The sequence below is a fragment of the Rutilus rutilus genome, assembly GCF_951802725.1.
Source record: "Rutilus rutilus genome assembly, chromosome: 7".
In the NCBI taxonomy this organism is placed as follows: Eukaryota; Metazoa; Chordata; class Actinopteri; order Cypriniformes; family Leuciscidae; genus Rutilus; species Rutilus rutilus.
In genome coordinates this window covers 42,085,506-42,229,684 of record NC_140221.1, presented here as the reverse complement: position 1 = coordinate 42,229,684, position 144,179 = coordinate 42,085,506, and the positions used below count along the sequence as shown (strand labels likewise).

At 37.2% G+C, this 144,179-nt stretch overlaps 4 protein-coding genes and 1 long non-coding RNA gene across 7 annotated transcripts; 4 read left to right on the top strand and 1 right to left on the bottom strand.

Annotated features, from left to right (window-relative positions):
- Positions 1 to 24,254: 24,254 nt before the first annotated feature.
- On the top strand, positions 24,255 to 27,973 carry LOC311294261. 2 transcript variants are annotated; one of them, XR_014628028.1, is made up of 6 exons: positions 24,255 to 25,165; positions 25,576 to 25,642; positions 25,798 to 25,907; positions 26,389 to 26,466; positions 26,976 to 27,085; positions 27,860 to 27,973. It is a non-coding gene; the product is annotated as an uncharacterized lncRNA (long non-coding RNA). The 2 variants fall into 2 exon arrangements; XR_014628029.1 differs by having other exon boundaries at positions 25,570 to 25,642.
- A 6,806-nt stretch (positions 27,974 to 34,779) lies between these two features.
- prodhb (proline dehydrogenase (oxidase) 1b) lies at positions 34,780 to 65,201 on the bottom strand. The gene is made up of 14 exons (XM_084414217.1): positions 64,806 to 65,201; positions 62,210 to 62,418; positions 50,578 to 50,612; positions 50,346 to 50,495; positions 49,268 to 49,332; positions 49,045 to 49,161; positions 47,625 to 47,698; positions 47,244 to 47,325; positions 45,897 to 45,989; positions 43,936 to 44,082; positions 42,961 to 43,136; positions 39,242 to 39,340; positions 36,895 to 36,983; positions 34,780 to 35,978 (listed from the first exon to the last, which is right to left on the bottom strand). Exons 1-14 carry the CDS (start codon positions 65,079 to 65,081, stop codon positions 35,788 to 35,790), a joined length of 1,803 nt encoding a protein of 600 aa, XP_084270343.1. The 5' UTR covers positions 65,082 to 65,201; the 3' UTR covers positions 34,780 to 35,787.
- A 1,394-nt stretch (positions 65,202 to 66,595) lies between these two features.
- Positions 66,596 to 100,425, top strand: scarf2 (scavenger receptor class F, member 2). The gene is made up of 11 exons (XM_084414216.1): positions 66,596 to 67,366; positions 71,894 to 71,952; positions 72,038 to 72,139; positions 74,043 to 74,559; positions 75,433 to 75,651; positions 76,348 to 76,476; positions 79,726 to 79,829; positions 84,350 to 84,464; positions 86,538 to 86,662; positions 95,749 to 95,898; positions 97,157 to 100,425. Exons 1-11 carry the CDS (start codon positions 67,212 to 67,214, stop codon positions 98,254 to 98,256), a joined length of 2,775 nt encoding a protein of 924 aa, XP_084270342.1. The 5' UTR covers positions 66,596 to 67,211; the 3' UTR covers positions 98,257 to 100,425.
- A 15,835-nt stretch (positions 100,426 to 116,260) lies between these two features.
- selenoe (selenoprotein e) lies at positions 116,261 to 120,186 on the top strand. Its single transcript, XM_084414603.1, has 4 exons — positions 116,261 to 116,427; positions 117,306 to 117,382; positions 117,660 to 117,738; positions 119,877 to 120,186. The coding sequence occupies exons 1-4, from the start codon at positions 116,311 to 116,313 to the stop codon at positions 120,018 to 120,020; spliced, it is 417 nt and encodes a 138-aa protein (XP_084270729.1). The 5' UTR covers positions 116,261 to 116,310; the 3' UTR covers positions 120,021 to 120,186.
- A 766-nt stretch (positions 120,187 to 120,952) lies between these two features.
- Positions 120,953 to 125,897, top strand: LOC311292974 (transmembrane protein 17A). 2 transcript variants are annotated; one of them, XM_084412816.1, is made up of 4 exons: positions 120,953 to 121,176; positions 122,256 to 122,362; positions 123,318 to 123,431; positions 124,708 to 125,897. In XM_084412816.1, the coding sequence occupies exons 1-4, from the start codon at positions 121,047 to 121,049 to the stop codon at positions 125,023 to 125,025; spliced, it is 669 nt and encodes a 222-aa protein (XP_084268942.1). In that variant the 5' UTR covers positions 120,953 to 121,046; the 3' UTR covers positions 125,026 to 125,897. The 2 variants fall into 2 exon arrangements, with proteins under 2 accessions (XP_084268942.1, XP_084268943.1); XM_084412817.1 differs by lacking the exon at positions 123,318 to 123,431 and having other exon boundaries at positions 120,984 to 121,176.
- Positions 125,898 to 144,179: the final 18,282 nt, after the last annotated feature.

Genomic DNA, 144,179 nt, shown 5'->3' with positions numbered 1-144,179 from the left:
AGGAATGGTTTGAGTGAGACCAACACATTGGTTTTCTGGCTGAGAATGTTGCCTGATTTGTCTGCAAGTGTAGCAACCCCTTTTCCGGTAATGTCTTTGACTAGAAAAGGGCCTGTCCAGTTCCCCTCTAAACGTCCACCTTTGCGTCCCTCTTTTCTTTTGTTTGCTTTGAGTACCTCCTCTCCTTCGTGGATGTGAAATGATTTCACATTTTTTCTTTTCCAGGACTCGTACTCCACCTTTTGCTTCCCCTGTGCTTTTTCAATGTGATCCCGCATCTTAGGAAAATAATGTATAATAAAAAGACTGAATAGAATACCTTAAATAATGTGAATTATTACTTAATTATAGTTCATACTGTACTACAAACAATCACCTTTGCCTGTACTGCTGTCACCTCTGCTATCCGTGTGTCCATTACAACATTCGGATTCTCTGCTACAAAGCAATCTGCCTCAGATACTACCTTTGTGTTTAGAACCTCAGGCGTGATTGGGTGCCGGTTAAACATCAAAAAGAATGGAGTATACTTTGTAGAGCCCTAAAAAAAAGTGTTTCAACAAATTACATTTACATAATCAATTGCATATAATCATTTATTTTTTAAGCAGTTGCAATCACCTGCTTTGAGGTGTTGATGGCATGCAACACATCCTCCAGGTTTTCGTCCCAGTCATTCTGCATGCCATTGCAGTACTTTGACAATGCCCTCTTTATAGTCTGATTAGTCCTTTCATCCTGTCCAGTTGACTGAGGGTGGTAAGCTGATGTGACACACTGCTTCACACCCAGTACCTTAAATATGTCCTCATTTAGCTGTTATCAAAAAGGTATGCAAGACATGGTAGATTCTTATAACATATAGTCAAAAAATTACTTAACTAAATAATAATAACCTGGTTCACAAACTCCCTCCCCTGGTCTGTGATTATTGATTTATCGGTTAAAAATGTAGGTGTGCTTGATTAGGGTTGGAGGTAAACTCCACCTCAGAAGGAGACCTAAAAAAGTTGCCCATTCCTGATTTAAATTTACAAAGCAGCACAGTACATTATATTATATACACATACATTGAAGTATTATATATTTAATACTGCAGTACATCATATTAGCTAAGTACTGAACAAAAACGTGTTTTACCTATATCAACAAAAATCTTTTAGAAAGGCATGGTCTCTTTTGAGCCTTTGCCAGTGAAACTTGATTTCTTTCAAGACAATACTCTGAAATACTTCCCATCCCAACATATTCTTACAAAGGCTATATAAAATGACACAACCCTGTCTCTTTTTGTTAAATTTCAGTTTTATTGATCAATAATAGCCATTATAAAAGTATTAGTAGCCTAAAAGGTATAAGAAGCTATACAAGTCAAGAAATAAAGTAAGTTAAACAATTCAGTCAAACATAAGTCAGCAGGCTACAACGTTAAAGTTAAATAGCCTAAATAAGTTATATAAAGTTATGAAACTAAACTTTGCCCTCAGCCAAAACGATTTGCCAGGGAACAAATGATAGATTAATGAGATCAAAGATCGCCCGTTAGATATAGCCTACACAAGACGAATTATATCTCATGTTTAACCACTAGACTAGAGACATCAGAGTCAGCGGCAAACATCAGAAGGACTAGCCGAGGTAAGGCTGTTCCAGGCGGGGTACATGAACGCTGAGCGCCCGGTGATCGCCTGGATCTCACAACTCCGAAAACGTCAGATACAATTTTTAAATAGGCGCTATCTGTATAAATAAATCACAGATTTGATCTTTAAACAACTACATTTTCGACTGAAAAACTCTTAAAACTACATTTCGTGGCACAATAACAGTAGTATTTTTAAATTTCGCTGTCTTTCTCCTCTGCCATTGACGCAACTTGAGATTTTAAATATTAGCTATAGAATATATACAATTTGCATATACAATATACAATTTAATTTAATCTTACCTTGCATATAGAAGCAGGATTTAGTATTCTACATAAAGCTACCACATAATAACACTAAAACAGCTCACGTTAGCAACAAGTTATCGCGAGAACAGATTTAGATCAGGCATACTAATGGGGTCCTAAGCTCAGACTCATCTCTTCAATCGAACTCAATTGTTCACCACACTGGCGTCCCTTTGTAGCTTCTGTGTATGCCATCACACGTTACGTCATGACGCAACACCAATCAAGATTGGCTTAGTTTCATTCATGCTTCAGAGCCGCTACGCTAAGGGCGTTCCCCAAAGTGTCTTATCGACGCAGTTCTCGTTCTCTCGAAAGGGAACCCCTCCTTTCCGAAAGCTTTCTCTGCTCTGATTGGTCAGATGGCCCAGTCTGTTGTGATTGGTCTACCGAATCACCGCTTGGCATAACTGAATTTCAGCTCCAGAGGCTTCCTCAGCACTTGACACACACAGTAATGTTGGCGTTGTTGTTCTTGAGCAGCCAATGAAGAACGTATGCGAGCATTATGCAAATGTGTTACAAGCCTACTGTTGGTTTGTGCTGGAAATAAGAATGGAATCATTTCAGGCAGTTCAGAATTGGTTCTTTCTTTTGGGAGACAATAATGGCACTTATCGTGCACTTTGATTTTTGAAACTTTACAGACCTTTTACATTCACAAACAGCTATAGTGAACATTACATTAAAGGAAATAACCGAAAAAGCATAAAAGGGCACTTTAAAGATTTGTACTATTATATATTGCATCCCTCAGTTAAACACACACACACACACATACATAATTTAATTGTTCATGCTTATTTTTATATTTAGATCAAATGCCTAAATTCACCAAGCATACTAAATGATTGATTTTAGTTTTTAGAGCTTCATTTTTAACTTTAGTTAAGTTTAGACAAAATGTTATAGAATTTTTAACTCAAGATATTTATCAGTCATTCAAATCAGCCAGAATTTTTATACCGGTCTGGTATTATATGTGAGATGAGCACCTACAATCCCCCAGTTTACTGCTCTGCACGGACCCTACAGGGCCCTTTTCCTGTTTGCATGTCCATGCATGTATGCATGTTTGTTTCATTCAACCCTGTGAGTCTGCTTCCTTTTAAACCCCATGCATCTCCTTTGTGCTTGTCGTTGCTCACGCTAGCTGCTCTCTGAAGCCACAGGAGTTCCCGTAGTTTCCAGGCTTTAATTAGCCTCGGAGGGTCAACACACCTTCAGGTGCTATATAGCACACTCACACGTACACGTGCACACATATGCACTTTTCTTCTCACAGAAATCAGCTTTAAATGGAGTCCCAGGCTCTCTATTCCATACTTTAAATGAATTAAGTTCAGAGGAATAGTGAATAAAAATAATGATCAAATGTAGCTTTCTCATCTCCACCATATACATGTGCATCTGGGTTTATTGAAAGCCAGGGTGCTGGCAAAACCAACATTATAATGTGTCTGTTTTTTAATTGTGAGCATGCATGGCATTTTGGTGTGCATGACTGGGCTTGCACCAATGCTCATATTTACTAGTTTTACTAGACTTTACTAGTACTAGAAAAGTAGTCGACAAGTCAAAGTTTACCTTATAAATGGCTCACAATACACTGATGCATCTGCTGCCTTTGCTGTTCCTGATAAATCCAATGCCTTGCTGACGGAGAGTGAGCAGGTGGAGAGACTGTCCATGCAGCTGGGACGAAAGCGTGCTTATATCCATTATCAGATTCACACTGCCAAAAAAAATTAATAAATCAAATAAATATTGTATTAAGTTTATGTTTCTCTCCTCATTAGCACTGACAAACCTTACAATCTTGTTAGATTTATGCTTCAAAAATGTCAGTGGAGTAAGAAAAATAAGCTTACTTCAATCAATGAAATCTTTGATACCTGGAGAAAACTCACGTTAGCATTCATCTCAAGGGCAGTTAGCAACTGGTCGGTACAGGATCCTTGTAAGCAGACAATTTGAAATCTACCATGTTTGCTTTTTGCTCATGAACTTTCTGAGCCCATCACCTGCAATTAAGTATGGGGGAAATAAGATTTCATTAAAGCTAAAAAAATATATATAAAAAAATAAATAAATAAATAAATCAGGTACTGGTTAAACATCTACTGTAATGTAATATAGTATATATTGCATATTTAATATAATAAAAATACATGGCTAATTTTGAATCAAAAAAAAAAAAAAAAAAAAAAGCTTTTAGAATCAAATATGGTGTAGTTACAGCATCTACCAGCAGGGGCTATCATAAAAGTATCATAAATGTTGTACATACGTATATAAATGTATGATACTTCTATTTGAGCTTTTTTGTCCTTTTTGGATGACATTATCTGGTCCCTATCCACTTTCATTGTATGGATAAAAGTGCATTCTATAAAACCTCACTTTTAGTGCTTCACAGAAGAAAGATAGACACGATGAATCCTCCCCTAATAACACTCTTTCTGAAACGAATAAATCAACTGCATCAAAGTATGATTTATGCATTTCTCTTTCCTTGAGCATCTTCCATGCCATCCATCATATTCGCCAAAATCCCAGAGAACACGGGTTAAATCATCTTCACCTCATCTCTCCTTATGCATCTGGACTGCGTTGAGGGGGTGGGACATCTCTGAAGTTGAATAATCTAAATGTCATTAATCATTAGTCCATAGTCCGTCTCTTTCTCTGGCTGTCTCTCTCTCTATCTCACACACACACACACACACAAAGTCTAGAAAGGTGTGCCCTGTCTGTCTGGCGTGGATGTCGCTCTCTGTCATTTCCCAGTACACCCACATGTTTATCGTTGACTGCCTGTGTGTCTCCATTCGTGGCGGGAGCCTTGGTGACTGGGCACATGAGCGCTCTCTTGCACGTCACACGGAAATATCCATCCTTCCCAGGGGCTTCGGCAGCTTGAGGGTTTGACATCGAGATGTATGGGATGTTCATGGTCCACTTGGCCTGCTGTTCCCAAACTGTAGAAGTGAACAGCATGCAAGACGTCAGATGCAAAAGATTCATGTAGATTCAGCTAGATTTATGGCTCAGCTCCGAATTCTCATTGGATGAGACATATTTAAAGCCAATGTAAAAGAACAGATATACAGTCAAACCAAAAATGATTCAGACACCAGATATATAATTTTTGATATTTTTATACTAGTGGGTGCAGGACACCATAGTTCATTAATGTAAGTGAGGAGAGCAAAATAAAGTAAACTGTGCCATATTATACGCAAACATTCTTCATACTGTGGACTACCAGTAAAATTTATACAAATTTGATACCAAAAATTATTCTGACTCTTTGACCTGACCATGTTTTGCTTAAGTTATTTTCTTTAATGGCTAATGCGACCCTTTTACACCACAGACTGAACAAAATTAAGCATTGCTTGGTAATTTGTTGACCTAAATTGGTATTATTTAATTGTGTTCTTAGGTTTAATAGCTGTCAGCTGTTAAATTTAATTCATTTGTGAGACAGTCTAACAGAATGATGGCCAAAACCAACTATAGCGAATAAACTGTGATAATGTGAGAAATGTTGAAGGTGTCTGAATACATTTTGGTTTGACTGTACGCAACTATGAGCATACAATTAAATTCTGAATGAATGTGGCAAAATATGGAATATATATATATATATATATATATATATATATATAATTCATTATTTGAATTGATTAATATATATTATTCACTTATTATTATTCACAATTATTAAAATAAGAACGTAAACATATTTACCCATTGAAACTTGCCATTGCCCATCCCCAGAGTGTTGTGACTCCTGCCACCCATCAGATTCTCCAGTAAGTGCATTGTGAATATATGAGGTTCATCAGTTCCGAGAAATCCAGCTTGAGAAAAAAAGTGTGACCTTTAATTTACATTTCAAAGATTCTATCAATACTTTTGAAAACAACCTCAGAAGGTTTTAAGCTGGAGTCTTCAGAGAGTCTCTCAGGGTGGCGTTACCTTATGATGACACAGTGCTGTGTGTAGCAGTCATCTAACCCTCTTTTTAGTTAGAGAAACCCAGGTGTGTGAAATTTAGCCCCGGTGCTGAACTGCTGCGACTGGGGTGGTGCACAGCATAAAGGAGCTTGCTTAGGGAAACCCAAAACTGCAGGACGCTCATGTTGTTCATATGCAGCATATTTACTGTGATAAGTTTAGATAATGCAACCTTTTGACATGAAGTGTCAAGTGTCAATATTATCCACACTGATAATATGCACATTGCAAAAAACTGCTGCAACACTCATTTACAAAGTACTGCTTTGAGAGTGAAAAAGAACATAAAAATTAAACAGTGCATTCTTACTATTTATATATATACACACACACTATATTGCCAAAAGTTTTGGGACGTCTGCTTTTACATGCACATGAACTTTAATGACATCCCATTCCTGATCCGTAGGGTTTAATATGGAGTTGGTCCACCCTTTGCAGCTATAACAGCTTCAACTCTTCTGAGAAGGCTTTCCACAAGGTTTAGGAGTGTGTTGATGGGAATTTTTGACCATTCTTCTAGAAGCGCATTTGTGAGGTCAGGCACTGATGTTGGACGAGAAGGCCTGGCTCGCAGTCTCCACTCTAAATTCATCCCAAAGGTGTTCATTCGGGTTAAGGTCAGGACTCTGTGCAGGCCAGTCAAGTTCCTCCACACCAAACTCGCTCATCCATGTCTTTATGGACCTTGCTTTGTGCACTGGTACGCAGTCAGGGTGGAAAAGGAAGGGGCCATCCCCAAACTGTTCCCACAAAGTTGGGAGCATGAAATTGTCCAAAATGTCTTGGTATGCTGAAGCATTAAGAGTTCCTTACACTGGAACTAAGGGTTGGCCAAGCCCAACCCCTGAAAAACACTTTACACTTGGCACAATACAGTCAGGCAAGTACCGTTCTCCTGGAAACCGCCAAACCCAGACTCGTCCATCGGATTGCCAGACAGAGAAGCATGATTCGTCACTCCAGAGAACACGTCTCCACTGCTCTAGTCCAGTGGCGGTGTGCTTTACATCACTGCATCCCACGCTTTGCATTGCACTTGGTGATGTAAGGCTTGGATGCAGCTGCTCTGCCATGGAAACCCATTCCATGAAGCTCTCTACACACTGTTCTTGAGCTAATCTGAAGGCCACATGAAGTTTGGAGGTCTGTAGCTATTGACTATATAGCTATGCACACACATATCGCACAAGCAATAAACATGAGAAAATGAAATTATATTACTTACCGGTTTCCTCCTGTTTCTGCGCATGACTGTCCGATCACAACCAGGACATATTGTCAATTTCCTGAACCTTCATTTTCTCTGATCCTCTGTGGTGGTAAAATCATGTGCCGAGACCATCAAAAGACATTTGATGCGTTTAAAACTAGCTACTTTTCATACTAGGTTAAATTTATGGCAGGCAATCTTTATCAAACATACCTAATCTTCTTCAAGTTCATGCACTACAAAAACATGAGATTTGTGCCACTAAACACTGAAGTATACTGTATTGATGCAACATGCAAATATCAAACTAATCAGATGCTATTCAAGGAAAATTACTCCATCTAATCAATTTCAGACAAAAACGCATTTTCTGTTCTGCCCAAGTTTTACATTTGCATTACATGTGAACTATAGATTATCATGGGCTCATTCTGACACATGAAGCGCAAACAGTACATGCTAATATTACTGTCAGTGTTTGTTGTTTTCTCACAGTTATATTAGATGATATGACAGAAGATATGACAGGAGATGCACCAAAACATGATTAGAAATATCAAAGGATCTTGTTATACCATCTTAACATGGGAGAACACAAATAGATTTCTTTTTGGTCCAAAGCATATCGGAACACAATTTCAAATGAAGTGTTGTCACAGCATTTCCTTTGCCAGACAAATTGAACAGGGAGTTTGTGCCAGCACTTTGGGCTTTCCCATTTTCACAGGCAGATTATTAGTGGTGTTTGCGAAGGCAAACATCACTAGTACTATAACTCATAACCAAGTAGTTTTGTCATGGTGCCAAATGATCAGTAGTCGATATTCTTGATACCCATTTCAATACCACAACAAAAACTAACTTGCTACCTTAGACTTGTTTTTATTATTATTTAAAAAGTGAAATATTAATGCAAACTAATTGTGAGTAAAAAAAATCATGTAGCCTTCAAACATTTTTCAGTTAAGTAAACATACTTGATTTTTAAAAGACAAGTAAACACCATAAAATGAGCAAAGAAACATTAAGCAACAGAACAAAGACTGCTTGAATTTTTCAAAACTTCTCTTCAAAACTTCAAAGTCTCTTGCTCACCAAGGCTGCATTTGTTATATGTGAAATATTAATAATCTGTTTGTTTTTTATATATATTTTAAAATACGATTCATTCCAGTGAAGCAAATCTGAATTTTCAGCATCATTACTCCAGTCTTCAGTGTCACACAATCTTTTAGATATCATTTTAATATAATGATTTTCTGCTCAAGAAACATTTCTTTTTATCAATATTGAAAACAATTGTGCTGCTTAATATTTTTGTGGAAAATCATAACGTTGTTTTTTTATGATTCTTTGATGAGTAGAGTTCAAAATAACATCATTTATTTAAAATAAGATATTTTTTGCAACATTATAAATGTATTTACTGTCACTTTTGATCAGTTGAATGCATCCTTACTGAGTAAAAATAATTTCTTTAACAAAAAAGAAAATCTTACTGACCCTTTTCACAGGCAAATACCACTCATCACCGATGTAAAAATACAAAATACATAAGTTCACAACACAACGAAATAAATCCACAACACAACGGAAATTCTCCCGACCACTAGAGGGCTCTCGGAGCGCGATAAAGTTAGTTTTCCATGCTACTGTTCTATAGAGTCAGCAGTCTAAAAAAATATATCAACACCACGATTAGTTTTAACAGTATGTTGCTAACCGTTGTATATCGACATTTATTAATTCAAAATCACCTACTTGCATTATAGCTGCATTTATACTCTAGAATGCTTTGATGCGATACCACAGCGCATGATCCCTAAGGGAACGTCTGCCAGTTACTTCAAGATGTTAAAACGTATAATTATGACCGCCGCTAGCGTAGCTAGCGAAAGTAGGTCATATAGGGATTGTCAAAGTTTTGTTTTTGTTTTTGTTTTTTGTCAATCTACTGAATTTTTCGCCAACGATACCAGGGACACCGAAACACCGGGGAACATGAAATTTGGTGAGCATGTAGCCCCACTAGACTTTTACGGAAAAATTTCGTTTGGTCCCCGGGGGCCACTCCCCCCCGCGCTGGGCCCCCCCAAACCCAAAAAATGCAGTTTTTCCTAAATAACTACCTGAACCGTGGCACCGAGGATGAAGAAATTTGCAAAGTATGTTGGTCTTAAGGGCCCACATCAACCTAGCCCATAATCGATTGTCAAAGTTTTTTAGTTTTTTTTTTCCCGTCAATCTACTGAATTTTCCGCCAACGATACCAGGGACACCGAAACACCGGGGAACATGAAATTTGGTGGGCATGTAGCCCCACTAGACTTTTACGGAAAAATTTCGTTTGGTCCCCGGGGGCCACTCCCCCCCCCCCGCGCTGGGCCCCCCCAAACCCAAAAAATGCAGTTTTTCCTAAATAACTACTTGAACCGTGGAACCGAGGATGAAGAATCCTTCAAATTTTTATGGTATGTTGGTCTTAAGGGCCCACATCAACCTAGCCCATAATCACTTATTTGTGATTTGCGCCCCTCCCATAAAAAATGAAAATGCAACATTATTCTGCTTTAATCGCCCCTATCTTCAGTGGAGATGTTCAGAACTGCACCATATTTCATGTGTATGATTAACTTGACATCCTCTGGGGGTATGCTAAGTTTCGTAGAATTTCATCCATGGGGGGGTATAAAATAAATTCATTTATGTGCACATTTAGTGACTGTACACTCATCGGCCTGTAGATGGTGCTGTTGAGCGAAGGGTTGCTGGTTTAGGATGATACTGTCACACACACACATGCAGGAATACAAACAAACGCAAGCATGCACACACACTGACATCCACACGCACAGACACACACCCATACACACACATACAAATCCACATGCACAGACACACACACACAAACACACATGCGCACACACAAACACACACACATACACACATACACACAGACAGACATGCACATACTACTACTTTTTTTAGGTATATACATAAACACGCAATACAGCCAAATTGCTCCACGTCATTTATTTTTGTGGAAAGCCAGTGCAGGCCTGAGCGGCGGTCATATTTTGTACCGCCATGCTGTACATCTAGTTTGTATTAATTAATATTACTTTTAACATTCAAAAACAGACATGTTCCAAATCCAAAGCTTGATTGTATTGGTAGTTGTGTTGTACATTTTCCGCTGTGTTGTGGATTAATTTCCGTTGTGTTGTGGATTCATTTCGTTGTGTTGTGGCTTAATTTCGTTGTGTTGTAAACTACTGGGCCACCGTAGGTCTGGGCTTTTTGTAAATGATGATAGTTGTTTTTTAGCACTGTCAAGTAATGGAAGCAAAGAAAAGTACAACTAATTCAGCTTTTGTCAAAATGCAGCAGTGAGGAAATTAGATTGAGGAAAAGGGCATTCCATTTTTTTTTTTATGATTCATTTCTACGTGCAGCATCTGTTCCTCCATCTACTTTCAATGTGTGTGCATGTGTTTAACAGCACCTGATTTTAGCACATGTAAATAAATTCACACTCCAACATTTATTCACATCACTTTTACACCTCCAACTGCTGGTGTGTCCTAACAGAGATAATTTTAGCAATGCAACCATGCAAAACGACAGGAATAGAGGGGAACTAACGCCCTGCCAACGTATGTTTACATTTCTCTTTCAAGAATTCAAATGTTTCCAGTTGCCAAATCGCTCTCAACTTCACTGTTGAGCATGCTAACAGATGGAATTATGTGCTCTATTATGCCAGCTGTCTCTCTTTTGTGTGTGTGTGTGTGTGTGTGTGTGTGTGTGTGTGTGTGTGTGTGTGTGTGTGTGGGGAAGTTTCTTTCAAGAATCAAAAAAAAAAGGAGCCCACACATACGATCACATGGCTGAATAACTCTCCTCTGTTTTATAAAGTTTTACTGCCAGCAATCCGAAGCATCTCTCCTCCTCCAGTAAACAGCATGTGTGTGTTCTTACTCCCATCAATAACTTTGAGTTCGTAATCATATTTCACAGCATTGGCAGAGACTTTGTTGACACTCTCAGAGATTTTTTTCAGTTCCTGCAGCTTTTCTCTAATTTTGTCTGTTAACTTATCGCTCCTCCTGTTCGGAGAGGAAGGGAAGAGAGAGAAACGTCCTGAAACACAAAGTTCCGCCCACCCTCAGGCTTCAGGCCCTCAGAAGTGTCTGCACATACTTTGCAAAATGCTTGTGTTTAACAGTAAAACTAAACAGCGTAGGTTTGGGGAACACGGTTTAAGCGCTGCCAAACCGACCACACGGAAGTGCCCACTTATAACACAGAGCCGTCCAAAAACACCCAAATATAAACTGCATATGAGTGAGTGAATGAGTGCATGTGCACTTAAAGACCCCTCATGGAGAAAATCAAGTTTTCAATGCTGTTTATATGTCTATGTGGCGTTTTTAATATGCTTTAAGACAAACCATGTGCAAATTAATTAGTCAACACCATTGCTGAGTATTTTTTCTTTAAAACTGCAGTGAAAAAAGACACGGCTTGAAATCGACGGTGTTTCTTACGTCACAAATTACCTTGTAACCAATCACGTCAATGTGCCGGTGGGCTTTAGCATATCGTTAACTGCTGCGAAGAAGGGGAGTTTCAAGAGAAGCCAGGTTATCCCGGTATATTTTCTGTTGATATGAAAAATCAGGTACATTTAGTAATATAACGGGTGAATTATGTATATGATCAATATTACGATGTTTTTGTGAACTATATATGTCTTTCTCCACTAACGTTTCTAAGGATGCTGAGATGGTGAATAGGAACATGGTGTTTGTAACAAAAAGCAACAAAATTTTAGCTGTGTGATAAGGTAGTCAAGCCAAATGCTAATCATAATAATTACAGTAATGTGTAGAGAGTGATAGGCCAACATAAAACATCTTTATGATGTATCGACTTGTATACGAGCCTGTAATATTCACTCTTCCACTTCTTTGTTCAAATTACTACAGTAAAGCTGGCAGAGTGGATCTCTGAACTGGTGCGAGTGAGTGGAGGCGCGGCGTAATTTCCACTGAAACAGGAAGCTAAGGCGGGACATATTGAATGGCTCCTCCCCCTTTTCAAATAGCCAATAGCATTTAGTTTACCTTACAGACTGACATCAAACTTGACAGCACCATGGAAGCGAATCCGAGCGCTGATGATACGTTGGATTCAATAATAGAGGTGTGAATAAATTCTAGCCATTTCATTCTTAACTAACGTACAGTTGGAAAACGGAATAAAATTCGAGCGTTTGAGCAACCGATCTCACATCTCCAACCCATATTGTTCCGTGACGTGTCAATGGTCGCTTTGGCAGGTGGTATTTATAGCATAGGGGGCGGGACGCTTTAGATTCTAGAGAGCATTTGATTGGACAGAAGTTGTGATGAGAAGCTGAAGTCATAAAAATCTGTGATCCATTTTAGCGGAAGTGAGGGACTGTACGTTTTGAATGCTTATATCTCCTAAATGCTAATTTTGTCATTGTTTTGGAACACACCAGCTTATTCATAACCTTAAGGCTAACATATTCATACTAAAAGCAAAAAAAAAAAAATTACATTTTGATTTCAGGGGGCCTTTTAAGGCATGAATAATTTTTTTTCATGTCATTATGGTGATCAAAAACGAGTTTTAAGGAATAAAATGATTGACTACAGGGGGACTTTAAGCAAGTCATAAAATAATATTGTAAGAGGAACAATGCAATTTGGCGTGAATCCCATAGTCTCATTGACGTGTGAAAAGAATAGAGACGCTCCAAATTCCCTGAACTCATTGGTTGACATCATGATAAAAGTAGCAATGTCTTGGTGTCTTGCAGCTGTAAAAAAGAAACATAAATGGCAACAATTTAAAGGTGTCTATACACTAGAGAGAATGCTGCAAATTCAACTTTTTCATAGGGGATTATGCGACCAAAAGGTGAGAAAATGTTGTTACAACGGACTTCTGGAAAACCAAATAGCTACTTTCCTGCTTTATTTCCATTTGACTGCATCTTACACATTAACCATATATCAGAGCTTTATTTAGTGCATAATCACCCTATTCAAATGAATATTAGTACTCTGAAACTCAGCTTCTACTTTTTATGGAAGCGCACTTCTGCATCAGAATTAATAAACAATTAACTTATAACCTAAAAAGTAGTTGTAACTTTATTTCTCACAATAGCAAATTTGCTATCTCATAACTCACATTAATTCATATTTTTGTGGAAACCATGATACAATTTTTTCAAGATTCTTTGATAAATAGAATATATATATATTGTAACAAATGTAAAGTACTTACTGCCACTTTTGATCAATTGAATGCATCCTTAACAAACAAAAGTATAAATTAAAAGTAAAAATTATGAAGCTATGGGCTTCCATAGCTTTTAAATGCTGTGTTCTCTCAAGAGTCAAGACTTTAATGATTTGGTTACTCAATCACAGGGTGGCTGGTGGGAATAACTAAATAAGTCAACACACATACCTCCATCTTTCCATCAAAAATATCATGTTATTGACATTAATTGACATGCTCTTCATGGCATGGGGCTGGATCGCTACAGTTAGATCTCCTGTGTGACAGTTATTAGCTGCTACTGTACTTTTCCATTTGTCCATCACATATTCTCAGCATTGATCAGCTGTCCACTGTCAGACGCCTGAGGCGTTTTTGTCAATTCATCAATGACGTGCTGATCGAAGAGAGGCCATCGCTATTCTGCTGTCCCTGAGCAGTCATCCGACTGGCCTTTTTCTCATGCCGTATTCAGCGGGAGAGGTCACAAAGGGCTTGTGGGATATGTTAAAGAGAGCTTCAACATGGACCGTCTTCAATATTAACACACTCCAGCAGCTCAGAAGCTTCTGCCCTGCTTAACTAAAACAGCATGACTTCACATTCATTAATGCTACTTTGGTGTTGGTCTAGATTGTGGAAGTGTGAACATGCTGTTCACCAGCAAAATCTAGCAAGTAAAGTTGTTTCAGCCAGCATTGTCTTGCTGATGAAACTGCTAATGACCAAGGAAGCCTTGCTGGTTACACAACCAATCTTTGGCTTTTCAGCAGGATAGACATTCTGCCAAACCATCAAAACATCACTCTGCTCACATTTGCAACTTGTTTCAGAGGATTCTGGGTAGCATTGGATATCCTTTGACCTTGATTCAGAGAATTCTGTAATTACATAAGCCTTAGTTATCCTTGGAAGTCTTCGCCAGCTGAGGCTTTCCACATTATTTGGTTGAAGTTTTCATTAGAAATTCTGTGTATTTAACAAATGCACATTATAATTGCATTTCATTGCATGTGATTTCCGCATGCACACATGCAAGTTCAATTATGTCTCTGTTTGCATGCTATATTTGGCCATGCAATGCATGAAAAAATCAGAGCGACATCATACAATACTGTAATGGAAAATATTGTCATATTCACAAACACGTGATAACATGCGAAGATATCTTCTGAAATAAGCATCAGTCTGCTGCTGTGGGACATGACTGTCTGGAGATTTAGGCTCAAATCATATATACAAGTATGTAAACAACAAATTATCTCACAAGCTCGATTTCATGCATCATCATATCTCAAAATGTAATTCATAATGCAACTCGGAATTAGCATATATGTCTTCTTCAAAACAACTTCTATGCAGATGAAACAGTTTGTAAACGGTTGAAATGTTTATATTTAGCATCCTGGACACTTACTCGTTCATTTCAAAAGCAAAGGCATTTGAGGGTAACACTAGTGGACCCTTGAGTACTGACATTTACAGGCATGTGACCAATTATTTTTTTTCATATAAATATGGGAAAATCACATCCCGGATTTATTACCACAGTACCTCAAGAACACGTTGCATGTACAACAGAACCACACATTTGAAAAGAAACATCTACTCATCTACATTAATGATTAACTAGTTTTATTCACCTTTTCAAGCGGGCCAATTTGTAAGACAATATAGGCCATTACAGCTCTATATACACCATGAGAGCACAGATTATTAATATTTCAAGTCTTTCCTCTAGTGAACCTACCCGACAAAACAAACCAGCTTGGTTAAACATTTTATTGAACAGTAAGACTAGTTGAAGAGCTACATAAACTGCCTGCAGATTCCTATCCTAAGCTTAGTCGCAGAATGAAAAAGTTGTGTTGTGCAGGCAGACCAGCATTTCATAGCTTAGGGATGTATGGTGCACTTCAACCCGAGGTCTGACAACTCAGAGCAGAGACACAGATGAACTTTACCATGAGGTCAGCCGAACTAAAGTCCGCAAGTCAGGCATACAAAAGCAGTTCTCTACATCTGCACGGAAGACAGAGATGGAGCGAGACAAGAGACTAAAATCCATAATTGATCAAATCTGTACAAATTATGGTCACTTTAGATTAGGGTCCAATTCTCACTAACTAAGACTTTTGCCTCAATAAACTCATAATTACTGTTTATTAATAGGTAATTTAAGGTAGTTGTTAAGTTTACAGTATTATAGGATTAAGGGATGTAGAATATGGTCATTTAGAATAATCCATTAATATGTGATTTATAAATATTAAACAGCCTATATCCTAGCAACTACTTCATAGAGAGAATTGGACCCTAAACTAAAGTGTTACCCTAATTATATATTTATATATAATTAGGGTAAAACTTTAGTGTGTGTGTGTGTGTGTGTGTGTGTGTGTGTGTGTGTGTGTGTGTGTGTGTGTGTGTGTGTGTGTGTGTGTGTGTGTGTGTGTGTGTGTGTGTGTGTGTGTGTGTGTGTGTGTGTGTGTGTGTGTATTTAAACTGAACAACTAAAAAAAATTGAAATAATTTGATATAAAGCTGTAATAAAATAGTTTCAATATTAGATGAAAAACATCAACTTTAGAATATTAAAAGAATTAGAAATGTTGCCTTGGCAACTAACTGAAAACTAAAACTGAAAAATGTTTTAAAGCTAAATAAACATAAATAAAAACTAATAACAGCAAAAGCACATAACAAGATTAAACAAAAATTAAAACTGAAACTAAAAAATAAAAGCAAAATCATAATTGTAATAAATACTATAATAGTATATATGTACAGTCATAAAGCACCACAAATTACTGCTATGACTATACACTTTTTCAGAAACTGTAATAGCATCAAAGTAAGTTCAGAGTTGTATCTGTTAAATTAATAAACCACAGCTGCAGTACTTGTGGTCAGTGAAATGGACTAAAAATATGCCACGCTGCTACATTTAGCAGTAAACTTTAGTTGGCATCACTCTGGCATCTACGGTGCATTTATGATTCAGCAGGACCGGGTCCACTCAGATTGTGTGTCAGATGACCCATGGCAGAGAACAACAAGTCCCTGGATATGCCAAAGTTTGTGAAGTTCATGGGATGGAATCTTAAAATATATTCATGAGTTTTAGATGTGGCCATTACATACTGTATAGACGTGTTATGAAAATGTATTCAGAAATACAAGTGGAACCACCATGAATTCTTTATCTGAATTTATTTAATGTAGTAGATTGTCAAATTGTTACATAACCGTTAATTTAAACTGACTTAAAGTAACGTTCTGGCTTAAATATATGTTAAATATATTTTTCAAAACCATGTTGCTGCTACGTGTTCAAAACCATGTATTTCAACACTTATTCTGGTGCAGTGTCTTGCCCAATAGACTCAGGGGGTGTTTACACAACACTGTTTTTAACATTAACCCTAACCCTGTCTCAAAAGGAACGAGCAAAGATGTTTCTAAGTAGGGATCTTTTAAGCCTCTATCAGTCACACCCCTCTTTGGTAAAGTAGCCAATATGAGGTGCGAATATTGAGCCAGAGAAAGTCCCTTTTGTCTCGCTCCACACGTCTGGAGAGTTTGTGCAGAATCAAACAAAAGTATGGTAAAAAATAATATGATGCAAATTATGGTAACTATGCACAGTACTATACATCATTAATTAAGGCATGAGGAGAGGAGAATTTTATACCTTGCATGCCTGGGTTGAGACAACATTAAAGCCATGACACATTGTTAAGCCTGGATATAAACATTTAAACTTTCACTAACCTTACTTCAAAGGGATAACCAAGTTACTACAACATAGGGATATGCATACAACTATATACATAAAAAAACTATATACAGTTGGGACAGTTTAATTGTGGATAAAGTCAATGTCCTTTCCTTTGTGTATTGTGGGTTCGAAGTGTTCTCTTAGGACCTGTTTGGAATTAAGATGCGTTTCGGTCAAATTAATGCATAAACATTATGGGAAGTGCGCTAGCCAGATGGGTTTTAAACTTTTGTCGGCTGGTTTGAAAATCGTACCAGGCGCAATGTTCTCTCACCATTTCTGATTTCTAACACACACTCACAGCGTTCGCCGTGGTCTTGCGGCTGTCAGAGCAGAAACGAAAGCTGCTGCTCTCCGTGTTTTAAATAATGTGAATCATGTGAGCTTATTTCGTCCATTTGATCGATAGATCTGAAAAAGCCCATACATTTACCCGCCCATAGACCCTCCCCTCGAAGAAATCAGGAAAGAAGTGTTGAAAGTGGACAAAAGAGACGAATTAAAACACCAGTAAATGGGAATGTGTCTCCCTCATCTACTTGTGATCTGATGGAACAAGACGCATCTTAATAACTGTAAACAGGGCCTTAAGATTCAGGCAGAGAGAGGTATCATATGTGCAGCTGTCAACTGTAAACAACTAAACTCAGCTCATCTGCATAATACATCTGCATCTGAATTAACTCTACACCCTCTTCAAAGGGAGAAAGAGAAAGTGACAGTCTGACAGACGGAAAGAGAGTTAAGGTGAGGTAAACATGCATCACATCATCCTCACAGTGACATTTCTAAAAGTCATTTACACTAAAGTTCCTGTTATAATCACACATTTGCAGTGGAAAAAGTTTTGTTGATTAGAATCAAAGCATTCTAGTTATTTGCTCACAATGCAGATAGGATGTTACACTGTGTATAGAGCTGTTCAGACGTGACGTCAATTTGTAGGCCGACACGGAAGGCTGGTTGACCATGGGTTCCCTCAGGAACTTCTAATGGGTTTTTAGAGTAGTGGTTTTGAACTTGTGAGTGAAATAAAGTTTGCGGTTAACACAACTTAAGAAGACTTTCCCATTCCGTACTAAAACACAGACAAACATCAATTACACACAGACCTCAATATGTGATTCTCGAAACCACTGTGTGTGCGCTTTAAAAACTGTGGCTAGTGCTAACTTACTTTGTGCAAAACAAATATATAAGGTACCGTGCTTGACCAAAGCATTTGTTTCATCTTGTTGTGTTTCAAACACAAGGGTTTTAAAATTAATTTTTGTAGTATGGGTGTAATTTTACAAGATTCACCACAACCTGAAACAATACAACACTTGCTCTCAACCATCAGCACAGCCGTGATGGCAACATGCAGTTATGTTTTCTCGCTGAGGAGCCGAGACTGAACTCAGGCATACCACGGTACAGCGGAAGTGGCAGGGAGACGTAATGTAACTGAGACGTTTCCTTTCGTGGTCACTACGAGTTACGTCAGTGACGACGAATGGGATTCCCAGTCTAATCACGCCACCTCGGCTGTCTTCCAGTGCCCTGCGTAAGTCTGAGCTCCCTGTCGTGAGACTAGCACGGGCGAAGGACTCCTACTTAACACAGGAATACCAAGGTATACTGGGGAGCATATCTCAGTGGAAATATGCAAATTGTGCCTGCCCGAAGGGGTGGGGACTTACAGAATACACATATGACCCGCGAACGGGCTGCATATGGAGAAATACTAGGGTGTCCAACCCGCAGGGTGGAATGTTTATACCCCAGGGGGGCAAGGTGGCTTGCCAAGGGAAAGACACATGCTCAGAGAGGCTTACAGTGGAATACGCATGTGGGGGTCGCGAGGCATGAGGCATGTCTCTTGGATGATGCTCTAGCGGAAGTGATGGTTGCCACCACTGCTGGTGGTAGGGTACTCAAACCTGACACACGTGGAGGTTCCACAGATTGGGACGAGGGTGTCATAGGGTGCCCCGTCTCTGAGAAAGGAGGTCCTTCCTCCTTCCTGGAGAACCAGGTCCGAGGTGATGGGTCCCACAAATGAGGCGCAACCAAAATGACCTACTCCTCGTCCTTCCTGATCTTGCACAGGGTCTGTGCAAGAAGGCTCACTGGGGGAAACGCATACTTGCGTGCCCCGCGGCCAGCTGTACGCCACTGCGTCCGTGCCGAGCATGCCCTCGGTCAGGGAGTAAAACAGGCTGCAATGGGAAGAGTCATGGGAGGCAAACAGATCTACCTGTGCGTCCCCGAACTGTTCCCAAATCAGCTGAAGCGACTGGGGATGGAGTCTCCATTCTCCAAGAAGAGGCTGAAACCGTGAGAGCTCGTCGGCTGCACGGTTCAGGTCTCCCGGGATATAAATGGCTCGAAGCGACCTCAGATGCTTCTGACTCCATAGGAGGAGGTGGCGGGCGAGTTGCGACATACAGCGGGAGCGTAGACCACCTTGCCGGTTGATGTACGCTACTGTTGCGGTATTGTCTGAGCGGACTAGTACGTGCTGGTTCTTGAGCAACGCACGGAAGCGGTGTAGAGCAAGACGTACCACCAGCAACTCGAGGCAATTGACATGCCAAAGGTGCTGGGGTCCTGTCCAGGAGCCCGCGGCAGCATGTCCATTGCACATGGCACCCCAGCCCGTGGTGGAGGCATCTGTTGAGACAACAACATGCCTGGAAACTCGTTCTAAGGGTACTCCGGCCCGTAGAAAGCTGAGGTTCGTCCACAGAGTGAAGGTCTGACGGCAGGTCGGAGTCACTGATACTCGGAGCTTGCCGTGTTACCATGCCCACCTAATGCCCCCCAGCATTAACCCACCAAATCATTTGACAAATAGTCACATATCAGTAACAGGCTAATAGCATTACATTTCACGTTCCTGGCAGATAATTCATTATGATGACATAAAATAGGATTCTTTGACAAATGTAAAGTTTAAAAGAACAGCATTTATACAAATCTTTCCCCAACGCTGATGATGCCATTGTATAAATGCACTATTTGTGGTTATCCATTATTAATTTATTCTATGAGTGAATATATCCAATAATAGGAGGATTAGTACAGTGATAAACAGAGTAGCTTTCGGCTGGTAATGTGATCTCAACATGACCGCGACCTGCTCTGTGTCAAATAAAATAGCATTTATAAGGCTACTGATGTGACTGGAGTCAGCACATCAAAAGCCCTATTAATTAATTTACGAATAAAAATGAATGGGTGCACCTTTAAGCCTATGTACTATATAAATATCTGACAGATTTTGTATTTGTTGGGGATCAAGGCTGTCAGCAAAGCGCGTGGGTTAATACGAAGCATGATCCCGCTGACATGTGTCGCAGCTCCAGGTGTTTCTTTGATTCGTGTTAGATGTATCAAACGTGCTGTTTGTTTTTTCAGGCATTCATGATTCAGATTCTGCAGTGGTCTGTAGTGGGTGAAATGCAGGAGTGCCCCCTGATGGGAGCCAGAGGTAGTGCGCTCTGCTGCTGTCACCTTTTCATTGTGTGGAGGTCTGACTGCGTGTGTGTGTGGGCTCGGCTATATGAATCATTCCCTCAGCCAGTGAGGGGGTGGTGTGTGTGTACTGACAGAGAAAGCAGATGTTCACTGCTTTTGGAAGACACACAAAGTACTCAGATAGAGAGAGAAAGATGGAGAGAGAGAGAGAGAGAGAGAGAGAGAGGGAGACGAATCAATGAAGATGTTATAAAAACAGTAGAGCCGCTTTTATGATGGATTTCCGTTAAGCCGCAGGTGAAAATGAGAAAGTGCACCACCGATACAGTCTCTTTACATCTGCACAGACTCATCACAACCCTGAATGGGAGAAAAACCGAAAAAAAAACAAAAAAAGGAAGAAAAAAAAAAGACAGCCCTCATAGGAAATTCAGCTCAATTTTCATGACCTTGTTTAAGGTCAAAAACAAGACAGTTATAAAATAATACTGGCTTATCACCTCTCACCTAATATATATATATATTGGCATTATAAAGCTAAAATATAAAAAATGGAAATGTATGGCTCTGGATGTGGTTTCTCAGCTGCCACATGACTTTTCACTACCTTTTCTCATGGGGATTCATTCAAGTCAAGTCAGAATGATCATATTAATGGGCCGAGTGCACATAAATTCATGGTTGGCCCATAGGGAAACATGTTACTTTCTTCAAAGTTTGCATGAAACAGAAGTGATAATCTTTTTTCCCCTATTGTGATGTATAGACAAGTGAAATGACTTTTTGAAAAAAAAAAATAAGTGTGGGACTTGAATTTGTCCATGGGGAATCGATTGGATGGTTGTGATTTTCTATTGGTGGATCTCACGTGAGTGACAGGTTGTCCCGCCCTCACGCCAGTGAACACATCATCACAGAAGAGATGCCATTGCAGAGAGGAAGATATTTTGATTAAAGATTATGAGAGCATTACAAGGAATATATTCTACAAACAATTATGGACATGAATTAATAATTTATAATAAACAGCAATATTCCATTAAAAAAAAAACAAGAGATGTCAAATTTGGTTTCATGGTGACTTTGAAAGTCTTCTTCTTATTCTTAAATCTTATTCTCAGTTAAAGAATAGAGGTGAAAACAAATTGGTATTGTTTAGAATAAGATGTTGAATGTGCAACTCAGTTTGTACACATTTTGTGTACTGTTAATGAAAAATAGAGATGCCGTTTGCTTGAATAGACCACTGGTGTGCAACCAAACTATATTTCACATCATTCTCTTTGGTAGCACAGATACAGATAAGGAGGCAAAGGTGCATACTTTGGTCTTTTTTATGTTGCATTAGGACTAAGAAAGCGTATTAATGTCAGGAATGAAAAACAGGGCGAGAAATATGAAATTATGCAGCGAAACACTTGACACTAGAACTATTAAAAATCTGTTTTAGTAATTGAAATAAAGGTGAAATAAAATAAAATACAAATATTAGATGAAAAGCTTAAATGAAAATGAGAAAAACTACTAAAAGTAAACTAATACAAAAAAAAAACTAATAAAAATGACAGAAGCACATTATAAAATTATAATATTACTAAAACTAAAATGAAAGTAAAAACTGACAATATAAAAATAGAGGCTAATTCAAAATATTAATAAATACTATAATAGTATAAATAATACTAAAATAACACTGCATCATAATTGAAGTTTACAAACTCGTAATTCATCTCAAGACTTCATGGCCAATAAACTCAGCCGTAAATGTCATGGACTAATCATTCCTGAGCTACAGGAAAATTACATCATGACAACGGTAAAAAAAATGCACAGGCAGAAAGCTGGCAATTAATTAATCTGCCAAATAAAATATTAGGTTACCTGAACACTCTACCGATTTGTCATTGGTTGGTCGAACAGAAAGTCCCACCCAAAACTCCCACAATTGGTTGAAACAGTGTCGGGTTGGTTGAGATTTTAAACAAATATAGTCACAGTTGAAAAGGCTGCATCTTGTGCTTTATAGCACCCTTGACCCAGCCAACACGTTTATGTGGGGCCCATATGGGTTACAAATGGGCAACAGGGGTACAGAGTGGGCATGGGCTCAAAATGGGCTTCTTATCTGGGGCCCATATGGGTTACAAATGGGCTACAGGGGGACAGAGTGGACATGGGCTCAAAATGGGCTTCTTATCTGGGGCCCATATGGGTTACAAATGGGCTACAGGGGGACAGAGTGGACATGGGCTCAAAATGGGCTTCTTATCTGGGGCCCATATGGGTTACAAATGGGCTACAGGGGACAGAGTGGATATGGGCTCAAAATGGGCTTCTTATCTGGGGCCCATATGGGTTACAAATGGGCTACAGGGGGACAGAGTGGACATGGGCTCAAAATGGGCTTCTTATCTGGGGCCCATATGGGTTACAAATGGGCTACAGGGGGACAGAGTGGACATGGGCTCAAAATGGGCTTCTTATCTGGGGCCCATATGGGTTACAAATGGGCTACAGGGGACAGAGTGGATATGGGCTCAAAATGGGCTTCTTATCTGGGGCCCATATGGGTTACAAATGGGCTACAGGGGGACAGAGTGGACATGGGCTCAAAATGGGCTTCTTATCTGGGGCCCATATGGGTTACAAATGGGCTACAGGGGACAGAGTGGATATGGGCTCAAAATGGGCATCTTATCTGGGGCCCACTTGGGTCAACTAAGTAGGTCCAACATGGGCAAACCCAGATGGGCTCCCTATGTGAGACCTAGTCAGTTCACTAATGGGAAATGAGTAGGCTACATACCCAGCCAGCACATGACCGACCTTCAACGTTGAAATATGGTTGAAATAATGTCAGTTTGTTGTTGAAAAAGATTAACAAAAACCATTCTAAATCAACATTGACATTTTTACAAGATTCCCAGCCAACAAATGTGGGGCCCAAACGGGCTGCAAATGGGCTGATATCCGGGGCTCACCTGGGCTACCCAACTGGGAACCCAGCTAATTTTGGTTTTGTTGGCCACGGATTCACGCGCAAACATTTACATCACGTTTCCCAATTCACGTTTCCCAGGTCAACGTGGATTCATCCGCAGACACCAGAGGACAATCTGGACAGAGCCTGCCCCAGCTAACACACCCATGTGGGGCCCAAACGGGCTGCAAATGGGCTGATATCCGGGGCCCACATGGGCTACCCAACTGGGAACCCAGCTAATTTTGGCCGCGGTTTCCATGGTGGCCCTACATGTGTTAGCCCAGATGGGTTGATGATGGGCTCTTGATGGGCTCCATATCGGGCCCATGTGGGTAACCTAGGTAGCACCCATTTAGGGCCTACAGGAGTCTGCCCAGATGGGTTGATGATGGGCTCTTGATGGGCTCCATATCGGGCCCATGTGGGTAACCTAGGCAGCACCCATTTAGGGCCTACAGGAATCTGCCCACATGGGTTGATGATGGGACCCAGATAGGTCTTATCTAGGGCTCTTATGGGCCACAACGGGTATATATATGGGCTACCATATTTGTCTGTTTGGGTTACCTTATTTTACAGTAAACCCCTAAATACAATCATTACATGTAATCCACTAAACTATACTAAAATGTTAAAGGTATTCAATGAACAGAAACCAGTAGTTCACTTTTAAAGTTACTTTATTAAGCAAGTACAAGTATCACAAAACAAGAAAAGAAAAAAGTAAAAGATTTAAAACACTTCTAAATCAGCGTTGACATTTTTACAAGATTTTGAAACAACATACAGCAGAAATATCTGCCTTTCAACATTATTGTGACAATTAATTAGCATTTCATAATTTTTTTGATATAACAGCTCTTCAGTATATGTTAAAATATAATTATCATTATTAACAATAATAGTTTCAAACCTTTTGCCTTATGTGATTTTGTTGGAATTTACAATTTTGTCTGCTTGCCTAACCGTTTAGGCTACATTGCATTATTACATTTGTATTCATACACTGTCATGTCATTTGACTAATTAATTAAATAATAATACAGACTGCAAATAAAACTCAATACACCGCTATGTTAACTGTTATTAAACTATTGTTATTGGTTGTTTCGCCGTTTTACTTTGAGCATGATTGGTTAATCTGTCTGTCTTCCAGGAAACTGTCCAATGAGAATGTACGCGGCTCTTCGCGGCTCAGTCACCGACCGAGAGTAACGGACGTATTTTCAAATTTAAAATAGGCGCGCACTGAGCAGCTGAGCTGCTGCTTGCATTGATTACTCGTCAGACCTGGATTATTTTATATCTGCCTGTTGAATTCTTAAATTTTGAGCGAATTTAAGTTGATATCAATGAAGAACAAAAGCTGGAATGTGAACAGAGGAAGGGTTCGTACGTGGTCTGTAAAAATACTGGCGATATCAGGTAAGAAAACATTTTTCAGTCCTTATAGCAGTCAGTTAAATTAACGTTAACGTTTATGGACATGAGTAACGTTAACAGTCATAGGCTTAATGCAACCTTATACGTTCAATAAGTTATCTGTGTGTGTTTTTGTACTGCTGTAGCAATATAAGCACGTATTTAAATGTAATTTAGTACCATCTGACATTGCTGTGTTTTGTTGTTGGTAACGTTGTGTGTTTAATGTCAGCTAACGTTAGTTTAAAAACGCATGAGAGGTAAAAAAAAAGCGTTGGAATGAGTAAAGTGATAAAACAGTCATTTATTCGTTAGAAGTATGTTTACATAACCTCTTCAAACACTGATAACAGTATTGGAAATATATTTGTTTACCTTTTTTTTTTTTTTTTTTTTTTTTTTTTTAGATCAAGCATTGGAATAATTTTTATCTGGGGAGAACACCCAACAGAAAGACCTATTCACCAACCAACTGTTACAGTAAGTTAATTTTACCCACTGTTCAAAAACCTACACTGGGTTTAATATATAGTATTAAGTATGATTTTCACCTTTAAAGTAAGACATTTAATGTTAACGTTACTAATAGCAAGTCTGAGTAACTTTTTTGTCCTTTTGTCTTTTTTCTGCTGAAGTGGCGCACAGAAAGTGGATTCATGTCACCTTCATCAGTCCTTTCTTTAATCACTGGACACCGTAAAGGGAAAGACCCTCAGACGTGTCATAATAGGATAAATGGGTGCAGGTAAAATTATTTGATGGTTTGATTTTGGTACCAATTGTTTTTTTGTTTGTTTTTTATGTGTGTGCTTCCCTTGCTATGATACACATTTCTGATGGGATTGCCATGCTTAAAGTTTATGTTTACATTTTTAATCATCATGTAACAACTAACAGTCTCAAAGATGACATTACTAGGGCTGGATTTATTGGATGGGATGCACGATACAATGTTCCATTCATTCATCAACTGAAAACAGGTTGACTAATCGATTCTTGGGATTTAAGAATTGATATTGTTTCGTAAAAATGAGAATCAAATAAAATCGAGAAATCAATATTTTTTACCCAGCCCTTGACATTACTCAGTTCATGTAGTGTGAATGTTATAATGGCAAACGTTTTTTTTTTTTTTTTTTTTTTTAGATTGTTTGAAGGAATGATATAAGAAAATACTGCTTTTTAAGGACTTTTCATTGAATAATTTCTTCTTTCCCCCTCTTCAGATTCGCCAAGGACCAGCTGATTACTGGCAATTTGGTGGAGGATTATTATTTAGCTGCTACATTGCACTATCACTTCTGGTACAGATTCATTGGCCTTTTGTGTTATTTTTTATTTTACTTGATTTAATAAATTACTTTTAATTAGTAGCCTACAATGTATGGTTAGGATTCTGAATTAAAACAGTGTAATGTTTCTCCACAAATATTATCAGAAATATACGGAGCCCCCAGGGGTCAGGCAAATTGTTGAAACAATATAAACCTGCATTGAAAGATATAATTCAAAGAGCAACAGACCACAACCCTCTCAGCTCAACACCACAATTTGTTGATTTCTTCATCTGTTTTAAAGATGAAATCATGACCTTATCATTATAGTAATCGTAACTGACACATGGGAGTAATATTTTTTTTTTTTTACAATTCCTTGTTGGGGCTCTGAAGAATTGCTTGTGTGAATACATAAAATGTGTTTTAGAATGGATTGTGTTGTATACTTTGTTTTCTACCCGACTAATTGAACTGTAAAGTGAAAATCTTGTACATGACTTATTTTGTATTGAGTTTTCTTGCTTTTATTTATACAGGATAGTACAGACAGCAGGCAAGAAGTGAAGAGGAAGTGATGGCATCAGGAGCAGCACAACCAAAAGCTTGTGACCCCATGGAAGTTGTCCGAGTGCGTGGAAGAACAAGTGTAAGTGCAGAAGCCGATCTTAGGATGTAGTGGAGGAAGTGTATATGAAGAAGATATAAAGGAGCCAACTTGTTTAGTTTTTAAAATTGAACTAAGAGCCAGTGCAAATGTTGTAAAACAGGAGAAATATGTTCTGTAACATAACATTAGAGCGAGCAGACTTTGTAAAGTTGCTACTACTTACATGTCAAGTGATAAGCAATATTTGAGTTGGATGAATGATGGGCAAATGTTTGGTTTTCTAACTTGTCCTGGGAACCCTCAGTACTGCACACCCACTTCAGATCTTGCAGTTTCTATAAATGAGCTAATGTGATGAATCCGGTATATTAGATGAGTGAAACGTACAAAGTCTGCATCTGAAAACTTAGGCAGCTGACTCATTGCCTCGCTGCCCTATCAGGCAACGACTTAGCAGGCAGCGTTTACACACTAAGGTGCCTCACAAAACCGATTTAGTTTAGTTTTTATTTATTTGAGCAGTAACCATTCTGATTTCAGACAGACTTATGAGGCAGCATAATGGTTTAATGATCTACAACACTAATTATTTTTTAGAAATTACTTCAAAGTGGTAAAAGTTGGTCAAAATGTACATTTTGTGCTTCCAATATGTGCAGTGCAGGGGGTGTTCCAGGACAGGTTTGCAAACCCCTTATCTAGATACACTTGATGTGGGGCACCAAAAGGCTAACCTGACACATCTGATTGAACTGTGAAAAGGAATTAAAAAAGTGGCATAATGGTTGACTGATTTATTTTCTCTTTTCAAAGGGCCGTTGGGAGAGCGACAACAGAGGAGTGAGAAGCTGCACGGTTATTGTTTTGTTTGTGAAATGGTTAATTTTTCAGATATGCATATATAACGTGTGCATATATATATATATATATATATATATATATATATATATATATATATATATAACCTTTTTCTTTTCTTGTTTTGTGATACTTCTACTTACTTAATAAAGTAACTTTAAAAGTGAACTACTGGTTTCTGTTCATTGAATACCTTTAACATTTTAGTATAGTTTAGTGGATTACATGTAATGATTGTATTTAGGGGTTTACTGTAAAATAAGGTAACCCAAACAGACAAATATGGTAGCCCATATATATACCCGTTGTGGCCCATAAGAGCCCTAGATAAGACCTATCTGGGTCCCATCATCAACCCATGTGGGCAGACTCCTGTAGGCCCTAAATGGGTGCTACCTAGGTTACCCATATGGGCCCGATATGGAGCCCATCAAGAGCCCATCATCAACCCATCTGGGCAGACTCCTGTAGGCCCTAAATGGGTGCTACCTAGGTTACCCACATGGGCCCGATATGGAGCCCATCAAGAGCCCATCATCAACCCATCTGGGCAGACTCCTGTATGCCCTAAATGGGTGCTACCTAGGTTACCCACATGGGCCCGATATGGAGCCCATCAAGAGCCCATCATCAACCCATCTGGGCTAACACATGTGGGGCCACCACGGAAACCGCGGCCAAAATTAGCTGGGTTCCCAGTTGGGTAGCCCAGGTGGGCCCCGGATATCAGCCCATTTACAGCCCGTTTGGGCCCCACATGGGTGTGTTGGCTGGGGAGCCCTGAGTATATACACAAAATTATGATTTGTTATGTGTTGATTAATTAAAAGAAATCTGATTGGCAAAGATCCGATTTTATTAAACATTTAAAAAATGTTCAATAAATGAAATGATTCTGTATCCAAACAGGTGATCTGCACCTCAGGCATCATGAAGCGACACCATTAGGATGCTTAATAATGGAGTCCGTGGTCAGACCATTTATTTTTGGCCTCGGCTGATTCTGAGAGTCTATCCTCTCCAATTAACTCCAAACCTCTGACTGCTGATCAGCAGGAGAAAATCCACGCTGCCTTTTTATGTTCCAGGGCTTCCTCGAAAAACAATGTGCTGCACCCACATTATACAGACTCACCCATAGCGATGCACGTGCGCATGTCCTCTTCCTCACGGTTTCTTGTTATCCTTCTTCATCAGAGAGCTGGATCCATCTCCTTCAAAGTGAAAGAGGGCAGCTATCAAATTATGTTGACGAATGCCCTGTTTGCAATGTATTATACATGCAGAAAGAGAGGAGTGAAAAACAGGCATAGAAAGGAAAGACATACTGTCCTTCATGAAAACACACACCTTTGTTTCAGTATTCCAGAAATCCCTCCATGTATCTGCTGGTGAAATCAAATTAAGAGAAAACGGCAAGGCCCCTGTCAAAGCACAAAAAAGGTAATTAATTCCAGAGTTAAAGCTCAAACACAGTTTCAAACCCCTCTGTCAATGTTACGCCTGCGGCCCACGATAATTGTCGCCGGAGTCAGTCACCACCTTCACTCACATCTGTCAGTCAGTGTTTCAAAAAGCACCTAATTATAGCGACTATGCTAACTTAAAAGGTGAAGAACAACCTAATGAAATTACTGAAAAAATGACTTTAAAAAAAAACCTTATTGGTCATTTCAACAAATAGTCCCGCCCCAAACTCACACTATTGGTTTAGAGAGGTGGTATTAACATTAAGTGACATGGCATCTGACGCACAGAAGCCAATGCCACTATCCACTTGCACATGCTAATGAAGACCGGATGTGCCAATACGCATAGTGACATGCCATTGGCTTCTGTGCGTCAGATGCCATGTCACTTAATGTTAATGGAGAGATGGTACGCCAAAAGAGTAGTATGTCCGATTCATAGTATTCGAAAAACAGGCGAAAATTATCCAAAGCGGATTCGGTGGATGTACTTTTTCAACTGTCGTAAAGTAAATGTCAGACCAAATGTAGTACCTATATGCAATTTCGAACGTAGATAGTGAAATCATAAGAATGGCTAACTCATAAAAGGTAGCAGCAATAGCACTATACTGTAGCATGACGAAATTTCTTGAGCAGTGTTAACATTAGCGAAATTTTTAAGGCAAAACTGCCAATAGTGTGGCAATGTACTCGAAGAAGCACAACACATAAGAGATTTTCAAAACAAGTCACTTTCAACTTGAGCATTGAACTTGAAAACTTTTCATCCAATTGTCTGCGAAAATTCGATGAACAACATTAAATGTTACCCCACCTTTATGATAAATGGTTAGCATCTGCAGATAGTATCTACCTGAACAATAACACATCTTGTTTAATGATGCAGACGTCACAAGCGCCCCCTTGAGTTTGGAGGTTGCATATGTGCAGCAGGACTATGGCATGTTGATTAACCAAATGTAAAACCAAAAGAGTTTTTTTTTGGGGGGGATGTTTTATACGTTGTTTTCGGAGGAAATACGCATTGGATTTGTTTGTTTCGAGGAGGGGATGAACACCTGTGAAAACTTCTGGTAAAAAAAAAAAACACTGTCTCTGTAGTGTTGAAAAGTCCAATTTATTTTAGTACATCTTCTAAATAAATAAATATACATTTATTTGAACTGGTTTAAAGAAATACGCTGAAACATCCTTGAATTATATTTCACAGCATTGTCATCAAACAATCAATATTGTCATATCTGTGGATAGCAGCATGGGACGTCTGCACAAAGGATGGAATCAAACCAACATGGGTTCTCTGAATATCACCAATAACACACGCCTCCAGTCCTCGAAATGTGAATAAACAGATTACAAGTGAAGAAATATTGCCTCAGATAGGGTGTACGAAAACCAAACAAGTTTATCTCACTTTCCTTCTTCATAGCGTGTGCATCTGTACACTGTAATCTACATACAAAGTGATCCCCATATTTACGCCTTTACTTTTTTTCTCTGTGAAATACAGAAAACATGATTAGGCTCATTCTGAATGCAGAAGCTGGCACTTTACTTTTATTGTTTGTGAGTTTATAAATTACAGTGTACTGGACTGTGTTTAAAGGGCCAATATGCATTTTTCCATTTGTTTGCGATGAATAATTCATTGAAATGAAAGGGTTTGATTGCATGCAACTGATTATATATAATGTTACATAACAATACACACTGATGCCATGGGTTAGTCGGGCAAGCTTAAAATTAACCTTATTTTTTAGAGCGTAAGTTAACATCAGTCGTCTTGTCACGTGACAAGACACACGTAACCACTGTCAAGGTGGGAATTAAGCTCATGATTCCGCATGACAAATGAAACAGAAATATCTCTTTAAAATATAATTCAAGCTTTATAGAGAGTTCACATGAAGATGCAAACATGTTATTATGATTCCTGAATGTTACACTGTTTGAAAGATGTCATATATTATAAAAAAGGTTTATCAAAATATACCCATAATAGGCATGATGATCACAGCATCTTTAAATCCCAAAACATTTGCATCTCATCTATGCTGACGCTACAGCTTTGTGTGGTCAGCAGTTTTGCGTGTAGTTGCTGCCTGACTATTAACCCTTCTGAATATGAAGTACACTTTAACATCCCTTTAAAGGAAATAATATACAATATTTTTCAAATAATATACTTAAGTGCAAATTTAATGTAATGTTTTCGGACACTTAATTGCATGTTATTTACAATTAAATGAAAATGTATTAAAGTTTAAATTTATATCAAATGCAGTTAGTGGAACTTAAGACTGCTTTGACACGCAGGACTTTATGCAATTTCATAATGACTTCTGTTGTTTTTGAAATGTGTTAAGCATACCTATGTCCAATGTACTGACAAGCATTTATGGTAAACTAAAATATATGTATCTATATATCTAAAATAATGTATTATGCAATAGCAATTGAGTACATTTAAAGTCTGTAGTCAATAACTTTGGGGCCTATCATACACCCGGCACAATGCAGCACCAAGCAAGACGCAAGTGTTTTTTGCTAGTTTCAGCCTGACGCTGTTATCATTTTCACGTCATGCGTCATGTTGTTTAAACAGCAAATGCATTTCCGCCCATCTGTTCGGCCATGGGCTGCTGGTCTGAAAACGAGGTGTGTTCAGGCGCATTGTTGGAGCGTTGCTATTTTGAGGCAATTGAAATCGACTACGCCATTGACCAACTGAAACCTGGCCTAAAGTCAATGGTGCATTATTTTTGTTTGTTATTTAAAGAGCGCGTTAGTAATATGTGCCTATAGGCGGGTCCACAACGCGCGTACACTGCTTATTACACACAAAGGGACGCGCAGCAGCACAAAAACATGCCAAATATTACAAACAAAAGGATTGCAATGTAAAAGATTATTATTGTGTACATAAAGATATGGTGGAATCCAGCTTGTCCCGAAGATGGTCTGCTTGCGTGCTTTAACCTCGCGCACGAATAGATCCATTTCCTCGCTAGAGAAGTTTTTCCGCTTGCAAATTCCGCCATGTAAATAGCGAATCCGCCATGGCGCGAGCGCAACTGGCTTTTAAAGGGAATGGGAGATGAGACTCTGATTGGTTAATTGCACGTTACGCCCAAAACACATCCATTACTCATTAAGAGAATAGGGACAACACTTTTAGACTATGCGCCGGGAGCGCCGACCATTTTTCCCATCGTTAAACTAGCAAAAGTGGATTCAGACCTGTCCTAAGTGCGCTTGCGCCGTGCGCTTTAGACCATGTGCTTAGATTGTTAAAATAGGGCTCTTTATCCTTTAAAACTCATCTTTGGTCACCAAAATTACATCCCTATATCTTATCTTAACTAAAAACGAAAGCTTATTGAACTTGGATCCACAAGTAAAAACAGTATTAGTTTTAAGTTTATAGAATTTATTATGTTTGCTGAAAGCACAGACCAACTTTAATTAAGTTGATAGATTTTCCCCCCAAAAGCTGAGGGATTTGGGATGCACTAATTTTGCACTCTAATATGCAAATTAGGATCTAGCCATAGCCCCAACAACACTGGGATGTGGAGTGCTTTATGATCTGTCCTGTTGTTTTTGAGAGCAAAAGACCCGAAGGGTTGTTAATTCATCATGGATTTAAAACGGGATATAAATGGATGAGGAATCGTGCCATTTACTTAAGAGCAATTGTCTAGAAATCATTAACTTCGGCTCAATTAATTTAAGCTTTTTATTCATCTTCCCCAAATGCTCCACAGAGGGAAAGAAAATATTAAAAAGAGCGAGAGAATCCGTTGGTTAAGCATAAAAGGCTTCATCACACAGATAATAAAACAGCAGATTTAATTCTCGCTCTGTATATGCAAAACACCAGATTCATTAAGCTGAAAACTGAACTTAAAATAATTTCATCAGAACTTTTAAACTTCACTGAGCACACGAGGGATATCATGAAAAAATAAAGTTCAGCTCTGTTTTTTATATTATTATATATCATTACATTTGAAATATAATCTGTTTACAGGTTTACGGATTTATGGAAATTTTGACGATGGGTTGTTGCCTGCACTTCAACTTTTGCTTTCGTTAACAAAACCTTCACAATTCCTCTTTCCATCATTACTAGAACGTGGTACTTATGTATTTGTTTATTACTGTTTAAATCATGCTTATATTTTCATTATTGGTGTTCCACTCGCAGAATAAAGGTGGGGTATAAAACAGTCGTGCACACTCAGGCATCTGACATTTTAGGGAGCCCTTTCAGAGTCATAAAGGTGCCGGAGAGATGGATGAGAGAAGAGAGTGTGCGAAGCCAGACCATCAGTGGAATAAAGAAAAAAGGAGCGGGGGAAACGTGAATTAGATTATACGGAAAGGGAAGAGTATAACCTCTCTTTCTTGACCCTTAAAAAATGCACCAAGGTAACCCAGAAGTTTCTGCTAAAATACCATTAACTTACTACCGTTTTTTTGCGACTGGTTATTTGGCATTTGCCTCCAGACACAAGATTTCTGAAAGGTTATTTTCCAAGTTGAAGATGATCTTTATAGTATTATGGCTTTCAAGTGATTTTTAGAGCCTTTGTGATTTTGTGTTGTGACCTTATTGTCAAGACAGTTAAGCACATATACCTTTAATTTACCTTTTTATGCACAATACCTATATCTGCTTTCATATTACAGAAATTTAATTTTTGTAAAAACATGCTTGTCAAAATGCACACAAAAAAAACATCAAAAGTATAAATGTTTAGTAACACTTTACAATAAGGTACAGTATGTTACTTTGGCCCTCTCGTGGGGTAAAAATCGAAACAAAAGAAGATTGTTTTGGTTTTGCTTTGCCTCTGCGTAACTATGCGGAAGAATATTTTTCTTTCTCCAACTAAAATCAAATCTACTGCTCATAAAACATCCACTACTAGACTTAAAGCTGCAGTCCGTAACTTTTTTTGGGTTAAAAAATATCCAAAATAATTTTTTGAGCAAGTACATAACCAGCCAGTGTTCAAAACTATCTGCTTGCCTTAGCTCAATTCAAAATGGTAAGCTTGTAATAATGTTTTTAATTCCAGTGGTACTGGTGGATTTCCGCGGGAAATTCGAGCACGTCTTTGCGTCATTACGTCACATCTTTACACATAAAGAAGGTGTCCCGGCTACCCGTTGTAAAACGCAAAAGACTTCGGAGAAAAAAAGAGATTGCAACCGGCCCACGCGAAAACAAGGATAAATATCGGAAGGGCATTAAATGTACGTAGTCACACAGTGCTGATGTTGCTAACATTAACAATTTGAGAACAAAGTATAATTTGCATGGTTTGACGTGATATGAAGCAATCATCAGATTTAATCAGCGCGAATTACTGCAATGCTTTTTTTTTTTTTCTTAGTTGGTCAGAACAAAAGTGGATGTTACTTGTTCAGATTACATTTTCCGGTGAAAATTCTTATGTTGGTCATACGTCCAAAAAGTAGAATCTGTGATTCTGAATGGCAATATCCACACCGGCGTGGCGACTGACAGCCGCACATTCTCCTCAAAACATTGGATTCATCCGCGCTACGCCGTGCCGAGGCACAACCCACGTAAAGTTGATAATTCCGCGAATAACTGCAATTGCAGATTTCGAACAGAGATGGCGACAAAGAGGAAAAACTACGGACTGCAGCTTTAAGAACTGGCATAAAGTTGGTTTGACGTTGGACGTTCAATATTTGCAAATTAAGGTTCATCTGGGTATCAGCTATGATGCACACCTTTTACATTTTTTATATTTTTTTTAAATAAATTGTCAAATCATATGTAAAAATTGCTGTTTTTCTCTACTATGTGATCATACACAAAATATACAATAATATAAAGCTCAATAGCATTTGAAGAGAATGACTTACAGTAATAAAACCAACTGTAAACTGTTCATCTGGGTGTCAGCTATGATGCACACCTTTTACATTTTTGATATTTTTTACAATTAACTTTCAAATCATATTTATCATAATACTTGATAAATATGTCTGACCAGGTCTAGATGCTCCGTTTTCATAGTTACCAAAAATAAAACATTCAGACACATTATAGTAATGAGAATTTTGAGGCAAAATGTGCTTAACTGTCATGAACATAATGTAGCAATGCAAAGACTTGATTTGGAAAAAATAGAAAATATTCTAAAAATACGCTTCATTTTTGTATGCAAAATACGTCATTTCTTATTTTGTATTTGTGATTTGTGTTTTGTGAGGTTCACCCAAATATTTTTTTAAATAAAGGATCCTATGTTTGCTATATCATATAAAGAACAGCCTCAGTGAGAGTGGGAAAAAAGATTTATGAATGGATGGGTGAACAAGCAAAAAACAAAGGTAAGGAGTCTCTGGTGAGAAGTGGAGTGTGTTTTATAACGCAGGTGTGTAGAAGACTTCTCCACTGGCCAGTCGGCGCATGAGCTCTTTCCATAGGAGGTCTCTCTCCATCTGCACTCCTTTCATAAAGCCACGGTTCTCCTGTGCCCGGCGGGACAGATAGGGAATCACCTCGTTCACCGGACCATACGGAACGTACTTGTACACTGGGAATCCTGCCTGAGCTAGAGATATGAACAGATAAGAAAAGAATACCAATATTTTTCAGGGGTTTGTTGTGTTTTTTTTTTTTTTTATATCCCTTTCATTGACATACATTTTATAACTGTACTTTTAGTAACACTTATACTGTATACTTTCATTCAAAGTACATATTAAATGCATGCCAATCAATGATTTAATGTTAATAAAAATCTTCTTTTATAAATATATATATATATATACACATACATACATATAGACAATAAATATATAGCTTAAAATAACATAAAAATATTATATACTTTAAACTTTTTATATACTTTTTTCAAAATTAATAGAAAAATTTATATTTTGAATTTATAATACAGAATGTTTTATATATATTAAAAAAAATATATATATATATATATATATATATATTTTTTTTTTTAATGGGTTTATTATGAGATAAAGGAAAGATGAAGAAACATGAAACAAGTACAACTATGAAGGAAATTATACTAAATTACATAAATTATACTACATTATTTTAATCCAGAATACTTTTATTTTTTATATAATTTTTTTTTTACTTAAAAATAAAATAAGCGTTAACTGAAATAAAATATTACAAAAATAACAACAATACTTATTTTCATTTTGATGTTCAAAAATAACTAAAACTGAAATAAAAAAATGAACAAAAACTACATAGACAAATTTAAAAACAAATGATGAAAACACCAAAAAAATACTAAAACTTCAACTAAAATAAAAATGAATCAAGAGATAAAAACAATTAAAATATTACAACAATTTAATAGCATCTCAATTACAATAAAATAACACTGGTTTAAAATTAACGAGCATTATTGTAAAGTTTTGCAGTGATTTCACTAACATGATCACTTTAGAAGTGAATTTAGAAACTGTGTGTGTGTGTGTGTGTGTGTGGTTCACCTAACGGAAAGCTGATTTGGTCACACATTCCCAGGAGCTGGCCGAAGTACACCTTCTTATCTGTGGGTGCCAGACCCATTTCATTCATCCTGTTAGACCATAAACACACAGAGCGCCGTCACAGAAAGTGAAAAATGAGAGACGCCCCTTCGGCAAGGTCATTTAATACAGGATACATTCCGGTGATTGCTCACTCAAAGTTCCACACTGTCTTATCGGTTACATCCATTACACGCAGGAACAAGACACATTCTGAGACACTTAGGCTGATATTAAGTGTGAATGATGTAAGAGGAGGATAACTAGTGTGTACTTCCATATACGAATCATTCCCTGGCGACACTCTTTGACATTGTGACAGAGAATGTTAACGACATCCGTCATTGGGACACCTTTGTCAAATGAGGTTACACCCCTAAGGAGTGATTACATAAAATGAATGATTGAACATTACATTATTAATTTACACAAATTAATTTACTCCCAGTGGGATCTAAATGTACTTGGTAATCCAGAGGAGAACTATATATAAAAGAACAGAACCTAAACTACACTATAAATGTGAGTTTTTCTGTGCTTAAAGCTTAACAACTTTATGTTGATTTTTAATATCAACATGCAGTCATTTAATTTTGTAACTTTTCTATGTATACATTTTATTGATACACACTATCATTCAAAGGTTTGGGGTTCAGTACGATTTTTTTAATACTTTTATTCACAAAAATGCATTAAATTGGTCAAAAGTGATATAAAGACTGTTTCTATTTCAAAAAAATGTTTTTATTTTGAACGTTTTATTCATTAAAGAATCCAGAAACAAATGTATCATGGCTTCCAGAAAAATATGAAGCAGTACAACTGTTTTCAACATTTATAATAATAAGAAATGTTTCTTGAGCAGTAAATCAGCATATTATAATGATTTCTGAATGATCATGTGACACTGAAGACTGGAGTAATGATGCTGAAAATCCAAATTTCCATCACAGGAATAGATTATACTAATTATCAAATGGAAAACAGTTATTTTAAATTGTAATATTTCACAAATTAATGTTTTTACTGCATTTTTGATCAAATGAATTCAGTCTTGGTGAACATAAGACTTCTTTCAAAACATAAAAAAAATAAAAAATCTTACCAACCTCAAAATTGATGAAATATGACAGATTTCACACACACACACACACACACACACACACAAAAAAAAATGTACCGTATGTGTCAAATCTCTCATATTTTATGCATTTCAAGTACACTAACTTTTATGTACACCAAATGTATATAAATCGTTATATAAAAAGAAAAATCCAGATAAATATCACCTAACTTTTATTCTGTGTCATTTCCAATCAAGCTGTAATTCTTTTGAAACTGTGCAAAAAAATATCATATTATTATTTGAAAAAAATTCTACCTAAGAAAATAGCCTTAAAGGAATAGTTCACCCAAAAATGAAAATTTGCTGTTAATTTACTGACTCTCAGGCCATCGAAGATGTAGGTGACTTTTATTACTCAGTAGAACAGTAAAGAAGATTTATAGTTGAAGCCGTGGTCCTTGGTGATTCATATAATGAAAGTCAAAGGCTACTATTTAATTTGAGAGTCACAAAAACATATACAGGCAAAACAAAAGTAATACCCGTGGCTCCCGACAATACATTGAGGTCTTAAGAAGCGAAACGATTTATCATTATTTACAACCTATAATCCACAAAATAGTGCTTACTTGTGCTTATTCTGGATGTTGTAACCTATCTGAAGAATTAAGATAACGTTCGCTTATAATAAGGTAACATGAGTCATTATGCGACAGGAAGCTCGTGGTCCAGACTGCCATGAACGCACGCGCTCATGACCGTTTGCAGAGGCTGTGGATTACAGGTAATAACGTTGTAAATTATGTTCAGTTTCTTGCACAGACCAATCCGTTTGGCTTCATAAGACCTCAATGTATCATCAGGAGCCACAGGTATTAATTTTGTTTTGCCTGTATATGTTTTTTTGACTCTCAAAGTAACAGTAGCCATTGACTTGCATTATATGAGTCACAAAAGACCATGGTTTCAGTAATAAATACTGTTCTACTGAAGAAAAAAAGTCACCTACATATTGGATGGTCTGAGGGCGAGTAAATTAAGAGCAAATTTTCATTTTTGGGTGATCTATCCCTTTAACAAGATAAAGGAGTCAGCCATTGCATTCCAAAATATTTCAAATGTAATTTCAACCACCTTCATTTCCACCACAAAATGAATGGATATTTGAGTTGTGGTGGAAATGACATCTGTTCATGATGGGTCATACAGTATGTAATTGAAAGTATAAAAAAAGTATCCTACCTTCTGAGTGTGTGCTTAACAGTGTCTAGATTGTGTGATGCCACCATGACATTTGCTTTCTTATTCTGTTCGATCTCCTCCAGCACGTAATCCAGACACCTGAAAGACACCAGCTGCTCATAAATCATCCTGGTTTTGGTCTGCACTTTCAGACAACATTTTAAGTTGACTGTTGACCGCCAAACACAAAATCTTTTGAAAAGATCTGATTTATTTTGAAAGCTGTCAGAATGTACCTTAATCATAAGAGGCTTACCTATGGTGAGATAAGCCAAGAGTATAGATAAATCTCTCCTGCCTTTGAAACATTCTGTCAGCACATAGACCGTCTGAATGAAGCACAGTTCAGGGTAAGTATGATGTTCTGATAAGGACCTTTATTTTACAAGTATTTTAGGACTGTTGATCTGGACTCAGAAACTACTTGGCCATGTCATCTCGCTCCTTAAAGAGAGGCAAAGTGGCAAAGTGAAAGTGAATCATTACTTTCTCATTAAATTAAGAATTTTGTTCCAAAACAGAAAGTTGCCCACCTAGACAGCATTTTATGCATTAAATGCCAGTGGTTCTCAACCAGGGGGCCGGGGCTCTCTATAGCAGTGTTTCCCAATCCTATTCCTGGAGGCACACCAACACTTCACATTTCCCAACTCTTCCTAATCAAACACACCTGATTCAACTCATTAGCTTGTTAGCAGAGAATCCAAGTACAGAAATATCAAAGCCAGTGGATGACAAGCCTGCAACCTGTAGCCAAAAAAGCGTAACGGCTAATGCTAACGCTTTGGCTGTGGCGGTACGCTGGGAAGAAGACTAGAGGCTGATTTTTTTTGAACGGATGACAACGGAGAAGAGGCTTCACTACACTGAATAAACCGCTTTTGTGAGGAAATAGCTTATAATTTAATGAATCGACTGCCTGTCCACTAATCTTCACCATGTTTTATGCGACACAATACTTTTTTGGGTATATGATAAAAATGTTATTTAATAAGAGGAGGCAGAGAAGGGTATGTCGTGACATGACTCATTTACGGCATTACCGTAGGTTTGTTTGTTTTTTTTTGTTTTTTTTTGTGTAGGAGTCAAGAGTACATTACAGAGTTAAAGGAAAAAATAGATACATTCAGTCCAGCTGACATCCTACAAATTTTTCAATAGATTCGTAATATTTACAGAACCTAGATTATTCACAACACACACACAGAAAAAGGGTGAGAACAAACAAAATAATATATATATCCTGTATAATAGAAAAACAAAGGGGTATAGTGCATTCTAGTGACAACTTTGCATTATTAGCGTTTTATTTCCAATAATAGTCTATGATTACATCTGTTATATAGTTACTCAATTTCCTACATATTCCTTCCATCTCTTCCACAACAGAGCCCCTTTTTGCATTTTTAATCTTAAAGAAAAGGTAAGGATTTCCATCCTATATATTTCACTTACAATTGCCTTCCAGTCTTCTATAGTGGGTGAGGTTGAAGCCATTTACGAGTAAGAGCCTTTTTATCTACTACCAGGAATATTCTCCATAAGTAAATATAATTGGTATCATGCAAATCCAGATTTCCCAGATAGAGGGTATACCATTGGAATGGAATTTTGATCTTTAATATAGCCTCTACAGTCCTGTGTACATCTTTCCAAAATATGTGAATGACTGGGCATGCCCAGAATAAATGGTGGTGATTTGCTACTTCTGAATTACAGTGTCTCCAACACCCTGATCCTATTTCACAATGGCTCTTTTGATCAGGTGAAATAAAAAAATTGAATTATATTTTTCCAGGCGAATAGCCTACATTGTTGGGAGCCTGTAGTTTTCCATTGGTTTCTACATGTTTCTAACCAAGCCTCTTCTGTTATATTGATGTTTACTTCTTTCTCCCATTTAATTCTGATACAAGAGGTGGATTCTGGCCTGTGGTTTTGAAGACAATGATAAAGTTTAGAAATAACCTTACTAATTGTGGTAGCCTTAAATGCAGACAAGAGTATCTTCACAAAATTCCCTTTATTATTTACTGTTGTGTTGAAGTGGTGTCTTATTTGAAAGTATCTGTACATTACCAAAGTATTTAATGAATGATATTGTCTATTGTCTAAAAAAATACAGACTATAACTGCATGTATGCATATGACGGTGATTTGCATTTTATTGAATTACAGAAAATGAGTGTTTTAATTATAAATATTTTATTATATTGTATGTTGTTTAATGAAAATTAAAACGTTTTCTTTCTATCGCTGCTAGGTTATTGTATTGTGTGCCTAATGATGATGATATAACGCTTTTTAATGAATGATGGTAAAAAAAAAAGACATATCATTTTAATAAATTAAATATGTATTAAATAAGTTTTTTAATGTGGTTTTATGCAACCAGCAGTGACTAATACTTAGAGCTAATAGAGATATCCACGCTTTTTTCTGCATAAAGCACATTCCACAAACAATGCAGTCCTACTGTACCTTTACTAGCGATATAATACCAAATATAGAACATTTATTCACAAGACCAACGCGCTAATAGTCCACAAGAAACTAATTAACGTAAACTGTAACTCACTGTCATATAACTTTAAATGGTTTGAAATGACGTCACTGCCATTACACGATAGGCTGAGGTGCCTCACATGATCCAAGTTAGCCGCTACGCTTTCTCCAATGGTAAGAGATACAGACCCTCTCATCTCCCTATAATAAGACAATCTCTGGAAATATATGGGTCAGATAAGGGAGACATCCAAAGTGTGCACTGTTGGCGTGCCTCCAGGAACAAGGTTTGGGAAACGCTGCTCTAGAAGGCCTCAGTAGACTTTCAGGGGGTCACAAAATTATGCACAAATTATTTAAAATAAGTTCAAACAACTTTAAAATAGCCAATCAGCTTTAAAAATTTAAATAAAATCAAGATGACTGACATAATAAAATTATATTTTTCTTCTTCAACAATTTCCATTTTTATTGAAGAACCAGGGTTCACACAGTCTTGGAAAACCTTGAACTTTAGACAAGGCTTAAGACTAGTCCCAGACTAAAATGCATGTTTGGGCTGTTTTAACTGAATGCAACTTCTACTGACATCCCTTAAAATATGTCAGTGCCATTGTTTTGTCTCAAGACGCACACCAGTAATGTTTTTTTCTTTTTCTAGAGCACATTTATAAAAGCTACTCAAATGCCCTAATTGAACTAAGGACTAATCCTGGCTTAATCTAAGCCCTGTCTGTGAAACTGGGCCATCCAGAGATAAAGTCTGTAGATATCAAACAAATGTAACATTATAGTACAATTAGAAATCAAGCGTATAATATCATTCAAACTATCAAAAAACTAAGCATATGACTAATCGCAGCTTGCATTTGAAATTTGGCTTTAATGTGAGCTAAGAGATGACAGAGATGTGGGCTGAAAGTGGGAGACCATGGCCACCCTGTTCCAGCGGCCCTGCATCAGACTATTGGTATCAGCTGTGAATGTTAGTTGAGTCTCTTGTGTGTTTTTTGCGAGTAGCTCTATTTGTTTTCCATGGGTGAGTGACCGTTAATGGAGCTGCTGACCAAGAAGAGCTTTTAGATGAGTCACTTAAGAGGGTCCATTTCAGTTCAGATGCTGCCGTAGAAAGTACACAACAAGGCAGCTCACTAGTTTTCAGGAACAGACTTCAAATGTGAAATTCTCAAGGAAGAATTTGGAACATTTCTTGCCTGTGGTACATTCTGTTAGTACATTCGTAGTCGGGGTTGATGGGGTCTTCGTATCCAATCTCCGCTGCTCGGCTTCTCTCCTGGTACATGTAAGCCCCCCTTACCAACTTGGCACCGAAACACCAGCCCTCCCTTCTCGCTAGCTCAACGTCCATGGACACATTATCAAATGCCTCCTGAGCACAGAGAATTCATTACGTTGCAACAGATAACCTTCTTGTAAAGGCAACATTTCAGGAAATTAAAGAGATAGTTCACCCAAAAATGAAAATTCTGTCATCAATTACTTACCTTCATGTCATTCCAAACCCGTAAGACTTTCGCTCATCTTCGTAACACAAATTAAGATGTTTTTAATGAAATCTGAGACATTTTTCAGGTTTCTGATGCCCCGAATGGTTTAATCCAAATTAAATCTATTCATCATATAAAGCGATCGTGTGTCTTCAGAAGACCTGGATTAAACCTCTCGATTCTCTTTATGAACGTTTTGAACCATCAGAGTTTTGGGTAAATAGACCTTTAATGGAGGGACAGAAATCACTCAGATTTCATTAACAAATATCTTCATTTGCATTTTGTAAATGAATGAAAGTCTTATGGGTTTGAAGTGAGGGTAAGCGAATTGATGACATCATTTTCATTTATGGGTGAACTATCCTTTTATTCACTTCCTTTCTCTTCTAAATTTAATATAACTTGTAAACGTGTTCACATCATCATTTATTTCCTTTCAGGATTAATTTCAATGCAAAGATAGATTGCAAGCACCAGTGTTAAATATCAGTTTTGATTTTGCTTTGTCTAAATGCTATCCTGTTATTACAGCATGTTTTCTGCACAGCATCTAACCATCTCACTGTAGGTAAAGCACAGAATATCATCATCTGATCCACGTTAACACCATTCATATGTGCCAGACGTGTGTGTGTGTGTGTGTGTGTGTGTGTGTGTGTGTGTGTGTGCAAGGCTCACTTTGAGGTAGCACTGATAGGTGTTGAAAACGACAGCTTTGTCTGTGTTGAAGATTCTCTTCATCTCCACAGTAAGTCTGCTGATGGCAGGCTGGAAATATGTCTGTTCAGCGTCCACCATCAGGCTGACGCCATTTTCCACCGCATGCTGTTCAGAACATTAGAAGCAGGCAGTGTAACAGTGAGGTAAAAACACATTCATCAGCTGACAAAAAAATAAAAAGAGGAGATATTGCCACAGACAGCATCATTTTAATTGATGTTGCACCCGTCTTTACTGGCATAACCAAGGATTTGTCAACAAATAATGATGCTATAAACCTCAGCAATAATAATGTTGATGATACAGTGGTTCTAAACAGTATTCGGACACTTAATGTTTGCATGTCATTGCATTAGATAACAAAATAACAATCCAAGTGGCATTTATTTTAAAGAAAGATTGCACATGCACCCTTTTCAAACAAACATTTCATATTCAAAGTATTTTGATAGATTTAAATGCTAAAACATATTCATAATATATGTTTGGGGCTGGTAAGATTTCTTAATGTTTTTAAAAGAAGTCTCTTATGCTCACCAAGGCTGCATTTATTTGATCAAAAATACAGTAAATACTAGCCTGGAAATCCAGACCTAAATCTGAAAGATTAATGGTCTGGCGTCGACTAATGAAAATCGGCCAGCTCGAAGGGCGGCACCAAGCACGCATTTGAAAATCTCACTGCACGCAATTGGATAACACTACGACCAATCACAACAAGCCCCATACGCTTAGCTACCAGCGGAGCTAACTGGTAGATTAGACTCTTGCCGAATCCGGTCGGCAAAACAGCAAAAACGCCCTTCTTGCAAAGGAACGATTCGAGCGCCGTCTTCTGTTCCTCTTTTAGATAAAAAGCCAAGTCTAACTCGTTCATTGTAGCGGCCAAAGCCGTTTCAAACAACTGGAGTTCATCCTTAGCCATCTTGCAATGTTTACTAATGACTTCGACGTCGCAGCGCTGTCGTCATCTGTTTATCTCGCCTCTGGCCCGCCTATATCAGATAACCCGATGTGATTGGTGCAGCTCGGATACAAGAGCATTTTTAATGAGCATCATTACTCGACGCCAGAGTAAACTCGCTGAGCAAATTCAACTTAAGTGTAACAAGACCCTTCAGAAATCATTCTAAATTTCTAATATGCTGCTCAAGAAACATTTCTTATTATTAATATCCAATTTATAAACTGTTGTGCTGCTTAATATTTTTGTGGAAATTGCGACATTTTTCTTCAGGATTCTTATACAATGTTCTAAAGAACAGCATTTATTTGAAATATAAATCTTTTGTAACATTATAATGGCTTTGTAAATGTATTAAAACACGTTTGATGTTATATGAATAAAAGGATTTCCTTTTTTTCCCTTTTTTTTTTACTGACCCCAAACTTTTTAACCGTAGTGTCCATCTACCAGTAACCGAACTATTGGTGCCCACTGCTCAGGGTGTGTGTGTCCATGGTTTGCAGTGTGTGTGTTCACTAATCACTACTCCTAATGTGTGTGTGCACTAACTTGAGGTTAGGATAGGTTAAATGCAGAGGGCAAATTCAGAGTATGGGTTACCTTCACGTCACTTTCACTTAAAGAAAAAAAACTTTTATGAAATCTCAAAACTTTGTTTGATTTGGTACTTCCAGGCTGAAAAACAGGAAGCACTGAGCCTACTGCGAGTCTCACAGCTTGTACTGCTTGTACCAGAGGCCTTTCACAGTGCGACATAAACCCGATACATGTTCCTCACATCAAGTCGACGGGGCGGAACAGCTCTCTAACCTCCGCACTCTGCTGAAGGCTTTCTCAAAATCAATCTCTGTTACATTCTTCATCCATGACTGTCTGGCAGACCATGACCTTCTGACACTCCGCATGAATACCACAGGAGAAACATAAGAGGAACAACAGCCAATGAACGCACCTTCGCCAACACATCCAGTCGCTGAAGCATCCTTTTCATCTGCCTTTCCTCTTCCTCCGTGAACTTGGACAGAAGAGGCTCCAACTGGCCAGTCTGTTCAAGATAAATAAAGAAATAAATATATAAAAAAGAAAGAAATTCTGAATGTGAACACATATGGGTGCATTTTTATTTTTTTATTTAAGTGAATCTTAATAATAATATTAACTTTTTTCATTCTCTTATTGTTTGTTTTTTAGTTTTTTTCTGAACAGATGGTTTCGAATTATTGGACAGAGATCTTTAAGGTAAAGGGCATTTTTTTTTTTTAAATCAAAATATGTCCTTGTATTTCAATTCATTGTATTTTCTTTTCCATTGTTTTTAAATGTAAACACGAAAACACAAAAAAGAAAAATTTTGCCCAATTTTGTAGGGGAACAACCTGTCTGATTTTCGGAAACCTGTTTGGAAACAATATTTATTAGTGGTGCTTGCCAATTGTTATTGCTCATACTTTTTCACTTAATTTTGCTATGTGCTTGTCATTTTCAATATTAAAAAAATATAAAAGTAATATATATACATATATATATATATTATATATATATATATATATATAAAATCATATATTATTATATATATATATATATTATTTATATATATAAAATATATATTTATTATATATATAATATCATATAATATCATATTTATTATATATAAAATCAGATTAATTTTAATTAATCAGAATATTAATTAAAATATTAATATTATTTCATATTTAAAATGTATAATTATTATAAATAATATATATATTTAGGTTTAATTTGTTTTTATTTCAGTTTTAGTTTATTTTCCAGTTAGTAGTTTTAGCGCTTCAACTTAAACATTTCAGTTAGTTGCCAAGACAGCATTTCTATTTTTCATTTAATGTCGTTTTTTCCCCACAAATATTTATATTTCATTTTATTTTAGCTTTATTTCAATTAACTATTTGTTTATAGTTTTAGTTGATACTTCGGATATCGGATAACACCGATATAAAACAAACAATTATAACTCAAATCATTAATTAGCAACCACATAGAAAAGCACCAGTAACATTTTGTTCCATTTTTTTTTTTTTAAGCTGAAACATTCACCTTAACATTATTCAACAAATAAATGAAGACTATCTTCTGTGCTTGTGATGGAAGCCTCTTGTTTCTCTTGCAGGCAAAACTCCATACATGTTTTCATAATCAAATTACCTGGGAAAACTGCGAAGGGGCTTTTGCAGTGTTTATAGAACCAATTAGACCATGAGAAATCCATAACCCTCTTAATTTATGCTGTGGTAAAGGTATCTGTTTCTTGCTGTCTGCCTACCTGCAGGTTTGGGACAACTAGTAGATTGGATATCTTTGTTCTCTCGTCGATAAGACTGTTCCAGTCCAGCATGTCCACCATGCTTCGGGAAACAAATACAATATATAATTTATATTTAAGCAGATGATGTTCGGAACATCAAATGACTGGCATGCATCATTACAGAACTGGTCGATTCCGTGGAGCAAATTGCTCTTATATGAGGTACAAAGGGGTTTAGTTGACTCAAGGGGGTCTAGCGGGGCAGTGTAATGGAGCACCCGTGGAATAGTCCTTGAGTAGCTCTCCTCAGTTCATAAGATAACTTCATTGTCTGCCATTGATTGAGAAGATTTACAAGTCTGAGTGTTAGAACAGCTACGGGAAACTGGTGTTTCTCACCCTGATGAGTGCAGTCGTCCATCAGAGAAGCAGCTCTGAATGTTGCCCTGAGCTCCCAGCCTGGCTAGACATATCTGCAAAGAAAACATTTTTTATACATCAGACAAAACACTCCAAAAAGACTGTGATTAAAGGAAAAATTCACCCGAAATGAACCCACCGAAGGTTTAGAGTTCCATGGAACACAAAATGATACATTTTGAAGAATGTTACAGTTCTTAAGGCCTGTTCACACCAACTATAACGATAACTATTATAGCGTTCACACTAGGGGTTGCACAGACTAGTCGACTTTAATGCACTGACATGATGCTTTAACCTTGACGTCGACTAGTCGCTGTTCATTAACTTTACAGGGCGCAACAGGATAAGAAATCTTTGAAGTCCACTTTTACGTTTTGTTTCCAAAAGTTCAAATGACAAATAAATGCACACTCCAAGAGCACTCCAAAAGATATTTTTGATTATGCCATCTGGATACTCAATATTGATCGGGTGAATGCACATGCAAGCACTTTCTAAACTAATGTGCTGCACATCACGTGCAGATCGTGCACACAGAAACATTGAGGAACATTGAAGACCCCCACAGACCCAGTGTGAACGGGCCTTTACTCTCCAAAAAGTAAAAAAAAAAAAAAAAAAAGCACCATTCCATTTGACATTCCAAGTTAAATGACAGCTTTGCATGTGAGGAAAATATTTTCCAAATTCAAGCTGAATAAAAAAAACTAACTCTCATATATTATATGCACATCTTCACATCTTGGGGGTATTTTGAGCCAATAACAACTTACATATCAGTGCTTTCAGCACACAAAGCTAATATATGGGGAATTTTATGGGGGTTTTATGGTGCTTTCTTTGTCCTTTTTGGAGTTTCACATCGCACAGTATAATTTGAATGTATGCAAAATAACAGGGTGGAACTTCTTCTTTTGAAAGAATTTCTCCTTTGTCTTCCACAGAAGTAAAAAGCTGAAAATTGGTGCACTAATATAATGCACTTATGAGATAGTATAGTATATAATGCAATTATGTGGTAGTTTAGTGCTAAAAAATCGGAGCTATTAAAGTTCGACCCTCACGTGTCAATTCATGTAGTATCACAATTGTACCCTTGAGCAAAACATTAGGTTTCTCTAGTGGAAATGATCTTGTATAAATGTCCCATGTAAGCTGCTTTAGAAACAAGTGTCTGCTAAAAGACTACTTAATTATTTATTGTCATGTTAATTACATTTTGCCATTAAAATGAATGCAGCTCGTACAGTCAAGTCATTGCTATACAGCCTGAGCCTCCAGTTGCTTGCTGCATGTCACATTTGTTACAGATGCCTTACAGTCCTTTTGCAGTATTAAACACGCTTTAGTGTCAGTTGATCTGTGTGTTTGGCCGCGGTTTGAACCCAAAGCATACCTGCAATTGCTCTAGATCCAGTTTCTGCTCCAGCACCTCCACGCCGTCTTTCCCCTGCTTGGCAGCCAGGAAACTGAAAAAACGTCTCCACTTCACCAGCACCTCGGAGAACTGGAGCTACAGACGCCCGAGGGAAGGATGAAGAGCCCGTTTAGTTCACCAAGGTGACGGATTTTAACCTGTGTTTTCTGATGAATGAACCCTGCCTGAACCTCAATCTTACCAGGAATTGTGGGCGCCCCAGGGCAGTCATCTTAATAGCCGAGAAGCCATCTTCAGAACTTCCACCTGAGCAGGCAGGTGATTTTCTTTTAGAGTTATTTTAGAGGTAGGCTAACTGCAGCAATGAAAGTGAAACTGCCTTTTTAAGAGCAATTTTCCAGGAACACTGAATAATTCTATGCAGTTATACATAGTGTTGTCGGTGCATTTCAGTGGGTGTTTCTCCAATACTTCTGGCATAATGGAACACAAATATAAATGCTTTCAAAAGTTGGTCAGCTCCATGCTTTCTTGGCACTCTTAAAAATATACAACAGTCATTAAAATGCACAAAAAAGATTTAAAGAAATAACAGGATAGAAGTTTGCACCACTTTCCATGAATAGAGAACATTTTGATGTCCCATTACTTTTTAAAAGAGTCTCAAAGTCTTGCAAACCGAAAAAAGGCTTGAAGGAAGCCTGAAACCGTTGTTTCAGAAAAATCTACTGGTTGCAAGACTGTTTACATGAGAGTAGAAGTGTTTTAAAACTTGCTCTGTGTGAAAATGCACACACTCACAGTCACACCCCCAAACTGTACGTTTGAAAAGGTACGTTCTTGAAAAGACATAACTGCTTCAAAATTCACGTTTTCGGTATGGGTGTGTGTGTGTGTGTAATTTACCGCCATCTTTAATTTACTCATAAATTGAAAAACCCTGTAGCAAAATCTCAAGGGAACCAGGGGGCGTTGTTTTGACGTCATTCTCCTAAAGTCCTAAAGACCTAAAGAGAGAGCAACGTTCTTTAAAAGTTGGATTTTCTGATGTTATCAAGGACTTCTCAGCTAGAAAAACAAGGAAGAAAAGTGTCTAAAGATGTCATTTAAAATAATTCACACATGAGCACAAATTGAAATGATAAATAAAATTGACTTCAATTTTAAGTTTTAGGCCCTTCCTAGTACCTATTTGTGCAAAGTGCCCTACTTTGTGTGTTACGGTCACTGCATTTGTAGCTTCTGGCATTTGGTTTGCTTGTAAACTGAGTCCAATTCCAAAGTTAACAACTGGTCAGCTTTTACAGATGGTCTGTTACCTGAGGCTTTGATGCATTTCAGGAAAGTCTCCATGTGCTGGTCGCATTTCGCCTCATCGGCATAGAAATACGTACGAGCGCTCGTCACGCCTTCACGGCGATCGCCGAACTTACGATGGGCTGTGAACTTCTTCTCCCGATGGTCAGCTCCTTAATGTCGAAAAGGGAAATTTTGACCTTTTGTTTCAATATTACAAAAGAATTGAAATGTTAAAAATGTGCAGATACTCACCAGGGCTTTCTTTCTCTGATGTAGACATGCAAGATCTATCAAAAAAGAGAGATAAATTGACATTTTTAATAAAACAGGGGACTAATGAAACCAACTACTTGTTCTTTAGGTCTTTTTAGAGACCTTTAGCCAACAAAATGAAGAAACAGCATTTTCTGTAGAGAGGAATCAATAAAAACTGCAGAGGCTGCTATGAAGTCACTTTACTGTGGTGCACTTCTGCTATTTGTTTCCCTTCTATATTTCAGGGTCAGCACTTAGAGTCACACACTGACTCCCGCCTGATGTCTATGCTTATACCCATGCATCTCAACTCTCTGCTGTTCTACACTGAAGCTCAGGCCGGGAATTCAAACCAACTCAAAGGTTAGACAGCCACATGGGGCAGTGATTTGTTTAGATTGAGTTCCTGTGATCTCCAGATCCTTCGAACGGTCTCTGCACTTCCCCATCCACCCACACCGCCGCGTTTACTCTGCATGGGGCGGCTCAGTGGAGACAATGTTTTGACGTCTGTAATGTTCCAACAGGAAGGAATGTTGAGATGTTGATGGGGTCATTAGCTGACAGACTTAAGCCCTTCCAGGCTTAAAGTGCTCTTCTAAACAAAACAGAGTTATACAGGCAACATATGACAAAGAAAGTCATCAGGTTTTGACCAGCATCTTACTCATTTTAAAATGTACCAGAGAGAGTGAGATCATCACTGTCAACTGAATTACTGTCAACATGCAGTACACTCTCAGGAAAAAAAGGTACAAAATCTGTTGCTGTGGCGGTACCTTTTCAAAAGGTACACCTTAGTACCTAAAAAGTGCATTTTAGTCCCTCAAAGGTACATATTGGTACCAAAAGTGTACATATTAGTACCTAAATGGTACATATTAGAACCCTTTTGAAGGGTGCTGTCCCAGTGACAGCTTTTGTACCTTTTTTTCTGAGTGTAACTGAATATGAATGCAAAAGAAGAGAAATGAATGTTCAATGTGAAACTTCTCGTTTTACCTCAAAATCACAAGAGAAACAAAATGCATACAAACATGTGAAAAGGTAATGTATTGAAATAATAGTATTTGCTGTAATTAAATAAAATCCTGTATATATTATTAATCATTAGGAATTTATTCATGGATGGATGGATGGATGGATGGATGGATGGATGGATGGATGGATGGATGGATGGATGGATGGATGGATGGATGGATGGATGGATGGATGGATGGATGGATGGATGGATGGATGGATGGATGGATGGATGGATGGATGGATGGATGGATGGATGGATGGATGGATGGATGGATGGATGGATGGATGGATGGATGGATGGATGGATGGATGGATGGATGGATGGATGGATGGATGGATGGATGGATGGATGGATGGATGGATGGATGGATGGATGGATGGATGGGTGGGTGGGTGGGTGGGTGGGTGGATGGATGGATGGATGGATGGATGAAATTATAATAATTGAATAAATTAAGTTGCCTTTTTTTATAAATATCTACAGTATGCTCTCACACACACACACACACACACACACACACACGTATGTATATTTATATATGTGTGTGTGAAGAAACAGCAGTTTCTGTAGACTATATACACATATACACACACACACACACACACACACACACACATATATAGTATTAACTCTAATGCCAATAAATATCACTGTTTTTCACAATTGAAAAAAAAATAGAAATCATGATGAAAGTAATATATTTATTATTTATTTATTTTATTTTTTCAAGCAAATAGATTTTGTGGAATTGTCTTGGGCCGACATCAGCTGAATGTTGCATAGCAGATCATTCCTAAATCAATACACGCAAGTCAATTACAGGTGACCAATGGTTGTTATTATAATAATGGCAGTCTGCACCAAACCAAGACACACCAATAACAGCTTATTCCTCGAAAATGATACAAGGCAGGAATGGCATCTGAAACTCATGGAATGATCAGCCTGGGTTCCTGCATATTAGATGGCAACCTACTCAAATGCCACATCCTCCAGCGTTCTCCCTCTATCACACCCTTGATAATGCAGAAAAGCCAAGCTGAGCACTCTATTCTGTATAACAGCATTACAGGATCCATTGGGGTGGATGTTAATGCAATATTGATAGGGGCAGAGGCTCTAAAACACACATCACGAACATAAATTAGCTTTTATTAGCCAGTGACCAGTCAGGGTCCTCTGTGGTTGTAAAGAGCATTTCCAATAAACGCTCCATTTCAGCTCATTTGTTCAGCGAGTTGAGTGATCGTGGAGATTTAGCGCCCCTTACAGGCGATGAGGAGAACTGCACTTCTCTCTGCAGAGTAATCTGAGGAGGGACGCCTATAAAATTACTCAGACCTCTGACAGCAGCTTTCAGAAGTGAAAGCAGTGATGTGGAGGAGAAGTCCATTTATTGGATCTCACTCTGTATCACTGGCTTTTCCTCATAATCCAAATGGCATATCATCTATATCTCCGTCTCTCTCTTCCTCTCAGTTCTCAGGCAATACAATTTCATTTATATATCCAGCAGGAGACCCTCGGGTATGGTACTGACACTCTGTAATTTACAAAAGGTCAATGACAAGAACAAATGAAGACAGTTTTTAATCAAATGTCATAACGTTGACACAGCTGTTGAAATGTAGGTGATGCTAATGGTTAAGGACCTGAGCTGGTAATAGAAAGGTCACAGGTTCAGTTTCAGGCTGAATGACAAAGAGGTACCCTTCAGAATTATTAAGAACAAACCTCCAAGTAGAGATACGATCAGTAGACTGCATTTCTAACCACAAATTGCATAAGTTGAAAACTGTCTGCTGTTTGCCAAATAATGCGTATGTCCAAGTAATGCAAACAAACAGGAAAATAAAAGATATAATTCTCCTTTTACAATTCAAATATAACTCATTTGAGAGAATATAAAAAAAAAAGTTAAATATATATTCTGTGTGGTTGCTAGGGCATTACTAGATGGTTGCTTTATAGTTATATTATAGTTTTATTATCGCTCACTTGTGCCGTCGAATTGTTGTATAAACGCAATATCACACGAGTTGTGCGGTATATCAGCAGACTGTGATTACCTATACGGCCGAATCACAGCCGTATCGCACTGCTAATCGTGTGATATTGCTCATAGTTATTATTATTTTATTTTTGTTATTAAAAGTAAGAAAAATAAGCAAATTACAAACAATAGGGAAAATACAATTTAACAAAAATATGAATTAAACAAATTACGTTTTTCCAGCACAATAGGTTTATTAAACATGTAGTTAGAAATAGTACAGAAATTAAATAATTTAACCCTCTGGGCTTCTTCGTAAAATAGTCACACTTAGCTTCCTCCCGCCCGAAAACGGGCGAAGCCTTAAAATTTTACTTTACTTTTTCCCAGGATAACCAATCAAATATATTTTTGTTCTATAATGTTTTCTGATTATTATTTAGAATTTTTTCAATTTTTTATGATACTTTGCATTAATTATATAATTTTTATGAGCTATTTTTTCCATTAGAATTAATATATATATTTTTATTTTATTTATTTTATTTTATTTTATTTTTCAATAAATGCAACATTTCACATCAAAATAGAGTGCAGGCCTAAAAAAAAAAATGTTCAAGTGAGAAGAGCGCCATCTAGTGGCTTCAAAATGTATTAATTTGTGTCATGTCCTATAACCGCCTATAGGCGGCCTATAGCTTTTTTATTTATTTATTTGATTTATTCCCATTCGGAAAGAATTTTTTTTATTACTAAGCAACCACTGAATGGAACAACACAAATTATATATCATTTTAAAGCTTAGGATCTCAGCTTTTTAATGCATCTAATTACATGTATTAACTTCTAACGAGTGCTGAGTAATCCCTCTAAAACCGAGTGTACCGCCAGCAGGCGCCACCTAGCTGCGAAAATATTCTTTACCATATTTAAAAAAAATCTTGCCTTGATTAACACAAAGTTGATGTCATTTGAAAGCTTAGAGTCTGAACTTTACAGTGAATGTATCCACTTTGAAAAACTCTTAAGTATTGCTGAGTTATTTGCTGATAAATAGAATTTCTTTTTTTTCATAATCTATAAAATAATGTACTGCAATGTGTCAAAAACATCATACAGCTCATGAAACATTCTCAGATAATTGAAAATGGCACTTCATTTTTTACAGCATATTATTACAATTAAAATGAGCCCAAAATTAACATCATCTATTGCTTTTATGACAAGATATTCTTCATGGAGAAAAAATTGCCCATGAGGGGGTGTCAAAGACTGTACAAAAAGGCTGTCTCTTTTCCGAATGCTGTAACTTTTGATTCCTTTGTCCAAAAATTATTATTTTTTTATCCAGATGCAGCTAACATGTAGGGGGACTTCACTAAAAAAGAATTCCTTCCTGAGTTATTCCATGACAAATAAGAAAGATATGCAAAATCATAATAAAAATTATATATATATATTGTCTTTTATCCGCTGTTTCTTGGCAGGACAATGTCCAAATGTAATGTCATTTATATTTTCAAAAAATTTAAAAAGAGTTCTTTCAAACGATACCTACCTTTTGACTCTCCTTGCTATAGTTTTGGAGTTATTATGATTATATAATTTTTATATAGTTTGGGGCAAAATTTGCTGTTTCAGTCTTACCAGTTCATTTCTCTCTGTGTGTGTGTGTGTTTGTGTGTGTGGGTGTGTGTCTTATTTGCACTCTTGATGTTTTAGAGTGTCACCCCTTCATTGCTGTACACTTTTTTTCAGCACAGTGGCTGATCTGTAGCTTGTACCACCAAAAGTTTCTCTGAGTTTTCCTATTTTTTCATATTTCCCATTCATTTCCTATGTCGCCCGTTTTCGGGCGGGAGGAAGCTAAGTGTGACTTTTTTTTTTACAACCCTTTAACATATCAGAATCATCTCCTTGATTTTTTTGTGTGTTCATATAGGTAATAAAACAAAAGTCACCAAGTTTCACCCCCATCCGATGAAGCAAAAAAATTAAACAATTCGAAACGTTCAAGTTTTCGCCCGTTTTCGGGCGAAGAAGCCCAGAGGGTTAAATATAAAAAATAAAATACTGCATAGTCTTCATTGCATGAAAAAATATATACATTTATCCTTATTAAAGCTACAAAAGTTATTCAAGTTAAGTTATTTTCTCTTTTGTTTGATTAACATTAATGTATATTAGGCTGCTGTCACTTTAAGACAGAATACAAGGATCCAATACACTGATACACATCCGGTTTACACCCAGCTGTTAAAGGGTTAAAATTCCTTCATTATATACTCACCCTTGTGTCGTTCCGAACCCGTAAAACTTTTGTTCATCTTCAGAACACAAATGAAGATCTTTTTGATGAAATCTGAGAGCTTAACATCAAGCCTATCGCCACATATATATATATACAGTGAGGAAAATAAGTATTTGAACACCCTGCTATTTTGCAAGTTCTCCCACTTGGAAATCATGGAAGGGTCTGAAATTGTCATCGTAGGTGCATGTCCACTGTGAGAGACATAATCTAAAAAACAAAAATCCAGAAATCACAATATATGATTTTTTAACTATTTATTTGTATGATACAGCTGCAAATAAGTATTTGAACACCTGTCTATCAGCTAGAATTCTGACCCTCAAAGACCTGTTAGTCTGCCTTTAAAATGTCCACCTCCACTCCATTTATTATCCTAAATTAGATGCACCTGTTTGAGGTCGTTAGCTGTATAAAGACACCTGTCCACCCCATACAATCAGTAAGAATCCAACTACTAACATGGCCAAGACCAAAGAGCTGTCCAAAGACACTAGAGACAAAATTGTACACCTCCACAAGGCTGGAAAGGGCTACGGGGAAATTGCCAAGCAGCTTGGTGAAAAAAGGTCCACTGTTGGAGCAATCATTAGAAAATGGAAGAAGCTAAACATGACTGTCAATCTCCCTCGGACTGGGGCTCCATGCAAGATCTCACCTCGTGGGGTCTCAATGATCCTAAGAAAGGTGAGAAATCAGCCCAGAACTACACGGGAGGAGCTGGTCAATGACCTGAAAAGAGCTGGGACCACCATTTCCAAGGTAACTGTTGGCAATACACTAAGACGTCATGGTTTGAAATCATGCATGGCACAGAAGGTTCCCCTGCTTAAACCAGCACATGTCAAGGCCCGTCTTAAGTTTGCCAATGACCATTTGGATGATCCAGAGGAGTCATGGGAGAAAGTCATGTGGTCAGATGAGACCAAAATAGAACTTTTTGGTCATAATTCCACTAAACGTGTTTGGAGGAAGAAGAATGATGAGTACCATCCCAAGAACACCATCCCTACTGTGAAGCATGGGGGTGGTAGCATCATGCTTTTTCTGCACATGGGACAGGGCGACTGCACTGTATTAAGGAGAGGATGACCGGGGCCATGTATTGCGAGATTTTGGGGAACAACCTCCTTCCCTCAGTTAGAGCATTAAAGATGGGTCGAGGCTGGGTCTTCCAACATGACAATGACCCGAAGCACACAGCCAGGATAACCAAGGAGTGGCTCTGTAAGAAGCATATCAAGGTTCTGGCGTGGCCTAGCCAGTCTCCAGACCTAAACCCAATAGAGAATCTTTGGAGGGAGCTCATACTCCGTGTTTCTCAGCAACAGCCCAGAAACCTGACTGATCTAGAGAAGATCTGTGTGGAGGAGTGGGCCAAAATCCCTCCTGCAGTGTGTGCAAACCTGGTGAAAAACTACAGGAAACGTTTGACCTCTGTAATTGCAAACAAAGGCTACTGTACCAAATATTAACATTGATTTTCTCAGGTGTTCAAATACTTATTTGCAGATGTATCATAAAAATAAATAGTTAAAAAATCATACATTGTGATTTCTGGATTTTTTTTTTTTTTTTTTTTGATTATGTCTCTCACAGTGGACATGCACCTACAATGACAATTTCAGACCCCTCCATGATTTCTAAGTGGGAGAACTTGCAAAATAGCAGGGTGTTCAAATACTTATTTTCCTCACTGTATATACAGCGGAGGAAATAAGTATTGAACACGTCACCATTTTTCTCAGTAAATATATTTCCAAAGGTGCTATTGATATGAAATTTTCACCAGATGTTGGTAACAACCCAAGGAATCAGTACATACAAAGAAACCAAAACAAATAAGCTCAGAAATTAAGTTATGTGTAATAATGTGAAATGACACAGGGAAAAAGTATTGAACGCATGAAGAAAGGGAGGTGCAAAAAGGCATGGAAAGCCAAGACAACAGCTTAAAACTACTAGTAATTAAAAAGCAATCCAGCCCCCTGTCAGTGGAAATTAATAACAGCTGGTTCAGTCCCAAATGATGGCCTACAAAAAGGTCTCATTGCCAAGGTGTCACACAAGACACATCTAATGATGGGTAAAAGCAAAGAGCTGTCTCAAGACCTTCGCAACCTAATTGTTCCAAAACATAATGATAGCATTGGTTATAGGCGCCATTCTAAGCTTCTGAATGTTCCAGTGAGCACTGTTGGGGCCATAATACGGAAGTGGAAAGACAATCATTTCACCATAAATTTGCCTCGACCAGTGCTCCTCGCAAGATTTCTGACAGAGGAGTGAAAAGAATAATCAGAAGAGTTGTCCAAGAGCCAACACCAAGGTGTATGGCGTTTTTAGGGTAATGTGCAGTGCCATTTCTCCTCCAAACATGGTGTGTATTATGGCATCCAAACAATTCAATTTTGCTTTCATGTGACCACACTAAATTCTCCCAGTATTTCCCTGGCTTTTCCAAATGATGTGCAGCAAACTTTAAACGAGCTTCAACATGCTTTTTTTCTTCAGTAACGAAGTCTTGCGTGGTGAGCATGCATACAGGCCATGGTGGTGGAGTGCATTACTTACTGTTTTCTTTGAGAACACAGTACCTGCTATCTGCAGGTCTTTTTGAAGCCCTCCACAAGTGATCCTTGGCTCTTGGACAACTCTTCTGATTATTCTTTTCACTCCTCTGTCAGAAATCTTGCGAGGAGCACTGGTCGAGGCAAATTTATGGTGAAATGATTGTCTTTCCACTTCCGTATTATGGCCCCAACAGTGCTCACTGGACCATTCAGAAGCTTAGAATGGCGCCTATAACCAATGCCATCATTATGTGTTGGAACAATTAGGTTGCGAAGGTCTTGAGACAGCTCTTTGCTTTTACCCATCATGAGATGTGTCTTGTGTGACACCTTGGCAATGAGACATTTTTGTAGGCCATCCGTTGGGACTGAACAAGCTGTTATTAATTTCCACTGACAGGGGGCTGGATTGCTTTTTAATTACTAGTAGTTTTAAGCTGTTGTCTTGGCTTTCCATGCCTTTTTGCACCTCCCTTTCTTCATGTGTTCAATACTTTTTCCCTGTGTCATTTCACATTATTACACATAACTTAATTTCTGAGCTTATTTGTTTTGGTTTCTTTGTATGTACTGATTCCTTGGGTTGTTATCAACATCTGGTGAAAATTTCATGTCAATAGCACCTTTGGAAATATATTTACTGAGAAAAATGGTGACGTGTTCAATACTAATTTCCCCCGCTATATATATATATATATATATATATATATATATATATATAGCATCCTACCACCCAGCCCTAACTAAAACTGAAATGATAAATATTAAACACATTTTTGTTCATTTAAATAAAGTTGAATTAAAAAGGAAATATAAATATTAGATGAAAAATTTAACAAAAATGTGAAAATAAGGTTAGGAGTAGGAAATAAATTATACAACAACTCAAGTTTATTCCAAGTCCTAGAAATGTTGCCTTAGTAACTAAATTAAATAAATAAATAAATAAATAAATAAATAAATAAATAAAACTTAACTAAACATGAAATAAATAAATAAAACCTAGATAGTAATATTTAATAATAATAATAAACTATTTAAAAAAAAATGTCTCACAGGGACTATGATTATTACTTTTTACTTCTCAAGAAGCTGAATGATTTGCATTATCAGGTTAAACTCCAAAGTTTAATACAAAAGGTCAGAAGTAGTAGTAGTAGTTCAAATTATACAATGATCAGTGACTGATTTGGGACACTCTCCATATCTCTCCATGTTTTGTCAAATAACAACAACTCTTTTGATCATACTATATTCTTTTGACTTCTTTTTGGGTTTCTTTTTGATTTTTCTTTTTGTTCAATACTTAATTAGGGTTTTCATCCGGTGTCCGAGAGAGCTCAACTGCAACTGAAGAAAACACATGCAAATAGAAAAACACCCACAAATTAAGAAAACATCTTCATCAGTTTCACAACACATGTGTGCTCCAAATACTCACAACACAACCAAATACAGAAACATACTGCGAAAGTTCACGACACAACCATACAGAAATGCGCTACAAATGGAACAGACCAGAGCCTGTTAGATATTATGTTTTTCAACGGCTCTGGCACAGACCACAATAGATATGTTTCCAGGGGACCCTGTGACGAACTCGGCTGGGACGTGCTTATTGCTCGTGAGCATCCCTATGCCTTACTCCCTTCGAATGGCAGAGCCCTTGAAGTGGGCACTTTGGAGTGAGCAGGGCGCTCGTGTGCCATTATGTTGCCGTTTGGAACGCACTTGGTGAAGGGAGCAACGAAAGACAACGTAATTCCCTCATTATTTTCACCTGGGATGTTCCCATGACAACGCAGCACAGTGCCCATCAGCTGAATAGCTGTTATTACCAGAAATATCTTGTTATTACTGTTAACTGTTGCAAATAAATATACATTTTATACAAAAAAAGGTTTTAAAATATGCGTTATCTAATCTAATATCTAATATCTGTGTGTGTGTCTCAACTTTAAAACTTGCCGCCTCATATTTGGACCATGCATTCTAACATTTCTTATGAAACTTAAAACATAACATAATAAAATTTGTACAATGTAACTGATGTATAGATTAATATCTTCCCCTCATGTTTATTTTTTTTTTTTTTTTTTTCTCTCTATCTAGTTTTCAGCTCATTGTTCTTTTCTCATTAGTATTCTGATGACATTGAACATATTGTTAATACATTTTGTATATTGTATACAAATGTGTATGTCATAAACATGTCATATCTGTATGTTTTGCAAAATAATAATAATAAAATAAAATAAAATAAAGTAGACTTTGAGCTGTAAGCACATCCCAGCCAGGTTCGTCACTTATGGGATCCCCTGAAAACATTTCCATTGTGTTCTGTTCTATTTGTAGCGCATTTCTGTATTTGGTTGTGTTGTGTACTTTTGCAGTGCGCTTCTGTATTTGGTTGTGTTGTGTACTGTACGTTTCTGTATTTGGTTGTGTTGTGTACTTTTGCAGTGCGCTTCTGTATTTGGTTGTGTTGTGTACTGTACGTTTCTGTATTTGGTTGTGTTGTATACTTTTGCAGTGCGCTTCTGTATTTGGTTGTGTTGTGTACTGTACGTTTCTGTATTTGGTTGTGTTGTGTACTTTTGCAGCACGTTTCTGTATTTGGTTGTGTTGTGTACTTTTGCAGCACGTTTCTGTATTTGGTTGTGTTGTGTACTTTTGCAGTGCGCTTCTGTATTTGGTTGTGTTGTGTACTGTACGTTTCTGTATTTGGTTGTGTTGTGTACTTTTGCAGTGCGCTTCTGTATTTGGTTGTGTTGTGTACTTTTGCAGCACGTTTCTGTATTTGGTTGTGTTGTGAACTTTTGAGGCGCGTTTCTGTATTTGGTTGTGTTGTGTACTTTTGCAGTGCGCTTCTGTATTTGGTTGTGTTGTGTACTTGTTCAAATCCCTGACCCTAAATATGAGCAACAGAAATAGTGATGATTGTCTTAGAGAATCAGGTCTGAAGCATAAATAAACCTGTAGGCTACTGTTGTCTCAATACAGAATACACTACTAAAAACATGTTCTCTAGTAGCAATAGAGAGCAGCTCTCTGTATGCATGTGAGACCAAATTCCTAAACAGTGAGTGTTGATAGCTTGAATATAAGCCAATCAGAAACAATGGGCCTCGACCAAAACAACCAATAGGATCTGGGCACTTTGTTTACATCTGTGACAGCAGATCAAATCTCAGGCTATTTCTGTGAGCTCTCCGCGTGAGCACAAAACACAGCATGGCCATTAACCTCTAGGCCCTCTACCGAAAAGTAGTTAGTTTTATGCAAAGCAGGTCTTAAAGACCAATTCAGACCAATAGATTTCAGATGCACACTTCCATGCAAACTAGGAGGGCCAAGAAGGGAGAAAGTTTTCACTAAACTAACTGCCCAAAACTGCAGGTTGATATTAGAAGAGCAAAAATTCTTAATGAGCTGCTTTAAATTAAGCACTATAGCTCTCTATGGAGCAAAATATAATTGCATTCATTTATATTCTGTTCTTATACTGGTGTGATCTATATCACAGGTGGTTTATTTATCTGGCCCTTAATTGGTCAGGTCTGGATCATGTAAATGCTTGCAGTTCTGCTGAACATCTTGAGTAACATTCTCCTATCTAGACACTGTATTTTGTTAAATTGCTCACAAATCTTTCCAGTCACCCTTGGTACCTACGATCGATGGAAGCAGCTTAAACATGGTAGATTGTGGCTGTAGGGTCCACTTACTCCATCTCTTTCCTCTCAGCTTCTTCCTGTGAGAGATCCTCTTCTACACTGTAATCCAGCACAGCTCCCACTCCATACGCTTGGTTCTTCTGCACTACAGGCCTGATGGACTGATGGTCCTCGCCTGCCACAAACTGACCGTAGAACGTCATCTTCATAAACTGCTCAAACATCTTCTGTCCTAACAACTTCCTGCTGAGATCTATTATCTGTAGAAGACAGAAATAAAGTTGTCAAAGCATGCACATTTTATAGTATGATCTGATTTCATTTTTAGACATATTTAAATGGATAGTTCACCGAAAAATTTAAATTCTGTCATCATTTACATAACCTCAAGTTGTTCTTTGTTCTGCTGAACACAAAAATATATATATATATATTTTAAAGAATGTTGGTAGCCAGACAGTTAATGGTAGCCATTGACTTCCAATGTATTTTTCCTACTATGGAAGTCAGCGGGGTCTATCAACTGTTTGATTACCAACTTTCTTTAAAATATCTTCTTTTATGTTCAGCAGAAGAAAGAAACTCATAGGTTTGAAACAATATGAGGGTAACAACCAACATTTTGGGGTGAATTATCCCTTTAAGAGGTGTCCTTACAGTTTGGGGGCACTAATGGCGCAAATACTAATAAATTGATGAGCATAAATCATAGTAAATCACCTTGCATGATTCATTTAAATACTCCCTTCACATACATTTTGCGTCTGAAAGGGAAACTCCTACAAAAGCAAATGCAATGCGGTCAGCTGCAAAAATAACCATGTCCGCACCTTTTCAGCGCAAATTTTTCACTGCGTGTCTTTAGTAAATCCTGAAAGTAGTTTAACTCCGGTCGTACGGTTTAACTCTGTACGACCGGAGCAGGAGCTTGGTTCGCATTGCCAGCAATAAGTCAGACTGTTTCCCGGTGCATGTTGGACTCCGGCAGGGCTGCCCTTTGTCGCCGGTTCTGTTCATAATTTTTATGGACAGAATTTCTATGCGCAGCCAGGGGCCGGAGGGTGTCAGGTTTGGGGACCACACGATTTCGTCTCTGCTTTTTGCGGATGATGTTGTCGTGCTGGCCCCATCAGACCAGGACCTTCAGCGTTCACTGGGGCGGTTTGCATGAGAATTGCATGCGGCTGGGATGAGAATCAGCACCTCCAAATCCGAGGCCATGGTTATCAGTCGGAAAAGGGTGGCTTGCCCACTTCAGGTTGGTGGAGAGTTCCTGCCTCAAGTGGAGGAGTTCAAGTATCTTGGGGTCTTGTTCACGAGTGAGGGAAGGATGGAACGGGAGATTGACAGACGGATCGGTGCAGCTTCTGCAGTAATGCGGTCAATGTACCGGTCTGTCGTGGTGAAGAAGGAGCTGAGCAAGGTGAAGCTCTCGATTTACCGGTCAATCTACGTTCTTACTCTCACCTATGGTCATGAGCTGTGGGTCATGACCGAAAGGACAAGATCCCGGATACAGGTGGCCGAAATGAGTTTTCTCCGAAGGGTGGCTGGGCGATCCCTTAGAGATAGGGTGAGAAGCTCGGTCATTCGGGAGGAGCTCAGAGTAGAGCCGCTGCTCCTCCACATCGAGAGGGGCCAGCTGAGGTGGCTCGGGCATCTTTTCCGGATGCCTCCTGGACGCCTTCCCGGGAAGGTGTTCCGGGCGCGTCCCACCAGGAGGAGGCCCCGGGGAAGACCTAGGACACGCTGGAGGGACTATGTCTCCCAGCTGGCCTGGGAACACCTCTGTGTCCCCCCGGAAGAGCTGGAGGAAGTGTCTAGGGAGAGGGAAGTCTGGGCATCTCTGCTTAGACTGCTGCCACCGCGACCTGGCCCCGGATAAGCGGAAGAAGATGTATGTATGTATGTATGTATGTATGTAAGTAGTTTAACTCCAAAAGAGAGTTTGTGCTGGCGCAAGCTGTTAGTAAATCTGGCCTTTAATTTGTTAACACCAAGGGTTTTAACCAGGGGTCTGTAAAAAATGTAAAGAACTATTTTCTATTTAAATATATTTCAAAATGTAATTTATTACTGTGATGGTCAAGCTGATTTTGCAGCATCATTACTCCAGTCTTCAGTGTCACACGATCCTTCAGAAATCATTCCAATATACTGATTTGCTGCTCAATAAATATTTCTTATTATTATCAATATTATACATACATTAGCTTACTATATAAATTGTTAGATAGTGTTTAAATGAAAGTTATCATTTATATATATATATATATATATATATATTATTTGGTTTTTAATCTGAAGCTTCTTAATTTTCTTAAGGCTGAAACCCTGTGTAAACAATATATTCAGTGTGTTTCCACTTCCAATTTGCCTAAAGGTTAAAAAGACTTGCATATGTCTCTGAGGTTCATTCTATCCTTGCCAGTTGACTCTAGTAACTCTACACACTAACCACATGACTTCTTCCCTGGCAAGATGCCATTCCTGTCAATCATCCAGACCAGGACAATGACACAAGAGTAATTCCACTGAGAATCCCTCCAATACAGGAATTCATGGAAGTCTGTCACATGCAGTACATGAAAGACCAGGATGGTACTCTTTATGAATGCATTCTATAAGCATTAAATACTTTACATACCTCTTTATTCTTATCAACCAGGATGTCATAGGTGCACAGTTTGAAAACTACCAAGCTTCTCAGTAACTCAAGAGTGTCTTTGCTCTTGTAGGCTTCTTTGGTCTGTTCAAAGTCAATGGAGATGTTGTTACTGAAGGACACATGCTCCTCTTGTGTGTTTGTTTTGGTTGAATGTAACGCTTGCACACTCCGTTGATAACCATGATGAGTGGAGATCACAAAACTCCTGTCACGAGTCGCGAGCGCAAAAGCTGGAAGAGTTCTCCGGAGAGACATCAGTTCAAGACTTCTGTACTGACAATGTGCATAAAACAGACAAAGATCGCCTGCTGCTTTTTGGAAGGCACTCTGTCCTTGAACACATTAGACGCTACCTGTGGGGTCCCGCCCCATATTCAAATCTGGGCTGACTGATTGGAACAAATCCAGTAACGTGCTTGTTTACTGATGTAACACACTCATGGAATGCCATAAAAGGAATAATGTTGCATAAACGTTACGTAAAAGAAACATCCCTGTTTTATAATTCTGAGGTGTAAATGAATATAATTTAACTAACATAGGGTTAGGCTACACATATAATATAAACTATGTGATGATGTCAATACACCGAGGACAAAAATTAATAGCCTAAACTTCGGACTGTTTATTAAATCTTGCTTTTTGTCGTTTGATCTTGCTGTTTTGCTTGTTGACGAACGTGACGTGACATTTGTTGTGCACGTTCCATGAAGTTAACAGCGGGGGGAGCCGTTGCATTGTTGAAGTATTTGACTTTTACAAGACTGAGGGGAAACGATTTAGCTAATCTGACAAAACTTCTGGAGACATCCGAAAATTATTCATAAAAAAATAATAATAACGATTTTTAATCATTTATTCAAAAGAGTTTTTATTTATTTGTGTGTGTGTGTGTTGTGTGTGTGTGTGTGCGCGAGTGCGAGAGAGAGAGAGAGAGAGAGAGAGAGAGAGAGAGAGAGAGCACAGCTGCATTGCTGTAAGATCTATTTTACACATGATTATTTATTTATTTAGATGGATTTTATTTATTTATTTGCTATAATAGCCTACACATGACATGGTCTACACATGTTTTATTATTATTATTATTATTGGGTGTTTTTATTTATTTATTTGTTTATATGTTAATGCTTTGGCAACATTGTGATACACAGTATGCTAATAAAGCTCATTTGAAAATTGAAAATTTGATAGAGAGAGAGAGAGAGAGAGAGAGAGAGAGAGAGAGAGAGAGAGAGAGACTTTTGAATTTTTTAACTCTTTGTACAAAACCACTAAAATACAATATATTACATATGTTCATATGCAAGATAATTCTTAAAATCATTAAAAAAAAATTACCACCAGTTGAACACTACAGTCACATCCTCTCACATTGACAATAAAGCACAACCATTCACTCACCATTTTAACTCAAATTCATTATTTGTGATTTTATCAAATTTGTGTTCTATTCTGATTCTCGATTCAACCAATGCAAACATTTGCATTGCACTTATATGTTTTTCCTCCCTGCAGCCATTCTACAGGTCTTCCAAATTTAGCTTGTCCAACTTTAATATTCGCCAAGGTACAATGTTCTGAATGTGTGTTTGAGAGATATTGGTTATTGGTTTGGTTGTGTTTACCAGATAAAGCCTATTATACGTATAAATGTATAACCCACTGTTGTATAAAACCCTCACTAGTAATGAGGCGAGACGGACAGCGCGTGCATGCGCTCGTGCGCGGGCATGTAGACGGAGGTTAGTAAGGGGGGCTGGAGGGGTGCATGGTTAAGTCCTAAACATATACTAAAGTCACACCCACTCGCTGAGGAGCTGCTCCTGGTGGTTTCGGTTAGAATTGGGAAACCGCTGCACGCCAAAGAGAGCAGGCGCACCGAATTCCCAAGAGCCAGAGCCAGAGATAGGATCACTAATTAGGAATTTTCCTTCTGAAAAGAGAACAACGACCGTTTTAAAGTCCCCCTGTCTTTTCCAAAATGGACGCACATATAGTTTTGCAGACTTTTTTTTCTTTTCTTGACATGCTTTGAAGCAGCATGTCCTCTCTGAAAATCTACATTTTGGAAACAACGGCGGGAATTGTGTCAGAAATTTCCAGCTATGCAGCAGTTACATCCAGCAGTGTTTGGAGCGCTTAATAAAAGCAGAAGTTCTCAGGAACTGGGGCTGGACGGAGGGAATAACTGTTTGGTTTTATAACTTCTGTGCGCCCTCTCCTCCTCTTTTCTCTCCTCTGCCTCAGCCTTTGGAGTCTGAAAGAGAGTGGATAAACGATTTATGCGGATAAAGTAACTTACGAACGCTTGCAGTCGAAGGTTTTGAGACTTCGGAGATACAAATATCCCGTCAGAACTTCTAGAGTTTGTAAAAGAAAGGAATGCTGAGCAGAAGAGGCGCATGGAGAGATGCTGTTTCTTCTACCATGGATCTAAAGGGCACTTTAGCGGTTTTAGTGCTTTTGCTTCTATGCTTGTGTCCCGTTTTCAGTCAAGAACTCAATCCAAAGGGTAGGAACGTGTGCAAAGTTCCAGGGTAAGTTGGATGAATAACTTTTAGGGGGGAAGAAAATCCAAAGTAATCCAAAGTAGCCTATGAAAATCCAATTTTATTAAGTGCAGCAATTAAACATTATTTCCGTGAACTTCAAGAAAACAGTAATGAAAATGAAAAAGAAGGCCTACATTAGCCTACATTAAGAGTTCAAATTAAAAAAATGATAAAGTATTTTATATTAATCTTTGCTTTAAAGTTAGAAAATAGGGCCAAGTTGTTTGTCATTTCTGATTGTTGTTTTTGTGGTTATACAACTAATGAGTTATAGCCTAATATGAAAGTGCAAAGAAAATAGTGATTCAACTTTTAAAACTGTACTTAAGTTTTTTTTTTTTTTTTTTTTTTTTTTGATGACGTTCCAAATAGCAAATTATTTGAATCTGATGTGTGTCAGTCACCCTGTTTCACATCTGGGTCACTGACACACATTGAGAGATAGAGGGCGACACCAATTACTCAAGCACTGAAGCATTGAAGTCGTGGCATAGTTTAGATACTGCATAAAAGCCTGCGTAAAAGAACAATAATTAAATTAATTGGTATTAAAATACTTCTAAAAGCCCATAAAAATGTATATGAACTAAAACGAAAAACACACACACAAAAAAAAACACATGCATCATTTGATAGAACTCTTTCAAGGCCTATTCAGTATTTGAAACTGCAAGACTTAGAGAATAATCTGTACAGTTCCACAGTCGTTACATACAGTATTCTAAACTCTAACCTAAACACAGAGATCATCAAGGGTGTGACATTTAGTCACAACATACTAGCTATATCCATGACCTACATTTCATTCCAAGTATAATAGATGTAGAAGGCTAATCACATTGATCAATGTTGATGTCCAAATGAATCTATCAAATCACAGAGGCTCACATTTATAAATACTGTAAATATCATAGGCAATCAGGGATCAAAACTAGTGATTAACCTTTGAATGGATAACGGCAATGCCCAAGTCTAATGAGCAGGATGGACGATAGCTTATGTAATACTGATATCAGAAGCATTTTAACATTGAATTTGTGAGGGATTATTTTTTTTATTTTTTTTGCCTTTTAAGATGCACCAATTGCAACAATTATTTTAAGTGTTGGTTGATTTCTGTTAAAACATTATATACGTGTCTAAATTTGGTCAGTCCAACCTTCTGCAGATATTTTGCTTCAAACTTCACTGCTCTTTTCTATATAATGATTATGCATGATCAAGTTCATTCCCAATTTTGCTTCTTTATATTAGTCATATTTTAGGTTGGGACCACTTGGTAATTTTCTTTTCTTTTGTCATGTCTTACCCCTCACCCTGGGCAGCAAGTGAGTCAAGACTAAAAGTGTTGCCCCTTCAAAGAAATGACCAACATATTCACTTGTATTCGAAAGTTGGGTTTGTATTTAAAAGAAGTCTCTTACATCAAGGCTGCATTTATTTAATCAAAAATACAGTCAAATGTGTGATATTGTTACAAATTAAAATAACTGTTTTAAATGTCATTATAACATTATAAATGTCCTTACTGTCACTTTTGATCAATTTAATGCTTCCTTGATGGATAAAAGTATTAAAGAGATAGTTCACCCAAAATTAAAATTCTGTCATTTACTCACCCTTAAATTTTTCCAAACCTATATGAATTTCTTTCTTCTGCTGATCAAATACAAAATTCACAAAAAATGAATTGGTCATGGTGAACTTGCAGATCATCTCAAAGGGCTTTCCCAAAAGTACCGTTAGCCAACTATGGATATATTGTCCAGCATATAGTTGATAGCATATAGTATAACAAGTCGGTGTTTCCAGAAATCATAGTTCTACTGAACATTCACAAACAGCATCGCACAGTTGAGTGGTTGGAACGACATGTCTCCACCTGTGGTTGGAAACATGGTTTCTTGTTTGCATGGCATGTGGACTTAATAAATCCTTATCTTATGCAAAATTAGCAAGTTGGCATGCAGTACAATCTATAGCTATCATTTCGAATATATACAACAAATGTCATTTATGTCTTTAAGTTTGTCAAGAGATTTACAGCGCTGTTTTTAAACAGTGCACATGTGCGGACGTGCTCTAGTATGTAAGAACGAGTCTGTGATTTAATCTGGAAATAAAGCAAAAAAAAAAACTGAGAAAAAGTCATTAAAAAAAGTTATTACTCCACCACCTGTGTGACATCATAAACCAACATGGTTGACCATGAAATTTGCAACATTGTAATGAAGCAGCGAGTTATGCAGGAAAACACACCCCTGGCCGATAACCAGGGTAAACTGTTCAGTGTTCAAATAATCTTACAAAATTACTTCATGAGGAGCATTATTTTAATTCAAAACATGTTGCAAAAAAGCTACATTTAGATGTATGAATATAGTCAAAATCTCAAAATCATGTTGCATTTAAGCTCAGCAGGCATTTTAGGGGAATTCTACTAGCACTGTTAAGCGTTGAATGGTTTACGCGGTTGTTTAAAAGTGTGTTTACATTGCGATTACTGGCTCCAGATGGCTATCACTGTACTTTAGATCAAAATGGAAACCATCAGATACAATCTAATGTGTATTCTCACAAACAGAGATTCTCAGCAACCACAGACGTTGACAGGAAGTTCACGTTCTTTTAACAAAATTGCTCAAAATTTCCACACAGGACTTTATTGTTGCTGAGTCAAGTTTGGCCCCCTAGCTGTTGACTGATGCTCAATTTCCATTTGTTTAAGCTTTCATCCGCGGCGCTAGCTTCACGTTCTCGCTGTGGTGTGCATGTCGGGTTTGACACAGTGCAGAGAAGTCAGGGCTGTGGTGTAGATCATGTCTGGGTAAGACACGCACACATAGGCTAAACAAACTCTGACTGAATGCAGAGAGCGGACCCCACGCTTCAGAGGAAGCCAAAGTGTGGACAAGGCCTCGCAGAGGTCACATGTGGCGGAATATGAGGGGCGGCATGTGTCTTATATCTAACAAGCACTTAGAGAGTATTCAGTTTTAACGGGAAGCCACTTGAAGTAGAGATAGCAGAGATCATTTGAAATGTTTACCATTCACAACCAATCAAAAGTTTGGAGTTGGTAAAACATTTTTAATGGGTTTGGTTTTGGTTTTGATTATTTAGATTTTTTTATTTTTTTTTATTAAAAATGATTTATTAATGTCTCTGTTCACCAAGGCTGGATTTATTTGATCAAAAATACAGAAAAACAATAATAACATTGTGTTATGTTTTTTATTAGACAGTTTTCAGTGTCACATGATCCTTCAGAAATCAATCTAATATGCCGATTTGCTGTTAATCTATATAAAATATATAAACCTTTTGTGACATTTCAAATGTTTTTACTGTCACTTTTGACCAATGCTTCGTTTCAATTCAATGTCAATTCAATGCTTCGTTGCTGAATAAAAGTATTGATTTCTTTAATATATATATATATATATATATATATATGTTACTGACCCCAAACTTTTGAATGGTAGTTTATTAGTCTACAAACATATTGAAACCTTTAGACACATTGTGCTGTGGTGCTCATATGGGAGGCAGGTTTGAATCAGGTCCTCATTGTGTCCCAAATCCATTCCTCCCTCTTCCTCCCATCATTTTCTGTCAAAAGAAAGTGTGATGCTTTGAATAAAACATCCACCGCAGACACATGCAAAATTCCACTGGGATCATGTGTGTTGGATTAAAAGAGTAATTCACACACACACACACACAAAATATGTCATTGTTTACTCACTCATGTCATTCCAAACTCGTATGACTTACTTTCTTCTGTGGAACACAAAGGAGATGTTATGACTCACACATATCTACATTCGTCTGAAGCAGTATGATAGCTTCATGTGAGGAATTAACCAAATTTAAGTCATTATTCACTGAAAATTTATATTTGAAACAGATGCATACAAAGAACTGCAAATGACATAAGAGAGCTACAAATTCAGGGATTTTTCAACTGAATATTCCAACAAGCATTTTCAAAGCTTTCTTGTTCATACTGGAGTCCAACCTGTTTATTAGACTGACTTACTGGCCTAATGCAGGACATTTGCATTACTAATCAAATCAGGCTGTGACCTTATTTTGGATCCAGACACTCATTGTTTTTCCACATCTGACGATGCAATGAAGTTATCGCTTCAAACGGGATGTCTGGTTCGCATGACTCCTGTCGGTGAGAGGGTGGAGAATGGAATGAATGCTTACGCTTGTGTTTGTGAGAGTGGATGCGGGTTCGCTATCTGAAACATCTGCGCTTGTGAAGCTCAGAAGAAGCTACAGATGGCACCCAGACATTTGCAATATTCCACATGCTTAAACCTCTCACGGACAGTTGAAGCTTTGGTCAGGGCATTTGCACAATATGCTGACTCGAACGTTTAACGATCAGCTGTCCTTTGAGATGCCAGCTAAATGTTGTATAGATTGAATATTCAAGCCAATGCACTTTATCTTGATTTATCTTGATCATTTCATCATGATTTGTCATCTTATCATTAGGTCATCAGAGATTACGTGTTGTAGCGGATGGGCGCAGCAAGGTGAAGAGTGTTTAACACGTAAGTGTCATTTCCTGTTTGTTAGATCACTTCCTGAGTGTCACGTTACTTGATTTATATCTTGACCATGTCCTTGTCCCCTCAGCTCTCTGTGAAGGCAACTTCACTTGTAATGAGAACGAGGTGTGTGTCCGACCGAACGAATGCCGCTGTCGTCATGGATATTTTGGGGCAAGTTGTGACACAAGTGAGTTGCTTTTTGTCTTTTTCAGATTAAAGTAACTGATTTTAATAATTAAAATTGTATGCCCTTTAATTAGCCTAATGCACTCCTAAGAACTGAGAAAATAAATGTTTAACAGATATATACCAAGTTCTGTCATGAAACTCTAGATTGCGCTGGCTGATAAGGTCCTTAACGCAAACTGCTGTCAATTACACTTTTAACTACACCGCTCAAGCTGATTGGTTCCTGTTGCATCTGCAGCCAATGAGCTTGCTGCTCAACATTTAAATAGTTAGTGTTTGCTGTAGCAGTTTGCGGCACGCTTTCAGAGTTTCTCTGAATTTAAAATCTTTCTTTTCCAGATAAAGTGTGTAAAAAAAATACTGATTATTCATCTTGTCTGCAGGGGTGTATTTCAAGGAACAGTTCACCCAAAAATTTAAAGTATCCCATAATTTTCTCACCCTCATGACCTTCTTCTTTCAGCCAAACACAATAGGAGTTATATTAAACAATATCCTGGCTCTTCCCAGCTTTGTAATGGCAGTTAATGAAGCTCCAAAAGTGCATCCATCCTTCCATCCATCCATCCATCCATCCATCTATTCATCATAAAACGAATGGTTTTCAAACCTCCAGTGGTATAATAAATGCTTTCTGAAGTTTTTATGTAAAAAATAAATTTTTATGTTTTTTTGTATTTAAAACTTTATAAACTATAATCACTGGCTTCCGGGTAACGGCTGTATGCACGTTCACAAGAGAGTTACATGGTTTTGGCGAGAGGTGTCTATTCTCGCCTAAGCTTTTGCTATGCCTATGTCATACGTCGGGTCAGAGGTCACCCTTCCGCCGGAACTCGACTCTCTCGTGAATGTGCGTACGGCCGTTTGCTGGAAGCCACTGATTATGGTTTATAAAGTTTTAAATATGGATATCGTGGGAAGGCTGAAAGAAGAAAGTCATAAACACCTGGCGTGAGGGCAAGTAAATTATAGGATAATTTGTATTTTTGGGTGACCTATTCCTTTAAATGTGTGTCATGCTCTTAAATGTCCCCTTCTGATTAGCAAAAGCAAATAGAAAATCCTCAAGTCAAATTCTTCAATATGTCCCACTCCAAATTCAGCATATGCTTCAATATAACAAAGAAAATTGTCTGAAAAATTTAAGTGCTGCTAGTTTAAAAAAAAAAAAAAAAAAAAAAAACTTTTACTTTTCACTTTCTTTAAATATGTCCATTATTGTAAAAAGAATAAATCTCATAATCGTTCATAATCATATAGTTCCTTCACCTCTCAAATGACTTTTCATTCCTAAAGACATATCCAAGGCCAATTACTGTACCTATATATACACAAATGCCTTTCAAAAGTGTGAGATCATTAAGTTTTTTTTTATTTATTTTTTATCAATACTTTATTCAGCAAGGATGCATTAAACTGATAAAAAAAAAAAAAAAATTAAGCAGCACAACGGTTTACATTGATAATGATAATAAATGTTTCTTGAGCAGCAAATCAGCATATTAGAATGATTTCTGAAGGATCATGTGACTCTGAAGACTGGAGGAATGATGCTGAAAATACAGCTTTTTCATCACATGAATTAAAATATATTCAAATAGAAAGCAGTTCAGATCAAATAAATGCAGCCTTGGTGAGCATAAGAGACTACTTTCTAAAATATTGCACTGCCCCCAAACTTTTGAACAGTACTATATATATATATTAAGAAATTTTATTTACAAAATAGACATTTTATGCACTAGTGAAAGAACATTTAACTAAACAATCTGAATTTTAGCCAAGTAAACTTTAACAATGACCTGAAATCATTCCTTCAGCTTCCCAGTTGCACAGTAAATGTTTCCTTTCTTTTGACCCTGTAAACTACAACCTGTGCATCTTTTTGACTCCCCTAGAGTGTCCCGCTCAGTTCTGGGGTCCGGACTGCAAGGGCATGTGCACGTGCCACCCTAACGGTAAATGTGACGACGTGACCGGGAAGTGCACGTGCTACCCCAACCGCTGGGGTGAAAACTGCGAGAAGTCCTGCAACTGTCAGAAAGGCAAATGTGACCAGGAGACGGGCAAATGCACCTGCCATGCCGGTTACTGGGGACCGCAGTGCAACAATAACTGCTACTGCAGCATCAACTCTGTGTGCGATCAGACGGGCCGCTGCATCTGCAACCCTGGCTGGTACGGCCGAAATTGCGGTGCTCAATGTCTGTGTAATAACTCGCCTTGTGAGCAGTTTACAGGCCGATGTCAGTGTAGGGAGAGGCTTTGGGGTCAGCGCTGTGAGCGGTACTGTCAGTGCGTGCACGGGAAGTGTAACCCGGCAGATGGATCGTGCACCTGTAAACCCGGATACAGAGGAAAGCTATGCCGGGAGCCGTGTCCAGCCGGGCTCTACGGACAGAACTGCAAAAACAGGTGAGGAAAAGCTACCAGCATAAAGTTTGTTTTTGAAAGAAGCCTCTTATGTGCACTAACACTGCATTTATTTGATCTAAAATACTGTAAAAACAAAAACATAATATTGTGAAATATTAAAAGAACAATTTTTTATTTTAATATATTTTTAAATGCAACTTATTCCTGTGATGGCAGAGCTGAATTTTCAGCGTCTTCAGTGTCACATGATCCTTCAGAAATCATCCTAATATGCTGATTTGCTGCACAAGAAACATTTCCTATTGTTATCAATGTTGAAAACAGAAAAAAAAGTTTTTTGTGAAAACCATAATACACTATCATTAAAAAATTTGGAGTAGTATTTTTTTTTAAGAAATTAATATATATATATTTTATTTCACAAGCATTTGTCAATTGATTAAAAGTGACAGTAGAGACAAAATGTAACAAAATATTTCTAATTCAGTTTTTTTTTTTACTTTCTATTCATCAAATAAAAATGTTTTTATCAGTTTCCCACAAAAATAATAAGCAGCAAAAAATGGTTGTAAGAAATGAATGATTTCTGAAAGACTGGCGTAATGATGCTGACTAAAATCTACTAACTATAAGTAACTTTGCAACTACATGCCGTACTTATTCTACTAACCCTAACCTAATAGTCTACTACTCTAATGAGAGTTTGGTGACATGTAGCTGCAAGTTATTGAGAGTTAGTAGAATGTCTAAAGTGGACTATCGAAATAAAGTGTAACCGAAACTTTTGAGCAGTAGTGTGCGGTATATTCGTATTCAGAGCTTTATATCTTTTATACCCATAACTTGTTCTCTTCTTTTTTTGACTGACCACACCTGGACGATCCCGGGCTTTCCTTTTTGCCGTTGATTCAGGTGTGGCCACTGTAAAGGCCAGCAGCCCTGTAAGGTGACGGACGGTCGTTGTGTAACGTGTGAGAGCGGCTGGAACGGGACAAGATGTGACCAGGCGTGTGTGGAGGGTTACTTCGGAGAAAACTGTAAGGATCAGTGTCCACCGTGCAAAGACGGTCACTTCTGCAACCGCATCGATGGGAAGTGCTCTCACTGCAATCCCGGCTGGATTGGAGATCGGTATGAATTTTTGGCTGATAGTGAATTTGGCCCTACTGTAGCTGACAGTTATAAAAGAATTACTGTAAATGAAACTAAAATATTTTGTTTTTATCACTTGGTATTAGACAACTGAGGGGGAATTCACTATACTAAGAAAGTGTTATTTACACACACACACTGTATGATTGAAATTATAATAATAACAAACATAAATAGAAGCACATAAAATCTAAAAACATTTATACATCATTGGTAAGATTTGTAATGGTTTAAAGGAAATGTTTAAAGAAGTCTCTTATTCTCACCAAGGCTGCATTTATTTGATCAAAAATACAATAAAACAGTAATGTTGTGAAATATTATTACAATTTAAAATTGTATGTTTTCTATTGTAATATATTTTAAAATGTAATTAATTCCTGTGATGCGAAGCTGATTTTTCAGCATCATTACTCCAGTCTTCAGTTTCACGTGATCCTTCAGAAATCATTCTAATATGCTGAATTGTTGCTTAACAAACTTTTTTTATTATTATCAATGTTGAGAACATCTGCGCTGCTTAATATTTTTGTGGAAACTTTTTCTGGATATTTCATTATTTAACGAATAGACCTCTCAAATATACTTCCTATGTTGCTCCTCAAAGATTCTTTGGATGAAAACTTTGAATTGACCATTGATCCTCAGTCTGTTTGTATTTTTGTCTTTGTGTAGCTGTGAGGTGCGCTGTCCTAACGGCACCTATGGAGACAACTGTGAAAAAGACTGCAGCCACTGTTTTAACGGAGACTGCCATTTTGCCACAGGAGAGTGTCTCTGTGACCCTGGCTTCAATGGGACATAGTAAGTCACATCTCTGAGTCACGCACATATTTAGGTCATCTTGTTATCAAGGCCTGTTTTCACTAACGGATGAATCACAAAATCAACAAAGAGTCATTCTAAATGGTTTAAAGAGGAGTAACTTTAAACAAATTGCAGTGTGCTAAACAGGACTCCCCAAATGGTTAAATGAGAATTAGTTCTTTGTCAAACACACATTCTTATTCAACACATAAATAAATATTTTGTGAGGAAAAGCATTCCTTTGCCCTTGTAACAAAAAAGAAGGCATTTTTGAAACTCTGTAGTGTATAATTACAGTGATTGAAAGAGAATAATATTGCTGAGCCTGAATCACTTAAATGTCCAGACTCCACTCAGAAAATGTCAGGCTTATGGTGTCTATTTATTTATTTTATTAGCTTGTTTTTCTTTTTTTATTAATAAATTGTTCCTGTGATCAAAGCTGAATTTTCAGCATCATTACTCTTCAGTCTTCAGTGTCACATGCTCCTTTAGAAATCATTCTAATATGCTGATTTGCTGCTCAAAAAACGTATTATTATTATCAGTGTTGAGAACAGTCCTGTTGCTTAATATGTTGTGAAACTGATGAATAGAAAGTTCTGATTAAAAGTATTAACCCATTTGTGCCCAAATTTTTCTGAATGGTGTCATGCATATAATCCTGTTAATAGTGTCCTATGTGAACATGTTCTGCATTTATTTTCCTCAGTTTTTTTTTTATTTCTTGAAAATCATATTTGAATGTGCGGCAACTATAGTTGCCGGTGGGCAAATATGTTGTATGCACCCCTTCAATGTAAAATATGAATAGGAGGAGAACATTTGGCATTTATCTCAAAATAACTGCTTTCAACAGATCAATCTTTATTCATAAACAAATTAATTATGTATAAAAGTCGAAAAACATTTGATGCAGACCCCCAAAAAAACTGCATCTAGCTTATAATCTCTTGAATATGAAAACACAACAAACAACAAATCCATTTGCCTTAACCATTGTGCGCTGTTCAGGGTCTTTTTGACCCACATTTCTGACTTTCATTCATGGGGATAACATGGATAATTTGACATGGTTAAGTGTTTTTAAAAGATTTTTGCCAATCTTTTGGAAAATGCAGTTCTAAAAGTAACAATTTATCACTTTAACCAGTAGATGGCTGCAGAGCACCACTATTTGCTATTTGCTTTTTGACTAACTGAAAGACATCTTTTCACAAGTTTTTCCAGTTGTACTCATATCTACATATAATGAAATCACAATTATAATAATAAAAGTTACTTTTTGTACTGAAAAAAATCTGTTTTTCAGTAATGTTATATATTATGATTAGAATCAAATGAATTTGATCAATGGACAAAATTCATTCTCAAAATCAGAAACAACAAAGAACACACAGACAGAAATGAAGTGGCACACTTTAAATTTGTAGAATTATATGAAAAACAGATGTTTGAAATAAATGATAAACTCTAAAAACTCCAACTTTTCTCTTTGTAACATCCTGATCAGGTTTGATTCTAATCATAATGGAACATTATTGAAAAACTGATTTTTTTTTTCAGTACAAAAACTGCCAAACTTTGACAAAAAGTAACTTTTATTGTTATAATTGTGATTTCATTATATGTAGATATGAATCTAACTGGAAAAACTTGTGAAAAGATGTCTTTTAGTTTGAAACTTTTAGAGCTCTGCAGCCATCTACTGGTTAAAGTGATTTTTCTTTTTTTTCCTTTTACTTTTAAAACTGCATTTTCCAAGATTTGGCCAAAAATCTTACACTAAACCATGTCAAATTATCCATGTTATCCCCATGAATGAAAGTTAGAAATGTGGGAATTTTATAAGGCAAATTTTTTATTTTTTATTTTTGGAGAATTTTGTGGAGTAAAAATGTCCAAAATGTAGAGTAAAAACATTAATAAACTGAGTAAAATTACATTTGTTTAAAATATATATGTTGTTACAAAATAACATTTTGTTGCCTGGGGTCTCTCAGACCCCAAACAGCCAGACTGTAAACCACAAACGAACAGCACACAAGGGTTAAAGTTGTGGAACATAGTGCAGAACAAAGTGCAGCCATAACTGGGCATTGTCTATCAAAAAGTTAAATGAAAATAAATAAATACAAATAAATAGAATGAAGAAAAAATATATATCTATATAGAGATGTCATTTAAAGGGTTAAGTTATGTTTATGCACTAAACAAGACCAATAAACTTGATTTATTAACCTATTAACACAGTATACCCCATTTTCCCATGATATATGTACTTACAAGGCATTTGCCCACCGGCAACTATAGTTGCCGCTTGGACTTTTGACTAAGTATACAAAAAACTATAGATCTCTTGTAAGATTTGTTTTGTTCGGCTGATTCTAGAGACCCTCATGATTATGTAGATATATATATGTCAACAAAAAATACTTATTAGTAACATGAAAATGACCTTTCTTTGGGAGGGTTTGCCTTCGCCCTGCTTCCTGGAAATAGGGGTAGGAAGTTGACAGCCTCATGTGACAGGGAGGAAGTGAATACCTTTTTTTTTTTCTTGAAATCCTTTATTTGGTTGTTTGCTTGCATTCCATTGAGAAATAAAACATGGACAACATCTAGAAAAATATTTACAAAAGGAAAATGACAACTATGTACTGCGGCAACTATAGTTGCCGGTGGGCTTAAATGGGTTAAGTACATTTAAATAAAAATGACCCCAAACTAGTGAACGGTATAGTGAAACATTAAATAAATAAATTGTTAGATTATTCAACATTCAAAATCTTAAATTACATCCTTGTAATATTTGCATATTAAACTGTTTCTTTAGGAAATGCCAAATTAGTTTATTTCACTTAGTTGAATATTTATCTAAATATTGACCATAAACTGCACTTTAATCATATCATACCTTTATCTTCAATTGATAAAACTTCACTTTAAACGCATAAAAATAAAATGTATTTTTATGCAATACTTCCTTTTTCTCTGTGAGACATTTCAAATATTTTGTCGGTTTCAGTTCAGTGACGTCAATAAGAACTTACGTGCTTGTTTCATTTAATTATAATTGTTCATTCCTCTTTTCTGTTTTTGGATTTGCATTGCCAACATCTACATAATTGCCCACAATTCCCCAAACTGCCGTGTTCCATTTTGACTGGAAACTCCTGTTGCTTTGTACACAATGATTGTATTGACTCTCTTTCTCAGTGCTCTTTGCATTTCTTTTCATTTTAGCTGCAACCTGACCTGTGAGTTCGGTCAGTTCGGAGTGAACTGTGCCCAGACCTGTCCGTGTCACGACAAGAACTGCAACCCAGTGTCAGGGGTCTGCAACCTATGTAAGAAACCCTTCCTGTCTCTCTTTGGAATAATTAAATTGTCATTTCTCAAGCTATGTTATGTAATTTGCTATGGAGACACAAAAGAACCCCTGAGATGTTGAGATATAGTTGTGGGATCCAACATCAGTCATATTTTCCATTACGTAAATGGAGAGAGGAATAGCTGCCTAGTTGACGCTGAGGTCAGAAGATTCAACCTTTTGACTCGAAGCGGATTTGTTTTTAAATCATGTCATGATCATTACTCGCATTATGCAGTGTATTACAACCATCCTGGCAGATGTTTGATATTCCCTAGCTGAGCTGTTTTCATCATTGCTATATTTAAAGGGATTTACACTATTGTTCAATGTTTGGGGTCAGTAAACTTTTGTTTGTTTGTACAAAATATTTCTATTTCAAATAAATGCTCATTTTAACTTTCTATTCATCAAAGAATCCTGAAACATGCATTACAGTTTCCACAAAATATTAGGAATGTTAGGAAGCAACACAACTGTTTTCAACAAGAAAATGTTTCTTGAGCAGCAATTCAGTATATTAGAGTGATTTCTGAAGGATCATGTGACACTGAAGACTGGGGTAATGATGCTGATAATTAACATATGAATAAATTACATTTTTAATATATTCAAACAGAAAACAGTTATTCTAAATTGTAATAATATTTCACAATATTACTGTTTTTACTGTATTTTTGATCAAATAAATGCAGCCTTGGTGAGGACGAGACATAAAAAAACATTAAAACATGAATTATTTTTCAACATCTTTTTGTCAAAAGCAAATTTTTTTTGTCAAGTTTATATTTAAAACAATAAAAACAAATGCCAATGCGATAAGAAAAAAATATTTATTTTCAAGATACAGTATATTTTCAAAAAATAAGTCTTCTAATCTTATACATTTACCGTTGTCTTTAAATTTATCTTATCTTAACTCTTTCCACGCCAGCATTTTCTTTTTTTCTTTTTTTTTCAGCCACAACATTTTATTGAAACTTAATGCATTATTTTTCTATCAAATGTGGGTACGTTTCGTAAAAAAAGCTAAATTTTGAGCAAAAATCTGAGAAAAATATTTTTTTGTCAAAGACTACATCCAGATTGGATTCAGAACAATGATTAAAACATAGATTGAGAAGATCAAGTCCATCAACACCCCTAAAGCTTCACAGTCCTATAGCTCGTCCTGGGTCGACATTTAATTCAATAACATTAGGCAGTTTTTTTATTTATATGCTGTTTAATGTTAATGAATGCGTTATTTTACATATGCATCTGCTTACATATGATATCGCTTGTTTCTGCATATTCTTCACCTGTGTTTTGATCCGGAGATTCTGTACTCTTCAGAAGATCCCTAATAGATCCGTCTACCGTATACCATTCCGTCAATGGCGGGGAAATAGTTTACATTGTTAATGGTAAACAAGACAAAAATGTGCCGTTTTCCAAAACATTTGAATAATCAAGAAAAATAACATTTTCATAACATTCCCTGAACATAAAATTCGTTTTTCTCGACAATACAAAATTATCTCTTTCATTAATTTTTATGCAGCATAACCTTCAATATCACTGAATTAAATAGACGAAAAGAGTAAAAGATCATTCATTTCTCTTTAAAAATCAATGAGAAACTTGTTGTGCAAGCAAAAGAAACACACAGTTGCTATTTGTAACATGCCTGCGTAGTCTTCACTATGTAGGTCACTGCCGTAGACAGCAGCAGTTTAACATGGCGGCCTTGATGGTGTTTCCAGAGCGGTGTCTTATTTTTACGGCTGTGTTTTTTGGCTCTTTTCCTGCCTGCTCGCAGACTTACTGAGAGCCGGGGTTGTTTCACACAGCTGAGAGAAATACTACAGGAAGAGAGACAGAGTGATGAGGAAAGGTGTGGGTCAGGAGAGTTTTCACAGGGACTTGAGTGAAGGCAGAAATGATGTCATTGTGCCCGACCTTTGTGAGGCCTTCCTCGAACGCAGCTGTGCTTTCAGGACATGTGTTGATGTCCCCACACCACACACTACACACTACACCCGGACTGAGCTCGACACCTCTGTGAGCATAGAGCACAAATCAAAGAGTCAAATAGTCATCAGTTGTTATGCTTTAACTGTTTTCAGTAGCAAATGTTTGCACAAGAAATATTATGAAAGGAGCATTTGGGTTCAGCTGAAATTAATTGCGACGACTTTTTGTAACCTCTGTTTGACAAAATTGCTGCAGAGATTTCAAGTGCGTTTGAATAAGGGGCTTTCGCACCGGGTAGTTCTAGGAACTAGCCACCAGGGTGGTTCCCCGAGAAGGAATGGTTCCTTACATTTTCCTGTTTGCGTTCGCACCGCCAGTAGGAACTCTGAAGTGACGTAAGCCACGCTTGTTGTTGTGACCTTTATTTTGACTGTGCTGACAACGCCAGCCAGACCCTGAGCACACAGTGATGCTCACATTCTCTGTGTTTATTAGTTTACGATCTGTCTAACAGTCCTGTCTAATACGTTATTATATAGAACTGTTACACAAAGAAAGTAGACAGTATTTGAAAAGGTATTAGCGTTTGCCGTGTGGTTGATGTCCAGTGTTGCTGAGCAGAAATACATAATCATGTTTCTCTTGGTCCCCTCAAAGTTGCGTTGGATTTTCTCCTTAGCGTAAAGGTTGAGAGGTCCATCTATCCCTGTTTTCCATGTCCATAGAGTTACTTACTGGAGTAAATATATAGGCTATAATCTGTGTGTACACGTGCGTTCGGCCAGTCAGTGTACACTTACGTCACTGGTAGTTCCTATAGTGCTGGTTTAGACCCTACTCTGAAGTAGAAGCTAAATTAGTTCCTCCAAAAGGAGTTCCTAGAACTAAAATTGTTCCTAGTTCCTGAAGGAAAAAAGGGTACTTCCGCCAATAGTTCTAGGAACTATGAAAAGGTTCCTCCTGTGTGAAAGCCCCTATAAACTTTGCACTCAAAGAAGCGATTTACCAATCGCAACAAACTGTTCCAGTCGACCAATCAGAGCATATTGTGCTTTTTTTTTCAGAAGGAGGGGCTTCATAGAGACAGGAACTAAACAGTGTTACTGACAGACTGGGAAGAGAGGAGCTGCAACAATGTCAAATATGAGAAAAATAATGTGTGTTTTTTTCACCCAGAAAAACCCATTCTAGTTGACCCCAAAAACAAAATCAAGACTTTGGAAAAGGGCATATAATGGCCTCATTCATACACAATTTATTATAAACATTTCTTCATGGCCTGCTGGTTGTGTTTGTCTGGGTTTAAGTTGTTGCTTATGTTGTGTAAATATTAATAATGACATAACATATGCATATTGAACTAATAATTGGCCTTGGATGATCCAGATGAAAAATATGGCGCATCCAACAGCAGAAATTCTTCATTGTCAGCAGTGCCAAGTTAAGCATCCCATCACTGTCTTTGTTTATGAACGGAAGAGCCAAATGGCCACACATTATGCGCCAGTGATAATGCCTGTTGGCAACAGATTCAAAGAAGCCAATGGCAGACTTCCTGCATCTCACAGGACACAACTGCTAGCTCTTAAACTCCTGAACTGGTGTGGGAATTTCAAATACATTTAGTTTAATTTAGGTACTATGTTCTTCTTTAGCATGGAAAAACTCAAGAAAATGTAAAAGCTGTTTTATTGGAAATGCCATTTGCAATGATGCAACATCAAATTATTCTTAGTATGAATTTTAAAACATGTGAAATATTACACAGCTCTCAGGAAGACTTTATTCTGATTGGTCAATTACAGGATTCTGCCGGTTACTCATGAAGGTCATTAAACGTTATGCTGAGTAAACTTCAATAGCACTGCAGTAAATAAACTAAAAAAGTAAAATAAAATAAAACATTCATTTATGTGGTTTGTTCAGGCAAAAAAAAAAAAAAATTCTTTGGCAGGCAACATTTTATGAACGGTTTAATGTGAAATTCCATGTGCAATAATGTAACATGATTCTACAATTATTACATTTGCATTTACTGTATTACAGTCTGGTCAAATTTGGCATTCTGCAGTGTGTTTATAAAGTTCATTAACTTTTATAGTGTGTAATCTTCAATATCACTATAATTTGTGACCACTAAATTGTATAATTGCCCCTCAATATGTCCAATATTTCATGTCAATTTATTGATTTATTTACTAAGTGGTCTTAGTCCTCAACCTGCCCAAGAGTTTATTTTGTGATAGAGGTCCAACTGACTGCATTATCCCCTGTTTCGGATTCAAAGATGAAATACTGCTTTTAGGAATTCTATATTTTGAATTACTTCTTAAACGTTGAGCATTTAGAAGAATGTCTCTCTTACCTGTTGTTCTGCTCACCTCAATTGTACTTTGGTCTCCTACTGCAGCCATGTTTTCACTGAACACCCTCAATCTGTCCTGAAAAATGTGTTAAATTAAACAATTGAATGAATACACACACATGTTAGTGCCATTGTTCTAAACTGCAAGTTTTACACTCTCCGTCTGTCTCTCTCAGATCCTAATCAGCGGATGGGAGTAATAGCTGCTGGAACGCTGGTAACATTCCTGCTGGTGGTTCTTCTGTCTCTGCTGTGCTGCTGCTTCCTCTGTAGCAACAAAGACAACCGCAAGTGAGTGCAAATCAACACTAGTTTCTCAATCCAGTTCTTAGTCAGTCCCAGTGTTCTGAATTAAAAGTTAAAAGTTAGAACACTTTCTCCAGTTACAGTTTATTGTGTTGAGACAATCACTAGTAAGTTCTTTTGTAGATTTTATAAAGGGTTTAACCATTGGACCTCATTCATGAAACTTTTGAGTAAATTTGTGCATAAAATGGACTTTCCCCAAATACTTTCCTCTTGACTCACAAATGTTTTGTAAACCTCATATTTGATAGTTAAACGTGTTAATGAATTCTAATTATTTCACTGTTTCAGTGGTTTATCATGTCTTAAGACACTTGGCATGTTTGGTTCGATTAAAACGTACCCTGGTGCGATTGCTCTGTTATTGTGGTTCATTGGAATAAGTCTGAACGCTGTCATCCGAACCCTAGTGCACCAAACAAGCGGACTGGGTCTTGGTCCGCTTCCAAAGGAACTCTGGTGCGGTTCGAATGAAATATGAACGCAACACGGACCAAAGACATGTAAACGAACCAAAAACAGGACATGATGTCACAAGATGCAACCCTAAAAAGGACAGAATACTGTTTTGACTGGACAGCATACCTGTTTTTTCTCATCATAGTCGCGATGCTGTCCATCACAGAACCGCGTCTCCTCACAGCAGATCTTCATTTGTGTGTGACGGAGGGATTCCTGCCGCTGTTTTGACTCCTTTACACATTTATAAGCTCTTCACGAGTTCTCAGCTGGTCAAAATACCATCATATGTAGCTACGCACATACAACAAGCGCATTTATCCCAGCACACAGCATTGGTTTGGATGTGCAATAAGTTTCATCGCAAAATATATACGTAATAAAAAAATTTGGGTCTGGACCAAACGAGCCAAGTGAACCAAACTACAAATGTAAACACCCAAAGTTTGGTTAGTAAATTTAAGTACTTTTTTTTATTATTATTATTCTAAGTAAACAAAAAGGTATTGAGTGTGTCAGATATACCCCTACCCCAATTAAATAATAATAAATAAAAAATTCTCAATGTCAGGGTATCACATTCATTATACACTAATTATTTGACGTTAGAACCCGGAAGTTCTAGAAGAATTCGCAGCTGGTTCCTTCGAGATTTTCCTATGAGGTTTTATATTTTTTTTTATTTATGATCCTGTAAACATAACTTGACGATACGTTGACGTTTTGTTCTAAAACGTACACCGCACACACTCACACCCCAAGCTGTCTTATCTAGTTACTTATTAAAAATGTCTGATTTCAAAAATGGACATAATTCCTTCAAAATTTGCGTTTTCACTATGGGTGTTTGTAAAACGTCAAAGAATATTCAAGTTATGTTTACCACAGGCTTTTTTTCACACATAAATTGAAAAACCCCATAGGAAAATCTCGAAGGAATCAGCGGCGAATTAATCTTCCGGGTCCTGACGTATTCCCTGCGCGCCACTCTATAATATGCCAAGTTGCTGCTCAAGGAACCTTTTTTTTTTATGAATAGAAAGTTCAAAAGAGCTGCATTTATTTGAAATAGAAATCTATTGTAAACATAACTTCTTTACTGTCACATTCAATCAATGCATCTTTGCTGAATAAAACTGGACTGACAGCGGCGGTGTGAACGTGGCCATTGCGTCCATCTCAAACTCAGCCCTGGCAAAGGACTTCTTTTAACAAAGCCTGTCATCAGAATTGTTCACAGTTCGCTGAAGTGAAAGCCTCCTCTGTTCTCTGCAGTCAGTCGGGTAAACTCAAGACTCTCGTGTTCTAGAAATCACAGTCGGCTGTTTTCTTAAACTTTCCACCTTTTCTAAATGGCTGGAAAACTACAGAACGTAAGACCAACTGAGCCTAGATTTCCTCAGTTTGCCAGTGAGGCAGATGAATCCCTACATTTCTCCTTCATTTGAACAGTAAATCTATAATCTCTATGGTTTGATGGTGTATACCGTATGCAGTTAATGCTAGAAGGCTAACACTCTACAATAACACACACCAACCAATGTAGAATCCATTTCTGGGCAGTGTAATGTTGGTCTAACGTCACCCTTCCTCTTTCAGCCCTGACCAGGAAAACTCCACCAACAGCAAGAAGGCCAAAATAATCCTCTGTGGTGGATTCAGCCGAATCAGCACCAAACTCCCCAGAATCCCTCTGAGGAGACAGAAACTACCCAAAGTTGTTGGTATGTCCTCATTTTCCACCATCTAAAATTACATATGGTTCAGTGTGCCATGAGTAAACTGAACCACACAACAGATATGCACTTAATATGATGTGCCTGATGTTAAGTCTTCAATGGTTTAACAAAAACAGCATGTTTAGCAAGTATATTAGTGACATCCTTTTTCGTGATAGGGCATGTTTGAATACAAATCCCCTTTAGCTGTCATTTTTAATATTGGCAACCTAAACATTCATTTAAAGGTGCAGTGTTGTTTTTTCTAAGTAAATCTTTTCAAACTCATTGCAGAAAGAACTACAAGATGCATTCTAGTTCAGCTAGATGGAGCGTAACTGAAGGACGCAAGTCTTAAGTGACATTTTTAAAAGTTTAACACGTTTTTAATGATATATCTTAAAAATAGTTCAGGGTGCTGATAAAACCAGCAAGCCGTCATGCAACATCCATCTGCGGACACAATGCATGACTGTGTGAACGCTCCTTAAAGGGGTAGTTCACCCAAAAAGATGAAAATTGTGTCATTTAAAACATCCTTACATCGTTCCAAACCGTATGACTTTCTCTTTCTTCTGCGTAACATAAAAGAAGATATTTTGAAGAATGTTGAGAACCAAACAACATTGGACTACATTGTATTGTAGGGACATAAAAACACTAGGACATTTTGCAAAATATCTTCTTTTATGTTCCATGACATGAGATTGTTAAACAACATGAGGATGTTAACAATTCAGATGTAATTTAATCATCCTCGCATCATTCCAAACCTGTATGACTTTCTTCTGCGTGACATAAAAGAAAATATTTTGAAGAACCAAACATCATTGGACCCCATTGACTTGTGAACTTTCCCTTTACGTAAATCATTTGTTGGTTGGCTTACGTATTTGGCACTTTTAAATCATTGCTGTGTTGAGTTGTTTGTGTTTGTTATATCAAAATCTGCCTCAACCAATGGTGTGAGTTTGGGGCGGGGCTCACAGTTTGCCTGACCAATGGCAGATGGGGCAGTGGTTGGGAACCTGTTTGAAAGCAGTAATCATTTTTGCAATTCTGTTTGGTGCCTCTACTGGCTAAAAGCCTCAGTCAGAATGAAAAGCACTCTGCGCTGACCCAAACAAAGTCTTTAGGGTTTCATCTGAATGGAATGCTCTGGGTGCACGTCTTATTTCCCTTGGCTCCATGTGAAGCTTCAAGTCCTTATTAATCTGTACCCAAACAGACATTCGTTTTCTTTTTCCCTGCATTTCTCCCCTCATTTCCCTATTTCTTATTAAAACAGACGGCTGGGAGCTGAATGTTCCCCCAATCAAAGACTCCTCTGTTTTTGCCAGGATGGAACCCCTGTGTGGAGTTCTTGTGGTTGAGGAACTGTATGAGCTGCTGCTGCCAGGAGCCGGTTTTAGAGACAATATTAAAGTGGCCATGCAAACATATTATACTTTTTTAAGGAAGTTTGTTTGGAATATTCATTTTGGACTTGGATTCAGAGACCAAATCGTAAAAGGCACGGCATATTAAGTTAGCACTGCCGAACACTAAATTAAGTGAATTGGACTTTTTAAATATAGAAAAACATGGGTTTCTTTTTCTTTAGCATGCACAAAAACAAGAGGTCAAATGGTAACACTACGATAATTCTCATTTGTTAACATTAGTTAATGCATTAACTAACATGAACTAACAATGAGCAATATATTTGTACAGCATTTATTAACCTTTGTTATTGTTAGTTAATAAAAATTTTCATGTTCATGTTACTGCATTAAAGGGTGAGTTCACCCAAAAATGTTAATTCTGTCTTTAAAGGTATGGTAGGAAATTTTGGAGCAGCTAGCAATAGCAAGCTAGCTTTGAAAGCATTTCTTAAAAACACATGAACACACAGCAGTGTCTGCACAGTGTCACGAGACATGGCGTGAACGCAGCATAAGCTTGTTGTTTTGGTCCAGGAGGAACTTAAAAACGCGGCTGCAGTTTGTTTGTGGCGTTCGGTGACTGTCTACAACTCTGCATAGCCTTACGGAACGCGTTGATTTCTGTGTGAGCAGGGTTCGTGGAGGAATGAAAATACATATCTTGACAGGCAGGTAGGGCATCGAATGCAAGGATTGGACGAACATTTTTTGGTCCTGTGACTTCCACAGAACATATTCGCGTTTTAATATTTAGACCACTTCTATTATTGACTGCTGTACGGATGTGAAGAGTTTCAACCAGTATAACAAAAAGTGTTTTAAAAAAAAAATAATTACCTATCCTACCTTTAATTACTCACCGTAAGCCTTTCATTCATATTCAGATCTTTTTTAATGAAATCTGAGAGCTTTCTGTCCCTCCATTGACAGCCTACGCGACTACCACTTGCAAGGACCAGAAAAGTTTTACATGATAAAACCATAGATATTCCATTTAAAAAATGAAAGGTTTTTAGATATGTTCATGCATGGAAAATGTTCATATTTAATGTGATGAAGACAACTGTGGGAAATTGAGGAGAACTGACTTCTTACTGTACATCCACTAAAAATCATCAAAACACCATTTGATTTAAAGTCATGGGTCATCTCCAAATCACAAGCAAAAATCCAGGTCCCAATCAAGGAAACAAGAGCTGGATTCTTCTTTTACAAAGAATATGGATGGCACAGCTTTAATTAAAACAAACAATACCCTAGTGTATGGGTAACAGGCGGTCACGGGTGAGCAGCATTTAGTTATTTAGTGACAGAGAGCCCGAGAGAAAGCCCGGAGCCATACTGTCCTCGAGAGACATGTGCTTCCACACTAATTTACCACATTACATAAGTTAAAGAGTCACTGCCATCAGACCCGGGTAAAGAAAAATCCTGTCTAAAACAATAATGTCACTGTTGGTTAGGGTTGAGTATGGTCTGCAGATTGTTTCAATAAAACCCCTCAAGCTGTAAAACCCTGGATAGACAACAAAGAACAAGCAAGTAGAAAAATCCAATAAGAAGATGGCACTTTAGCAGAAGAGATATGACCAGCGTTCGGCTCTCAAACATAAACTGGCCCTTTCATCCACGGACTTTATGAGAAAATTGATGGAGAATGCGTGTCTTTCATCTGACACATCAAAGAGTGTTAAATAACTCTGGAGACAACCAAAATCAACACCAAACAATGTTGCTTTTCACGCTCACTCTTGATTAGTTAAAAAATGGGTTTTGCGATAGCATATGAGAGGGACAACTGAAAGCAAACGCAGATGTAGCGTCTACCCCGTTCCCTTCCCCACCCCCTCGAACTTCTCACTTCAGGGGAGGAGCTGGATGAAAATATCATTCTCTCTTTCCCTCTTTTTTCCTCTTCCTCCTTTTCCTGTTGCGGTTCTGCTATCCTCATTGGCCGACTGCAGCAGTGAGGTCTGCTATTTTTCCCATATCTTTTCTTCCCCCACGTGTTTTTTTTTTTTTTTGAAACTCTACCCTCACAGGAGAGCAAATGGGGGTCTGGGGGTCTTTAGACAGGAAGTGACTAAATTTACCTCAGTGTGTTTCAGAGCCCTTTTTACTCCAACTAAAGCTGGTAATGACAGATTTAAGACAAAAAAAGAATGAGAATGTTTATTCCCTCATCTCCTCTGGACCCACATTCTGTTTATCACCATAATTTAGATTTAGGAAAAACACATTTCTACACCAGTGAAGTTAATCTGTCTTGAAACGAACAGTCATATCCGGATGATGTTTCACCCCTAAACCAAAAGAATGATACAAGGAATTGTATTTTACTCGAAGTATATATATATATATATATATATATATATATATATACTTCGAGTAAAATATAATTTCTTGTATATATATATATATATACACACACACATACACATACACAAACTGAATTTGATGAAATACTGATTTAAATAAAAAAAATAATGTTAAAGTATGCAAATACTTTAATGCTAATGTTAGCATTACAAATTATTTTTATTTAACTGACACTAGAGTCAGGGGTGCACATAACTGGTGCGCATGCATGGTAAAAACGTGGAGGGAGCGCTTTTGAGTACTGGCATTCCTGGGGACAGGGCCTCGTTTACTTTACCATCTCTGGTAAGATCGCCATCATGATGATAAGTGTGTTCATTAATTATTAGGGGTGCAACAGATCGCAGTTGATCTGTGATCCGTACGGACCAGGCCCCACGGTTCGGCACGCATGTGATTCGCGGATTAAAGGTGCAATGTGTGATATTTCTGAGGATCTATTTACAGAAATGCAATATAAGATCCATAACTATGTTTTCAGTGGTGTATAAAGACCTTACTTAATGAACCGTTATGTTTTTATTACCTTAGAATGAGTCATTTATATGTACATAACGGCGGCCACCCCTTCTATGAAGGTCGCCATATCGTGACGTCATGTTTCTACCGTAGCCGACAGCGAACAGACAGCGCTACAGAGCGCGTTTCATCACTAACTTGAATGAGAAGCGGCAGAAAAAGACGCGGCTTCCTACGTCGGCCACCGTAGCCTCTCATTCGAGTTTGAAATTTCAAGGAAAGGCCGCGAATTATTGACCGGTTGCAATTCGCAAATCTCACCACTAGATGCCGCTAAAAATCACACACTGCACCTTTAACTGCCAAGTTTTACCATCATAGATTGAAAGTTTATCATTTGGACGTCTTTTGACTTGCCAACTTACACATTCAAACGATTTTAAACGCGGAAGAAGAGGCGTAAATCGGGACTCAAACGCTGTTATCCGTACGCATGGCCGCACACACCCGAAACGTGCGCACACAAAGAGAGATAGAGAGACGCGATTCAGACTGCTCTCAAACACCGAATTGATTCCTCTTTCACGTTTACTTGCGCTTGAACTGACACAAAATTATGTCAAAATACCCGTCTCGGCAAGTATTCTCTCGGTTATGTCATAAGTGAACAGTTTAGAAAGAAACCGGATGTGTGACAGTATATTCATTCCATGCATTCTGTCTTAAAGTGACAGCAGCCTAATATTCCTGCTGATGTCTGTGTCATTAATATTAATAAAATAAGAAAAAATACAGCTTTAACAAAGATGAACCTATATTTAATTTCTACAGTGAACAAAGCTTGTAGGATAAGTGTGCCACGTAAAGTGTGAGTACCAAGCAGCATCTCCATGTGCTTCCTTGACAACCAGACCAAAAAAAGTGTTGTGCACCCCTGACTATAGTATTATGGTACACTGTACGCTGTAGAGTTGTATCTTTCTGATCAATAAATCACCATTAGCTTTGTTTCCCCCACCTATTTTTATGTGCATTTTGATATAAAAAAAAAAAAAAAAAAAAAACACTGGATGGAAAGACAAGATGTGCATAAATTCTAAAATTGCTCATAAAAAAATTAAATTGAGGCAGATACATTTTTTATCCGATAAGACATGTCCATAAACTATGATGGAAACACATTTACTGAATAAATCCCTCGTTGCGCAACAAAAAAACAAAACAGAAAAACTTGACTTTGCCTCAACAGTGGATGTGATTGGATAACTGGACTAACCAGCGGATCACTTTCAAATGTTGGTTTGGTCATTCTGAAATGCCTAAGCCAAAGTCTGTCATCAAAATAATTTTTTTATTCCCCTCCCAGAAGCGTCTCACATGATTGCGTTCCCAAACACAAGGCATCCGAACACAAGATAACATGACAGCGTTTATAGCATTTCGTCTGCATGATCTGAGACACAAGTCATTTATGATGTAGGAAAAAAAGAGTCACAGTGGCTTCCATTTTTGTTACAGATATTTTGAACCAGTTCCCAGAAAGTGACGATTTTGTTCTCTTGAACACAAGGAATGGAAATGCCGCTTTATTCTCAAATGTTTTATGCAGTATTCCAATTTTGCGCATAAGTAACTTTGGAGGGAAACATAGCTATTGACAATAATGGGAATTACAAAAAAAATAAAAGTTAAATATCTGGATGCATTACATATTGGGAGGGGGTTGCTTAAATTTCATGAAAATAATGTTATTTTTCCTTTTGATTTTGAGGTGACGCGCAAATTCGGCATGTTTTGTGAGATTTGCCCATTTACTTTTTACTTGTATATAATTTAATCCTAATTTATTTCCATGTTCTCAGATATTTAACTACAAACAACGAAACACGTTAAGAACGAGCATTGAACAATGTTCCTTGCAAGCTCTTGATCTAAATGTCTCTCAGTCCAAGTCTATAAACATGTTTCTGGAGAGGCGTCAGAGAGACAGGCCACCTGTTGCCCTACACCAGAGTACTTTCTGCAGCTGTGGGGACTAATGCAGCTGGGATGTTCCAGTAATGTACTTTTGTTCAAGGCCCATATAGCAGAGGGTGGGCTGCCAGAACGGTCTAAGTCTCTGTCTCTGACAAGACAGCAGTTGTCCGATGTCAGAAAATGGCTTAGTAACAGCACTATGTCTGTTTGCATGCATCTCCATCATACATGTCATGCCATTTCATGGTGCGGTGAGTCCCACAGGGAACTCGTGAATCTGCATGATGAGAATGCTGGTGACATGAACAGCAGTGAACAGAGAAGATATTCCTGTAACATTGCGGGAAGCTTCTCCCAGCATCTACAGCTGCTTGGAAAAAGGATAAAGTATGGAATGTAAATTGTTTCATTGAAGGCAAAACTCCAAAAATGCAGTTTTATATCTCTGTGGTTTTTACTGCTATGTGCTGTTGAAATGTTTATTTTTGCAAATTTACTTTCAAAGCTTTTTTTTTTCCACACTGGGAGAATGTTAGAATAAACCCTTTGCTAGCCGATTGCAAAAGCTTGAGTGTTTCTGAGTGAAGCGCATATGCTAAAACTCTTTTTTCCAGTTCTCGAGTGTTATTTACTTTAAGGGTGAGTGTTGAAACAAACTAAACTACATGTAAAACTACCAGCAACAAGAAGCAAAGGCTGTGATTGAATGACGAATATAGACTGTTGATATAGACAGTTGCACGCAGGTGCAGAACGCACGTGCTAGTTGACAGTCGCCTCTGGTCCTTTTGGTGTGTTCAAGCGCAGCTTTTTGGCCCAGACGCAGCCGACGCGAGGAGACAACAGTCGGCCGCTGGTTTTGTTGCCGCTTGTTCTTTGACGTTATGGCCTTAAAGGGTTAGTTCACCCAAAAATAAAAATGATGTCATTGAATACTCACCCTCATGTTGTTCCAAACCTGTAAGACTTTCGTTCATCTTCAAAACACAAATCAAGATCTTTTTAATGAAATCTGAGAGCTTTCTGACCCTCCATTGACAGCCTACAACAACTACCACTTTCAAGCCCCAGAAAGGTAGTAAAGACATCATTAAAGTAATCCTTGTGACTCCAGTGGTTTAAGCTCAATTTTATGAAGTGATGGCAATTTGGTAACAAATTACCACGTTATTTTTAAAATATTAATCTCCAACACACACGCGCGTTTACAAGAGCACCATGGCGCATGCGTGTTGTATTGACGATGCATTTCATAGTAAAACTGGACATTTAATAAGAGAAAATGTGGATGAACATGTTTTTATCCACCAGGATTGGATTAGATTGTGGAAAGTGGCCGTTACATACCAGATTTTTGGAGGGGAGGGGCTAAAAAATAAGTGGGCTTGGTGATGTCACCTGAAAAGGAAAGTTGTTTCAGAGACACAGAAAGTTATTATATTATTGAAAAATCATGCTTATGCATACAAAGTGCATATTAAAAAAAAAACATATGAAGTTCTGAAAAAATAAATGAAGTTGATTTTGAATACATGTTTACTTGAAGGAGATCTTGAAAGAGATCTTCTGATCTTGCCTAGAAGGTCTTGCACGGCCAAATAGCCAAAAGAGCAGTGTGAGAGAGGCGTAACCAGGCCAAGAGAATGTGGTTAGCATCTACTCTAGTTCCTCCTGGCTGAGAGGAGATGTGAGCAGCAAGCCACAGGAATCCCGAGCTGACCATCTTTTCGAAGTCAGCACGAATGCATCATCACATAAAAGTGGGCGGAAGGAAGCGGCCTCTTGAAAACCACCGTGACCTTCATTAGGACCACAGTCACATGCAGGAGAACTGGGCAAAAAGTTACCACTGTATATTTGCAAACTTTTGCAATTAGTTAGACAGCATTTTCAGTTCCATACAAGCTGTTGTTAAAAGAATCCAACACAAGCATCTGTTAAAAAGATAAACATTAAAAAGAACACATAATTTAAAACGACATACTATTTGTACTGAATTTTAGAAAATACTGTTTTAAATGATGTATATACAGTTTTGTTTATCGATCCAAAAAACACTTTATTCTTTGACAATAATGGAAATAAGCTTTTTGAAAAATGCTTATGTTTTTTTGAGTGCTGGGCAACGATTAATCGCATCCAAAATTGTTTTTACATAATATATGTTTGTGTACGGTGTATAATTATTTTGTATATATAAATACACACATATGCATATATACATTTAGGACATATTTGCATGTGTGTGTATTTATATATTCAAAATAATTATACACAGTACACACATATATTATGTGTAAACAAACTTTTATTTTGGATGCGATTAATCGTTGCCCAGCACTAGTTTTTTTGAAAAGTACAACATCTGAAGGTGTTAAATATTAATAATTTGGGTGGAAATGTGCCTTCATTTCAAGAAAATAAGGTCACAAAAGTTAGAACCAGTTAAAACCACATAAACCAGGTTGACCAGTAAGATCATGTTTGATTATTTGCTGCTAAACAACATGGCTATGTTGGTCCACCAGCACCAAACTAGCTCTAAATAGCCGTACTAACCCTAACCGTAATCCAAAATACCAGTGTAAATTCTTAGGACCTCAGTAGCTCGCAGATCATTCCACTAGCATGCTTTGAACTGTAGTGTTTCACTCATGTGCTGTCAATGCTGGCTTTCATGCAGATTATCCACACTCCACTATTTGCCCTTGTCGGTCACTAATGCAGACTGTAGAGCCTAACATCATCACATATGTAGTCAAAGAGCCTTTGTGTGTTGTGGAACCCAGGGAGCCTTCTTCCACTGATTTGACCTGACCTCTATGTTTGTTTTCCCCTTGTCCAAACCCTTAGTCACCCACCACGATCCCGAAAACACCTTCAACAGCATTATCGAGCCGCCCTCCGTAGTGGACCAGCCTTCTCCATCATGGTCTTCCCAGGAGTCCTTCTCTTCCTTCGAGACGAGTGAAGACGGGCCCGTTTACTGCATACCACACGAAGGTGAGCGGGAACTAGCGCAGATAAGCCATCTGTTTGTGCAACATGGAAAACAGATGAGGGAGTTAAGAAATCTCCTGACAATTTTATTAAATGACCTCAATTTGTGGTAAACGCTTGGCCTCTGGGTGCATATATCACATGCGTTGAGTGAATACAAACAGAAAACGCTATAAATGGCCAAGTCAGCAGATGCAAAGCTTTCAGGATGTGACTCAGGACTTTCTGCATAAACCGTGGTGTGGGAGATTGCTGGAAAACTGATATAAAAGCATTTTAAGGAAAAAACCTAGGCATTTTTCCATGGTGATATGGCGTTTTTGGTGTTTCTAACTGGTCATAGACACATAATAATCTTTAGGTGTGCTCATTATTTTATTCAAAACAATTATTATTTTTTTAATAAGCTTAGGTTAGTCGTTTTTAAATATATTTCAGTATAGTCAAAGTTGATGTTCAGAATTAAAACTAGCTTAATACTTACTGAAGTGCACTGTATAGTGTCTGTTCAGAAATTACCAGGAAATTAGGGTTGAAATGCCAACAAAACAGTGTTGTTAACTAAAAAAATTAAAACATTTAAATAGTTAAACAGTTTTTGTTAAATAAAATAATGAATTAAAATAATAATAAAATATGAAATACGTAAACTTAAAAAAAATTTTATGAAAATTAGAAATATTGCCTTGGCAAAAAACTGAAATAAAATGTGTTTAAGTTCTAAAATGACTAAATCTAAAACTGAAATGAAAAAAAGAATGCTAAACAGAAATATTGAAATAATAATAATTTTTTTTAAAAAGTCAAAATTAGGTAACAAACTTATATAATAAAATATAAAAATAAAAGGTCATTCAAAATATTAATAAATACCATAATAATAGAAAAATAATACTAAACTAACACAGCAACGAAAGTGACAAATACCCCTGAAATTCAAAATATGAATTCAAAAAAAAAAATGTAAATTAATTTTACAGCTAAAAGAAGGAGAATTTATTTAAATGAACTGATTATTTAATGTTAGACTGAAATTTAGAACAAAACTACAATTTTAGTTTTAGGATCCAATTGTATATAGAATTTTGTAATATTTTGCAGACAGATCAAACAATGACAAATGTCAACACAGAGGTGTTAAAATTTTTAGCTGATATAACTTCCAGTTCATTAATCACACAGGAACCGGCCAGTCAGTTTTTTACTACAGTCATAGAGATATATTTCTCTACCACTTACCCCTTACATTTACCTTTTTCAGAGACTATGAACGAGAGCTGTGAGAAGAAAAGTTCTAGCGCCGCTCAAGAACTATCATCATCACCCAATGATGAGGACGCAGGAGAGTACACGTCCCTCAAAGACACAAGAGAAACAACAAAACAGTACGTTAGCGACGGAAGCGAGCAGCCTCTCCTGAAATCTTCAGACAGCGAGGGCTCCACCAGTGGTTCTGAGTCAACCATAGGAGCCGTTTACGCCCACATTGCACGCCTTTCCAAACACTCCAAAGAGGAGGAGGACACGGCCTCACCGGAGAAGACGAAAGAGAAGACGAAACCGCGTCCTCCAGACCCGTCCACCAAACCGAAGGTGTCCTGGATCCACGGAACATCTGGAACCAACCCAGCAGAGCAAAGTCAGACTCCATCACCACAAAAAGAGAAGAAGAACAATTCAGAAGGCTCTGGAAAGGCTGATGAGAAGCTGCGGTTTAAGGAGAAGTCGAGCAAGAACAGAGAAAAGCATCAGGACGGGAAGAAGGCAGATGGACCCGAATCCCCAAGCAAAAGCAAATCTCACAAAGCTTCAGATACCATAGAGCACCTCAACGGAACATTCCAGAATGCCCTGAAGAAGATTGGAAACTTCCACTCGGACAAGAAAGCAAACGACACCAACAAAGAGCCGCCCAAGAGCCCAAAGATCATGCATCCGCACATGAACTCTGAGGCCGCCACGCTACTCGCGGCTCAGCTGAAGGAGAAGACCCAAAGCCTCAATCGAAACGAGGGGCTCACGGTGGGCGTCAAACCCAACGGCGTTTCAACGCCTCAAGCCAACCGAGAGAAACCCACCCCTCCTCAAAAGACCAAGCGCTCTGCAACTGGGACCAACAAGCCCCTACTGCCCACCTCCGGCAACCTCCAGAAGATGGTGGCTCCTATTTCAGACTCTTCTCCTGAACCTAAAAGCCCAGAAAAACAAGGGCTTAATGGGACCAGAGTTGAAGGAGATGCCACACCAAAGAAAACACCCATCAAAAAACCACCGAGGAAGAAAGGAAAGGAGGGAACGATGGAGACGGAAGGCAAAACCACTCCAAAGACGGCCATCATGCCACCTCAGACTGTCAAATAGATCCGCTTTGATCGCATTGGTGCGTCTGTTTTTTTTGAGAACGTAAACGTACAGTTTTTCGTAACTTTCGTCAAACATGATATAGGAATTGGATGGATTGTTCTTTAAATGGACGAGCTGCTTATAGGTTTTAATATTTGGAAGGATTGTGGTTCTCGTTAACTCTTTGAAGTCCTGGAATCGGGAACGACGTCGTGGCTTGTGTACAGTATTAAAAAGGAAGAGTAAATGAATTTAATGTAATAAGCTCTTGTTGTATGCTCTCAGTTTTATATATGCATTACTCAACGTCCATTGTTTTGAATTTGCCAATGCTATCGTAATTGTCTGATCAGCAGGTTTGTGTCTGAAATTTGTATTTAGCACTGTATTCATTGGTGTAAAGAATGAACCAAAGGTACTTCAAAGGTACAGGAAGAATGATGCCATTATTAATTTTCACTCAGGCCATACAGTATATGTATATTCAATACCTTGTTAATGATGTCATGAAGGAAATTGTCTGCTTGGTTTCTAGGACATGCGCATTCATCAGTTCTTAGTGCCTAGCATCATGCTTTTTAAGCTAAAAACGCCAGTAATAGTCGTAGTCCTTGCTAATCCACAGTGATATCTATCTTTGCTGCTGAATCTAAACACTTTCCCTTCTTCCGTAAAGTACCCACAATCGGTAATGCATTTTTTTTTTTTTTTTTTTCATGACAGATAAATACTCCATAAAATTAAAATGTATTGTTTCTTTGTTTTTTTTGTCTTTTAGTCCATGTATGCTGACATTCAGACCTTCTATATACTATTATAGTCCTAAAAGTTCACAAAATAAATGCTAATATACAACCTTTCTCCTCTGGGATCTTGTACGATGGGGAGTCTTTCCCGAACTCCTGGTTAAAATAGGAAACCAACAACAACATTATTAAAAAAAAAAAAAAAAAACATCACAAATATCAGTTTTGATCATATTTGCATTAAAAATAAGCACTTAAATTATTGTTTTTCCAGTAAAAATCAGTAATGCTTTTTATGCCTTGCTAATATCACATGCTTTTCTCTTCATGACTGAAAGTTTATGCAGCACAATAATAACTACGGCATTAATATAGTCTGCATTGCCATTTTATGAAAATGTTAATTTATAAATAATTATTTGTCCTGCCAAAGAAACAATCATAACGCCTGAAAGATGCCAGTATAGTAAGTCAGATGAAATTAATTATTAATTCTTCAGAGTTTGTCTTGACTATGCGGTAGCAGGAAGTTCATTGCATCAAACATTTTTTTTATAATGGCTCACGACTACAGCTTATGTTTATTTTTTACGTTTACAATCAGAAACACCCCATAGCACTTGCAAATATTTTTAAGATGACACCAACAGAATGCAAAAAAGTGAGTTCATGAAAACCTGAATGGTTATATTTTAACAAAAAAACAGGTTAAAAGTTCGATCTGGGCCTGCAGCATTTTTGAGTTTGTAAGCAGCTTCACTAAAAGCAGATTTTCCATTGTGGTGTACAGTAACTGCTATTCCCTTGTATGGTACCTTATATATTTTTCTACATGCTAAGATATTTTGTAATAATATTTTTACCTTCATTTGTAAGCTGTGCTTATACAACTTATATCTTTGCTTTTTTATATTTGTGTGTGTGTGTGTGTGTCAAATGAACTGGTTTTCAAATTTGATTACATTTTATTTCTTTTTTTTTAATGCAAGCATCAGGTACATTTGATTGTAATGTTTAAATATCTTTCCTTTTACTCTCAAAAGAACTTTTTCACATTTCTCTGTGGATGTTATTGTTTTTTTATGAACGATAAACTGCATGATGCAGAGGTCAGTGAGAGATATCTATGCATGTTCTGTTTGTACCGCCTTTCTTTACGTGGGACCTTTGACAAAAAACAACTTTTCATGTTTTTGCACGATTCCAGAACATTTCCAACTGCAGTATATGATTTTATGGGCGTTTGAATAACAGATTTCTGTTTTCTACTCTGACTTTGGCGTAAGAGCAAGCTTTGACTGAAGCTCGGCCTTTAAACACGGAGCATTATCAGTAACATGCATTATGTTCATTCATTTTGTCCTGATTTTTTGCCTTTTTATGTTGTTGATAAGTGGTTGTTCAGTTACCGTATTTGAAATAAAAGCAAACCTGTAGCTCATGAATTGAAAGGGTACATATATCAAATGGCTCTTTCTTCATCAGATCTATCGATACAGCGACTTAAATATATTAAATACTATTAATGTCTAAAGTCTTAATTTGCTTATGTATTTTCCCTTAAAACATTTAATTATTTAGAAAAAACTCATTTTTGCCAATTAGATTCAATACGTTTAAAGTAAAATACAGTTTAAAAAAAAGCCTGTTTTCCACTAAATGAACAATATATTATAATTAAGAAATTAAATGTAGTAATTGTATATATATGCACAAATATAATAATGGAATATATACCAACATATACATTTACAAAATATTTTTAAGCATGTCAAATATGCAGGGACTTCCTAAATATCTGAATCAGTGTTTTGAACTGATTCACTGAATCTGACGGTTCAATAACACTGATTTGGTCAAATGAATGGGTTAATCAATGATTGAAACTTCATTTTCAAGCAGGTGCTAACCTGGCCAACTGCTTCTGAAACTTCAAATCATGTAAAAATAAAAAGCACATTACAATCATCTTGATATTCAATTTCGACCTACATTTTATGTGGCCAACAAAACAACAATGAATAATGTTCAGTATATTGCCCATAAAAGAAAATAATTATCATTTAGAGGTAATAAAGATCTAATGCACTACAAGCGAGGATGATCTATAAATGACACTCTACTCTCCATTTGTTCCTCTCTCTCTCCTCTCCATTTTCCCGTTCATACAGTAAGTGATATTTTACGGTTTCCGCTGACTCCTGGCTGCCTCTGTGCTCTGAGCAGGGGGATCATGGGGAGGTATTTTCGTCGCGGTAGCAGTTGCAACGGTGGTCATATGCTCATCAAACTCTAAAGGGCCCAGAGGACTGAACTGGCGAGCTCCTCTACTGGCACAACAGCCGCTTTCATACAGGAACAGTTGGAAGTCTGTGCGCGGGGGCCCTGGAGTTAAAGCATCATGTGCTGCGTATTTGCTCTCCACTTTCTAAATCTTTTTTTTTTTAAAGAGAGAAGAGATGAGTGCTTGAAGAAAGCAGCCAAGATTTCGTCGGCAAAAGGCAACACAGACGAGGAATATCATGTGATCTGTAATTGAAACCAGAGATGTCAAAGCATCCAGACACGCATACACGCGCGCACATTTCCCAAGTCATGCCACTCCTGACATAAAGTAAGTGAGTATTAGGTGAAAAATAAACTGAAGACCATCAAGCATTTTCTCCAAGAAAATTAAAGGAAGGTAATATTACATTAAAAGTGAGAAATAATAGATTTCAAAAATAAGAATTAATAACTTCTTACTGCTGTACAATATAGCTTACATGAATAACCCATAGCAGATCTATACAGGTGGAGCTGGGGAAGGTGGAGGGTTTCTGAAAGCACGCTGCACTGCTAAGGCAAATGCTACCCAAGTATTTGAAGGTTGAGCAGCGAGCTTATTGGCTACTGATATGGCAGGAACCAATCAGCTGCACCCTATAGATAACGATGTGGTTATGAACAGGAGGGTTAAAGGACCTATTTGCCCGCGCCATCTTGAGTTTCATGCCAGAACTTTGTATTTTGCGTAAAGTAAAATTCCCCCTTAAATTATCATTATAATGCATCTGTATGTATGTATATAGGTTTTCTCATTATTAAGTGTCTATATTATTTATTCATCATTTTAACTATTCTCAGTAGTGATTCTGATTAGATTCTCAAAAAAAAAAAAAAAACTGAAATGCATTTTTATATTTAAAATCAGCACTGAATTAAAAAGAAGCCTTAAAATACTGCCATCATATATTCATATTTAACCATTTCAGTAATATATCATTATTACTTTCTACATTACAGTAATGAGAATACACTCATAATTTTCCCTGTAAAATCAATAACAGTATGAGTCCTCACACTGCAACTGAAACAGAACTCCAGCCCTGGAAAAGTCATTTATTTAAAAGTCATTTACATCTCTTCCAGGAAACAAAGTGTGTTCCTGAAAGTATTCACAAAACAAGCATTTCAGAAGCTACTGTTGCTACTGCTTACAAATAACTCCAAAGCTACGGTGTTATGACCGTAATATGTGACCAGAGAGACAAATGAGATTTCGGAGAAGGCGATATGACAAATCAAGTGCGGGTCTAAACATACCTCTCGAAAAAAAGTGGCAGGTCCTTAGAAACACCAGGACCTTCAGAGCCACTGAACATCAGCCAATGGACCCACAGCTGCACGCCTGTTCAGAACTCAGCCGTTGTCATGGCAACAGGGACAGATTGCATCCACATCTGGTAGCGATTTCAGCTCGTGAAAAAAAAAGGGGGGGGGGGGGAGAGAAATTTATGAGTTAAGGCGGAAAAAGACAAATATTTTCTGCAATGCAAAGCAGAAAAAAGCAGAGGGTTGAGTTACACATGAAAGAGGCTGAGAAATGCGTTTTGTTTGTTTGTTTCCCCCCCCCCCCAAACAGAATGGAAGCAATCTTTCATACTTCTGTAAGTTTTGAGAATTCAATAGAGCCGTGCTGGTACTCTGGAAAGCTGCTCTGCCGGTTTAAGCAGCTTTCCGTAGGAAGCAGACCATTCAACGGGCGACAGACTCCAGAGTAAATGATTCTATAATAAGGGCTGACAACAACATAGCTTTGACAAATCAAACACTTATATTCTAGCAAGCTTTCTTTCTGTGTAATGGATTCTCAAAACGGGTTGCGCACGTTTGTTGTTGCTTCTAAACAATTCTAAATGTCTGTTAAAAAAAAGTAGTGTGATAGTATTAGCCTAGATGGTAATGCAAAGCTTTGATTACCATATTCATATACCATCACATGTACACATTACTCAAGGGTAATTCAAACAAGAACATGGTTTTATGCTCATATAAGCCGCTTCTCCAAAAGATTCAACAGAACGGTAAGGAACGGTTCCAGTTATATTTCCACTAAAGCTTGGTTTGGCACGGTTTGGTATTATTGCCGAACCAAGCTCAAGTATTTTGTATTATATTCTAAAGAGCTCCGTTATCAGCCCCACAGTGGAAACTGAAATCACATCCGTACCGGCTGGGACGGATCGGAAATAGAGTGGTTAAGCAACAAGAACAGTTTAGCCCGATGGTGGCCAAGTTGCTATAGTGTTCAAAAAGTATTAGGGCACCTTAGCAGCGCTTACAAACATCTCAATGCATTAGATAACAGGAGAATTACTCGGCAAGAAACACAACCACGCACACATTGATGTTAAACAACAACAGTGCAAGACAACAAACAGACAAAAACTGAGGTAAATATATGAGGGCAAACAAAGGAGCTGATGAGATAATTAACAGGACACACCGGAATAGAATACTCAAATCAATCAGAAACCATAGAAACAAACAGGCAGAGAACGGAGGAGGACTGAACTAATTAACAACCTAAAAGACTGACCATGAAACAAACAGAAAACAAGACATGAAAGCTGAGCAAAAGCAAACTCTAAACCTAACTAGCACCCTCATGTCGTTCCAAACCCATAAGATATTTATTTCGTTCATCTTCGGAACACAAATGAAGATCTTTTTCTCGGCTTACTCGGCTGTCCTCAACCAGTTTGAGCCTGTGTCTCTTGCAAACCTTGCTGAAATTGTCATGAAATTAAAACCTTCATATTGCCCCACAGACATTGTGCCCCCTCGCCTTTTTAAGGAAGCCTGGGAGACCATTGGCCCGACTGTTCAAAAAATTATAAACAGTAGTTTGGTATCAGGTGATGTTCCAACATACCTCAAAGAAGCTGTTGTGGAACCCCTGATTAAAAAAAGAAATTTGGATTCCTCGGTTTTATGTAATTATAGACCTATCTCAAAGCTTCCCTTTTTCTCAAATATTTTAGAGAAGACTGTACTTCTACAATTGCAGTCTTTTTTAAATGTGCATGGAATTTTTGAAATTTTTCAATCTGGGTTTAAAGCTTTTCACAGCACTGAAACAGCACTCCTACGAGTTTTTAATGACCTCTTGTTAATAAATGATTCAGGAAATTCTGCCATATTAGTGCTTTTAGACCTCACTGCGGCATTTGATACAGTTGACCACGCAGTCTTAATCTCTCGTCTAGAGCACTGTGTTGGTATTAGAGACACTGCTTTGCAGTGGTTTAAGTCCTATTTAGCTGGGAGATGCTTTTCAGTAAAGTTTGGAGATTTTGGTTCATCGACTGACGATATATTTGAGAGTCGTCCGCGTAAAAATGATAGGAGATGCCATGTTTTCTAATTATGTTTCCTAGGGGAAGGAGATATAAAGAAAAGAGAAGTGGTCCAAGAATAGAGCCCTGTGGAACATCACAAGGAAGGGGCCTTGTGGTGTTCCACAGGGCTCTATTATTGGACCACTTCTCTTTTCTTTATGAAAAGAGAAAACATGGCATCTCCTATCATTTTTATGCGGACGACTCTCAAATATATCTTCCCCTTAAAAGAGGCGAAAGTAACTCCCTCACACCTCTATTGGAGTGCTTAAAAGATATTAAGGCCTGGTGGCTTCTAACTTTCTTAATCTAAATGAAGACAAAACCAAGGTCATTGTGTTTGTGTTTTAGAATACATTTTAAGATCTTATTGTTTGTTTTTAAATCACTAAATGGTTTGGCTCCGTGTTACATTTCAGACCTATTACAGATTTACACCCCCTCACGGTCACTTAGGTCTAGTGAGCAACTTCGGCTGGTTGCTCCCAAAACCAGGTTAAAAACTAGGGGTGACCGCGCCTTTTCAGCTGCCGCGCCTAAACTGTGGAATGAGCTTCCTCCACAGGTCAAATTGGCCCCAACCCTTGAATCTTTTAAATCTCGTCTTAAAACTCATTTATTTTCTCTGGCTTTTAACCCATCATGTTAACTGTGTCATCATATGTTGTTTTAGGTGTGTATGTGTTTATGTTTTATGTGTTTATATGCACATATGTTTATATGCGCTTTTATGTATTATCCCTTGTTCAGCACTTTGTAAACCTTTGTTTTTTAAATGTGCTATACAAATAAAATAGATTGGATTGGATCTTTTTGATGAAATCTGAGAGCTTTCTGTCCCTCCATTGACAGCTAGGCAACTACCATTTGAAGCTTCAAGAAGTTCATAAAGAGATCGTAAAACTAATCCATACGAATCGTGCGGTTTAGTCAACATTTTCTAGAGACTCGATCGCTTTATATGTTTAACAGATTTAATTTAGGCTTTTATTCACAAATAAACATTCATCAGTGAACATAAACAGAAGCTCAACTGAACCTGCTTGATGAACGAGAACAAACATCTTGCTGAAGCTCAAACGTGCTGCGTAACATGAGAATGAACCTCATTGGTTCTTGAGGAAGTTCAAACGTGCTGCGTAACACGAGAATGAACCTCATTGGTTCTTGCTGAAGCTCAAACGTGCTGCATAACACGAGATTGAACCTCACTGGTTCTTGCGGAAGCTCAAACGTGATGCGTAACGAGAATGAACCTCATTGGTTCCAGCTTAAGCTCAAACGTGATGCGTAACGAGAATGAACCTCATTGGTTCCAGCTTAAGCTCAAACGTGCTGCGTAACACGAGAATGAACCTCATTGGTTCTTGAGGAAGCTCAAACGTGATGCGTAACACGAGAATGAACCTCGTTGGTTCTTGTTGAAGCTCAAACGTGCTGCGTAACACAAGAATGAACCTCATTGGTTCTTGAGGAAGCTCAAACGTGATGCGTAACACGAGAATGAACCTCATTGGTTCTTGAGGAAGCTCAAACGTGCTGCGTAACACGGGAATGAACCTCATTGGTTCTTGAGGAAGCTCAAACGTGCTGCGTAACACGGAAATGAACCTCATTGGTTCTTGAGGAAGCTCAAACGTGCTGCGTAACACGGAAATGAACCTCATTGGTTCTTGAGGAAGCTCAAACGTGCTGCGTAACACGGGAATGAACCTCATTGGTTCTTGAGGAAGCTCAAACGTGCTGCGTAACACGGAAATGAACCTCATTGGTTCTTGCTGAAGCTCAAACGTGCTGCTTAACACGGGAATGAACCTCATTGGTTCTTGAGGAAGCTCAAACGTGATGCGTAACACGAGAATTAACCTCATTGGTTCTTGATGAAGCTCAAACGTGCTGTGTAACCTCATTAGTTCTTGAGGAAGCTCAAACGTGCAGCGTAACACGAGAATGAACCTCATTGGTTCTTGCACGTCAAGTGAACATGCTTGAGCTTCCGTTTACCAGATCTGATTTGCGAGTTGATGAAGCCTAAATTCAATCTGTTCATCATATAAAGTGATTGTGAATAGTGAAGGTTTTATGTTTTGTATTCAATGCAATGACATACAGTTTTATTTCTGCCCAAATACATTTTTGTGGTCACTGTATGTCTCTGATCTCTATGAAAGACTCTAGCATCAGCTTTTGCCATTGTGTTTTTGTCCGTTTTGCATTATGAGAGGTCCATGAATCCCAGCTTACGTGTCCGTGCCATGTGTGGGTTATTACTGGAAAGACGCTTGGCGCGTGTCACTGCTTCTAACCGCTGGATGCTGAGCTCAGCTCTTCACCAGTGAGCTGCAGCGCTGAGATCATGTGTGTGTATAATATATTATTACAGGCTAAATCTGCTGGGCTCAAACTGTGATATAAGTCTGACTGATGTGAGGTGATAACAGGGCAGTTCATCATGTAGTTAATGAGACATAGGGCTAAAAATAAATGATTTACTACACTCGATTTATTCACTGCTCACCAGTTAGTTGATGATCAGTGAATTCTAATTCATTGTGCTCAAACATGTTCCAAAACAACAACAACAATTTATTTTTTTTGTATTTATTCTGTGCTGTTGTAGAGAGGTGTGCTATTACTTTTTAATATAAACAACCACATACCTAGAGAACGGGTGAAGCTGGGTAAAAAAACATCACATGGACTTAAGGCCTCATTATACTTCTGCGTCGGACCTACGCCGGAGCCTATACGCCGTAGGCAACGTGTTGGTTTTAATTTATACTTCTGTGTCGTTGTCCGCGTTGACGCGCACCTAGGGAGCATGTGAAACCCCGAGGGAGGGGTTCTGGCAGACCAATCACCGCGCTTGTGTCCGCGTAGAATTGACGCGTTGTTACATTTTTGGAGAGGTGCACGTCAGGGTACGCCGTAGGGTAGCGCGCTACACACAGCCTACGACGTAGCTACGGCGGCAGTTCGACGCAGAAGTATAAAACAGGCTTTACACTGAAGGAGAGACCCGTGTCATGTCTAGAATCAGAATATCCAACGCTATCTCACGACGAATTTGTATGAGTGATTAAAAGGTATCTAAATTGAACGAATTCGTGCGACCTCATTCGTAAGAATTTGTACGATTTGTCTAAACCCACGTGATGGGTAGGTTTAGGGTCGTATGAATTTGTACGAATTAGCCACCTCGTAAAATGCTTTGAGATCGGGTTGGAATATCACAGGCCCTACACCTGGCATTATAGGGATCGTTCACCCAAAAATGAAAATTCTGTCATCATTTACTCACCCTTAAGTTGTTCTAAACCTGTATGAGTTTCTTTCTTCTGTTGAACACAAAAGAAGATGTTTTGAAGAATTTCGGTTACCAGAAAGTTGATGGACACCATTGACTTCTATAGTCAACGGGGACCATCATTACCAACATTCTTCAAAATATCTTCTTTTGTGTTTCACAACATTTATTTCCATCAAGAGGTGAATCCATTTTTGGTCAAGATCTTGTATTGACAATGCACTCTGTATATGGATATTGACAATTCAGCACTCTGTAAGGTCTCTAACAGGCACATCCCAAAGACTTTCAATGAATTTAAGGTCTGGACTGGTCTGTGTGTGTGCGTGTGTGCGTGTGTGTGTGTGTGTGTGTGTGTGTGTGTGTGTGTGTGTGTGTGTGTGTGTGTGTGTGTGTGTGTGTGTGTGTGTGTGTGTGTGTGTGTGTGTGTGTGTGTGTGTGTGTGACTAAAAATCTTTTTTAAATCATAATTATAGTTTTTTTTTTTTTTTTTTTTTTTTGTATATGTTTCTCTTTTGACACTACAAAACATAAGAATACTTTACATAAGTGTCTGAGTTACTCTATTATGTTTTGACTTGGTCCTCATTAGGATCGGAGGCAATAGTGTAAAATTTCAGTAATATTACCTAACTACTTTTACATGTTTAGAGGGTTGCTAGATATTGTTTACAAGCCTATAAGTCAAAGTAGACCCAATTATATTCATGCCTCTAGAAATGTTTTTTTTTCACCTCTAAAAATTCAAAGAAAGGATACTGTTAGCAATGAAAGATGTGTGTCCCATTTAAATTTAAACTTGTTTTTAAAGCATTGGCTCTCTCATCTTCATGCTTGGCCGTTTTGAAAAAAGGCAAAGCCCCTCTGAAGAAATTAAAGTCTCCCATTAGTAAGACAGATATACAGGGTCAGCAAACCGTTGTCTTCACTTCTCTTTTTTCCTCTTTGTCAGCATATTTGTGTGTCAAGTTTATTTGAGGATCTGCCTCTAACGCAAAACTTTTCTCCTTTTTTCCCCTTTTCTCTCTCTCCCTCCACACATGCCTCCCCCTTTCCCTCTTTCCCCCTTCTTCTCTTGCTTCCTTCTGTCACTCTCCCCCTCTTTTCCCTCTCTGTTTCTCTGAAAGGAGGAAGTAGTATGGTTTATTCAGGGCTCAGGTTTCAGAGCTGTGAGTGTGTGTGTGTGTGTGTGTGTGTGTGTGTGTGTGTGTGTGTGTGTGTGTGTGTGTGTTTTACTGGCTCTCAAGAAGAGAAGGAGAGAACTGCTTCTGTAAACGTCATTGCTGTGATGAAGATTAGACCAAAATGGAAAACAGTCCATCTGCTCATTTCCTCTTTTGTAACACCAGTGCCTAGCAAAGACGTAACCCGTTTGTAACTCTCAAATTGATCTGCTTGTGGAGAGATGTGCTTTTACTTTAAGCAATCAGACTTAAAATGTGGAATACAAATCTTGCACTGAAAGAGGATTTGAGTCCTATCTATAGACATCACATTATCACTTGAGGGTGAGGAACCGGGTCAGAAATCAACCACTTAGTAATGGCCCAAAAACTATAACAACCACAGCAATCAAGATGTCAAGATGTCATTTCCTAAAAGCACTTCACCATACAGTAAACTGACAGTACCTTGTTAGTCCAGGAATACAAATTATTACACAAATATATAAAAACACAAATGTATAAAGAACAGTTTTTTTTTTTGTTTATTACAATTTAAAAGATAATTGCAACTTTTTATCTCACAATTCTGACTTATTTGTGAGATATAAAGTTGCAATTGTGAGATATGAACTTGCAATTCTGATTTTTTCTCACAATGGCAAGTTTATATCCCGCAAATCGGACTTTTTTTTCCACAAAATTCTGAATTTGTGTGTGTTTTTTTTCACACAAATCTGATTTTTTTTTCAGAATTGTGAGATAAAGTTAGTAAAGTCCAATTCTGAGGTAAAAAAGACGCATTTTTATCTCACAATTCTGACTTTATAACTCGAAATTGCAAGTTTATATCACACAATTCTAAGAAAGAAAGTAAGAATTGCAAGATGTAAACTTGCAATTGCGAGGAAAAAAAATAAATCTGAATTTTTTCTTCTTTTTTTTTATTCAATGGTGGAAACAAGCATCCATAGATTTTCATATACATACTGAGCAAATTAAATAAATAAATAATAATAATAATAATAAAATAGATTATTTTATATACCATTTAGGGCTTAAATACAAAAAATATGTACCTTGTTTTGGTCTTTAAAAAAATGGTACCATTCACTCCCATTATAAAGCTTGGAAGAGTCAGGATATATTTTTTTTAATATAACTGTGTTTGGCTGAAAGAAGAAAGTCATAGACACTTAGCCGCTTGAGGGTGAATAAATTCTGGGATAGTTTTCATTTTTGGGCGAACTAACCCTTTAAATAGTGCATATCACTAGTTTTTCTTAAAGTGACACTGTCCAACAGCTACATCCATAAGTAAAGTTACAGTGGGAGTCAGAGTCTTTCTCTTGCTCTTCTCTGAGCTTTTTGAGTTTTAACAGACGATAAATCTCGCATCTTGTTTTCATGCGTGTTCACGAATCGGTCTGAATAAACAAAATGATGGTGTTTAATGGGAAGACTAATTAAAAAGTAAGTAAACAACTCACCCACTTAGATATCACTGCTTTATGTCACGTCAAAATCAAACTTAAAATGGCCTGAAAACATTACTGTGGGTTTTTTTTAGTGAGAGATCAGAATCAGCTTGATGAAATGAAAGGTACATCTCTGAGTCTGTGACAGTGTTTACTGAGCTTGATGACTGATGATCCAAAAATAAGTTGAATATTAAAAATAACATCTGAACATTAGTTGACAAATAAAATGTATTGTTTAAATTGTTACTGGCTTTAGTTATTATTTTGGAATATACGTACAAATTGCTTAAACCATGAGATTTTTTTGATTGGTTTTAATAAATAGAACATTAATTACATTGTTAATGTAAAAAAATGCAAAATAGAATTGCATTTGCTTTTTTATGCAATGTAAAGTAATATGTGACAACATTAAGTGTAACTGGGACATGAATTTAAATTTGATTAAAAAAAACACATAAAAAAACTCATTTCAGAACACCACTGCACGCCACTGGGTGTATAGAAATGTATACACAATTATGAAAATGTATAAAGAAAAGTGTTTTTGTACTTTTGTTGTAAACAAGTAATTTTAAATATTTTTCAAATGGATAAAAAAAACGAATGAAAAAAAAGAAAAGAAAAGGAGCCCCTTTTAGATCAAATATACCCAAAGCAGTTTCTCCTAGTGGTGGACCTGTGATCTCGCTGCGCTTCCAGTATCTCATATAGCCACAGTCTGGATTCATTAAAAAGTGTCAGTATCTTTAAAGCTATGTCTACATCCTGTTCCTCTTTCACACCCCCTCTTCTCTCCCTCTCACTCTCTCTCTCCCTCTCGGCTTCAACCATTTCACGGAGCATGTGGTTTTCATTAGGAGAGTTGGATTAGAGCACAAGGGCAGATCTGCAATGGTGGCAATCCACACTCCTCTCCTTCTCTGCCTTCCCTCCATTATCTCATATACGATCAGCTTCGGCCATTCACTGCACGTGTGACCGTCCAGCCTGATGATGTCACCACAGCCGCTGCTGCGAATCTACCCTCAACATCTAAATATATAAACCTGATCTGAACTTCCCATAATCCTCTACTCTGGAGGTTAGAACTTCTAATCATAGATCTGACTACAAGAGAAGCCTAAAATCATGGTTTAACTGAGTCTGTGTTGCCAGAAATAAGTAATCGCCATCATTTTTTGGTGATGAAAGTTGAAACAAAATGCAAGCGTGCGCGTGCGTGTGTGTGTGTCTATGCCCTGAGGATCCAGACGTCCAGGATCAAACAGTGCTTGTTTTGGAAACAGGGGGAAGCACTACCTAAATGCTGAGTTTGGAGAAAAACAACGGAGAGGGAGGGGAAAAAAGAGAAGAGAAAAAAAGAGGAGAAGATGAGAGCCCGAAGGATCCGGTGGAGGAAATGGCTCCTGCTCATTATGTGTGCTGCTGGAGAACAGCATGCTGGGAAACGGATGGCATTAATGCATGTGTGTGTGTGTGTGCAGCAGATCTTACGTGTGTGTTGACGTGTGTACAGGGATAGTGCCGTTCTCGTTTAGGAGAGAAAGAGCTCATAAAAAGTGTTTTTGATGTTTAGTCAGAAGCGTGTGACTGATACTCATGTGTGTCTGAGTCTCAAGACAAAACTGATGACAAATGAACTTTATGAACAATATGAATATATGGTTTAAAAACAGGATATTGCATGATTTAACCCTATAAAGCCTAATGTATCATATTTGGCCTCTAAATTTTCAATAATTCAACTCCCATTGCAAATCAAGTTTATTGGCTAAATTTACAGACTTGAATGAACAAATCAAACAAAAGTAATTGAAATAGCTCAACGCAACAAATGTTTCAAGTGGTTTCCCCAAATTCAACTGAAATGCAACTTTTAATGACTTCTGCAGTCTCAAAATTATTCAGCCCACTGAATGACTCCCTAGAGTGACTGCAAAAGACCTACAGCAAGACTTGGTGGCAACAGGCACTGAGGTTTCAGCTTGCACAAGGTGCGTATTAAACACATGTGGTTTTCATGCAAGAACTCCAAGACGTACACATACTGACCCAAAAGCACAAGAAAAGTCGGCTCCAATTTGATAAAAATCATATATAAATAAGTCACAGAGGTTTTGGGATTCTGTTCTGTGGAGCGATAAACAAAACTGGAACTTTTCGGCCCTATGGATCAGCAGTATGTCTGGAGGAAGAAGAATGAAGCACATGCTGAAAAGAACTGGAAGCATGGTGGGGCTCGGTGATGCTCTGCGGCTGCTTTACATCCTCTGGCACTGGAAACCTGCAGCGTGTGGAAGGCAAGATGGATTCACTGTAGTATTAGGAAATCCTAGGAGAAAACGTCATGCCATCGGTGAGGAAGCTGAAGCTTGGACCTTCCAACAGGACAATGATCCCAAGCATACCTCAAATTCCACCAAGGCATGGTTACAGAAGTCGTACTGGAAGAGTCTACAGTGGCCATCAGTCACCTGACTTGAACCCCATAGAAAATCTCTGGTGGGATTTGAAGAAGGCGTTTGCAGCACACAAACCCAAGAACATTACTGAACTGGAGGCCAATGCTCATGAGAAATGGGATAAGATTCCTCAGAAACGCTGCCAGAAGCTGGTGTCTGGTTAAACATCTCGTTTGCAGCAGGTCATAACAGCAAAAGGATGTTCTACTAAGTACTAAAAATGCTTGCCATGAAGGGGTTGTATAATTTTGAGACAGCAGAAGTCATTAAAAGTTATTCTCAGTTAAATTTGGGGAAACCACTTGAAACATTTGTTGTTTTGGCCATATAAATATAATATATCAGCAACTGCACTAAATTTAAATTTGCTCAGTTTGGGCCTCAGAATAAAGTAGTAAGTAAATAGTTATCAACTATATAAAATTGCATCATGGTAAGATATGACAACATTTTATTTCTATCATTAGATATTTCAGTGTTGAAACCCAGCACTTATGTTTAAAAGTGCAATTCAGCAATTTCTCAAAAAAAAAAATCCTGTCGTAACTGGCGTGCAATGAATTATGGTGTAGGCAAGGCTGTTGTATTCTTCACTGCACGGGAAACGAAGGCCCCATTTGAAGGAGCCTTTAAATCGGGACAATGAAATGCGCCCTTAAAAGAATGCAGCTTCTGAATTGGGACGCAGCTGTTGTCTAAAACTGGAGATAAACGCACCCCTATTCTCCTGCAATCAAAAATGGCAGCACAGCTGAAAGGCTTGTTTGAGCTGCGCCCTCTACTGTGCAAGCGTGAAAATATACATTTTCTTCTCTCTTTTATTGCAAGCCCAGTCCAGATGAGGACACAAAAGTAACGTGACGCATTGCTCTCCATAAAAAGTAATTATCAATGCAATTAGTTACTTTTTAAGGGTGTAACACAATATTGTAATGCATTACTTTTAGAAGTAACTTTCCTCAACACTGCTGATGACCAGCTATGATGGATTTTCTACAGGGAAACCAAGTCAAAAGTTCACAATGAAAAGTCAGAGATCTCAATATGAACGCAAACATTTCTCATAAATGATCTGAGTTGTGCTCACATTAATTGTATAGCTCTGTATATCAACAATCATCCAACTTGTGTCTATTTTTGTTTCTCCTAAGGGATTTTAGAAACAAAATCTGAGAAAAGCATGATAATTGAATAAAACATGTCTAAAAAGTCCATTAAGTTTCCTGAACAAGTTTCAAGCAACACAACGATCCTCTAGGACAACAGTCATGCTGAAACTCAAGTCTCAGCCCAATCGCTTAGTCACATCTTCGGAGAATTACATTGCGCTGAGTGTCTCGCCTGCAGATATTTTGATTTTCAGGTGCAGGGAGGAAATCTGGGTCTTTTTAGAGGGAGACGACTGTGTCATCTGACACATCAGTGTCTGACCACAGCTGTAGAGACAGACAGACAGTCCGGGCCCCAGCTCTGCCTGTGGATGATAGACCATGATGGTTTCACTGCTGCATTCCTATGGAGAATGGTTTATTTTCATTGGAAACATAATTGTCTGTGGCAAGAGTTTTGGAAGCGCTTTTACCCAAAACACTACCAAAAGTCCATCCTGTACCATGGTCGCCCTCTGTAGGTGACCTAAAATCAACACACCCCTCCCTTTAATGAATCGTATTATACAAGTGCAGTGAAACAGAATGTTCCCGTACAGAAGTCATTCAACAGAGTATGTATATAGTTTGCTACTGTACATAAATACACAGAAAAAGGAGCTTATACCAGATGTGGGCAGAGTTGACATTACAGGTTACATGCACTGCCTTGACCCTGGGTGATGTACATCCACATCTCATATATAAAAAATACAATAAAGAATTATTATGATGATAGTGCTGATTGAGATGTATTTGATTATTTATTTCATGATTGGTATTATAAATAATTTTTAAATGTTAAAATATCAAAAGTAATTAATATCAAAATAATATTTATGAATTAATATTTAACAGAAAAAAAACTGGAGTATATTAGATAAGATATACAAGATAACAAAATTTAAATCTTGCAGGATTTTTTTTCAGGTCAAAACAGAAGAAACAAGTATTGTTTGCTCAAACTGTAATTGTTTACAAATAATCATAACAATACATTGTATTACATAATTATTTCATATTTCATATCCAAAGGTTCAATGTATGAGGTGTTACTTAAAAGATTCTGTCTCTTGAACCATAATCGGTAATATTAAATCTCAAATTTTGCAAATCTTGCAATTTTGCAAATCATGACAAAATTCAGAAATGTCATGTTTTTATGGCTTCCATAATGTTACAATATTTACTTATTTTTATCCAAAGCAACTCATAGGTCATTTATTATACAGCATAAAAAGTATTATCATACATTTTGATATTTAAAGTGTCACATACATTAAACATTATAAAAGATACATTCAGATTTAGATTTTATTTATTTTTTTCATAAAAATAATCTATTATGTACTATTTAAATTTAATACTCACTGTTATACACCATCAATATGCTCTCTAACAAGTTAGCTAAAATGACCTTTTATGCAAGAAGAAGAAATTCATTATAATTATGTCTTTGTTGTTACCACCTGTTGCTCTAAAACCACATGCTTCTGGTGTAATAATTAAAAATCATATTACAACACAGCCACATGTAGCCATGTAGATTTTTTCCCCTTGGTGTTTAACAAGAATCATTTCTCATTAACTCGGTGTCTCTACAGAATGTGTAACCTCAAAAAGATCAAAGTTAATAATAATACAAAATAATAATAATAATAATGAAGAATTTAAGGACTAACTTTTAACACTGCTTCATCAGAGTGTTATTGAAACAGCAGCAGGTGTTGTGTTCTGACTTCTCTGGTTATTCATCAGCAGACGGTGGGAGAATCCGACACAGACGCAGCTGTCCCGTGGCCTCAACCCCTTCATATTGACAAAAAAACTAATTTGGCAAATACATTTGACTATCAAATAAATAACATCTTTAAGTTCTTTAGGTATGAATTAGTTGACTTTAAATAAATCAATAATTTCCCCATACTAAAATTGTATTTCATTCCCCTGAACCAAAATCCAACAGATCGACCAATCAGGCTTTGCCACATGGTGGGGGACACCTATCAGAGAACCCATATCTGCTCTTACTGACCCTCGTTTCACCAAAAGACAGCAATCTTTTCAGATACAGTGAGTTCTCCCATCCCGAGTGCAGTATGTGGCTCACACTGGCGGCCCTTCTGACTCTGTGTGCCACAGGGAGAAGTGCTGAAAACAGTTCAGAAAGCAGTGCTGTGGAGGAAAAGCTTCTTATAGCCAGAGGAAAACTTATGGTGAGTGTTCAACGGAGTTTTTGCTCTAAAAAGTCACTTTCATGGTCCAGTGATGTGGCACAGACTGCGTAAATCTACGTTAGCATAGAAGCTAATGATGTTAAAATACATTTCATTATTATAATTCTGGGCAATACAAACACATACACTACTTTTCAAAAGTTTGGGCTCTATGAGATTTTTAATGTGTTTGAAATAAGTCTATTCTGCTCACCAAGCCTGCATTTATTTGATCAAATACAAAATACAGTAAAAACTGTAATATTGTGCAATATTATTACAATTTAAAAGAACTGTTTTCTACTTGAATACATTTAAAAAATTTAATTTATTCCGGTGATGCAAAGCTGAATTTTCAGCATCATTACTCCAGTCTTCAGTGTCACATGATACTTCAGAAATCATTCTAATATGCTGATTTGATACTCATCTCAAGAAACATCTCTTATTATTATTATCAATGCTGAAAACAGCGGCGCTGTTTAATACTTTTGAGGAAACTGTGCAGCTTTTTTTGCTGAATAGAAAGTTCAAGAAACATGATTTATTTGAAATAGAAATCTTTTCTAACATTATAAATGTCTTCACAGTCACTTTGAGCAATTTAATGCTTCCTTGCTGAACAGAAGTATTCATTTCTTTCCTTCAAGAAAAAAATCTTACTGACACCAAACTTTTGAGCAGTGGAGTGGATAGTTAAATTACATACTCTAACTGAAATAACTCTCGACACATAGGTAATGCATAATATGTCAGTAAATTAAATGCTGTACAAGCTATAATGTCATAAAGAACAGTTGATGACAAAGAATGAGTAAAAACACTTGTTTTCACCTTTTAGCCATTTAGTTGTAAATCCCTCTTTAATCCCCTCCCAGGCTCCCAGTGTAGTGGGATGATCCATAAAGAAGATGCCAGAGCTCTACAATTTCCTGATGGAGCGATCGGCACTGTAGTATCCTGACATTATAACTCTCATTTTCTTGTAATTCCTGTTTTCAGTTTAGTATGTGTATGTGACTATTGTCTTTTTATAGAGTGTCTAAAAAAATTTCCAAATGGCTTTGGTAACAGTATTTGACAGGGACGTGAATGTTAATGAAATCTTTACAGGCCCTCTGTGCTGTTTTCTGTGCTGCCATATGTTTAAACACTTCGAGGCTGGAGTCATGCACTTCATGGCCTCAGAGGTCATTTGCCTGGTGCCGTTAACCTTAACCTGCTGTTTAAAGTCATAACCTGGAGTATGATTCAGGAGAGGAAAAAAACCCACGGCTGATCTTCTACAACGATAAGGATGAGGAAGTGAAGGTAAGGACAACCTAATTATTTTACATGCAAGTGTAAGTTTTTGTTAGCCTGGCAAGCCAGACCTACATGAAGATGTTAGGTCTGGCAACTCACCATCGTCAGGGCTCAATCCGAGGGGCGGGATAAACGGCTGTCTTTCAAATTCGCTCTGCATGCAATAGGACAGCGCTTCAACCAACCAGAGCGTTTTCCCAACAGTGGAGCTAGTTGATAGATTAAACTTTTGCCGTATCTGGCTGGCAAAACTACGAACACATCTTCCTGTTTTAAGAATGACTTAAGTGCCGTTCTTTGTTCTTTTCTCAAAGAAAAGCTTAACTCCAAGTCCTCCAGAGTCACGGACAAAGCCGATTCGAAAGACCGCTGTTCGCCAGCAGCAGCAGCCATTCTTTGTTTTCAAGTAGCAGGGAATTCACGCGGAACCGTCACAACTCTGTCGTCATTATGTAAAGCCCGCCCACCGACTCTATACACGTTGTGATTGGCCTGACTAGAGTTTGGTTTTTCCAGCTCAAAAGTCAACGGAGAGTGGCTAGACTACACTGGCTGCAAAATAAATTTTGCTGCCGCTAGGGTGCGTCTAGATTTCTAGGCTAAGTTTTTGTCATTTTTTTCCACTGGACACATGCAGGAAGCCCTGAACCGCAACGTAAAAAAAAAAAAAATTCTAGCATTTCGAGATTGAAGTTGAAGCATTTCGAGAATAGTCAAAACATTTCGAGAATAAAGTCAAAACATTTCGAGAATAAAATCGACACATTACGAGAATAAAGTCGTAATATTTTGAGAATAAAGTAAAAATTACTAGAATACAGTCAACGGGTTTGAAAGCGGTTCAAAGCGTTGGAGGCGGTTTACAGTTTGAAAACGGGTCTCCGTGTAAACCACAAGAATGTGAATCTCTGAAGATGACGACGTCACGCACATGCGTATTAAGTGTTCAGTCTATAGTGTTTCATCGCCATCTAATGGCCTGGCAGCAGAATACAGCGTTTTTAATCGTTAATCCGTGTGAATGGGGACGTTTTGACAATGGTGTCGTCTGTATGCAGAAAACATTGTTGTCGTGTAAACGTACCCTTAGGCCCTGTTTACACGAGAACGGTCGCGGGTGAAAACGTAAAAATATTTTATCAGATGTGCCTTTCGTTTAGACGGCGATGGCGTTTATGGGGCTTAAAAACGCAAAAAAGTGAAACCACCCTCCAGAGTGGAAATCTTAAAAACGCTCCACCGTCGCGTTCCCGTCTAAAGGGTAAAAATGCAAAAGTCTGCGAGACTGCTAGGCTGTACGCAGGCGCGCGGACTTGGTGTTGTTGTGTGGCAGTGCTTCACATTGCCACCTAGCCGCCTGGAGTGCATACTACATCGAATTTCACACACTTTTGCGTCACCACATGACGCAAAAGTCATGTTTTGACTTGAATTGAATTTCCCCTAGCGCTCGTCTAAACGCAGAATAAAAAGTGATAACGCAACGCCAGTTTTGCGTTTTCTCTTCAGATCGTTTCCGTGTAAACATAGCCTTAGTTTACACGGAGATGATAAGGATGTCGTTTTCACAGCACACTACAACGCGAAAATGGCGTTTTCAAATTTATCCACTTGGGAGAGCGTTTTCAAAAAGCTCTGTCTTCGTTGACAAAAACAATGTGGACAGAAGGCCAAAACGGAGAGGAAAAAGATGCGTTTTCAAACAAAAATGTATTAGTGCAAACAACGCCTAGAAATTGAGGGTTAAAAACTCCGGAGTAGTATAGACGCCAGACCTAACCGTAGAAAAAGTTATGTATTTTAAAACAAAAATGCACTAGTGTAAACGTAGCCTGAGACGCACCACGCACACTTAGGACCGCACATGTGCATTGGCTGGTCTAGCCTGGAAAATGCAGGGTTTTTTTAATGATTTTAGACAGTTGTTGTCAGATTTCATTGGTGATTTCAAATATGAAATTTGACCATAAGCTTGCTGAGCAGCTTTGGAGAATTTGATGTTTCCCCATTCAAAGAGATAGGAGCTGTACTTGCATGACTGAAATAGCTGCCCAAGAGGCGTTTCAAAGATGGCCACCGTGAAATGACTTACCAGGAACTTTGGTATCTTTCACTCCTCTGACAGCAATTTTTGCCTACCTCAGGTTGTTCCAGTTAAGAAGATGAAGGCAGACGAGATCAGCAGCTTGCTGGATTCTCTGGGTTTCTATAAGAGGTCACAGAAAGGCGAGGAAGTCCCTGAGGAGTTCAAACATTTCCCTTTAAAAGCCCCTCGGGACGAACTGTGACACCCGCTGGTCAGCGCCGGTACTGCAGCCTGCCGTAAATGACGTCCAGGGTCTCAAAGTTCAGAAACAGAAACAGACTCTGGACTGACACACACATGGCTGGAGGCAGTTTGGCGCACCACTGTCCTAATCATAGAGATCTTACAATAAACTTTTTACATCTTTGGCTTGTCTCTCATTGTTTTGTTCTTTTCTCATTAAAATGCATGAACCTACTTGATTTTCACAAAGGAACACAATTAGCCTACAGAACAAACACACTGAAATATGGCCATTAAAGAAAATAGGTGGCAAGTCGTTGAAGCTGTCAGAATAAATGAGAAGCCTAATTTTTGAATTGTAGGAGTTTATTTTAAAACAAAGTCTCTTTTCAGACTGAGCTGTTAAAGAATAAACTCATTAATTATAATTGTATTATTCAAATTGTGGACTGTACAAAACAGCTCGCCTCTTACAAACATTCCCAATATTAACCAGAGTTCCTTCCAAAATAAAACCACAACAAATTAATATGTGATAAAAAAAAATGCATTTAGTTTTCTGCTGACAGTGGTGGCTATAAGACTAGGAAGCTTTTTTTCATTAAATGTATTCCCCTGACAAATTTATTTCTTGTTTTGAGCATAACCCTCATTATATTTGTTAGAATTAAGAACAAGTGTCTTGTTTCAAAACAAGACACTGCAATTTGCCAAGAGGATATTAAAATATTATGTGAAAACAAGTCTTAATATTTTATGTTGATCTACTAGAACTAGATATTTTTCCTGGAAAACAAGTGAAATAGTGCATATGGAAATTATATATATTTTTTATTTCATTTTGATCTGCGGTGTAGTAACAATAACTGTACAAACTATGGTTACCATGGTGAGGGTGACATCTTAATCTGCTGTCAGACTCCATCTGTTTCCTCGGATTTAATCTGGTTAGCTCTTGAAAGACTCCAATTAATCTCAGACCACACACACCGAAGTGGAGAAGCGTGCAGGACTGAGTGGATGAGCGTTTCGTGTCGTCTCCACCATGCCTGTGTTTTACACGCCGATCCCTCAGAACCTGAGAGTGGGTCTGGCTAATGTCAGCGGGTCAGTGTTTATAAATAACAGGACGCGAGACAGCGGAGACTACAGAGACCCGTATCAGGATAATGAAGGTGAGACGTCTAAATGAAAAGGACTATACAGCCTGTCTAGATTAGATATTGCACATTGCACAAGTGGATATCAAGAAATATAAACTAAGAATTCACCATTACTGGCGTTTTAACAGGAACTTTCTGTGCTTAAAAGTTTGTCATAATTAAGATTTCTTTCATGTTTTTGAAAGAAGTCTCTTATGCTTACCAAGGCAGCAGAGATACAGTAAAAACATGTGACACTGAAGACTGAAATCATTTAAAACAGAAAACAGATGTTTTAAAAATTTATAAATATTTCAAAATATCGCTGGTTTTACTGTATTTTTGATCAAATAAATGCAGCCTTATTGAGCATAAGAGATTTCTTTTAAAATCATTAAAAAATCTTAATCATTTTAAACTTCTGCTCAGTAGTGTATATATACTTTATATGAAATATAATTTTCCTAAAACACACCCTTTTTTTTTCTTCAAGATTTATGCATTTCAATTAATAGTAAAATTCCATCAAATTGAATTGAACAATCCTTGCATATTATTCATATTATTCTTAAGAATTTTAAATGCTTTTACATTTTAAAAGCACAAAATTTAAAATAAAAACTAGAGTTTAATAAAGCATTTTGTATAAATCTTAATGGAACAGGGAAATGGACCATTTAAGTTTATGTGATTTGTATTCATAAATTATATAAATGATTAATTTACTTTACCAAGGCTATTGTCATTTTTCTAAGGGTAAGATGATTTGTCTTTTCACATTTTCCTTTAAATTAAACAATAATTCATTATATTGTCAACATTATATGATTTTAATTGTTAAAGATGGGACAAACCAAAATCACTTTTTTAACAGAGTGATGAGGGGCATTTGATGACAAGTCGGTAGTTTTAATCTTATGTTAAGTTAATATATTATGACAAATACAGAATAATCTCACAACACATTTTTTTTTTATTCATGCTAATGATAAAAAAGTAACAATGTTTATACCAATGTTAAGTTACCCCAGGTGGTAAAGAAAATGATAATGAACGATTTAAAAAATTGGATTAAACATCATTACTTGAATACCTTCTGGTTTTCTGTCTAGTGTTTGCTGAGGTCTGGTCTCATCTCCCGCTGCAGATGCTGCTGTACTTCAACATGTTCTTCTTCCCCTTCTGGTGGATATCTGAGGTGATGATGCTGCATTTAAAGGTGGGTTCAATTATATGCTGGAATCATAAGGCTATTGTCCCCCATCAATAGTCAAATCCTTACTCCATGTAATGCAACTGCAACTACTGTATTATCTATGTTATATTTAACATTGTTATCTCATACTTCACTTTTAATAGTCTATTTACTGTATAGACATTCTATCTTTAACCATAAGTACTGTTACATTCACGAGCGACATAAAATCAGCATTCAATCTGCGTCACTCACGATACTTTTAAATATGAAACTACAACCACCAGAAGGTGGCAGCGGATCACTGTCTTAACGAGTGAATCATTCGATCGAACGTTTCGTTCAAAACGGGCCATGTTCTACATTCGCCATGTTGTCATTATCATGTGACTTACCATCGTCAGTTACGTCGATTCACTGCCATTCATAAATCCCCTCCTGTGGCCTCATGGGATAGTAAGTGTCCATGCACATACGATCATCCGGGTACTTTTTGCCGACACTTTTATGAGTAGCCTACTGTGAATTCGGATATACTTCTTTTATCACATACTGTTTTTATAGTAGGGAAGTATTTCTAATAATCACAGTAAGTGATTATTAAAATGAATGCATGAACATCACTTCCATAATAGCTGGCAGGCCATTAGCAGCAATGCCAGATAAAAGTGTGTTTAAACATAATAATTATGGCTCCTGTATCCATGGTGATGGTCTGCCTTTATGAACTGCACATTGAAGTTCAAGTGCTACTGTTATATATTTTACCTTTAATAGCTCGAGTAAATCACGGCAATTCAAGGAGATGCTGCTGCAATTATCATTTCTAATGTCAAGACATGAAAGACCTTTAAAACACTGCAAACCTACTCATGATAATATTTGAATAAGCAATTTGTTTAGGTCAAACTAGGGTTGCATATATTTTTAAGGTCATATTTAGGAATGAGGAATATCATTTCTTTCTTCATTTCCATAGTTCTGTTATCTGCCAACATATTACCAGTGTCTGCTGGTGACAGGGATGGTCCTGATTAGCATATTCGAGGTATTGCGGGTGTATCTCGGTTACATTGGGAATCTCAAAGAGAAGGTAATTCACACAAAATGTTATAAGTCATTCATCTGAACACTGCTCATGCCTAACAGATTCTGTGTGAGAGAAATAGAATAATCAGAGAAAGTGAGAAAATCTTGAGATTAAATGCTAATACTCGCACTTTGCTACTGATAAGTATTCATATCTGGCAGGTGAACTAAAAAAAAGGATAAAGTATGCTATAGCCATGAAGTAAGATTTTAAAAAAATTGTTACAGTTGCAATTCATTGTACAAAATGTGTTAATGCTCTTAATTAAAGTTATTTGATTTTATTCATTAATATAATTAAATGTATAATTAAATATTATACATTTAATATTTGTATAGTATTTAATATTTAACATTTATTTAACATATTTAACATAACATTTTATGTTTGTATAAAATAATACCATTAAATGTATAATTAAATATCATTAAACCAACAGTTAACTATTAAGGTTAACTAATATTTACCTTAAGATGTTTCAAAACATCAAAGTATTTGATTAAGTTTTATAAATAAAAATAACATTACAAATGAAATAAACAAACATGAAAGTAGAGATCACCGCCGATAAAACAGATGAATTAAATAACTGAAATGTAAATAAATAAATAATAAACATGCGTGAAAGTAGTGACCACAGCTGATAAAACAAATAAATTAAATAAAGATGCATATAAATAAATAAATAACCATGAAAGTAGTGACCATAGGTGATAGAACAAATGAATTAAATAAAAATGCTAAATAAATAAATTAATTAATTAAAAACCATGAAAGTGGTGACCACATGTGATAGAAAAAATTATTTAAATAAAAATGCAAAATAAATAACCATGAAAGTAGTGACCATAGGTGATAGAACAAATGAATTAAATAAAAATGCAAAATAAATTAATAAATTAAAAACCATGAAAGTGGTGACCATACTGTAGGTGATAGAAAAAAATATTTAAATAAAAATGCAAAATAAATAAATAAATAACCATGAAAGTAGTGACCACAGGTGATAGAAAAATTATTTAGATAAAAATGCAAAATAAATAACCATGAAATTAGCCACAGCTGGTAAAACTAATTAAACAAAATAAAAATGCACTATAAATAAATAACCATGAAAGTAGCGACCACAGCTGATAAATCAAATTAATTAAATGAAAAAATAAAAAAAAATAGCCGGTGTCCATGGCTAAATAAATAAATAAAAAGTTGTAATCTAAAAGAAATGTTAATGGTTATATTAAAATGTTACCTACGTTTCTTTCTTCATTCTTCTCTTTAGGTTCCAGAGTTAGCTGGATTTTGGCTGATCTCCTTCCTCTTCCAGCTGCCTATCCTCCTCTTCTTCATCACCGATCAGGACATCATCATTCTTCCTCTGGAGCGGGCCATTCACTCTCTCTATCTGGCCTTCCTCCTGGGCGAGCTGTTCGCCTCGTTTCTCGCCCTGCGCGTCATGACTCGTAAACTCGCCCAGCAGTTTCACATGAGGCAGTTCGGGCCCGTCCAGGGTCTCCACACTGCAGAAGCCCTGCCTATGTTTGGACTGCCGCACGGGGGCAGGAGTGTGCTTCCTGTGAGGGACATACAGCCTCACTGAGAGATGACGGAATACTGCTGGTTAAAGATCTGGCAGGACACCCAATTGTTGGTATGGTCTTCCAGCAATGTGACCTTCAGCAATAAGTGCACTTCTTGTAATAAGAGTTTTGTGGTAAATCTACAAAACCATGACCAGTAATAAAAAGCAGTGGGTGGGGCAAGTTGTCACACAGGAAGTCGCCACTAACAACGTTAGCTCAGGAACCATGAGGTTTGGAGTTAAAACAAAGTCAAAAAGTGCAATTGCACATATGTTTGTCTGTAGTTCAGAACTGCCTTCAATTGAATCAACAACATAATGAAGTCAGATTTTTTACTTGAAAATTTGAAAATTCTTTAATGAAAGAATCGCATTTTGACAACTTACCCCATAAATGATGGCAACATGCACCATTATGGCAACAACAGTGAAAATGTTCTGTTTATGTAGTTATACCTTTAAAGTACATTGTTATACAATATTCACTTTAAAAAATAAACCCACTCTGAGAAATATTCACTGGAATAAAATGTATATTTATGAAGGATACTATAATTTTAATTTCAAATAAATGCTGTTCTTTTGAACTTTCCATTCATCAAATAATCATGAACAAAAAATTATCACAATTTCCACAAAAATATTATTCTGCAGATATTAAGCAGTTTAACGGTTTTCATCATTGATAATAATAATAAATGTTTACGAGCAGCAAATCAGCATATTAGAATGATTTCTGAAGGATCATGTGACACTGAAGACTGGAGTAATGACAATTGTTTAAAATGTCATAATATCTAACAATATTACAATTTTTTTTTTTTTTATATGTGCAGTCTTGGTGAGCATAAGAGACTTCTTTTAAAAACATTAAAAATCTTACCGATCCCAAACTTTTGAATGGCAGTGTATGTTTAATTCATAATCAAACAAATGTGATGTATAATCTAGACACATGGTGGCGCTCTGAGACTGTTTCTCTCACTATCCACACACTGCTGCAGAACACAGAATGACTCATCAGCCGAAACTCCCATCAGGAGGACACACACATAAGACTAACTCACACTCCCATTTCTGTTACATGAAGCTGGCTGTGTTTCAATGAACATGTTTGTAAAAAATATGTATGAAAAAGTACGATGTAATAACAGTCAAATATATCCAACAATTATTGCAAAATCAGATAACAAAGTCTGTATAAAATGCATTGAAATTAGGATTACCTTTTAAAAGGTACATTTAAATATAGATTAGAAATAAAGATTTGACTTTGCATAACTACTTACAATCATTTATAATACATTTTAAAACATAACATGACTACAGTATAATGCATTATAACATGGTCAAGCTGAAAACTAACAGGGTTAATGTTGCAAAATGCATAATGAGAATAAATCGACACATGGAAATGTGCTTTAATGCACTATAGTTTTTGAAGATGGCAACCATAAAATATTATATTACAATTCACAATAACATGACTTTTAATATAATGCATTACATATAGACGTATCATATAGGCCTAGATGTTATCCAAATGTATTATTCATTAATACAGATCATTAGCCACATTATGTGTTTATGTGAACAGTCTCTGCCGGATGGGAGGTTCAACACACAGACACAGACACACACACACACACACCTCCCTGGAGATTTGAGGGGCTTTTCATGAGCAAGAAGATAAAAGTAACTTGTGCACCATATTGACTTGCGTCTTATATTTGAGCTGTAATTTGGCAGTTCCTAGAGAGACAGAGAGTCTCTGTCAATGTGCAGAACGCTGAAACACAATTAATTATTACTATAACAGATGGGAGACCTGTCAGCATTTGCTGGAACAACATTATAATGCTAACGAAAACACTGGCGAGATTAGACGTTCGCCTCTGATTTCATTTCTAATGATTTCTCTCAGCACTTCTGTTTATTCACCGTAATGGATGATATCTCAGATCGTTTCGTACACATTTTTTGACATTTTTTCATAAATATCTATCTTTCCTGTGTTCAGAACCACAGACAGTCTGGAAGGCACTTGCTCCAGGTGTTGTTTTTCATTTGCATTAAACAGAGTCTGAATCTGCAACTCAGTCAATTAAGAAGATAGAGTCTTGCAGTCGAGCTTACAGTGTTTTTTGAGAACTGCTCTCACAGCGTAATTGTATTTTCCTCCATCCTTGTTTACATTTTAAAATGCTGCAGTGCTTCAAACATGGGGATGTTTCACAAACCAAATCGTCAAATTAAGAGGGTTTTATTCTGCAGAGGTGCAAGATCTCTTATCATCTCATAAATAAACGTTCATTTCCTTTTGAGCTCACCGGTTCACGTGTGACCACATCAGTGAGTCTCCATTAAAAGCTTTTAATCGTTCTTTATTCATAGTTGGCTGGTTGTTGACTTCTATTACAATATATGAAAGGAATAATTAATGAGGGGGTGGTTGAATTATTAGAAAATAATGCACAGCCGAGGCTTATACTACAGTTACCACACCTCAAGACACTGTACAATGGCAAGCCGTTTTAACTTTTAGTAATTTCCAGGATATGACTTCTTGATATCAACAATTACATTTTCACTAGTTCAAATTATAGTTATTGATATCAGGAATTAGATTTATACTAGTAACAATGGCAATTTTTGATATCAGAAATTACATTTCCACTAGTAACAATGCTAATTCTTGATATCAACAATTACATTTTTACTAGTTAAAATGATCAAGAATTGAATTTCAACTAGTAAAAACTATAATTCTTGATATCTGTAATTGGCTGCCATTCAAAATCAATTGGTGATATCAAGAATTGATTTCTTACTAGTTGAAATTCCAATTTCACATCAAAATCAATTCTTACTAGTAAAAACCTTTATTTTTGATATAAAAAAATTCAATTGTCACTAGTTGAAATGTCTATTCTTGATATCAACAATTGAATTGCTACTAGTAACAATGTTCATTTTTGATATCAATAATTCCATTTTCACTAGTGACAATGTTAATTTCTGACATCATGAATGTGATTGTTACTAGTAAGAAAGCCATTTTAGATCTCTGAAATTATATTGATATCAGAAATAAATTTTCAGATATCAAAATTTTACATTTTTACTAGTAGCAATTCAGTTGTTGATATCTAGAATAGACATTTTTACTAGTAACCACGTAATTCTTGATATCAGGAATTCACATTTTTACTAGTAACAATGCAAATATTGATATCAAAAATTATATTTCTACTAGTAAGAAATACAAAGCTGACGTGTATTCGGAATTTCAACTAGTAAGAAATTAATTCTTGATATCAACAATTGATTTTGAATGGCAGCCCACTCTCAGAAAAAAAGGTACAAAAGCTGTCACTGGGACAGTACCCTTCAAAAGGGTTCTAATATGTACCATTTAGGTACTAATATGTACACGTTTGGTACCAATATGTACCTTTGAGGGACTTACATGCACTCTTTAGGTACAAAGGTGTACCTTTTGCAAAGGTACCGCCACAGTGACAGCTTTTGTACCTTTTTTTCTGAGAGAGAATATGGTGACATTTCACTAGTGAAAATACAATTACAGATATCAAGAATTATAGTTTTTACTAGTTGAAATTCAATTCTTGATAGAATTAGCATTTTAATTAGTGAAAATGTAATTGTTGATATCAAGAATTAGCATTGTTACTAGTGGAAATGTAATTTCTGATATAAAAAATTGCCATTGTTACTAGTACAAATCTAATTCCTGATATCAATAACTGGAAATTAATAAAAGTTAAAACGGCTTGCCATACTGTTCAGATGTTGCATTTCAATACAAGTTTTTGTCCATAAAACGCTCTTGTCTGTAGGACTAATTTCTCATCACACGCGAATACCAAAACGTCATTTTAGAGCTAGTTATGGAGGCTTGAGCCATAGATAGACAAATGCAGTTATTAATACAGTTATTAGAGAGAGAGAGAGAGAGAGAGAGAGAGAGAGAGAGAGAGAGAGAGAGAGAGAGAGAGAGAGAGAGAGAGAGAGAGAGAGAGAGAGAGTGTTCGACAGCAGCTTCTATACTAAGAGTGAAACCGCAAGTTTATCTGCTTCAAGAACAGCGGCGTAATTACATCGCTAGTGAGAAATGTCATGTTGCTTTTAAGTTGCTAAACTATTTTACTGATAAAACCACGACAGCAGCGCTGACAACACGTTTCTGTGTGAGTGTGTGTCTGTCGGTCCTCTATGTGTGTGCGTTTGAGTGGGAGAGAGAACGGGAGAAAGAGAGTATGTGCTTTCCGTACATTATAAAATGGAATTTTGTGGCATAAAAACATGGAAATCATTGGTACATTTTATCCTATTGTTTACTATAAGTATTTGCTTGGTCAGTGTTGTTGTGGGTTTTGCTTCTTTTGCTGTTATGTAAGGTGTAAGGACCTTTGAAATAACTGAAATTATTTTGACCTGCCTGGAACTACTTTATCCGTGCGTTTCCCTGAAAATAATTGCACAAGTTCGTCAACCAATTAGATTTGAGCATTACACAGCCCCGTTGTATAATTATGAATAAATAATAATTGCACAAAATGCTAGGGCTGCACGATATTTGAAAAATCTGACATTGCGATGTTTTGTTTTTCTGCTATATATATTGCGAAAACAATTGAACCAAATGACTTGAACAGCTCTATTTGGAAAGAATGATTCATTATAGAATGATTGGGGTGATTATAGGGGAGTGCAAATAACTGCATGGAGAGCAAATAATGAACAATTTACAAGCACAGATAAATACAACAGAACAAAGATACAAATGAAATAAACACTGCTTTACGTTTTTCAGGTAAGTGTGTTAAACACACTCGCGACAGACACACCCCTATGCGGGGCATTTTAGCGTTGTCTGCGGCACAGAGAGGAGTTTTGTTGTTGTAGTGGACATTCATCGAAAAGCATGCAGTGAATGAAAACTTCAGTGTTTTGAGTGGATTCTGACTAATTTAAACACCTCTGATTGGCCATTGCGTTCAAGATATGCCTGTGATTGGCTACAATGATCAACACTTCAAAATACACACGAGAGAATGAAACTAGCCACCTATCAGTGTGTACACTCTCAGAAAATAAAGTACATAATTGTACCTTTAGGGGTACAATGGCTTGTCACTGGGGCTTTACCCTCAAGGGTACAATATTGTGCCTTAACCTTTAAAAGAAACTGTAAATATATGTACCTTTTAATGCTTTTTGACCCTCAAAAAGGTACATATATGTACCTTGAGGTCCAATAATAAGCCCTTTGGGGTACGTTAGTGTAGACTGTACCTTGGGGGACAGAAATGGACTCCTACTGTACCCCTATTTCTGACAGTGTATCAAATACACCGGTACTCATACTAACGGTAGAGCAGAAATTAACAGCTATATCATTAAACAAAAAGAATTCAGTACCGACTTAGTACCAAAGTACCAGTTCATTGGACAACCCTACTCACAACTATGGTGGAGTGACGTGCTGATAACCAAGATACAGGCAGTTTGGACCAATCACTGTTGAATTATATGTGGAATTGTTCATTTGATTAACAAAAGTAAACTAATCAAGATACAAACATCCTTGAATTGTTGAATATTGAATTGTATGTCAATAAAAACACAAAGAAACCAAGAAATCTCCTTTTGTTTCTTTTCTCATGTCTTTCGTTTTATCTAGTCTTTTCTCAAATCGAATCATTTGTATAGTGCTCTTCACAATACACATTATTCCAAAGCGGCTTAGCGACTAACAAACGCTCTATAAGCAGCCACAGGCGACAGAGTCAGGGAAAACTCCCCGAGAAGATGTTGAATGAGATGAGGAAGAAACCTCAGGAGGACACTCTGCGGGAGAAAACCTCCTCCCATTCATACTCAAATTCTTATCTCTTCTGTTCTCTAATCTCTTCTTGTCTCCTCTCTCCTGCAGTAGAGGTCATCTATATACTGTATGTACATGACTCTTAAAGGGACAGTTCACCTAAAGATGAAAACGCTGACGTCATTTACTCATACTCATGTTGTTCCAAACCTGTATGACTATCATTCTTCTGTCGACACACGCACAAAAACAGACTTTGAAAGTCAATGGGATCCAAACAAAATTGACTTTCATTTGTACAGAAAGAAAGACAGAAAGAAAGAAAGAAAGAAAGAAAGAAAGAAAGAAAGAAAGAAAGAAAGAAAGAAAGAAAGAAAGAAAGAAAGAAAGAAAGAAAGAAAGAAAGAAAAACACTGAGACGTTCTTCAAAATACCTTCTTTGTTTCTTTCAGAAATTCTGAGTTGTCATTTACATTTTTTCTGGTTTATGTGATTTATGATTTAATACAATTATATTGTGTTAAATTGAATCAAAAACAGTGGTAATCAAATAAATGCATACATCTTTAACAATTTAATTTATCTTTAAAATGTAATCACAAGAAAAGCAATTAGCAATACTTTATAAATAATGTCTAAATGCTTTTTTCATGTATTAATATATATTGTCTAAGCGATTATTTATTTATAAATATAAATCATTATTTGTAATAATAATGCATACGTTTAATAATTAATTAAATAATTAATTGTATTTAAAGGCCCACTAAAGTGCCTTGGAACCATAGACAGTAAAAGAAATGGACACAGCGACCCCATTGGATTCAACGGAGAAAAATTAAGTCAATTAGAAGCTCTCACTTCCTGATGGCTGAGCGTACTGTGCAGACTCAAGCTGAGCTTGACGACGTAGATGTGACGTGAGCAACCCGTCTGTCTTCTAGTAGCTGTGCCAAGAGAAATCTGAATCATTCCCTTCCGAAACTTGCAGAGACGGAGATCGTGAGTAGGAGGTGTCCATGAGCTAGGAGCAGGAGAAACTTTTCCTAAGTATTCTGATTAATAATTTTGTCATTTTGCCTCCATGTCCCCCCGATTGCCTGCGAGCTTCTCCTCATGTCCATACGGTAATTTCTCTACTGTGCGACAGAGAGTCGCGTGGTTATGACGCAATTGTTAGCCTATTTTTACAAAAACTGCTTCTACGGGGCCATAACGTAAGATACAAGGTAATGGAGCCTTTTATACATTTTCGTGTTTCTTTAGAAATAAATAATGGACAAATGGAGTCTTTAAACACCTCAAATGTAAAGTTATTCGCTGTCAAAGTGACGCCAAAATGAATGGGAGTCAATGGAATGCTAACAGCAGGTGATGGTCCGCTAATCAATGGCGGCCCCCGGGGAAGCTTCAGTTTTTTCTGAAAGATTACCCCCCTGCTTGGAACGCGCAGCTTTGTATGACGCGTTGACGTCATTTCCACTGAAACAGGAAGCTAAGGCGGGACATATTGAATGGCTCCTCCCCCTTTTCAAATAGCCAATAGCGTTTAGTTTACCTCACAGACTGCACGTCGTACTTGACAGCACCATGGAAGTGAATCCGAGCGCGGATGATACATTGAATTCAATGGTAGCGGTGTGAATAAAATCAATGTACAGTTAGGAATAAAAAACGGAATAAAACTCCAGCAACCGAACACACATCTCCAACCAGTAGCGTAGTTTTGTTTTAAAAAGTGGGTGGGACAGGTGTGTGTGTGTGGGGGTGTGGGGGTGGGGGGGTTGCTATAGAATGCTAAGATACTGTAAATGTAATACCAATACCATGTGTACAATAAAACATTCTGAAAAAATAACATTACAATGTCCAGCAAAATGTCAGAGGTTCTGGGTTCTAATCCGCACTCGTATATATATATATATTTTTTTTTCTCATCAAAACTCAATATGTTTATCAATGTTTATGTATCAAGTAGGGACACGTTTGTGTCCACGAGAAAGTTTTGCAGCTTGAAAACAACACATTTCAGCGCAAGAACGCCTCTTATTTGACAAACGAACTAAATGAATGCCCTGCTAGTTAACTGGAGATGTTTTATTTATTTGTGTTATGTACATCCAAGATGTTTCAAAAAGTGGTCGGGGCAATATCGACCCTGGCAAAAACTCATATTGCTCCACGACGTGCCAAGTTACGATGGATCGCTTTGGCATGCAGGTGGTATTTATAGCATAGGGGGCGGGACGCTTTAGATTCTAGAAAGCATTCGATTGGACAGAATATGTGATGAGAAGCTGAAGTCTGCGGTGATGTCATAAAAATCTGTGATCCATTTTAGCGGAAGTGAGGGACTGTACATTTTGAATGCTTGTATCACCTATATGTGAATTTTGTCATTGGTTTGGAACAAACCAGCTTATTCATAACCTTAAGCCTATAACATATTCATACTAAACGAAAATTTTGATTTCAGGGGGCCTTTGAGTGACGCTCCTAATTCCCCAAATTAACAATGACACACTTCACCTTAAATTATAGTTATGAATTGGATGCACCTTTTTTCATTGTATTCTGATGTAAAATACTACATAAAATACAAGGCTATACTTTGTCAAAGCAGAGCAAATTCTTCAACAGCATAACCAATCTAAATTATTCTTTTAAAAGCTTAAAGAAACTCTGATTAAGCGGCTGATTCAAGTGACCATTACATTATTACCAATATCAGTATTGTAGAAAATGTCTATTTTGAACAACATTCTTTCCAACTAACCCTTTATCTACACCTAAAATATGTTCTCCTAGCTGCAGACTACAAACATTTTTGTTTGAACATCTCAACTAAATTAATAAAGCAACATGTAGCTCTGTTTGGCTGACCAATGGCAGAAAGCGGTTCAAACCAATCATTAGTTTTGCAGAAATGACATTCTCTTTAAATTGCATTGTGGTCAAATTGTCTTGCATTTACAAATGGAAAGTTGCTTGTACCTGAGAAAGCTCATTAGCAAGCATCCGTATCCCACAAAAAGGCCTTTGAGAGGTAATTCAGTTATACGCACAGTCAGTATAGAGACAGTTTTCATATTATAAATATATATTCTGTGCAGAAGTGTGGTATTAATAGTATAGAGCAGTGGCTTCGCTTCCCGTGAGTCCTTTTGTATTATTCTGCGGCGTTTGAGGCTGGTAGATACACCGCCTCATGAGGGATAGATTCTGTATCAGCCTGCAGGGAAAAGATAAAGAGGAAAATCTCCGTTGCATTTTTTAAGGAGATCCATCTCAACTCAAAAATGCTACTAATTAGAGATTAATCTCTTACATTTAATCTAAAGATGAACATTTACAGCCGCGTGACAAAAGTCATTATATCCATCCTTTAGCATTCCTGGGAGTGCATGGGGCGGGATGCAATGGCTGATGTTGAATGAGAAACTCAATAGGGAATTCTGTTGATTCTATTTAGCCGCTGTTCAGGGAATGCTGCACATTTTCCCCGTCCACGGCTGCATGACGTGTGTAAAATAAAAGCAATAATGGGAAAGTGATGGATGCCATTGGGTGGATGGCTTCATTACATGTTGACACTTCCCTGATAGAATGTCCTTTGAGAACTGCATTCGGACTGTTCTGCACATGATTGATAGGTTTTATTTACAGATGTAGAAATATCGTTTCTGAATCTGTTTCTAGAGTGGCACATATCAGAAGAAGAGTGAACCAGACAATACTGTAATATTGTACGATTTTCATATAGTTCTATATGCGCAGAATAGCCCTGAAATAGTAAATCCCATAAAGCAAAGCATTTGATTCATTGTTTCATTTCTTACAATTTACAAATAAACAAATAAAATCAAACAAAATGTATTTCTAATTTTCTTTTATTAGACTGACAAAAAAAAAAAAAAGAGACACTTTTACACAAATTAGATGCAAAATATATGCAAAACAACAGCACTTATAAAACATATCTGGAATACTTAATTTTGAATGGTTAATCATGGAATTATGTGGTCAAATCTTTTTTTGTATAATGACACTAAATTGCATAATTTACATAATCTTACCAAGCAATTGGTTTTCTACATACTGTATGTGCTAGTGCTGTCTTGTGTATAACTTTGGTAACCTTCTCATATAATAATATAACTTAAAGTTCAATTCAGTTGATTCAACAACAAATGTTTCCATTTAAAAGTCAGTTTGTTTGTTTTTTAAATAATATTATATAAATATTATTTATTTGCCAGTATAATCAGCCAGTCTATCTAATAATAATAATAATAATAATATTACTTGAGCTAAATAAATATGTGGGATTAACCCTCAAAATAATATCGTTAACTACCAATAAAAACATTTTGGTTAATTGAAATAAAGCTTAAAAAAAAAAAAAAATATATATATATATATATATATATATATATAAAAATTGTGAAATGTTGCCTTGGCAATAAACTGAAATAAGTTGAAGTTGAAGCACTAAAATTGCTTTAAGCACAAAAAAACTGAAAATAAATAAGAACTAAAAATGAAAAAAAAATTAAACCTAAATAGAAATATAAAAAAAAAAAAATAAATAATGTTTTAAATAAAATTAACATGTAACAAATACATTTCAATAATTAAAGGCTAATTAAAAATATTAAAACTATAATAAAACTAAAATAAAAAACTAAAATAGCACTGATGTCGCATATAGTGAGGTCATGTGATAATGCAGCAAACTATGAAATGCGTTATGCTAGTATTGCATTCCTGGGATCACCACACGATGCAATGTTTCAAGCATTGTTACTTGAACCGTGACCCTCCACAGTGAGCGGAGCTCATCTCTGGAATGAGAATTGAGTTTCATTTAGCTCGCTGCATCCACACAGCCTCTCTTCCCAGACACCAATTGAGAAAATCACATTTTCAATTTGTCTGGCCATTTGTGTCAGAGGCAATTCTGAAATAACCGGGCCCTACAGGTGGTATAAGCGGCTGTTCAGGACGTTGATGAATTTGGCTAAGTGCAGGTTTGTGTTTAATCTCAGGGTTCTGTGACAGCCATGAGCGCTGGGCCTGTTAAGAACTTGCACCGTGGTTAATGACTTCAGCCTCAGAGTTGACGAGCTGCTGAATAAAACACTACATATGACGTTCACTACAGGATGAAAAATGTTCCGGAGCATTCAGGTGTCACTCAGTAGAGCACCATGCTGACAGTGAGAGACAGAAGACGCAATGTGTTAATTATTTACAATACATAAAGTGGCCCCAAAAAGTATTGATAGTTGGGTCACACTTAAAAATGCTTGTGTTGCGATTGAATTTGAATTTTTTATAGTGTGTGTGTATATACACTACCAGTCAAAAGTTTTGGATCAGTAAGACTTTTAATGTTTCTAAAAACTGCTTTTATTTTATTAAAATACAGAAAAATAGGTATATTGTGAAATATTATTACAATTTAAAACAGCTGTTTTCTATGTGAATATACACTCACCTAAAGGATTGGAACACCATACTAATACTGTGTTTGACCCCCTTTCGCCTTCAGAACTGCCTTAATTCTACGTGGCACTGATTCAACAAGGTGCTGAAAGCATTCTTTAGAAATGTTGGCCCATATTGATAGGATAGCATCTTGCAGTTGATGGAGATTTGTGGGATGCACATCCAGGGCACGAAGCTCCCGTTCCACCACATCCCAAAGATGCTCTATTGGGTTGAGATCTGGTGACTGTGGGGGCCATTTTAGTACAGTGAACTCATTGTCATGTTCAAGAAACCAATTTGAAATGATTCGAGCTTTGTGACATGGTGCATTATCCTGCTGGAAGTAGCCATCAGAGGATGGGTACATGGTGGTCATAAAGGGATGGACATGGTCAGAAACAATGCTCAGGTAGGCCGTGGCATTTAAACGATGCCCAATTGGCACTAAGGGGCCTAAAGTGTGCCAAGAAAACATCCCCCACACCATTACACCACCACCACCAGCCTGCACAGTGGTAACAAGGCATAATGGATCCATGTTCTCATTCTGTATACGCCAAATTCTGACTCTACCATCTGAATGTCTCAACAGAAATCGAGACTCATCAGACCAGGCAACATTTTTCCAGTCTTCAACTGTCCAATTTTGGTGAGCTTGTGCAAATTGTAGCCTCTTTTTCCTATTTGTAGTGGAGATGAGTGGTACCCGGTGGGGTCTTCTGCTGTTGTAGCCCATCCGCCTCAAGGTTGTGCGTGTTGTGGCTTCACAAATGCTTTGCTGCATACCTCGGTTGTAACGAGTGGTTATTTCAGTCAAAGTTGCTCTTCTATCAGCTTGAATCAGTCGGCCCATTCTCCTCTGACCTCCAGCATCAACAAGGCATTTTCGCCCACAGGACTGCCGCATACTGGATGTTTTTCCCTTTTCACACCATTCTTTGTAAACCCTAGAAATGGTTGTGCATGAAAATCCCGTAACTGAGCAGATTGTGAAATACTCAGACCGGCCCGTCTGGCACCAACAACCATGCCACTCTCAAAATTGCTTAAATCACCTTTCTTTCCCATTCTGACATTCAGTTTAGAGTTCAGGAGATTGTCTTGACCAGGACCACACCCCTAAATGCATTGAAGCAACTGCCATGTGATTGGTTGATTAGATAATTGCATTAATGAGAAATTGAACAGGTGTTCCTAATAATCCTTTAGGTGAGTGTATAATAAAGTGTAATTTATTCCTGTGATCAACGCTGAATTTTCAGCATCATTACTCCAGTCTTCATATATATATATGCACACATACATTTCAATTGTTGATGTTAATAATTCCTGTTAAATTCTTCATAATATATCTTCTAATATTTCTTGTTAATAAATAAAATAAAATAAATTGTTTTATTGTTGTAGTTTACTGATCATCTATTATCCTTTCACAAACAGACACAATAAAATGTTCTACATATCAGTTATAAAATTATAATCCAAATCAGACACACACACACACACACAAAAAGGCCCAGGTCTCTGTACATCTATGAGGTGTTGTTTGTGCACGAGTTTTAAATATATTCTCCCCTGTGGCTAAATTCATAGACGTTATTTTATCATGAAGTACTTGCCGTTCCGCTTTTCAGGACGTCATGTTTTTCCAGAGTGTTTAATATTCTCCCTGACATATTTGGGTTCCTGATTTTTTTTTCTTCCCCAAACAAAATCTATTCATGTTTAATGTCTGCAAACATTTTTCAGAGAAAATAGGCCATACTTGAAACAATTTCACTAATACATGGTTTTGGTAAAAGAGGTGAAGACGTGCTAATGCAGGCTCTTATTATTCAAAAACCAACCCATTTGCATGAGACAAAATATGACATATGGTTTCTGCGAGACAGAGCCACAGGTCATTCATTATTCACCCTAAATGCCATATAACAAATGTTAAACAATGCCAAAATGTACTGCCATTACATTTTGAGGCTACTTCTAAATTAGCTAAATATTGCACATGCTTTGCAAACAGGCTTTTGTTTCAATGTCTTACACTCTACCAAACAAATACCGCATAACACTTATCTCCACCAACACAGACACACACACTACTAAAGACAAAACGCACAAGATGTGGTGCACACAAAAGAGCAGGGCTCTGCCCGGCGGAGAGGTTTTGTATTGTAAGAATGCATCATATCAGTGCAGTGTGCAGCTTGGATGCTGCAGATCCTACAAATAACCGTGTATAAGATAGTTAAAGGAACAGTTCACTTAAAAATTATATCATCATGTACTCACCATCATCAAGTTGTTTTCAAACCTGCATGTTGAACACAAAAGAAGATATTTTGAAGAATGTCGATAACCAGACAGTTGATGAGACCCAATGACGTCCATAGTAGGAAAAAAGTCCATCAACTGTTTGGTTACTGACATTTTGACAGAACTTTCATTTTTAAGTGAACTATTCCTATAATGTCTTAGTTTTGAGTGCTGAAAAAAAACGAAACAATCTCAAGGCATGCACAGAATGGCCAGTCTCCTCTCCGTGTGTATAAACATATTCAGTCCTCTAGACATACAGTGTCAAGTTTGACTTTCTGTTCAGAGAAACACACACACACATTTGCATGAAAGCTTCAACATTTGTAAGATGGTAAACAAACAGCTGGGATCTTGAATCACTGACTTGTGAAAACAAGTTTACAGAAATCACTACAAACAAGATGCTTTTCGTGTTTAACAACCCAGAGAACTGAAATAACCCATCAGGAGGAGAAAGAAGCAGCTTAGCCAGTCTTAATGACGGCATAAGGGAGGCTTAGGTTTATCGTATTGATTTTGAATAGAAACTGTGTTTTCATACATAGTTATGAATGGATTTGGATGGATTATTATGGCCTCTCTTTGTTTGCCGTCACTGCTGCATCCAACAGGTCCTAAAGTATGTTTATTGCAGTTCGGGTGTAAACCTTCGGGATTACCCTCAAGATTAAGGAAAGAAACTGCCTGCACACCAATGAAGTCCTTGTTAGCATCCTTATCTGATGGTGTTGGACATTTGTTTGTGCTAATCCACCGAGATCCAATCAAAATGTAGCAAACCGTTGTCCATTTTTGCAGTCAGAGAGGGGCTCTGTAATGTGCTGTTCACTACAGGAGTCTGTGTGGTCACTATGGCATTGCTAAGGTGTTCAGAGTGGTTGCTTACTGGCTCAACCGGTCAAAAGAGATCCTCCACAAGTTTCTATAGCAGCGTTTCCATTACCCTTCAAATTGCGCAAATTGAAATTGCGAATTAAAAATACGCCCAATGGAAACACGTCAATTTCGCAAAAACTCCCATTTATCGCAAAAAATGGTTTTACGCTTGAATGAGTTGGTTTTTCAGGCAATTCGAAAAAGAAATATTTCGCAAAACTGCAATGGAAACAGTTTTTGCACATTTACAGGTCACTTGACGTAGATGACGCGGTATGTTTGGACAGAATATGAGACAGAGTTCTTTATTAAATTCATAAAAGACAAATGTTTTACAGGAATACTGGATTCTAAACCTCAAAGAAATGGCACAATCAAGACCTCGAAGCAGATATGAGGGAGAAACACCCAGAAACACCAGCCGCTCCAAGTATAAGGGGTTTTTCCTTACCATTAATGCATGATAACACACATGCGTCTCCTTCGATTAATAATAATGGCCAGTGCAGTGGCTGGGATATACGTAAACCAACATCCGTCGCCATGGTTTTTGGAAAGACTTATCGCGAGAGGAAAAAATGGCGTTTTAGCCGCATAACATCGGTTAATGGAAACACCGTCATTTCGCAATAGTTTGTGTCCACATTTAGAAGAAGATTTTTTTTTTTTTGAGCAAATCTGTAATGAAAACGCACCTTATATTTGGGTGTAGATATGGTTCAGCAAGGGCCTACTCAAAATAAAGAAATAAAAAAGGAGAAAAAAAAAAACAACTGTACAAAATAAAACAAATGTCACAATATGTCTGTAAATCACAAATTGTCCAACAACGAGATGTAATTTCAGAGGAAGTTGGAAGGCCCACCTCTCATGCACGCAACAGGTTCACAACAGCCTGAACCGGTCAAATTTTGTGAGCATTCAAACTGTGTGAACAAAATATAGACCACATCCAAAACCGAGGATTTGATGACAAATGGTCTGAAAAGTAGTTTAAAAGAAGTTCATTATAATATGTTAGCAGTAACAAATACATAGGCTATAATACGAAATACTGTATGCTTTTCATAGTTACATTTGAAGCTATGAAACATGTTTTAAAACTCAACTGATTTAAATAAATAGCACTATGTTGCTAAAAAAAATATTTTCTTGTGTAAGAAAACATTGAGCATGACTTTATAATTTAAAACATAAATAAATATAACGTATTATAATTATTATTATAATTATTTTATAAATAAATAAACGCTGTTCAGAAGTTTACAGTCTGTAAGACTTTTTAATGTTTTTGAAAGAAGAATCTTTTGCTCACCAAGGCTGCATTTATTTGATCAAAAATATATCGTAAAATAATTGTTTTTATTTTAATATATTTTAAAATGTAATTTATTCCTGTGATGCAAAGCTGAATTTTTAGCATCATTACGCCAGTCTTCAGTGTCACATGATCCTTCAGAAAACATTATAATATGCAGAAAACAGTTGTGCTGATTCATTTTTTTTATTTTATTTTTTTACAATTTGGAATTTCATTGAGGAATAGAAAGTTCAAAAGAACAGCATTTATTTGAAATATAATTTTTTTGTAACATTAGAAATGTCTTTACTGTGACTTCTGATCAATTTAATGCTTCAATGCTGAATAAAAGTAAAGTATTCATTCGTATTAAAAATTGTAGTTTTAAACAATAGCAAAGTAATTAATTACATAAATAAATAATGCAACTTTGATAAAGCCATGTGATTTCAGGTATCATGTCTGCAGCACACACACACACACAAAATGAAAGTGAGAGTGTGAGCAACAGTAATAAAGAATCATGCAACAGCACTAGTAACTCAACTGGGCATTATGTGTCAACACATTACAGCACATATATATTGTGTTCCTTGGAGAAAAATACCTGTCATCCAATAGCCGTTTCCTGGAGCTAACCAAACGCTCAGTAACGTATAACCTGTCCAGAGATCGGCTCAAGAATTCCCCGGGTGAGCAGCTCAATCTCACACACGTTCTTCATCCTGACACATAAAGGCAGTGATGTAATCGAGGCCAGAGGTGATCTAATGTCACTGCGGAATCAGATGTAATTAAACCTTTCTAGTTCCCTACAGCACCTGTCCGCTCATGACCCACAGGTCAGACTGCACCCTTTCCAAGACACACTAAGGAGTTTGTTTTCTAGATGTCCATGTGCGAGCACTCAAGGAACTGTGACAAAAGTTCAGAAGTCAGCAGCTCAGGGAAATAGGGTAGAAAATCACTGAAAGGTTACATTCCTAACGTCAAGATGGAGACTCCCTCCCTCTCTTTTTTCTCGAAGCCGGGCCTGTCCATCATGTCTAATTGTATTTTATGGAGAAAAAAAAAGTTTGTTTTCTAAATTTGAATCACATTTGCATTACTCTTTTATTGCATGTTTGAGGAAAATGTAATAGAACAGAACACGAAACACAATTTGCAACCCATTTTACTTCTATAGACCTAGCCTCGCTCGCTGTGTTCTGTCTTCCGGTTTGTATTTCCACAGCATGAAGCTAAGATCTAATGGATTTATGAGTGAACCGCTCGTTTTAAAATCTTCCCGGTTTACTGACATCTATGACATCCGACCGTTTCAAACACTGCAATGCTCATGATAACTTTCGTTAACTCTACAATAAGTAAATCCAATTCTCCGGCTAATTACTCTTTGACAGCGATGCCATAGAAATATACAGAGCTACCGCAAAAACTGAAGTACAAAGACAAAATTCCAAAGATGGCTCATTGCTTGTTTCTCAGCTGTGCGCAAGTTACAACTTAGCCTAGTTTTGACGTTAATGGACACTAAGGTACGACTTATGCACTTTTAAATATTTTTGCGATGCACCATTAAACTTAGTTGAAGCGTAACTCTACGTATAAACGAAATATTTTCGGCAGCCTCCGATCAGGGTGACAGACTTCAATTCTTTAGCCATAAATATGATAATGCTGATTATGTGAAAAGATTACTTTGTTAGCGGCTCTTTAACACGAACCCGTCCTAACCCGTGTATCGGTCCATGTTGTGCATCTCAAATATCATAATCAATAAACGTAATTTCTTATGTTTTTTTGTATCAACATTTATTTATTGATCCTTATTAATTTCATTTCAAATACAGTTTTTTAATGTTATTTACATATAAAAACACTTTTGTTATTCATGATCAAGTATCGTATTTAATGGAAACTTATTTTTATCGTTAGTAATGTGAAGGAAAAGAAGTTAGAATGAAGGATAAACTGAAATTTCAACACAACTTCTGCTGTCGTATTTGAAGGCTGCTATTGGATCATTGAGTGTAAACGTCATATTATGTGACTACGCATTAGCCTACTTTACGGAGAGCTTACGACCTACTAGCTACGTTCTGCCTTACGAACAAATGGTGCAACCGGATAAAGTACAGAGTTAGTTAAAAACTAGCTAGTGTGGACTTTACGTTTCAACTTAAGAAAGAACTTACGAATGGCTGGTGCAACCCTACCCTGGTGCATAAGGTCTATAATGTGATGTCTAACAGGATACTGAAAAAAATGTAGTGCAGGACATAAAAGTTATGGGTCTTAAAGGACTTTATCCATAAAAATTTACAGGATAATGAAGTGGATGTTTATAACCGAGCCTGACTTGTTTGAAATAACCATCTCAACATATCTCAATCTTCACAATTATGTTTAAAATACACAGTTACATGCTGTTATTTATTTATTTTGTAACATTTTTTACTTTAAATGTTAAACAGCACCATATTTTGACAAGAAGTACAATTTCACATCCAGATTTCACATGCGGTTCTCCAAATGATTTTTCATGAACATTTAATTTTAAAGAAAATAGTCATTAGTGATATGTTGTTTGGGTGTAATGACACTAAAATAAATGGAAATAAATATTGAAAATAAATGAATATTAAATAAACATTTTATTAGTTATTATTTTGTAACATTATAATCTAAATTTTAAAAAATAAATAATTTTCATCTCTTTTAAACCTGTTTGTTTTTTTGTTTTGTTTTTTGCCAGAAGCCTTGGTAACATCGTACTCGAACGTAATATCACAAATGTCAAAATCATGACAGTCAATTTTAATAAAAGTATCTGCCAAATACATAAATGTATAACTTTAAAATATAAATTACTGGCAGCAGTACAATAAATGACTACATTTGGCTTTTGGTTAACATTAAACATTGACCTGCACACATGTGATGTTATCCAATAAATTTCTGAACTTATTATATTTTGATTACAAAGATTACCATGACAAACTTTTTTTGTACACAATAGGACCAAGAATATGTATTAAGAAAGTAAACGGGGTCACTTCTGACTTCATGTTTACTTTAACTGTCAAGCCACTATTTGGAAGAAGTTTCATATTTAACCTTGACGATGACTGTGCCTTGTACTGTAGCAATATAACAGCCGGAGTTCCCCAAGCGTGTATATTTGAAACTGTAATCATCTGAACATGTTCTTCCACCCTTCTGCAATATATCAAATAAGACACACCATGGATATGCTCAGCATACTTAATTACAGAACCCTGTTGCCCAGCCCAGCAGAAGGCTCTCAAAAACTAATTGAGTCATGGTAAAAAT

What these genes read in the sequence shown, in the direction of transcription:
- prodhb (XM_084414217.1), bottom strand. Translation starts at nt 65,081, where the DNA reads ATGTCTCTCCGGAGAACTCTTCCAGCTTTTGCGCTCGCGACTCGTGAC. An exon ending in GCTGAGAGGAAAGAGATGGA is followed by an intron (nt 50,613 to 62,209) that starts GTAAGTGGACCC and finishes CTTTTTTGATAG; the next exon opens with ATCTTGCATGTCTACATCAG. An exon ending in ACTAACAGAATGTACCACAG is followed by an intron (nt 39,341 to 42,960) that starts GCAAGAAATGTT and finishes GGTGTCTTTCAG; the next exon opens with GTGTCTGGATTACGTGCTGG.
- scarf2 (XM_084414216.1), top strand. Translation starts at nt 67,212, where the DNA reads ATGCTGAGCAGAAGAGGCGCATGGAGAGATGCTGTTTCTTCTACCATG. An exon ending in GGACAGAACTGCAAAAACAG is followed by an intron (nt 74,560 to 75,432) that starts GTGAGGAAAAGC and finishes CCGTTGATTCAG; the next exon opens with GTGTGGCCACTGTAAAGGCC. An exon ending in AGCAACAAAGACAACCGCAA is followed by an intron (nt 84,465 to 86,537) that starts GTGAGTGCAAAT and finishes TTCCTCTTTCAG; the next exon opens with CCCTGACCAGGAAAACTCCA.
- LOC311292974 (XM_084412816.1), top strand. Translation starts at nt 121,047, where the DNA reads ATGCCTGTGTTTTACACGCCGATCCCTCAGAACCTGAGAGTGGGTCTG. An exon ending in CCCGTATCAGGATAATGAAG is followed by an intron (nt 121,177 to 122,255) that starts GTGAGACGTCTA and finishes TTTTCTGTCTAG; the next exon opens with TGTTTGCTGAGGTCTGGTCT. An exon ending in TTGGGAATCTCAAAGAGAAG is followed by an intron (nt 123,432 to 124,707) that starts GTAATTCACACA and finishes TCTTCTCTTTAG; the next exon opens with GTTCCAGAGTTAGCTGGATT.